The 144,179-nt window shown below is 34.8% G+C and overlaps 2 protein-coding genes across 3 annotated transcripts; one reads left to right on the top strand and one right to left on the bottom strand.

The window, feature by feature from the left end:
* The first annotated feature begins 25,723 nt into the window (after positions 1-25,723).
* LOC118263843 (paired box protein Pax-6) lies at positions 25,724-61,890 on the top strand. Of its 2 annotated transcripts, none has more exons than XM_035576036.2 (6): positions 25,724-26,178; positions 38,137-38,313; positions 46,598-46,738; positions 58,834-59,109; positions 60,139-60,323; positions 60,490-61,890. In XM_035576036.2, the coding sequence occupies exons 1-6, from the start codon at positions 26,049-26,051 to the stop codon at positions 61,045-61,047; spliced, it is 1,467 nt and encodes a 488-aa protein (XP_035431929.1). In that variant the 5' UTR covers positions 25,724-26,048; the 3' UTR covers positions 61,048-61,890. The 2 variants fall into 2 exon arrangements, with proteins under 2 accessions (XP_035431929.1, XP_035431928.1); XM_035576035.2 differs by having other exon boundaries at positions 25,727-26,178; positions 38,137-38,334.
* A 7,064-nt stretch (positions 61,891-68,954) lies between these two features.
* Positions 68,955-70,935, bottom strand: LOC118263870 (cilia- and flagella-associated protein 99-like). Its single transcript, XM_035576071.2, has one exon. The coding sequence runs from the start codon at positions 70,839-70,841 to the stop codon at positions 69,060-69,062; it is 1,782 nt and encodes a 593-aa protein (XP_035431964.1). The 5' UTR covers positions 70,842-70,935; the 3' UTR covers positions 68,955-69,059.
* Between the last annotated feature and the right edge of the window lie 73,244 nt (positions 70,936-144,179).

Below are 144,179 nucleotides of genomic sequence, written 5' to 3'. Positions count from 1 at the left end.
CCTTTCTTCCACATCAATATCAGCCTCCTCGTTCACTAATCTAACTAGTGATGTATGTATACGTACAACATACGTGTCGCATAGTGATGTGCCACGCGGCCTCGTCCCGTACAGCGGATGCAAACGTCGGAGCTGGGAGTCGCGCGCATAAATCCCGGGATCGCCGCCGGCGCGGGATTCGGGACCCATCAATCATGATGGAGGAGCAACGTCGCTGGGGGTTCGGTAGAGCGCTTTGTAAAACAGATCAACTGCGGTTAAACGTCTTGTTTAAATGACGCTTTGATACACGTTTTTTGTCGATAGACGTTTTGATCTTTTCAAATTTTTAGACTATGAATATGATTTAGTGGATTTATTATCAGTATTAATCGTTTCTGCTTTTAAAAAACAATGTAAACTTTTTTAATTATGTATTTGAAGGATTATTGTTTTTGGAGAAAATTTTCGGAACAATATGTAGATATTTAGGTAACTTTCGAATTGGGTAAATTTCGAATCTATGTATGGGGTTCACGATAAGAAATAAGATATTCCTATGTTATAGTGACGTCTCTGTGCATAAACTACTCTGTGAAAATCTTTAACGACTCTTTATTAAAAGGTAAGCGGTGGTTAAGGACGTCTTACAAAGTTTGATGCATGGTAACTAGAGGCGAAGTCACATTAAACCGCATTGCTCGCACTAACCGGCCAATTCAGTTTAATTTCACTTACTGGATTACTGGCGTAATACCGTCTTATTAGGGATTATAAACATCATTCAATTCTCATGGTTGTTGTGATTAATGGTCGATATGTAAATGAGAGGATAAGTAGCTGCTGTGCCGGTGTCGGATAAAACATCGGATGCTTTGAGCACAGTTTATCTGCGAGCGAGGGAAAGGAATTGTGTTTGGAGACTTGCTTATTTTTAGGTAATGTCTATGGTGTTTTAAAATAAATAAAGTAAATTACAATACATAACTGTAGTTTTTCTTAATAAAATATTAAAATAAAGGATAAACCGTTAAAAATCGTCTTAAACGATCCTTTACTGCTAAATAGAACTTTGATTTTAGAACCAACAACCTAGGGAAGGGTCTGATATGTTTCAATTTTATGTCAAAATATGATTTTCTTTAGTTAAATAGTAACTTTCGTTTTTTGAGGGGGAAAAGCATCCAATGTCTTCGCCCGCCTTGGGTGAGACTGAGGTCAGTCTTACTGACTCAAAACCCACTACGTTCCAACTTCTGTTCTTCATGACGGAGCCCCAGTAACCCGTGAGGTAGTCCTTAGCTCTGGGATCTTACGTTACCTTAAGTTCAGTCATTTGTTTTGCTTTTAGAATGAAGGGTTTATCAGTCATTTCTGAAGCACAACAGTCAGCGTCAAGGTGCAAGTCATTACGGTCAAACGAATTACCGTAAAGAGTGCGATTTGTAAGCTTGATTCCAACAAAGGAACATTTTGCGCGCGATTTTGATTGATCTCCGGATAATACTCACCCACAGGATACAAACTAGAACCTAACTACTGCAATCAAAATTGTCTCCTGTTTCAAGACGCTCAAAGTTGAATTTTGTGTGAAAGTTAACTCTGGAATTAATTACCATTGTTTGAAAGATTCTGTTCTTTATCCTTATGAGCATAAGGTTTTGTTTTAGATAATGGATTAGCGGGCGAAGCTGGATGGGTGCGAAATCATCGCCCGAATGAAATGCTAGCCGCGAGCTGCCGATTAGGGTTTTGTGATTTCTTGTATAGACTTAGAAATCTGTGTACAGCTACAGAGGAAATACCCCATTGGCATTCGAAACTGAGGACATAACCACTGTTTATAACAATTATTCCGCGTCACTAACGAAAGGACGATTTAAAAATGAAATCTTAAAGAAGTTTTTAGCAACCTTTCATTAATTTTTGGCATACTATGGATGAATGGATGAATCTGAACCATTATGAATGAAATGAATTTGCTCGTCGATTGTATGTGTACTTAACTTAGTCTGTCACATGTCATGTGTCTCTATTATAAAGTCCTTCCTTCTACACATAAAATTTTCAACATATTGACAAAATATTTGACAAGACCATTCTATAAATTGTTAAGTCCACTTCGCTATAAGGTTTGCTGTAAAGAAGTCCACCTTATGTTGTCTAATGTGTTTGTTATTTTGTCCTACAGGCACTTATTAGAGGCTCTTTGTCGGCGACTTTAGCACCCGAGGCAATCTTAATGTGCTCTCATTGTGGTTTATTACCCTCTAAGCATTTAGAATGTAATAATAACGATTAGCAAGGTGCCTTTTGCTGATTATTGTGCTTTATGTATATAATGTGTAACTTGTTATTTGAATAGTTAAATTTATAGTTTTAAGATCGGACTTACTTTATTCAACATAGAATTCGCTATTCTTGGTAAAGATTTACTGTTTACGTTCTTTGACCCTTGGTCAATTTTAACTTTGGTTTTTGAGCATAGACGTGTACACTACGTTTAATTCAGAATTTCAATTGTAAGGTGATGTAGCTTCAGTACTAAATAGTGCCGAATTAAACCTGATAAGACCTGATAAGTTTACTTTAACCGGTAATTAATTAAATCATCAATCAAACAAGAATTTTATATTAAATAGAGGTACGTTTACACCTACTAGACTACACCGTTGAATACACAAAACAAATTCACATCCATACATCACTTTAACGATGCATCGACAACGAACTATCAGGCCAGGCCAGGCCTTTTATAAAATATCTCAATGTCCAGTCTCCAATATTTAACCCAGATAAGTTCAAGGAGTGTTTGACTAGACTACATCTAAACTAGTTGTATTATCTGGCTGGAAATTGTAGCAATGGTTGGGTAACCCCAGCATTATGGCGGGCGCGGTAACAGATTGCAGTTTGGCTTTTGAACTCGATGAGTGAGCCTTCAACACAGTCTTTAGGGTTGGGTCTTGTCGACAAATTGTTTACTCATGTACTAACAAGTTTCTTGGAAACTATTCTATTGCTGTTGTTTCATTTCTATGACTATTACTTTTGGCTGTCGTTAAAGTAAGTAATTATTTGGTAAATTCGGAATTTTAGGCTCTACTATGTATCGGTATGATATTGCTTTCCTTAATCTTCTTTTAACAATCTACGTGGATCTCCATGATTTCGTTAAAACTTGTGTCGATTAAGTTAAAACTTGTCGATATTACAGTTCAACAACAACACTTGAAACCGATAGGTAATCGATATGATTAATAAAGTTGTGAAGCAGTCGGCGCTAGATGGCGGTGGAGGGGCCAGTCGCGATCACCTCTATTATCCTGTCGATACAGCAACTCGTGCGCACGAACATCGCTGAATTACACCTCTATTTACTGTCAAACTTAATTCCTCGTTCGTGTCGTTGGCTTTCATTGCCGCTTTTGATATTTTTCCTTGTTATTATCATGTTCTAAGGTAATAGCTCAATGTTTTCTAGTGTGATCAAGTGAGAAAACAGCATATTGAGATATTAGATGCTCATTCTTACAAAAGAACTGCAAAGTGCTACATCTTATGGGGTTCCAATGCCGCACAATAAAACAATTCTATGTGTGATCCACGAATTGTTACTTTTGATCTAACTGAGACTCAAATCAGGGATAGACTTTACACTCGTCACAATATAGGAATAGCAAAAAAGAAAATTAATTATATCAACTAAATTTTTATTAGGAGAATATAATTATCTATATCTTGTTAATTTATTTACTTACTTAAAGTATGAAGCAAATCAAAAGAAGACCTTTTAAAATAAATAAACATAACCACTACAAAGTAAAACGAATAGTAAAGTAATAGATCTTGTTACCTCGCAGATAAAGTGGGTTATAGTAAAGTGCGAGTGATTAGTTGGCTGTTATAATTTAGGATTAGTGTCAGTAAGACGTTTTGTATCGACTGCTTGTTAGCTTCACTTGTTATTGCGCGCGCGCTCATCTACGGACGCATTATGATGGGAATAGTATGGATGGAGATACTTTTACTATGTTTGCTGTAACAAAGTTATTAACCATTGCAATATACATCTTAAAAGTACTTACTGAAAAATATTTAGTTTAGAAATATGTAGGTTTTATCCTGTAAACTGACTGGATCTTTATAGTGTTTTTGGATAAACAGCCTCATCAAGATAGCCTTCAATAATTTGTAAAAGTAAATTTTGTTTCATTTGAATCGCGATCGCGAGTTAGATTTTTTACTTGCAGTTATTAAAACCGTTAAATATACTACTAAAAGTCCGTCGAGTATCTTAATAACACTTACACATTATACACATTATTGACCAGCGAAAAAAGAACCGTCCATTATAAAAGAGATTCAAGAGCCCACTCCACATTAACCCACTCCGGCGCAGACACTAACATATCGATGACCATTTATTTACATTAGAACCATTTCTTTATCAGTTTATCACTGATTGTCTTGAGGTCCCTATTGAAGTGCAGCATAACTTGTGTTGATTAATAGCCAATGACTAAATGTAAATATGATTGAGCTTTTGTTACACCTCTCCACAAGCGTCTGCGCATGATTTTGTTTGGCCACGAGAGCCAATTGCACGAACCTATTTAGCGGCGAGATGTTTTGACAGGACAAAAAACTTTATTGATGATCACAGATCTTGTGGAGCAATGAAAACATCATTTGTTGATGATAATGAATGGCTAAGCGTATATTTCTTTTGAAATGAATCACTGACATATAGAAGAGGCTCGTGTAGACGTGCTTAAACTTAATGAAGCATTTAGACAGTGATTCAATTTGAAGTACATATCATTTTATACACGATTTTTTTTTAATGTACTTCATCATAGCATCGTCGTAATATTCAACGGTGACATGATCACGAAAACCTAAGAAAAGAATTTGAATAGAGCGAACCCTTTGGGCGCGGACACACCGTATAAATATGAATTAGTAGTCCGACTTCATTCAAAGCTTGTGCCACCGCTGTGCTATTGTGTAGGGTCCCTATCAACTGCTTCAGAAGTTCATAGTATTTTTTATCCCGACTCACCGGTGACATCTATTGTTAGTTTGACTTATAAGTGGGTCTCTTTGACTTATTATGAACACTTCGTCCTGAGGCGTTGATCGTATTATAGTGGTGTATTTTGACACATTGCCTTACATTGTTTATCGTTTTTTAAAGTCGTAAATTATTTTTTTCGGGTCTCGTAGTGATTTTTGACGAGGATTCAATGGTGTGATTTGGGATTAACTCGAGTTTATGATTTATGTGATACATTTATTGTGGCGAAGCTTTGTGCGTTTGCTTGTTAAGCAGTTTTCTGGGGTGGCTATTAAATCATTTTCAATGAATATTGTCTAAAAAAGTTAAATTATTCAATGTGATTATTTAATTGACTTCTTAATTCTATACTAGCATTTGGTACTAGTTTTTACGTACTAACAAGATTGGAACTTAAACTATAACTAAAGTTTAAACTATGTAATCGTAGCTTGAATAATTAGACCGTCTTAAAACTTGACTCCAACAACTTCACCTGTAATTCGAACATCTCAAAACATTGCGTCAAACAGATGACAGACACCTACCTATAGGTAACCCTCTACGTAATTTTAATTAAATGAAAGTAGCTGCGTTGTCAACTGGATGGCTACAAAAACTGCACCTTAACTTGGCCGGTGTATAAGTTAGAGAGGTGACAATGACGCGGCGTTGCTTTGATGGTGTCTCGCGTAACAAGTGTGGTAAGTGGTAACCAATTGAGGAGGTGGGGGACAATAGAGGCGCACAGTAGCGGGCTTCCGTGTGTCCGCCGCGCCAGTGCTTAGAACACACACAGAATACAACTGGTGGAGGAATATTATATGTAGATGGATTTTTTGGATAAATTACCTAATGAAATTAATTATATAACTGGATTGGTATTGCTTCATAATATTGTCAAGTCACCAGATAGGCAATACCTAATCGAAGTCTGGAAACCTTTTGATTTAGGAAGGGTTTTCAATTTGTACTTTAATTAGATAAAACTTTAAAAAGGCACCGACTTTTGGTAAAAATAATGGACAACTATAACCATTGTAGTAGCCATTATCAGTACTTTATCGTATAAGGAGCCACCAGGTTCTCATAATTTAAATAGTCCATGATCAGCCACTAAATGAATCAAAATGATCAAAATTATTTCATCATAATTTGCTTCATCAAATTGAATACACTTTTGTTACAGAGCCTTAATATATTAGTCTTATATTAAATATGTATGAATACTTTTCCTTTTACTATATTACTTAATAAATTTTTAGCTCATTTTAAAAGACTTCTGTTAGTCTGAAATCCAGTAGTCTGATGACGAAAAACGACAAAACTACAACTAATATTAGTCAGAACTATATTTTTTTAAATAGTAGAGTCTGTGGGCAGCGTTTGTTATTGCAACATAATAGACTGTGTCGAGGCGCTCATAGGCCACGGTAAACAATTAGCATAATTTTAAACACTTTGTCTTTGAATGTCGCCGCTTGCCGCCCGGTTTTACAACTTGTTAACGTGATCTTGTTACGATTATTTATTAAGGCAAGCTTATTATTTTGTTTTTGTTTATTTATTTTGTATTTTATTTACATTGATACAATGGTGGACTTAATGCCAATTTTCCATTCTCTAACAGTCAACCTTAGGGTCTTTAGGGTGATGCAAAAAGACAACAGTAGGTGTAAAAGTTTGAGCTTTTGTTGAAATATTGTAACATAAATTAATTTATAATTATACCCTAACTTAACACAAAATAAATAGTTTTTGTAGTGTTGTCTCTATTGTTAGAGTGTTGTTGGGTACAAGTCATAGTTTGAGCATTGTAATATCCTAATTTCGGGGCAGAGAGCCGCCTAAAGCTAGTTTTACAAGGACTTACTGATGCAAAAAGTCATTAGAAGCGTATTAAAATTATTCGTCTATTTATAGTCACTGAACACTGTTCTTTGATGCTATGAAGACTTTAAGAGAAGTGCTAGAAACAATTATTACACAACCTCAATGCAATAACCTTCGAACTCAAAGACAACAATACAGACCCAACTACGTGAACATACAATAACAATTATATACAGCACATTAATGTTTACAAGACTATATACAAGCTTATATACTCGACCCTAATGCTCAGTCATTGGTGAGCTTCACCGAGCATTTCCCCTTCGAGGCAATTAGCAGTGTGTATCAGCCCCCATTGGTCGCTTGCCAAGCTTAACGCCATGTGTTTAGATAACAATGTAAGTAATGACTTTTGTATGTAGGTACACAGTAAGTATATAGGAATGTAAGACTTAATTTGTTAGTGCTAGAGTTCATGTTTGTGCGAAAATGTTGATTTTAAATTCTGTATGGTTTTTTTTAGGTGTATATTCAATGCTTGATTTGAGTTACCAATGTTGTCTAGAAGTTCATCAAATTGAGAGATGTTTTTAAAAATGTAAGTTTGTACTTTGTAATGGTGTATCTCTGAAGCTCAAGTTGATTTGACCTACTACTTGTGTCCAATATCACTTAAATTTTCTGTAGTCATTATGAAGTGAACATGTTTTATACGTAAAAAATGAAGTTCAAGTAACAAGTAGTAGCAACACATGTTGTGAAATTGAAATCAAAAACTTCAAGGTTGTTCAACACATTTGGCCATAATTTACCTTGCATATCAAACATTTACGTAATTGGGAATTTTATAAAAACCCAGTGCTTTGTATACATACATGGCATATCTGTACACACCTTTGTCAACATACAATACACAATGTACAGATATTAATGTAACATCTTGACAGAATGTTACTTTAATTTAGAAGAAAACAATAGCGGACTTGTTAACAATATTGGTTCACATAATTATCAAGAACTTTAAGAAATCTTTCTTACTACAAAACAAAAGCTAGTTTAAACAATAAAAACTGTAGAGCAGCTATCAAGACAATACACTAAACTAATTAAATTCTAATTACACAAACCGTCCATATTTAATATCTCCAACGGAATGAAACATATTTTCACATGTTAAAACAATGGCTACCGACAGTTGCCCCGTATTTGCTTATCTGGTACATCAATAAATGCCTTTCTTTGAGTCGTTTAAGAATTTTATATACAATTTTAATTTTTATATCCGCCCAGTTAAAGAAGACCCTTCATTTAAATATTTTAGGGAGTAATGCAGATCTTTGTATGTTGGTTATTGTTTCTAAAATAATGTATGAGGAATGTAAGTGTGTTTGGTATTAGATATGGGTGGTGATGGTCACGGGGGTGATCACCATGGGTTTCCGTTGATGGTGTTTTAATTGCTGCGGAGCAAACACTCCGCCCTTGCGCACACTCCGTGGCAATTTGTACCTTTTCTTTATGATATTTTGTCTTAATGTATACCAAATTTGTAAATAATTTGTAATTAATACAATAACTAAATGTTTTTTCTTAACAGGACGGTTATGATAGTGAATTAGCAGTCTTACCTAATTTGTCAAGTATTGACTAACAGTACAACATTGGGTGTTGGTAATAAGAATACCAACATAAAACTAATTAGGTTTTACTAATAGAAGGTATCCGATCAGGCTTAAAATATTACTTAACTAATCTTTTTAATGTATCACTTACAGGACTAATATTTGCAACAACAATTTTATTTCATCGCTATCCATTTGTTGATACTACCTGCTCTGTAGTAAGTAGTATTTGCTTGCGTGAGGTTGTGTTCATAGTAGGGATCCAGGTTCCAGATCAGGTAGGTACAGGTAGGTATTTCAAATCCACGCGATTTCTTCAGATTCTCTTCTTCTTTTTCCAAAACTAAAGCAAACATCCAAGATTCCCTAAAACACACAATTATTGACAAAAATAAACGATGCATCACTCAAGTATACGTTAACCCTTCAACTGCTACACCTGTCTATGCATATTGTTTTGGTCAGATTCTTTTTAGTCCAGGACCCCTCGAATTATGTGCCTTGGGTCTTAATGCTTTAAATTTCTAACAGACTGCGATCAGAAGGACCGCAAGGTGCATGATTCAATATGATTAGCAGCTTGTCAAAAGTGAGTTAAGGGTATAATGTATTCAAATATAGTCAGTGAAGGGTTGAACTTATAAATTTTTAATAATTAATGATGTTAGAATCGGTTTTTAATAATTTGGTATTAATTAGATGGTATAACGTTGCTTTTATTAGGGCAAGAGTTTGTTTATTTCAATTAGGTTAGTGTTTATGGTCGTGTAATTATTTGTTTTACTGTTAATATTTTAGAATTGAGTGAATGACTACAATTATATTTTGGGGACAAGCATGCGGCAGTTTCCTTCTACTAAAAGCCATGAATGCCAAGATCTGCCGTAATAAGCAGCAAAACATAAATGGTGAAGTTAGAGTCGTTCCAAAGTTAAGAACTGGACAACCGTCAATAATAAGTACGTGTAAAACTAAGTGTGGGAGAGCCACGCCTCGGCACAAGAGTGGGCCGGCTCGACCGGTGTGATAACACGGCCGCACAGAAAACAGACGTGAAACAACGCTTGCGTTGTATTTCGTTGTATGAGTGAGGTTTCCGGAGGCCCGATTACCCATTCCCAATCCCCGGTTCCCCAACAATCCTTAAATTCCTAACCCCAATCTCTTAAATAACTGGCAACGCACTTGTAACGCCTCTGGTGTTTCGGGTGTCCATGGGCAGCGGCGATTGCTCGTTTACCGGCTTATACCATAAAAAAAAATCGCAACGGAGTCATGTTAGGCATTGAACAACAATCCTTTCAACGTTTTTGTAGCAAAACTTCAGGATAATATTACTTAATCACTATACAGTATTGCAAAACATCGCTTTATCACATCTCATAACAAATTACACTGACTTTTAATTGTATGTAAAAACAATCGCTTATAATAAAATATGCAGTACTTTAAGTCGAAACTAATTGTATTAATGATAACAAACGCAAATAACTTACAATATCTATTAGCATATAGGTAGGTACTTAAGGTTTGTATCGATGAAAAGAATGAGTGGCGATACGTGATAGAGATTGTGATAACGTGATAAGCCACCCTCCGTCTCTGTCTGGTCAGTAGGGGTGCTAAATCGTCCAACAACTAATTAACATATCAGTGGGACATTGTTTTACATAATTACTTGTCTTGTCCTAAACGAATGCTTGTTTAATGGCCGCTGTATAACGTTTAATGGTGATGATCATTTTCACGGGTGATACTTGGTGTTCGGTTTTGGGTCTCTTATGTATGCCAGTAGACCTATTTGTACTAATATAATATAGGTGGTGAGTTGGTTAGGTCATCGAAAATTATGAGGTTGCTGCTATACACTTGGCTGCAGTTTCAGGACATGTGGATAAAAAATAATATAATAACTAGCGTGAGACATACTGAGCTAACTATAAATTAAGGTTTAATCACGTACAATAATGGAGAAAATCTCTACTAAGTAGTAGTCGGCAGTAAGTTGCGCGACGTTACCGCGTCTGTGCACGCTGTTCCGAATAGAATTGCTAAGGACTAGGTTAAGTAACCATTAAATGACTCTTAGTACGACGATTAGTCAATGCTTACGACGCACGTTTTAAGAATCAGTTGTGAAAGGTGTATGATTTAATATACATAATATTTGCTTAACAAGCCTAGCTTACATAATAGTGTTTCAATATGACCATAATATGTATCACATTACTAAAGCTTTCAATATTTCAATAGCATTACACACTAGCTACTATTGAATAGTCTCGTATTGTCGCTTGACAATCAATACAATGTAAACATGGGCGAGTTTTGTGTGAAATGTTCGTGTTTCCTCATCAAGATAGGGAGTGCAGTCAATTGTTGGAAGTGCACTTCGTTGTTGCCTCGGTAAACATACACTCTGAACAGTAATTTTCCTATGACGCGCGTGTTTTACGACGCGATCTGTTTTGTTCAACACGCGAACAGATACCGACTATTAAGTAATGTCGTACTAACACTCTTTATCTGAACATGCCCAATTAACCGTTTGATGTGTAGACTTCATTACTTTTGAATGACAATGACCTTCTCTCTACAAATGAGTTTGATGGCCACTCTTTTCACCAACATATTTTTTGCATCACTTTTGTAATGCCAAGAACTGACAGCAGATAATTTTGTTGTCGATACAATGATAAAGTCTTTTATACTAAAATCCAAAATGTACAGCTACATGAATAATATCGATAAAATCGTCATTAATGTCGTTTTGAGTACACGTCGTCACAACACATCGAAGATAAGCCTCTATAAAAATGAAAAGAGTCGCATGCATGCTCGGGACATTTATCAAGCAAACCATACGAAGTGTCTTACCCTTCCCCTCAAGTATTGAAAAGACAGTAAATTAATAGCTATAAAGCTCCGTCATATGCAAATAGTGGCATCCCCTCGGCTTAGCGTATCTAGCACATCACGGATCCCATCGTATGTCTTGTTTAAAATTCGTTCCACCGCGACTCTGATATGCAAATGGCAAGCGACATTCGAATACAAAAAGCTCGAGCGCGGTGGCAGCGAGTAAATCAATCGATCAACGCCGGATATACTCGTAGGAATACGTCTTCATTGTGTTCATTAGCGTCGTCGAGGAGCCGCTAGCCGGGGAGCCGGCGGCCGCACCTGCCTCCACACTGTCCCGCATTCCGCAAAAAGCCCACGAAATTAAACACCCCTGCCGTTTAGTAAAATGATCTTGTTCTTATAAAATAATGTTTTAACTGCTCCGTTTGATCGACTGATGTATGATCACATGTTTTCTCTTCAAACTTATAGAGTGTTGACATTGACACTTCACAAATTGCTTACTCATGTCGGCAATAAATTGAAATTGAAAATAATTTGTATGAGAATTGCAAAATTCGCACATGCATTATTCATGTCGCGTAAGTATATTAAACATGAACAAGACATATTACCACAAATATTAGAAGTTGAGTATTAATGCAATCAATCGAAAGTCTAAAATGAATTAGCCACTCCCTAGCATCTGATTTGACCAAAGCGAAAGAAGGTAGTATGAAAATACTGTTAGTTCGGTAACAAGCTAATGTTGTATCATTAGATAATTATCAGGAAAGGACACGTATTCAACGGAGTTTTTTCCACGCTTTCAATAACAAGTTGGAGGTGCTTTGAGACCGTATAAAAAACACAATGCTATTCGATTGAGAGCCGTTACTGGCTATTATGCTATTAAACACCCTAATTACAGATCAAACGCTGTAACCACAAAGGCTTCATCTCGCATCGCATTTTCTACTTTTGTGTCGTAAAATTCACGGTGGAAGAGTGTCAGCAGTTAAGCGGCTTTTGAAATGACTTATTGGTTCCGTTTTCCTTGTGTAATATCGATTTATAGAGTCAGGGTTGTAACCATATTGTCAATAAGAATGTTTATTTAGTACCTAAATATTTAACTTTGTAGTATGATTGATGCTAATAGGTAACTAATCAGTATTTAGGGTTTACTATACAGCATATCATGTTGATGGATGTTATTGAGATCTGCTAGCTCAGTCAGTTCCATCATCGAAGGAAAATAAATATATTTTTTTCGACGACGAAAAGAAAGACTGTCATTTAAAGATTTATTTAGAAGGTTTTTTTTTCTTCTTTTATTGAATAAGCTGTTCAATACACACATTAGAAATAAGAGTAGATCTGCATTTAAGTCAAGAATCTCTTCTTTCTAGTAAAACAAGAAAAGCTCGCTTACCGAATCTAACCACACAAAATTAGAACAACGCGATCACAATATCCACAAAAAAGACAACCGAAGAAACAGCACAGATGTTATCCAATTAAACGAATGAGTCGAACAATAGTGGATAAACTGTCCTGGAAAGTAGTGGCAGACCGTACATTAAATCTTGCATGTACATATAACTATTGTGTTAAAACGTTTCGGTATTAACGGAACAAAGAATATATTCTTTGCATTATCCATTGTAATGTGTTCATTTCACATTATTAACCCGTTTTATATCATAAACCACAAACCGCAAATACTTTTGAATATTTTTGTTGTGATTTTTCCATATTATGGCGTAGATTGTGTCGGCTCCCTGTTCCCACGTAGCTGGCAAGCTGTTCTGAAACCTTGGGTTTTGAGCTTTGTTCTGCCTAATTAGCCAACGTCAATAGTCGGTTAATTTATACTTTTTATGTAATTTTTACGTTTCCCTGTTCCTTTGATTTTGTTGTTGGTTTGATTGGTTGTGATATTTTTGTAATTAGCGTGTTTTTTGTAAAAAGCTTTTCTAGATTTTTTTAGCATTTAGGAATTCGCTACTGTGTACAGAAATAATTAAAACTAACATACATTAAAAAAGTAAAAATATAAAAAAACAACAATTCTTCCTGGGTTAGTATTACCATTTGCATTTCATCTAGAACTTTAACAATCGACGAACAATTTAGTTTCGGTTTTCTTACAAACGTGTCCAAAACGGTTAGGCTCGTAAAATCCGAGCAAACGACACCAAACTGTGGTTGTTTAGAAAATAAACCTTATTAAGGCGCGTTATCGCACCATAGCTACGTGTAGCGTATTTACGACCATATATAAGCCTTAAATCGGAGCACAAGCGGGTAAGCCATAAACGTAGTCAACCGTCCATTTTCCCGCTATCGCGACTACAGGCGGCCAACACGCAGACCTCACCAACAAAGCCAGAACTAACAGTCATAAACACCATGGTGACCCAAACAACAATCAGACCTAACCACCTTCTAATAGAGTATGTTTTCTATTGAATAGTGTACTGGTTTGTATGAATGTCTGTCTGCTAGATGGTCTATTAGCATAACGACCCGCGCGCCCCTTAACGCCGCATGCTTGGTCACGCTGCCCCCTGACGTTGGTCGCAATTTCCACAGCGGGACTTTTCGTGAAAAGTGGCGCGACTCTACCTACGTTTTATTTTAATGAACATTATAAAATAATGGCATAGAAATGGGAAATTACACGACTAGGTACACTGTGTGGAGAGAACTAAGTACTCGTATGTGGAAGACTTTTCTTTACTTTTCTTATTTTATAATTCTTTTTGATACACCATTAGCTCAATTTAAGCATTTATTTTTAAACATTTTCGGCTTGTTATTATTATTAAAGAATATATATTCTTATCTTACTGAATAGATACGAGCCCCTGATTTATCCACAAAGTATTCGACTAGAAATTATCATGGCTTTGAACTATTTTTATTCCAAGAATAACTCCGTATTTCTTTATCTAGAAAGAAAATATCGACATCAACTTAAGTGAGATATCATCAAAATATTACTTATACATTCATTCGTGGCATATCACCCCAAAAATACATACATCAAGTCGTGTCGCGGGTAAAACTTGCATTTCACGTAAATCCAATTTGTGCGGCTCGTCCGAAAGGGCGACTCGTGGCTGGCTGTAATTATTCACGTGTTATGACATCTCATTTGCATATAATCGGTTAGCCAGTCCCCGATGCGTGAGGCAACAGAGGCAGCGGAGGCAGCCGCGGCAACCGTAGGCCATTCACACGAACGCGAACCCCTATCTTGATCGACGCCGGCCTATGAAAAAGCGGCCACTAATTAAAAAATAAACTGTAGCTAAGATCGTTCGTAAATACACGGAAGCCGCCGGAAGAGATTTGCTTTCACATATGTACCTACCTACTTCTATTAGTTACGAAACTCAAATGAATGTTGGTAATTATACAGAAAACTTATGGAACATGTAGCGTAGGTGGGTACGGTCGATATGCATCAAAGTGCTTCGTCTAATTCCTCAGCAATTACTTTTATTTTGGGGATATTTAATTTTAATGATTGCTTAATTGTTTTTGTATGACCCTGCAGTGCGAGTATATTTATTGATGTCTTTGTAACGGTGTAATTGAATTCTATTCTATAACTTTAATTTGTTAGTTATCAGTAGCTCGTACGTCATTAAAATTCAGACAATTCATTATACAAAAGTACTTAGGTTCATTATTATCTACGCCCTGCACTTTACTGTTCGCAGCCTATGTCTGGAGCAACAAATCATTTTTATCAGCAGACTTTTTGCTAGAGCTTTGTGCACGCACTTAAAGTACCGTGATAGGTACAAATTAATAATGCCTAGGGATACATACGCAAATTACAAAGTTACCGTGGTGAAGTGATGCAAGAAATTTAAAATTTTATACTCAGTTCGTGAATAAATGAACGAATAAAAAAGGACAAAGTATATAGAAAAGCAAATTAAGAGGAAACATTCAAAAGCAAAAAGACTAACGCCTTAAAAAAGATCTTTCACAAAATCGCGGAGTAAGTAGTCAACTCGGACCATATGCCTACGGCCCATTTGGGACGAGTTGGGGAAAATAAAATAAAATAATATTTTTAGTGGTCAACTCGTCCCACGTCAACCACAATGAGATAAGGTACAGTGTAGAAAAGGGTTACTGTGGATAATAAAGTTCTATTACTTTGTTGAATACAAAAGATTTTCTAGGAACTTCATTCTATCTGTGTTATCATTTACTTCATAAGTGGCCATAGTTTAAACCACACATGTTTACTATTCTGAGTAATTTTGGTTAACACATGAATTTGTGCGATTGCTAAAAAAATTAGGTAATAAATTATTTAACCGACACTAAAAAAGAGGTTCTTACTTCGTCAGGATTTTTTAATATGAAATAATCTATGAGCAAAACGAAAGTAAAGAAAAAAACTATAATAACATATTTTTAATCTGGTGTTGCTAACTGTACCAAACAATAAAGTTTAAAAATCCATACAAAAAAAATAGTGGGACGAGTTGACCACTAAAAACTTAATTTATTTTTAATTTCCCCAACTCGTCCCAAATGGGCCGTAGGCTTGGTCCGAGTTGACTACTTACTCAATCGCGTCACCACACCGAATCCGAATCGCATCGAGAACACTAACAAAAACTGGGCTCTCAGCTTATCAGCAAATCTGATCTAAAATCGAACAGACGGACTGCGCTAACAGTTCACAATGTAAATGATGAGACGAGAGGCAATTTCCCGAGGCAGTACAATGGCCGGCAATTGGAAAGCGTGGTGTGATGTGTGTGTGAGCGGAGTAGCTGCGTATTTGCATGACCTGCATCGTTTAGCAGTATCTATGCATATCGCCAGGCCATTGTGCCCGCCCGGACCGCGAAGCGAGCAAAATCGCCTCCTTTATTTCCCAAATGGCGTACACTTGTACAGACACACACAATGTTCTTGTTGCAGTTTAAGTGGATCTGGGTTGGGTTTGGCCGGACCTGCGACACCTGACCAGTGCATTGCTCAAATTCCTGAATGTGTTATGCTAAATTGGTGTAATTTGTCATCGGAGTTTTGTTTAAGTAAAATTGGTGTGCCTAGTTACATTTATGGTAGTTTGCTAATGTGTATGTATTGTTTTAGGTTTTAATTATTTTTATAATTGTAAGGTTAGTGAGAAAGGTACGATTGTGTGTTACGCTTGTTCAGGGTATTTAATACTGATGAATTACGATAACGGATTGAGATGAAGTCAGATCTGGATTTTTGTTATTTTGTGTGTTCCTTGAAGTTGGATACTTCTCAGTAACCGTTTCTCCACTTTACTTGCGAACCTATTCTCAAACAATTTAATTCCAGTTGTATATTTTTCCATGGAAAAGAAGATAACAGAACATTTAAATGCAAAAATTGTTCAACAAAATAAATTCAAGCAATATTCTGCACAACTGTACCAGTCCGGTGCAGTAACAAAAAACATGTAGGTGTGCAAAAACTGCAGTTTCTTCGTAACTGTACTGCACTCTGAACATTAGGTAGTCTAGTACCTAACTATAGTACTGTTTCAGTCTAGACCAGAGCGTCTCATGTCAGTGGAGAGCGTATGTGAAATGACGATTAACAACAGTTGTAGTAGCTTTTGTTTGATCGAGGTGCAGATAAACCGCCGCCATTGTGGGCAACAGTGCCTCTATTCAAATGGTACCTACGACTGAATCTAATTACTTAGGTTTGATCTATTTATTACTTCGGCAAGTATTCGAGAGGGCTAAAACATTATTTTCCATTTTTTGGAGTCTTTAACACTTCGAGACATTTCTTTTGATAGTTTATGGCATAAACTCCAGTTAATCCGTGATCATGGCGCTTGCTAACAAGTTGTGTTTTTATTGCATTAATAGATGTTGCTCTAACTTATTTTGCAGAGAGGCATAATATTTTTAAGTCAATAATCGAGTATGAAATCTGCTCCGCTATAGTTGCACAAAACTTACGAGTACGTAGAGTACGAGCCTTCACAGAAAACAATATCAAGACAGTTTAAAACAAGATAAGCGTGTAAATAAAAAAAGGATTGCAAACATATATTTGCATATTTGTAAGCATATGAACAAGTAAACTGTGCACATTCTTACTCACACAGAACAATGAGTTTCTCCCCAGCAATCGACCGGGGATTTCACAAAATGTTCGAAGCTACCTCTATTATAAATTTTGGAACCCAATTTTAACTTGCTACTTGCTACTAAGTATCTATTGTCAGTTTTCGGTTCTCACCATCATTTAATTACCTAACGTTTCGTAATTAGCGGCTCATAATTGAATTGAAAGGATAATAAGCGACTATCCAACGTCTTCTCTCAATAATAGATAATATCCGATAAAGTAACGTTTAAACTATTTACAATTGATATTTCGACAATGTAGGACGGTCGTTACGTTTTAGTATTTCATTGGAACATTCCCATGGACAGCGAACAACCTGTAATTAGACGGAGGCATACGGCAATTGATTTCCGTTATTAAAATTGGTAATTTGTATATCGGTTTGGTCGGCGCGGTTCTCGACATAATGGGTTTAGTACATAGGTTTATTATTTACATAGCAGGCTGGGCGTCAGTTGTGGACGTTTTTTTGATAATGTATGTAAATGGGAAGCAATTAGGCGAGTTAATACACGGGGTAGGCAGTCTAGGCAAGTGCGCCTCGCGCCCCTTCCGACAGCCGCCATATGTTAGGGGCGGGCGGCAACTATATAGCGTGTTGCTAAACTTTCCTTCACGTTTCACATACAATAAAATGTTTTAATTGCGTTCTTTACATTTCTTTAAAAGACCTTCTTGAAGGTCTTTGCGAAGTATTTTTTTCTAATAAATGATTGGCTACCGACCTAGTACCTACTGCATTGTGTAAGTGTTTTACCAAACATTTAGCAAAGTAAGGCTTGATACTAATTCATTATTTCTATTACATAAAAATTCCACTGGTTATTCTTGCTGAAATAAGTTATTGAGACAAATTAGTTTGTAGGTATTTTAATTTCGTTGAGAACATAATTTAGGACTATTTCAACTTCGGCCACCAGAGTTCAGATATCAGAAGATATTTCTGGGCTTGTTGCTATAAGATAGACGCTTGCCGTAACAGTTTTTCAGTAACATTTAATTTTTCTGTGAGCTCTGTATCAAACCGCGTTTCTTCAATCGTTTAGTTCTCACTCGTTTTTACTCATATACATCGAGGCGATTTTTCTTTGTAACTTGTAGTGTACCTAAACAAAGAATAAACATATAGCGTGAAATTACCAATGTTTACACAGGATCCACAAAAATACAGCAAAAAAGGCTAAGTGCAGTATGAGTTTAGAGACATTGAAAAGCTGGCTACCACTTGTATTTTATAGAACACAATTACAAATTAGGAATAATTTATTGGTCTATAAGTGTTTTGATGAAAAAGGATCTTTAGACTGAGTACCTAAGGTACCTACTTAAATTGATACTAGACTATAGAATACTGCACGCTCAGCAGGCGCGAGGCGGGTTGGATGATGGATCTCAGTTTAAAAGGTTTAGGTTTATTTACGAAAACAATAGAAAACTCATTGTGTCTCGTGTAGATCTGCGCTACCGGCATACCAAGAGTTAATCCCTTCGGTCTCTGCCAAATATCGCTTAGATCCTTTACCTCTTATGAGATCCGTGGAAAGAGTTGGAGGGCTTATAGGGGGTGTTGACAAACGATCTTTGCTCAAAGAAACCTGTAGTGACACGGCTCTTTTGGACTTGATGTCCTATCACGTCCTATGTTCCCGAGTTGGGGCACGGCTGCATGCAAAGGCCTTTTAATCAGCCTGTATATGAACTTCCCTCTCCCCCTAAATTAAGCTCATACAACAAATATTGAACTTTTTCGTTTCAGTTCCATTTGGGACACAATTGTTATTACACTCTACAATGCTCTACATTATTCAGCTACGACGATTTTTTCTTTTATATTTTCAGTGGCAGTCGTTTAACATAAAAAGAAGAGATTGAAGCAAATGCATTTTGATAAATGTTATAGTAAAGTAGGTTGCAAATTAAGTTACTACCTAAGTAATAGGATCTATTTTATTTTTTGACACTATACTTAGTAGGAAATTTTCTTGGAATACAATGGAAATGAAGGTTAATAAAACTACTTATGTATATTAGCGTAGTTTTATTACCTATAAGTGTAGCTACATCTAAACCTAGCTCACAAAAGCCTAGCTGGATATTTTTATTATAATTAACATTTTGGTGGAGAGAAGCGCCACATTTCATTTTGAAAATAGAATTAAATTGAGATATTTTTTTATTATTTTGTAAATCAAATATTATACGGACGAAAAAAGTTTCGAAGTATAAACATATTTTTAATCTATAGTTATACGAAATAATACCTTGAAAAATACCTCAACTTCAAACACAAGACCTACGTAAACAGTAGGTAAAGTTTTTGTTTTCATTAGCAGCTTTTGTTTTAGCAATGAATAGTGTATTGTTGAGTTGGCGAGTGGGGTGGGGCTTGGCGCTCCGCCCCGCGTGCAAGCGCGCCCATTGGGCCGGGCGACGCCACGTTACGGCATCGGCGACGCTACGACAAGCATCAATGACAGCGAAAACGAACTCAAGAATTATTTGCACAGATTAATAATAATTAATTTTTTTTTGTTTAATTTGTAAATTATGATGCTCTATTTTGCGCATGTGGTTTATGCATTCTTATTTTGAAACTTATTTTTTTATTTATTTTGGAATAAAGATTTTATATTTTTTTTATAAGTTCAATTTTTTTTTCTGTAGAGGCTGTTTGTTCTAGATAATTATTGAGGAATTTACTTTGATTGTATGAGTATATGTATTATCTTTCTAAATTCCTGATAAATTAGAAGGTGTTTAACTCATAGGGCTAATTGCTTTAGTTCTTTTTTAAAACAGGTCCTAAAATTATCAAGATTTTTATTTTAAGAGTAACTGATACTTTACTACGAAAACGTTTAATATAGGTAGTTAAACGTGTTCAATTATCTGAATTTTAGTTATCGAATTAACAAAAGTTTGTAAGTATTTTAAACTGTACTGTAACGGCATTTTAGAGAAAATCAAAAAGACAACTCCACCACAACAAAAATGTTGACGAATCAAAGTAATCGAGCAGAAAAAGCGAAATGGAGATCCATTGTTCTATCAGGTACCGCCCTACCTTACCTTACTACTCTTAAGACACAAGCAGATCATGTGTCACCCACCTGGGTGGTCCAAAATAGATAGCACAAATATTTTGAACACATTATAATGTTAATACGTCTGCTTGTAATACGCCGCGGCTTTGTCATCGCAAACCACGACGAATGACAAGCCCTGTTAAGTAACCCAACCATTTTACATAGACCTCCAAAGGGTTATAGATTTCAGTAGCTTTTTAAGAGATGAGTGATGCAGGTAAGTGTCAGTTTATGTTGGTCGTAAGCTGCGCACGCGATGTGTAGAATCCTGATTCTGTATGTGCTATGGGTGATGATTCGTTAGTCCATTGTGGACTGTCCTATTGTAAGGACGGGTGCTAATGCGAATGCGTAAAGAAAGGGAGGATGAATCAGGGAGGGTTTTGTTAAGAGTTTTTTACATGTAGGAAGGCATGGCTGGAGCTGTAGATACCTATGTTACATAGAATGACGTTGACACCTCTTTGTAATACTTATTGGACTTATGTTTGTTGGGTTTCATTATTTTAACTGGACTCTTCAGACTTAGAAAGCAGCTAACTAAAGATTAACTTGCTATGAACATACTAAAATTGCTCTATTTGAACACATAAAATATAATCTACCTAAATTACTTAGAATTCTTTGCCGGAGACCGTTTTTATTCCTGATGTCTTCAAGACCCGATAAATATGTTGCTTATGGGCAGACGTGCTCCATCGAAGGCCACATTATTGCTTACCACCAGGCGTGTTAGTGGCCAAACGTCTGCTGAGCCATCAACCGAGTAGCTACCTATAGTAAAATCACGTCAAAAAAAGCTAGGTATCAAACCCTGAAGACAGAGTTCCTCGACTAATTGTTGATAACGTGTGTTATCTACGTACTTACACCTAAAAAAATAAAAAGTAAAGTTCAGCTCCATCTAATTACTTACTCGAAACCTTCACATAATTATACACGTTCCAACCGAAGTGTCTACACAGTTACGCCGATAAAAAATCACCGAACAACACGTTACTGTCCACGTATTTTGATTACACTCATATTTATTGGTGCTAGTCCAATTAGGAAATAATCACACAACGAAAACTTATAGGATAAAAAGTGTAAGAGAGCTATGCTTCAGCATGGATGGGCTGGCTCCATCAGAGTGATATCATGGCCTCACAAACTACCGGCGTGAAACAACGCTTACGTTGTGTGACAGTGAGGTTACCGGACGCCCAATTTCCCTTCTATCCCCAATCTCCAAATCCCTTACCCCGAAAAGGTTAGGCATTCATAACTTCGCTGGTAATGCGAATGTCCATGGGCGGCGCCGATTGCTTCCCATCAAGCGATCCGTCTCATTTACCGCCCTATAAAAAAAGAACAGCTTAAGTAACTGGGTAATCGTAACTGGCGTGTAACAACAGTTCGATATTCACCTTCGGCCAGATAAAAGTGGCCGGGTCCACATAAATAAATTTATTCATTAGGTGACACCCACACCATATCGACACACTAAATCCTCCTTGTCGGCCCCTGTCTGCCTGTACGCAAGGTAAAAAGAAAAATTTGTCATCATTATACTTACACTTACATTTTATAGGTGTGTTTTAAGCGTGCTCCGATATACGAGAATTGATTTTGTATGGGTCATTATAGGTACTGCGAATGAGGTTGAGCATTAGTAACGTTAAAGATAATACCTAGTTATCTGTTTATTTTATTTAAAAAAATATTATTTAAGTGCAATTGAGTTATCTTTTTCAGTTTATTGAATTCCAAGAAATATGTTTTTACTTCGGTCTCTATAATAATATAGTTAAATCAATCAAATCCTACTTTTTACCGACTTCACAAAAAGGAGGAGGTACTATGTTCGGCTGTTTGTATGTTTTTTTTTTTTTTTTTTTTTGTATGTTTGTTCATCGAATACTCCGTCAATTGTCGACGGATTTTTAAAATTCTTTTTTTGTTCGAAAGTAGATAGTTCTGAGGTGGTCCCATTGTCACCAAGTTAGGATCTGATGATGGGATCTTAGAGAAATCGAGGGAACTCCTCAAATATTATAGGGAACTATATAGTGATTTTGGTATATTCATCTAGAATGGAAGCATTTATAGTCAAAAAGTAACCTTTGAAGAGGTGGAACTGATGAAGAAGACCAGAAATGGCCAATGGAACTTCATACTCTTCATCATAATAAAGTTAATTAAGTGACTGTGACAATATAAATAAATAAAGTAGTTATTGAGATAGAGAATTTTAACCGACTTTTAGTATCGCAACTAAAAAGTGTGAAATAAAATACTTTTTACAAAAAAATAAACCGACTTCACTAAAAAAGTTAAAAATAACTTTAATTTCGGAAGTCGGTGTAACAAACAAATAATACCGAGAAACACCGACTTCCGAAATTAAAGTTATTTTTAACTTTTTTAGTGAAGTCGGTTTATTTTTTTAGTGGTCATGATTGTGAGCAATGATAAAATAAAATAAACCAAGAAGGATTGATTGTATTGATGCACGTATTAATATTTTTTTGTAACTGGCCACTAACATTTTTAAATGAAATAGGAATTTATTTTTAAATTTGGAATGATGTCATAAAGCGGCGCGCTTTTTTGCATCACGTAATCTAAATTATTACGCTTCGAAATGTTTTTAATAGTGTGCCAATAATTTAAATGATAATGCCATGTCAAACAAACTCGATAAATTAAGAACTTCTTTTGCTACATAAGGTACCTAAGAAAGAAACTTTCTTTGTAGCATCATATTGGATCGTTATTATTGTTGGTAAGTGACAACTTATACTTATTAATAATGTAATTTACCAAAGGTACAAGATTCCGTTGTAATAGGTTAGATGACTAATTTTTATTTCAATATCCGTCTTGTAGATTATTTTAAAACGTTAGACACCTACCTATATTTTATTTTCTTACGGAAAAATAAACTTTCGCAGATACATCGATTTGAAATATCGCTTGACATCACTTCTAGGTATATTTTATAATTATATAGATATGACGTTTTTGGTCCCACTCTAAACTTTGATTCGTTTTATTCAAGTATTGTGTATCCATCTTATATGATGGATTGAATAGAATTATAATTTTTATACCCCGTCATCATCCCTTTTATATTGTTATGTTTAAGTTTAGATTTCAAACAATTGTTGTACCTAACTGACAACGTTAAATATCGCGCGATCGAGTCCTGCGTGCGTCACTTGTTTATTAGAAACTTATCAAGGATATAAAGTAAACAAACATGTAAAAATTCACAATTTAAAAGTTACTATGTAACAAGAACATTTATTACTACTTACCGGCGACCGGCGCTGGCGTAGCTCGTAGGCACTGTAATATGCGCCGACGCAGCGCGTAGCAGTGCTCTGTAACCAATTTATCGATTTACATTTCTTTATTGAAAATAAATTAGATAGATATACCGGTTCGATATATTTTTTGTTTGTAACAATATTTTAATTTATTTTTAAAAATCGTTATTTCTTTGAAATTTATATTAGGTTATATTTGAATTACTTAGTAATATTTATTTCAGTTATTTAAAAATAAGTCAGCAAACACACTTCATAATCATGTGTTTACATTGACATAAAATCATTGGTCCTTACGTTATAGAACGAATTTCTTGCTCACTACGTTCTGGTATGAACACGTTTTGTTATGTTTACTTTTTAGAAATTGAGGTAATATAAATGATACAAAGTACCGATCCAACTATGCATAATTTTAATATTAATACATCAGCCTATTTAGTCAATTACATTATGTCTAGTAAATTGTAGTAGGGAGTCTTTTATGTACAATAGGTAAAAATAATATCGACTACATTTGATCATTTTTTGAATTTTCTAATACGGACCAAAGTTATAACGACCAAAGTTATAAACCCAAATAATTTCACATGGATGTCTTTAAGATGAAGGAAATTTTGTTGTGTTTAGTCGAAAAAAATACCTTACTTTTATGTTTTCCTATTGCTTGTGTTGGTCATTTCTGTTAATATTTTTATAGATTAAAATTCTGCTATAAACTGCTTTCTTTCCTTTAATATTCCACTAAGAGTGGATAAATAATACGTAACCCAACGCAGTAATTAAAAAAAATAGAAAACTAATAATTATAAGCAGTGCAACATGTTTATTTCAACGAAACGTTCAATAAAGGATCCTTTCGAAATCTCGATACAAAACGTATTTATCAGTGTACAGGAAACCACAACTTTGGACGAGATTGATACAAGTTATTGAGTAAAGAAAACTTTCAATTAAATTGTAAAGAACGGATACGCCGCGCGCCGTAGCAGGGCAGCGTCAGTTGCTTTGCGGCCCATACAACCATACACTTTTCCCTGTAATTATAGAAGAAAAAATACACCAGAAATAGGTTCGAAATTGTTTTACTGCCATTCAAATCGCCTTCTGCCAACTATAATTAAATATGTATATTTATAATAGACATTGAAAACAGATTGTAGCACACATGTTCCTTTATTTACCTACGTCAGAAGGTAACAACATTCCATATTAAATGTTTACTATAACATAATTTCACCATTGGCATGCTCCCACATTATTCATAAATAAATAATCTTTAAACACAAAGTTCCTCAGAACAACAAAGTTTGGAATATTCGACTACTCTTTAACTTAATTAGAATGGAACTCACTCGATACACTCAACTATTAAAACGGATGCTAAGCATACTCAACTAGAACCAAGTTTAATTAAGAAGCTAATCGAAACCAGACTGTTGTCTCACCCAGCACACAATAAAATATATAGGCTAGAGCGAGAACGATATACATTAACACCTTCTATATGAAGAAATGGTAAAAGATCACCTGTGCTCACTACCGTAATTCTACCGAGCGGTAGAGCACCTGTCCCTTTCATACGGTTCATGCTTAAGCTGAACCGAACGAGTGCGAGTAGGAGTAGTTTCGTTTGTGGCGCGGGCGAAAACGTCGTATGAATACCATTGGTGAAGAATTAATGTAGCCATTATGACAATACAGTTAAGGGGCATATTGTTTTAGTATTATTTTGTTTAAATTTTAAAATCTAAGAACGGGACGGAAGGTTGCGTTGCAATCGAGCTGTTGTAATTTTGACGCGTTCGGAAATCGAATTAAGAGCGTTAGAGTGAGAGGTGCGCGGAGGTTTGCTCGGTGGAGGTAGTTTTTTATTATTGTTTGGCGGCGGAGATTTTTTCTGAGGCGTGCAAATGGGAGTAGGCGCGCGAGTGGGCGCGCCGGCACGACAAGCGCGCTCTTCAGTGTTCTGGCTGAGCTTCAAGCGAGCGCGTGCGAGCCGGGCCGCGTCCTATAGGTGCTCATACCTTATCACTGAGTTCATAGAGCCTATCGAACTGTTGACTACCGTGGACTATTGGAAGTGAAGTATTTGTTGGTGCCGCATGCTAGCGTTGCAGGAAGCTCGTGACCTGAAGGTGGCTCGACCATGTTGATATCGGCGGGCAGTGGCCCCACGCCCGAGTTCTCCCCTATCTCGTGCTGCGCCCCCTGGAAGATGGAGCCAGCACCCCCAGCCCCTGCTGCCATCACACAGTCACTCAACATATCACCCAACGGTAAGCTTACATTATTACATTTTATTTTATTGTGCCTCCAATAAGAAACGTCAGGCTTATCAGATGTTTTGAATGAGATTTGGCAGGTGTTATTAATAAAAAAAAATAGAGAAAATAAATTGTTGTTGTTGTTATTGTTTAAAATATTTTGTTGAAAATGTGTCAAACGCAAATTTTATCAAAAAAGATATATTAGGGATATAAAGATATATTAAGATACAATAAAAACCTTTTTCTTACTTAAAATGTTTGTTATTTATGTACTTAGGTTTAGAAAATGTCCCATCTCATAATTAATATTTACAAAAAAACCATCAGTGAAGAACGTACTTCTTTTTCTGGAGTAACTGCCCAAATTAATAGCGCTATAAGCTTAAGTATAAGACAAATATATTTATTGTGAACCAGTGGTTACAGTGATCTTTCTAGTTTGTGGGGATGTTTCTGGTTTAAGGTACCTATTTTTCCATAATATTAGATAATAATATAATATGTTATGCACCTAGGTCATTTTTAAATAAAGCCAATTACCCAAATCATGAAGGTAACTATTTAATTACCCGTAAAAAAGAATAAAATTCTAGTGTAAAATAAAAAACCAAGGCAAGCTAATTGAAAACCTTCTTGTCAAAATGATGTTTTTTAAATACAGACAGGTAGGAGTGTGAAAACAAAATATTGCTATAGTAAAAAAATGTATTGTAAAGTATGCACTAATTAGTTATTGTCAAGAATTCAAAGAATATTTAACGCATCATAATATTGTTTAGCCTGAATGTTCATCAATATCATCTTCATCATAAAACAAGTAAATATTTCAAAATCAATCATATTTTTAAAAGATTATACTACTACTACTATAATTTCAAATGTTGTTGAACATAGAAACGCATCAGCCGGCTGATTTGTAACACCAAATTAATACAGACGCGACAAATTGGTGAAATCACATAAATTAACCAATTTATTTGATTATTTCTTTTAGTATAAAATTTTTTTCGTATAAAAATAAATATAGCAAGGCTTGGTTTTTATTAAAAAGTATAGTTTTGAATAAAGTCAACCGGCCGCCGGCGACGGTATCGGGTTTGCAAACTCAATACCTTTGCGGATTTCATATTCTTTTATTTAGCTTGCTACAAGTAAGGCGGAAAAGGAATATTCATTGCTTTTGCTTTTTCTTAGTTTTAAATTGCAGATAAAGTATTATTTTTAAATAGGCAACTAGTATTAGTACCTAGTATTACATTAACGTAACGTTACAGTAACGTTTGTAGGTACGTGCCCAGTGTTTTAATTAGTTAAACTCTTCGGTGAAAACCCTTCGCGTTCAAATCATGAAAATATTTGTAAAACTTTAAAGAATCCAACTCAGAAGATCAACTGTGAACGATACAACACTAAAAAGTGACAACTAAAAATCGTTGTATCGACATCAATATAAAGTGTGACAGTCCATTATTCGACTATGGGCACATTTAACCTTCACGATTGATAGGCAGGTTGAAAAGTGCAGTTTCAAAGATTCAGGCTTATCACAAAGCACTGCTAACCGGTCTCTATCAAATGCTTAGCTATTTTGATAGTTTTAGTTCTTTTATTTGGCTCTTACTACACCCGCTACGCCGCTACGGCTACTTTAAACGATTTGCTACGAAAAATTTAGTGTACTTTTAGAATCTTCTCCTTATAACATTGTTATTGAATTCGCCTTAAATAAAATACTTGTATATGCCTATTATATTATTTATATTTATTTTTCTAAACGATTAAGCCATGCTTTATAAAAAAATGAATTAATAGAGATACCTAGTAGTACTATTTTAACCTACCATCTACTTTTAATGAACTCTCTCTCTCATTAAGTATTACAAAACACCATTTTTCTCAAATAACTGTTTTCAAAAAGCTTCTAAAATTGGCTCATCCATTACTTAATTATAACGTAGGTCTGAAAACTGGGTGTGACCTCTAAAACATCTACTTATTTCTGTCTATGTTTATACACATATCTTTGACTATTTTTTCGCTAAATAAAGCCGTAATGCCTTATCATTATTATTAGTACACACATTAAAAATCCGTGATGGTAAACTGCTGGACTATTAGCCTCCTCAATATACCCGCAGCATGGTGACAAATATAATAAGTATCGACTCAAGATATTATAACAGTTCAGTAAAAAAAAATACGTTGTCTCTTAAAAGTGTTCAATCGACTTACAGTTAATACAACGCCTTGCATAACAGTTATAGATATGATAAGATGCCCCTGTAAATTAGTATTTTAATTGCTTTTATCTGATCTGGCCAACTCTTTGGAGTAGCGCATTTATCTAATGGGCGCAAACAATCTACGTTTTAATGAGGTGAAGAAAAGGAGTGCCGTTAATGGTAATGAAAATATTTTGTTAGGTCCTAATACACTAATATTCCTTGATATGTTGTTAGGCCCATAGGCCAAGGTATTTAGGAGTACTGACAAAAGTACAGAGTTACATCTACTACTACCTTTCTTTACCTATTTCATATTTTGTTTTCTTCATTTGCAAAAATCTATTCAACACGTATAAGTTACGTCTAAGAGAATATACGATAATTTTACACCTGCTACACGTTAGTAATGAAAATCAGTAGCGCTAAGCAATTTATAATTATTGTTTCCTACAAACGGGAGTGTAGGAAACGTTTGATTTTATTTTATTTATTTAAACTTTATATTAAACGGAAATCTTAGATTGCTTTAGTTGACCATTATCTACAGCTTAAACAGTGATTATACTGTATTATCTACAGACGATACATCATTGTGTAATCTTAAGTTAGTTTTCAATAAAATCGAATGGTACATCGTACCTAGTTGCAGGTTTTTTTCAACGCATATATATTTACTTGGGTAAACCATGAAAAAATAAGGATGTATACTTATGTGAAATTTGGTTTTGTCTTTGTGAGCTAGAAAGCAATGGCTTTTGTTTGTTTATTTCTATTGATTTCTATTTCTTTCTTTATTTTTACTACCATTAGATGTCGTTTAATACGTAGAATTCTTTAATTATTAAATGTATTCTTGTCTAACATTTGCAATTTATTCATTTCCATGAATCAAAGAACGTATTATTAAAAGCGTTGCATAGTCGAGCACGATAACTTGATATTTATCTGTCAGAGAGCAATTTGAAAAATAAGCAGATAATAAACACATCACGAAGCTGATCATTCATACATAATTATGTAATTAAGATACTTGAGTGGTATATATGCGGTGTTTGTCACGTCACCGGCCTCGTGTACCAGTGTGTATTTCTAGCCACGTTTGTCCGTCTGTCATTTGTCATCGTTGAAACCAGCTGCCGCGATGAGTGAGCGAAAAGTGCCGACCATCGCACAACATAGTCCGCATTGTATTGCCGATCGAACTAATTAATCGATAGATCGGCCGCTAGATTGCCCAGTAGCGTTTCCGGTGAAGGTTGCTCAATATTCACCCGCCGATTTGTATGCGATACCTAGCTATAGCATTCGAAACGTTTTGATTAACGACAGCAAATAATTGGACAAACAGAATCGGCTTTTACACATCTGAAAGTACATAATTAGAAAAATAAATGACGAAACAAAAGGGTAATTTAGGAAGATACGGTGATTACTCTATATGGTGCCTTTCTATATGGTATAGGTGCCTTTCAAGTGTGCATCAATCATTGGTAATTTATTTGATTCGTCCTAATTGCGTACTTCACCTTTACTAATGTTGACAAAATGTAAATGCCTAACTGAAATATATTGAATGCTGTACATTTCAATTGGCAACATGATAATGTATGTTTTAATTGAAAATATAAAGTATTTTCATGTCAATTACTTGACTCATAAATGTCGTATAAATTTTCATCGAATACAATATATTCGAGGGAATGTTTTTTTCACGTCATCATTTATACTGAGACGCGTTTGATCAGGTGCTTTAATAAATCTAATTAACATTTAAATGGTGATCACGCATAATAAACAGGTGGCTTTATAAACTGAGACGATGCTCCTTAATTACTAGACAATAGCAACAATGTGTTAATAAGTCATTAAGTCGGTCAAAGCATTCAATATATGGGCTGATGAATAAACTGTAAACCACTTGTTCACACTGAGCGGGTGACGCAAGCGACGGCTCTGCATGCAGTACTGTTGAGCCCCTTTAGTGCCGCGCCTGTGCCGCGCTTGTGCTATGCCGACATGCATCGGGCGACCAATGTGATGGTGACACAATGCCACAACTGTGTACACCCCACACTGTCTGCTGTAGAAATACACAAATAATTTTCAAACTGAAGATGACGGCGGCGTTTTCTAATGTTAGTTGAATCGAATTACCTGAATCAACTTGCCGAATTTATCAAAAACTCAAAGAAATTGTATTAAAATCGTTTTAAACACAGTAAGAAAACTATCCAAATTGGCAATAAAGAGTAGGCATTTCCCACGATTTTCCACTAAGTATTAAAACTTATAAATACCATTACAGCCGATATTGAAAACAGATCACAATTCAATAAAACTGAGCAAATTAATTTGATGTTTTATGGTTCTTTCATCGGTTCACAGAAATCATTTGAAATCTAATCAATTTTCTACCACTAAAATAATACTGGATCGAATTTTCTGTTAAAAATACGGTTTGAACACTTAAATAAAATCAATGTTCGGTAGGTACACACACACCAATGTAAATTGTAGAACAATGCTAAGAACATTAGTTTAATCATTTACTCGTGTAAACTGAACTCAAGAGTCCGACACTGAATTTCGATAAAACGATTCTTGTAAAATGTTGAACCCATACAGTACATTGACTTTTCTATTCACTCAATTTGATCAGAGTGTTTATACCATTGGTAATAAGATGAACATAAGAAAAAAGGGGAACCTTGTATTTTACAGTTAGTAAGTTAATTTCATGTGATTTGATATAGTTAGACAAACGGTCAGGCACGTAGCATCCTAACTCAGAACTTTTCTTTGGTGCACAAAAAATCTAATTCGTAGGTGCCTATCTAGATACAAAAGGAAGTGTTAGAAGAATAAAAAGGCCAAATAAATAAGAACAAAACTGTTATAATGAACAGAACAATAGGAATTATTTAGAGACTTTTTGTTAATTTATCCGTAACAAATGATACAAAAAATGAGATGGGTTCAACATTTTTTTTCGAAGAATTATTAGATTACAATTAAAACTTTGTTATTGTCATTTGTTAGTGAAACAATTAATTTTTAAAACTTTTGAGACAAAACATCTCACTTATATTTATTGTGTGAATGTTTGTTTGTTTAGATGTTTGTCCGTCAATCATGCTGAAATTACTGAACGGATTTTGATAAAATTTGGTATGCCAGAGTATGGACTGATTTGAGTGATAGTTTGATAGATTACTTTTTATCGAGAATAATAATTTTTAGTTAGTTAGTAAGTAAGTTTTCATTAATTTTCCAAGAAAATGCATGCTTACGTTCACTTAGTTCAAAGTAGTGTAAGTAGTACACTTCAGTTCTTACTTTGCTTAAAAAATAACCATTTAACTTGAATAAGAAACAAGTTGGAAAACAAACAGAAAAACATGTACAAAAAGTACATAAGTATAAAAGCGTTCATTTATTTTCTATATTAAAGCTTACTTCCGTTGCGGATGCCGTCTGAACCGACTATTAAATCTTCGCGAATCGAGCACATTGAATATGCAACGAACTCGAAACACAGGATAGGCACGTTACGTTTGTCAAGCAAAGCATACCATCCAATGTTATTTATTATTAACAACAAAAAACTACTGGTTCGTTTTGTAGAAATTCAACTTTTTTGAGTAATTCATCTTTTGAATAGCAGTTTATACAATATCGATATTAGAAATTTTGGCCGTTACCTTTCGGCGTGCTGGCATTTTTTGACAAAAAATTAAACTGTCAAGATGGTATTCGCATCTAATGATGAGATAACATAACTACTTATAAGAATGTAACCTAAAATATTTTATACAAATTGATCCTGAAGTTATTTATTAAGTTTAAAAAATATTTGTCTAGTCAATAGAAATATTTGTATTGTGAAAAACAAGCTACTCATCAACCTTGTTGCCAATATTCATTGGTCATCACCGCGTGTAATCGTTTCTGCACAGATTCGTAGACTCAAACCAACGTGACTGTCCCCGTATTTAACGGCTTTAAATGATAATGGAATCACCATTATCCCATAAGTATTTCTAGAAGATACATCACCACAGATGAACCTATAATTGGCCATAAACATATGAAGTTGGTAATTATACTCGGCCATTAGTCTGTGTCCATCTACAGATCGATTTATGAGAAGGAATGTTGGATACCCTTAAATATATTTATCCCCCTATAAAGGGAACACGTTTTCTTCTTGTTTATGACATAATTTTCACTTTTATCCCGTTTATTTACTGAATAGTTCAAGTTGACTTTAATTAAGCTATTACGAAGGTATAGTTTTGACATTTCCATGTTAAAAGTGTGAATAAAATTGTCATTAAAATTTATAATTTATAGGATATATCTCTTTAAGTAGCCAGTTTAATACTTATATTGAACTGCGCCACTGGTGTTATTACCTATTTAACCTTTCTAGGTTCTAAATAAACAAGTAACTTGAATCTAAATAATCGTCAATATCTACTCAGTTTATGGCAATAAGCTTTCCCCTTATTGCGAAAGATTTAAATACATACATGTATGTACAGAATACATACTTATCATAAAATATGAAGTTAGAACAATAAAGGAACTTAATCGAGACTTGGTTACCACTGAAATCACTGTTATTTTATTGGAAAACTCATTGATGTGAAAAAAATGTGTCTTTATTGGTTTTAAATAGATCTAAGACGCCTGATTCTTAAGTAAAACAAAAAGAACTCCAAAAAGATCATTGTATCTATAAAATAGTGAATAAGATTACCTAATATTTTAGTAAATGTGTATTTTGTAAAATATGTTTAGGGTACGATGGGTCTGGCATGATCTTTGTGTGACCAAAAGACCCTAATTTAATAAAGATAACAAAAAAATAGGATCATTGGTTTGTGAGACCACAAACACACAGGTTTCAATAATTTATAGCGCCCAACTTTATGATTCCATGACATTGATCCAACGACCTCTCAAGCTTGTATGGAGCTTTAATTAAGTGCTTGAAATAATTAACATTGGTTATTTGGGTAACCTAAGCCATAATAAGTCCATAAAAATAGGTTATCTATCAGTTTCACCTAATTAATAGTTTAGACATTATTATTACACATTGTGAAATATCGAATGGTTTTGTTTTCAATAAGATTTCGATAGTGCGTGTATTTTTTTAGTCACATGTAGAGTCGTCAAGACGAGCAACTTAAATAATCTTGCATTTTTAATCCATACAGGTAATCAGTTTAAATCTATATAATGATCCATTTTAATTAATATAATATTCACAATGCATGTTTTATTCGAGAAACACGAAACAGCATCTGTCTAGTGCTGAAAATCAACGTTGTGGCTCGAGCCATCGTGCTTGGGACACGGATTTTTAACGGAGCACTGGCCTTTTTGCGTCTTTTTGACGATTATTTTTTCTGTTTCATCTATAATTTTTTTGTAACAATCCAAATAAACTGTTTTTCTTTCTTTATTATTTCTTCAAACACATTAGAGGCCACGTAAGTCACCTGAGAATGTGTTAGCGGAGGATTTGCTTTTAACAATTTTCTGTGAGTAAAAAGGAACGAACTAAATAAACCTAACATTTATAAAATGCCAAATATTCATTATAAAAGAAAATCTCATTAAATTCAGCCTAGCAAGTTGGAGGAACTGAAAGGCACTGTGTATCGTACTGCAGGTACACACGGTTGTCTTACTTAAATGACACGATTCTTACAATACTGTCATTGGTCCCCTTGTATCTGCAAGTTTTACGTATTTTGTATTAAAATTGTTATTTTTATTGTACGTCCTGCAGTGTAGTAACCTTTAACAAACCTTCATTTAAACATACATTGGTTTTACATACATTTTATAGCGCTCGATTATTACTGTCTAGTGTTTCAGTACACATAGTACCTTTAATTAGACTATTTTCCTATCACGAAAATTACCGAAGGGTGCTTTTAAGATGCACCGAGTCTAAATAATTTACGATAAGGGACTGACAGTCAAAAGTAAAAAAATAGATTTAATCAAAGAAAGTAAAAACGCGGTCTTGATCCGAAATCTGTCACTTGTGCAGATATTTATTAATCGAATTAATTACATAAAGGTCTTTTAATTTTAATAAGAGAAATTATCTTTACTATTATTTGTGAAGAAAATATTAATTTTACAGCAGCTTTAAACGTACGATCTCTAGATGTCTCACTCATTAGTTACCTGTTCAACTTAATATATGTAAAGCTTGAACGTAAATACGTCGCAATAAGGTTTAATAGAAACGCCAGCTAGATTACGATGAGGTTGACTGTCCACAAACACGATTGTCGATTGATATACTCTCCGCGCCCACTGTGCAATAATTTAATATCAATTGATGCTTCATAAACTTAAAAGGTTTTGACAAAAACCAAAACTCGTTTCTGAACTATGAGAACTGATTCAGTATTTCGATTCACACTTAACTTAAATAAGTAGGTAATTGTTTATTTCTTTTCCAATAAGCAGTACGGGTTTATCGATTCGGTACAGCCAAATGAAAAAAAAAACAGTCATGCATTTATTTTGATCGCTTTCAATCCGACTGCAATTATTATTAATGACTCACTTCATATCCGTGATATTTACCGTATTTTGTTCTTTTGAGATCATTTCACAGACAATTTAACTCAAATCACTGAAATCGCCATTTTAATACAGACGCGAGTAACAACGGTCTTTAACCCAACTCATATCCATAATTCATGCGTATCTTTAAACAATTCCAAAAGAATTGTTGTTGCATGTAATGCCTTGCAATCATAAAGGGGCAATATCGAGTGCACTTTCGATCTCGCATTGAAATTTACACGAAAGGTGGTAATTTTCCGCCGTATGATGACATTAATAGTGGCAAGACTCGCGGGTAGAACAATTTTTTTGCATAAATGAGTTTTACATTCGGCGAAGTCGACGCTCGTAGCGCGCTCCCCCTCGCACCACTTTACATGTTTATACGACGCCTGCGCAGGTGTATCGACCAAATTTGCTTGTTTGTTTACACAATTAAACTACTAACCACAGAAAATATTGTCTACACGTATGTATGTAAATTGTATTTCATACTATGTTGTTAAAATTAACTTATAGCTATAGCGCTAATTAACCATGCGTTTTATGATTGTTATCTAATTCTGTTTCAAGTGCGTTTACCCAAGCATGCGGAATAGCAAGTTGTTTTATTTAGTATTCTTTACGAATGACCTGAACATCTCATTTCCATTAGTAATTGAAAACTAAGTTTAACCACGCACATCTACTTAATAAGATAAGCAAATCACAATTTGCATTAGTGGTGGAGCTAATTAAATAAACAAACTGTCTAGTTTGAGTCGTTAAACATTAACAAATAAATAAAATGGGACCGTAAAAGCCTAAAAAACTGATGGTCAATAAATAATAGCGGCGACCATGCGCCGGAGTCAACGCCAGTCAATACATTCTAATCAGTGATTTATTGCCACTAATCCTCAGCTCAGCACAAATAAGCTATCTTGTCGATTTAATGTTGTATCAGCTCAGGCGTGAAACTCCCGCGCACCACTAAGTGGTCCTTCCAGTTTCCACTCGAAATATTTTAATAAGGCCTCACTGCTCACGCACCCTAATAAAAACACACACACGCACTCACCAACACGATCTCCTTTAAAACCTCTACTCGTTTGAGTCCAATTTATTTATAATAGTAGCGACACTAAGAATCTACATTTTTGCTCTAAACGGTGTTAATTTATTGACCGTGGGCAGATAATATCACTTTTTTTCTCCCATTATTAAAGCGATTACACGAGAAATTATACGTCGTAGCCGAGTTCCGAGCGTTTCATCGACATAGAGCCTGCTATCTAAAATGCTCCTTACTTATTTCCTACAAGTATCAATTTCCTTTGAATGCTTCACGAAAGCTTGATAATACTTTCGTTGACGAAATCGCCTTATTGACTCGCTAATAAAAAGTGTTAAGTTATGGACAAGTTATGCCACTTGCATTAATTTCGATGCTTAACCTGATAAACAAATTATGGTATATTAAGTTAATAGCTTAATTTATAATTGAATGTGTTACGATGTGTTCATAAGAAAGCATTGTTACGATCAGCCTTTAGCATATCTGGTTGTTAACGACAAATTGCGTGGATAAAAATATATGTACGGATATGTGTTGAGAGATCGAAACTTTAAGGCTTGAGAAACATTTTAATTTTGTATTTATGCCATCGATGGATCCAGTTTGTCTGCCTATAAAATTTTATTTTTACACCATTCTGTCTGATTTTAAAAATTATATTTCTTAATCTTATTAAAATGTTATTTATTTTATTGCTAGATTTACACCATTTTATATGAAATGTGAGGAAGGGTTTATAGACGGAGGCCTGTTATCATAGTGAGTTGATTACGCGTACTGAAGTTGTCTACAACGATTCACACAGGCTGTATGGTTAGCGTGTGGTGGCTAGTAATAAAAGTGGTTGCTGAGCCTTTGACACGGTATTGTAATGACAAAGGGACGGCACATAATGAGCGCACACGGAATCACCGCTTACGTGGAATCAGGGCCGAGTGTTTCGCCAGAGGCACTCCCATCACGGTCACATATAAAAACGAACGCTCTACCAACGAGGGACATAAAGTCCGCCAAATTACTGTTGTTATTTGTTTTGATGACTTAATTTTGTTACTTTTCCCGACGGATTTTATAGAAATCGTAAAAGCAGCTAATGATTTTAATTGATACGTCTCTTGATTTGCATTTTTTATTCATTCGAAAACCGATATCGTGCTGATAAAAATGCGGTTTATAGGAATATGAATAAATTAATTCAAGGAATATTTTAGTAATTTCACACTTTGCTGGTGAAGCTTATCATCCCGTGCGAGTCGTAAAAGAAGATTGCGAGAAGGTGTCGATACGATTGTAGGTCCTACTGATAAACCGGTGAAGGTCTGCAGGCTGCGTCGTCATCCCCGTACGTTGCAATTCAACAAGTTTTTATTCATTTATTTCAAAGAATCTTACTTGGATAGTATCGGTAATATTGAGAATTTTTCGGCCTGACGAATGATTATAAATATTTATTACCTATATTAGATTCTTAATAACCTAGATACAACATGCATGTGTATCAATGCTCAATTCTGTTTAAAATACTTACATTGTAATCTTAATTTATCTGAAAACCTAAAAATACAGACACTTGAGTACTTACTTTGGCACGAAATAATAAAATTAATTCTTTATAGGATTATTGGCATTGACATTTAATTCTCATAGTGCATTGCAACCGTTCCGTTTGTGTAAGCTTCGATATCGTAATGTTGAAGAATAAAGGTGCAGTTACATAGGTCGTTCTCTGACAATGTATTCATGCAACGTTTTGTAAATATGTTCACTACTTTATTACCTTAGCCGCCGGTGTTATGGTAGTTAACAGAGATAATCTTGTAGGCGATGCATATGGTTGTGTTTAGTGGCTTTTAAAGAGTGTCAATGGAGATACATGGCTTTAGCTGATGGGGTAACGGTTCAATAGGTAATCCAATATTTTATAGTATGAATTCTATTCCGCAGTTTCCGTAACAAACGTTAAAAAATGTGATCTTATACTAATGGATATAAAATAGCTTAAAAATTGTAATGTAAAAAGTTTTGTCCAGTAGCTTGTAGTAGTCGACTTGTCCTTAATTCACAGTATTTTTATTTTACTTCCAGTACCTGTATCTCCATCATCGTCTGGCGGCGGAGCTGGCGGTGGGTCTGGCACACCTCTGTACCCTGGCGCGGCCTCCCATCCTCTCTCCTCCCTGCTGTCACAACAGAGGCTACTGGAGCTCTCCCGCTTCGGGCTCCGGCACTACGACATCGCGCACCATGTGCTGTCACAGCAAGGTGCTGTAACCAAGTTGCTTGGTAAGCAATTAAGGTTTACTTTTAAGTTCATCATCGCCAGCCAGAGGACGTCTGAACATTTTCTCAACAAATGAGACTCAGCTTTAACAATTCGTCATTACCTCTTTGACGGAGATGAATGAGACAACGCTACATTTTCTGGATCGTAGTCAACATTGTTTATAAGTTTTACTACGCTTTAATTTGTAAATTTTAATTTTAAGTTCAACATACTAGTGCCTAGTGCTTTTGGTTAGTTGTCAAAACTACGTTAACTAAGAAAGTATTAACAGTAGATTGCTTATATCCTGCAGCCCACAGAACTCGCTTACAAATTAAATTTAATAAAATCAGAATAAGAAATTTAATAAGAATCTTTTCTATAAGCGCATTCTCAGATGGACGCAATAAGTAAAATCTAAGAGAACCTTGTTAAAAAATAACCAGCATCTCCAAGTCTTTCTCCGATTTCCAATCAATTTTATTTAAGTCAATCCAATCGTGGTAAATATAGAAGATCCCTAACATCTCGTTTTACAGGAACGATGCAGTTTATTAGATAAACATCAGCGTCTCCTGTCTATCTTTCTACATAGAATTAATCACTTAATCAACTTGATTAGTGTATTTAATTAGCAAAAACACCATTAGGTGCTAATTAAGTAAAGTTAAAATGCACCTGTGACTATTGATGTACATTCAAGTACATTATTTTTAAACTTCTTATGAATTAATCTCCTTTAAGTGTTATGTAGTTGATGTAAATGTGGAATTTAATAGGCAAACAGTATTGGATGGGCATTTTTATCTAAATAAAAAAACAGTTAGACAGATACAATGTTAATAAGAAGTGTTTTTGTTTATATTCACAATGACTTTAGATCTTTTTCATTCCAATGAATAGTCTGAACCATACAGGTAAACTGTTGAGTAGGTATTGTGGTTTATAAAACCCATTATTACTTTTTACGTGTCCCGAAAATGTACATTATACCAACAACGTTTTAATAACCATGAAACGTCATCAAAAAGTGGGTGGCTACCTCTGCCTACCTCTTCAGGGAAAAACGACCGCGATATTATGTTGTTGGTAAAAACGTCAGCACCAAACCAGAACAGTGAATATTGATTTTTGTTAGCAATACTTGTATAGTTGGCTTTTATGTCCTTTTGATGACTTTGCAAACCATTTAAGTTATATTTGGCACATTTTATAGCTTAAAAATATCTTCATTATATATTTATTTGTGTTTTAGTCCTAATAATAATTCCGTCATTTTACTACATTTTGTTTTAAGGTTATTTTATCGTATGGGTTTTAGCAATAAACCTGTATCTGGTAGTTCTTTGAAATCACTTTCAATACTAAAAGAAAGGCCATAATTACGGTACCTATACACTTAGTCGGAATATACAGCAATCCATATCAAAGTGAACAGCGACATTACCTTTCTCAATAGCTCTTTTATCACGACAGGTGTAATATGAATATTTGATGGCTGCAGTGTGCGATACCTCCATATGTTGTCCTACAAACGACCAATCAATGGGTGTTATGAGAAATAAAAAAACTGAATTACATAAAACTGTTTGTATGTGTCCAGCCTTATAATCGAATGGGTGTCGCAAAATTGCCGGGTCATTTGAACGTTGTTTAATTAAAAAGAAAAACTCTTTGTTTACGTTGTTTTTCTTTGTTCGGTAAATTAAAGGGAAACCTGCTTATTATCGAGCTGCATTGGTGGAAAAATGTTGAGGGTTGTCACTTACGTGAATATAAAATTATAGGAATCGTTTTATTTACATAAATAAGTTGTGATTTCTTTGGATTTGTTGTAGGGTTTTACTTAATAAATTAACCATCGGCTCATCTCTTTCTTCTTCTTAATTAATTGCAATGCATTAATTAGGAACATCATAATTTTTAAGAGAACTTTAAAATTAAATCAATTGATGCCTTTTCATGTTACCTAGGCATTTAGGCACATAAGACACTAACCAAAATTATCCAAATTACGTTACGAAGACAGCCATGGGTAGAGCTTTATTACTCTAATAACTTTTACAAATTGTCACAAACTATTAGTTTTTCCTCAATTCCAAAGTTCAATTATACATTTACATCGATTTTACTTGACCGACCCACCTGAACACTCCTGGCATACAGTTAGAGGGCACACTTAACTTATTATACTTTACAAAAGTGAACCTTATCATGTTGTGATACGGCACGTGGTATTAAAGGATTTTTGTTAGAAAATTTCAATATGCTGGAGGGTAGATAATTGATAAAGCGAACTTATGCCTATTGGGTATCTGTTCTCTGTAATTAGTGTGCGTTTGTATTATTTATTGTATGTCGTAGTGGTGAGTCTTCAGCATATTGATTTATAGGTACGTACATCGTACGCTCTTTACAGAAAAGCCTGAGGCGTTATAGCCAACAACTAAGTTATTCGCCATAATTACTTCACTGGCCAGCATAGAATGTTCAATAATATTGTCAGCTGGTCACTCTATAGGTGTCCTGAAGTAGTAAACGTTAGGTCTTTCGTTTCTCCTTTTAACAGCATAAGTAAGGATAATAATCGTATATATGTTCGTATTTAGGTTAAAATACGGTTATTTCATTTCAAATATTTTTAAAATACAACTGCTTATTAACACTATAAATGATATCGGATCATCCAATGACAAGTTAGCAATTATCGAAAGCGACGCAGGCGCAATCCGAGTTTAACTCGTGTCTAATAACACGGTTAGGGCAAAAATCTCAATCGCTATTAATCACCGATAAGGATAAGGCATCGACAGAGTCTGCCGCGACGAAAGCTGCTATTGACGAAAGCTTAGATCCTAATCGATTCATAAAACTTGCAGCGTGTTAATTATAAGCCACCGGGGTGCGGATGAATGCGCCCGCGCTGCCGACGCGCCGCCTCGCCGCGAGCATGCGCTCCCGAGATCTCGATTGTCGATGTGAGAACTATCGTATCATCGACGATTTTTCATATCGACAACCCTTTATTTGACTGTTTCCTTTACAATTATCACAGCTGCCTTTCAATACAATCTCCATCTTTAACTGCTCCAACGAATCCGCGAAACTTTACACGCGCTACAATCATCTTCAATAATTCTGTTAACATAAAGAAGCAACAGGAAACCAGGAATTAATGTCCGGGACTTTGTCAACTGCTCATAGCAATTACTGCATTCGTTGATTAAAGTAAACAATGTAGATAGAGCTAATTGTTGAGCTATAATAGCAAGGTGAGTTCCAACCGAAGCGTGAGTTGACTATGACATTGCAGACACTTGGCCGTACTCAGTTAATTTTTTGAATTAGTTCTGTGAGCGGTGTGTAATTAGGACACGTGAGACACTTTGTGTTTGCTCAGGACTCGTGAACGGGCGATTTCAAAACCACTCGACCATTTACAGCAACGCGCACTATATTATTTTACGCCGTTTGAACATTCATATTTCTTACCAAATGTGCAGGGTTTTGTATTTAATTTAATTTTTATTTTCCTTTCAACGTTTTTATGCCAGGTCGGATTAGTGTTATTACTCTTTTTTTTTCTATTAAACCACCGGTTACATTTTATTCTACATAGATATTGTCGCATTCTGAGAATCAATTATATCCATTACAAATAACGTATTTACACGAGAAGGCTGAGTAGTTACGTTATAATTTTCCTATAGAAACAAGAGAGATGACGTGCGTCAAGGCATGGGTACAAACGGGTCGTTAAAACGATATTACACAAGATAGTGATATGTGCAAGAATACCATAAACGTAGAAACGGTATTGAGGCGAGCGCATATTATTATGAGAACAGAGGAGCGTAGTGTCAATCAATTTTCGCCGCTGGTGATTTCATAACGTCACGTGTCGGGTTCCCACGGAAGCCCGACTACAACCCGCCCAGGGCCGTCATGTCCAACCACTTAAGTATTTAACATAGGTACATAGCCTTAGCTTAAAAGTTATTATCTAGCCTAAACAATTTCTAAGCTGACGGCATGGAAATGGGCACGCATAAATAACGTTTCATGGCCGAGTTTGAGTATTAAATTGTTGGTTGCGATGCGAGCGGAGTGACGAATAAATTGCCCATACACTGTCTAGTTTGCCTCTTACAGATTAACTAAAGCACATGGGTTTATGCACTGCCACAAGCTGCGTGCATGAGTTATGTGCGAATCTCCTAATCGTCCATAAACTATGGCACGCCGAGCAGTTAGTAGCTTAGTTCGAGTTTCTAATTTTAAAGTGAAGCAATTTAACCACGGATGTTTGTTATAAATAATTTGGGAAGTCAAAAGCCACAAAAATCATAGACTGAGTAATTTGATATTAAACCGGTCATTTTATTTCGTCGTACGTAAATTAGTTGGTAGCTAATGATACCTACTCAAGATGATTGTCCGCGGATCGCCGCGGCCCGTAATGAAGCCGTATTTAGGCTTTGGTCCTATAATCAAAATTGAATTATCCCACTTGACATTCTTGCTTCAGAAATCATGCTTTTTCTTTTTCCGCTCCAATTCTCTAGGACAATTTGAATTTTTAATGGTCTTTGTTGTCAATAGGATGTTGTACCTAGTGAGTTGCTATGGATCTATGATTTACCCTCGGGTAATCACGTACGTACATGGGGGGATAATTTTTAACATATTATAAGTTTTCTTATTAGCTATAACTTCAATGTAATAAACATAGAGCAAAACTTGCAGAAGTGTTGATTTATAATCGGATTCAAATAGCACCTTAGTTTTTAAATTTATATTCAATAGAAAACCTACTGTAAGTAATATTGTTACAGCTAAATTATACGTCGTTTGGAACCATCTTCGGCTAAGTGAAATAATATCTACTGATGAGACATACCTATTGTTTAATGTCATAGACCTTACCTGATCCACTTCAGTAAGTTCGGTTCATAATATCTAATTGCTTCCGAGGGAGCAAGCGCAAACTGATTCAAGTTTCATACAAAAAAGTCGATCAATCACCGAATCAAGGCATCGTTAACACGCGTTGCATTATGTTCAATAAATCAGGCCATCCAGGCCCACTTCACCGCTAAAGATTTTGATCTATTAACTGGATGACAGCGCACTATTGGGCCGCGGTTAACTTTAGCGCCAGCCAATATAAAGACCCACTTCTGAATACTTTTAATACAAATTTAATTAACTGGATTCAGACCTTTTCTATGTCGTTTAAAAAGATCTTTGTGGGGGCACCGTGTAATGACTTAAAGCGTCCATAAACGACTCCTGTGTGGAAATTTATTAACACTCGTTTTGAGTGTGCATTGTCCCTTTGTGGCTCTCACTTCCTTAAGCGTACCGCTGATGATTAATTGCTCATCTTTGTTTTGCAATATAAGTCCCCGTTTAAAAGGAAAACAACAAAAACTTGAAGGGATTATTCGACACCTTGTTCGTGCATTGTGAATGTGTTTATGTAGTTTCTCTCGCGTTTATGGTGTAGTGTTAAACTTTCAATTGATTCGTGCCGATCATAGTTATGACGCTTATTATCATAACGAACACGACGTTCAGTATTTATGAAGCAGTTGAAAGATGGTCAGGTTAATTTATTGTTTTATTTTATTTATAACAACAACTACACGCAATATTAAAGAGCACTTCTGCGCGTTAAGCGCTGTCCAGCTGACGTGATAATTAGATAAATACAAGTACTTAAATAAATGTTTATATTCATTACATATGCAGCAGTTCGTATTATTACTCTATATGTGGTATAATTTCCTTAATTTTTATGTTTTTTCCTATTTTGTAATATATTACCCAAAGGTCTTAGCCATAAAATACATTAGTTCAAGTTTTAATATTTGAAATGTATGTAGCAACGGTATAGTAATTTTATCTACGTGCAAGAAATAAAATTTTCCAATTTGATGAGTATAAATAATTGAGGTGGAACAAGCTTAGTTTCCTTAGATCGTGCGTACGCGCCGGGAGCGCGCTTGTGTTTCACACAAATAATACACATTTAGCAAGAGTTTCAGTGGCTCACACGATCCGCCTCTGCCTAGGCAACGGCGAGTAATTGGCTCCGGTCATGCGATTACGTTTCTAGTCGATTTAATTATCGCAAAATGATCAGTGTGCCGGCCTCCTGCAATTTAGCTATCAATCAAGAGGAGAACGGTTATTGGCGTTCTGCGGCGGCCGAGTGGCAATATGGGTTTTCAATAGTTACAGTAAGACTGCAGTGAAAGGCGCTGCGATATTTCATGCACGTACTACGTAATGTTTGATGTTCCGCTGTCGCGTCACCCGCGCCGATCAATGCATCCGCTGCTCAAGCAATTATTTGTCCAATAGTTAAACGGTTACAATTTGTGTCGTGATTTAAAATTTTTTTCGTCGCGGTTCTTTTTGTTGTGTAAAAGAAGTATAATTTATTTGTATTATAAATAACTATATCCACTTATTAACATACAATTCACTTAAAGTTTTATGCATAAAAAATATAACGTAGATATTAAAGCCGCGACTATACTGAATTGGATGAAATTGACGCTGACTCAACAAAGGCCAGAAAAATCATTTATGAAATCAAACCAGACGAATGTATGTGTGACAGGAATAAATATTTTGACATTATAAATCAAGGCAAGTTTTTCTTACTTGCTGGAGTTCATCATAACTATGGCACCTTTTAAGGTTAATTAATAGAGAAAGAGGACAGTGAGCACCTAGATCATGTATACCTAGGTATTTTATAAGAATGTTTTTCTTTGTATAGGTATTTACGTATGGCGTTTAATTAACTATTTTAATAAACTTATGAATATTATCGCCACGTACTAAATCTATGTTGAAATAATTACATAAAATGTAGCGTTCGCTTTTTACAGTTTTGTATCACGCTACACTGCTTAATTACCCATACTTACCAACTTTCTATGGCCAATACCTACTACATATGAAAACACACAATTTTCTACATAAATTCATATCGTGGTCGTAATATTAAAATGGGTTTCACCTATTAAGGCGATGTGTCGCGGACCTCATGTTAACTCGAAATTGTGTTTTTGTTGGAGCAGTCCATTTTGGTCGGTAAGCTTTAGTCTTATCAAGACATAAAGAGACTTATGAATTCATCTTGAATGGCGTTGACAAAAATGTGAATATAAATAATGTGTTGAATAATTCAGCGTGTTATCGGTATGGAAGAGCGGTGTGCGCGTAAAAAGCGAGCGGTCCGCGCGCTGCCCGCCGGAATGCCGCAGCGCTGTTTTTACGTAATTGTCCTGATGCACGCACTCATCCATTATCTAACTGACTTAGGCACCCGAGAATATGTTGGTTTTTACTAGTCGCCCTAATCATAAGCCACTCCATAAGTCTACGGTTACAAGAATTTTCCGGCTTCGTAAACAATTATTTGCTTCAAGTTTCAGGAATCCACTTTCAATTGTTATGGATACAAAGTTTGCATGTTTTAGATGGATTGCTCAATACTTTGATTGAAATAGATGTATCAACACTTCCATACGTAGATCCAGAACGTCATTAATAGTATCCCACGTGTTTAAGCCCAATAAAAACAAATCCAGAGATAAACAATAATTAAAAATTCACGTCTCGTCACATGCAGGCTTCATTTAGCCGATGTCAATGATTCTGTAATTATTAATACTAATTTAAAGCTTTCATTGTTATTCTTGCCGCCGTGCTCGATTATCAATTTTTTGTGGGGACGCACGTCCACTGTCCTTTTAAATGTTAAATACAAATATTGATGTGCTGTTTTTAGATGTATTTTGAAGTTTATTACCATTCGAATAAGGGCTATGATGTAAAACTAAGTTTAGTGTTGCAAGTATTGTTTCGCGACAAGTAACTTGCGTTTACTCACGTTTAGCACTCAATGAAATTGCATCAATCGGTATCGTGTCGCTATTACTGGTATTTTTATTTGAACCTCTAATTTGATTTTGATTTTTCTTTTATTTCCTTCACCGATCAGCAGGTGACAGTTTGTTCAATATGTTTTTATCTACAACCGTGTCGCCAGTCAGAATCGTGATTGAAATCGTAAATCAAATCGGTTATGGTTGAAAATACTACCAAATATCAATTACCAACGACCTACTCTTCTATTCTATAGAAATGTGTTCATGTTCTATATTATTTTATGTACTTAGCATTTTTCTTAAAAATATTAATATTTAGTTTAGTCCAATACATCCTTTCAGTGTTATTAATGGTATATTTTTCTTGTTCCAGGCACTCTACGGCCACCTGGGCTTATCGGAGGCAGTAAGCCAAAAGTAGCGACTCCTGCCGTGGTCTCCAAGATAGAACAGTACAAAAGAGAGAACCCCACCATTTTTGCCTGGGAAATCCGGGAAAGACTTATTTCCGAAGGTAAATATACTAGCTAGCTACTTATTATTTTGTTTATGTACCTATGTCAGATTACTGCTTACTTAGCGCCCTTCAGAGAAAATAATATAACAGAAATCAGTTACATAAAAACTATTATAAATTAAAACACATTTACTTGATTCCCACGTACAATATAAATTACTTTCACACTATAAAAGTGAGGTAAAATATCGATATGTTCTCGATAAATATGTACTTAGATCGTACGCTAAAGCTTCTTAGTTACAACTCTAAAATCATTAACATTCTACGTTTATAAATACTCCAATTATCCACGGGAAATGGCGATACTATTGCTTATGTTCCTACCACGGACCGGTAAAATGTCTCAACTAGTTGGAACATTCTTTTAATTCTTTAATCTATTCGTATTAGAGCCTATAATCATTAAAGTTGTACATACTAATCCAATAATAAGACATAATTATAAACAGCAATTTATAAATTCAAATATAATATCCTTACGTTACAATTTATTTCTTTAATTACACAAATTCAGTTCAATAAACACGGTATTGGTTGTCTGTCTTCTGTGTTGAACACAAATTTATTCTGTTGTGGTTTTTGATGAGCCAACATGTATTTTTCTTTATTAATGAACAGAATAATAAGGTAGGTGTCGGTAATTAAAGTTATAACACATGCTCAAAAACATACCAACTGCGCATAGTTTAGTGTAAAGTCACTTTGAGTTGAAGAAATCATGAAACGCACTATTTAGTTTGACTAAGAATATATCTTAAGCCTAAATAAAGCAAATTCACGGTGTCATTTCTACATCACGTTGCATTAACAAGCTTTTCTAACTGCAACTTTTGGGCTACATTAAACAAAAATATTTAACAAAATGCAACGTAAATCGTCTTTTATCCCCGAAAGGGTAGGCGTATATTTCACAAAAAGCATCTTTCTAATTTCTCTACCCAAGTTCTGATCATGGAAACAAACAAACAATTATGGCTATGAACCACGAGGCTGTAGTCGCATAGCCGTTTCCTATACGTGTACCGTGCATGCTGTGGGCTATCACGAGCTAGGCCCAAGCAACTGTGCTCATTCAACGTGCACCCGCTAACGTGACGCAGTTTGCGGGACCGTTTTCTAAGACCATTAAAGTCCTACGTTTTATGTCGAGTATTGTACCGGAAAATATAATGTAGACTTTTGTAGCGTAGGAATAATTTCCCGGTTACTATTTCCTCTTTGAAATTGGTCCTAAGTTAAACTTCGTTCGGTTAATAAAATTCTTCTTGATGAAGCTGTTATTTTTCTGTCTCAATATCAGTAAAACCAGAAATATACTTCTTTAAAACAATATAAAATTATGAAAGAAGCCGATATCTCAAGTAAGACTGTTGCACAAGACTGAAGAAACAGTCTCTAAAACAAAATAAAAGATTCTACACACAAAAAAACTAAAACACATGTTAGATTGAAACAAAAGACAAACCAAAAGCTGTCAATCTAAATTGAAGTGCGTTCGGATGTCGAAGGATCTCTAGTTATAATAATATAATAAAGCGAACGTCGCGTAATACCGGTGAGCGACTCAAGTTACAGGCGTTGCGTGCGCGCACACACGATATGGAACCGTCTGATCATCGAATTATTACCGAGTTACCTTATTAAAATAATTTATGGCAATTTACAGATTGTTATTAACTCAATGAGTGGAGTTCTTTAGACGTTTTCATATATCATTGCGGTATGGATGACGTGCGAATTGTGTAGCTCGTGTAATTGAGACTGATCTGTCTAAGAACTGGTTTAAATGAACCAGGAAATGATTAGAAGTTGGTTTAAGTCAGGGTTAAGCTTATTATCTTACCTAGTAAATGAGTGGGTTGTATCTTCATCTATTATGTTTAATTGTGGATATAATGCAAGTTATTAAGAAATAGATATTTTCAATAAGTAAGTTTAAAGTCCTAGTTTCAATCTTTAGTACCTAACATTTAACCAGATAAATGAAAGCTTTTAAGCTATACATAAATTACCTACCATTTTAAATATTTTATTTATTCAAATAGTGATGACGATGTACTTCCTTAAGTGCAAAATTTTCCTAGCAACAAAACTACCACCACCGAAAAACAAGGTCACCTCACCCACAAGCTGCGAACCGCTCAGTGTAGCCAGAAACCAAACACTTATCTAATTATAGGATTAAAGTATTTGAGTAATGAACTTTAGATGAGTGTCAAACAGTTTCGGCAGGGCAATAGGCAAAGCCATTCAAGTGCAAGCCCGAATATGGTCTGTTAGTTTTGTAAATGGCCGCGGTAGCTGACGGCGGATATAATGTAATCCGAGAACATCTATTGGATTTTGTGTCTATGTGCGAGCAACACAATGCTTTAGGTATCATTATATGTATTATGTAAGCGAGCCTATGTGTAAAGGTCACACACTCAAATTTATTCGGGCATGTTCTTATGTGCACGCATAGTAAAGGTGAAATACTATACATAGGTTACGGCACAGTGCGCAAATTAAAATTAGAGAAACATATTCATTACTTTTTAGTTATTGCAGAATCTCTTTCACTATTAAATAGTAGTTAATTTTAAGACTATGTTAACGACTTATTTCCTTTTTTCACAACGCCTATTTTGACCAGTATTTGAACATAATGTGAAAAAACCAATTCTTTTCAAGCATGACACTCTTTAAAGGGATATTTCGGTATATACCTATTACATAATTCAGTTACTGTAAAAGCCGTTTAAATGAAGCCCAACTTCGTCTAATCCTGATGTTCAGTTTACGTTGACCACAGTTTAATAAATTGTGTAGAAAATTATGTCAATCTGTTTTCTTTTGATCTCGAGATCAAATGAAACAATTTTGACAAAATTTCTACGCAATAAAGAGCAATAAATAAGAATGTCGCGTAGTGCCGCGGGACTCAAGCCAACTGCACAATAAATGTGTCACTAAATCGGAGGGCTTTGAGTATAAAGATGTCGTTGTTACACATAATATGCAAGTATATTTTTATATAATGTCATTATATTCGAACCAAATACCCCAATTTCCTGCTGCAAAACGTATATTTTTCACAATTTGAATATATAATTCGGTTTCCACTCATTATTTTTTATATCTGCGCAGTAAAATTCAGATTACTTTCATAAGATTTACCAGTCGAATGTTAAGTATCCTGCAACTAACCACAGCACAAATTCTAATATTGTTAGCCATAGTACAAACATAACGATTATTGTGGACATTTGTTGAAATGTCTTTTCCTATAACGTAACAACGACACACAAACATGCTCACACACATATCTTAGAGTACGATGGGCGTCTTTAGCTCAGAGGCCAACGAGCCAATTGCGATAATTGCACCAACGACACCTCTCGTGCCCATGCGTGACGTTAAACATCAACAACTGAAAGAAAATACGGCTTAAGCGCCCGTCAATTGTGCGATGTATTCACATTCAACCGTACAACAGAATAAAGTTCAAAATCGCAATCCTAATTAAAAGTCATTAATGCGTTCGTCGTCAAAGGACGTTCTTTGCCTTGATGTTTTCTCTAGTGCAGTGCAGTTCGGTAGGGTGCGTGCGATCGCATTGGAACTGGTTTTGCTTACAAGACCACTTCTGGTTTACGATATCAGTGGGGACCGGATTAGGAGACGATAACATTCTTGATGGGAAACACTGTGCTAAACTGAGTTGTTAAATTGGTTCGCAGCCATTAAATCCACAGGGGGCGCCGTAACTTCAGAGCACATGATTGGGTTAACGTCTATATAAAACACGTTTTATTTACACGACTTTATAATACTTGGAAAACATTTCTTATAGTTAAGTCAAATATTAACATACAGTAAAATCGAAGACAACAATAACCGTTTCCTGATGCCCACCATCCTTATAAAAATATCAATATCTGATTGGTGCAAACAGAATTCACGAAAATTCTTCAAATTTTTGAGCCTCAATTAGTAAGTATGAGTATCTACTCATATTGATACTGATACTTGAGGGAAGCAATTCTGATTATAAATAATATGTGAACCAGTTCTTTTGAAGGGTTCGAACAATTGCTCAGTGAGCGTTTTTATTTTTTTATGTTTTTTGTTCTTATCTCTGCGACCGGCTGACATTATCGTCATTTGTTGAAATGTGTTTAAAATAATTGCTTGAGCGCAGTGAGCGCTCATGCCTCCGTTGTATGCGAAAATTGCACGCGATCCCATGTCAGTCGGTTGTTTTGCGTAAATGCTCACATATTTGTCGTAAACGTTGCTGTATTTAAATAAATTCTGTAGCATTTTAAGTCGAAATATTCAAAAATTTACCGCTAGCTTTTGTGGTTACGATTTACACTTAAAATTGAATGGCTTTATTGCATCAGGAATGCTTTGTTCAATTTAGACGGTTTGGATTGTCCGGGGTTGTAGTTATGATTGATTCCATTAGATCTGTCGATGGTTTCGGTGTATCAAAGTATGTTGACCGGCGCGGACCACCTGCCGACTAGGGAGCCCCGAATAACTATTACTTTTACAGAAGTATTAATATACTACAACTGACATGACTTAATTTTTTTTTAGTTTTGAATCTATTTTCTTCTCACAAGTACTTGGTAACTGATTTTATTGAGCTTCAACTTAACGACTAAATTAAAGGCAAGATTTTATAATATTGGGTCTAGTACAAAATTATTTCGCTGAGTATTCATGACAGTTCTTTATGTTGTTGAGTCGTTTATGTGATTGAACTCCACTGAAGTTACTAGTGTGCAAGAATTGCAGTGAAAATGCATGTGTTGGCTTGCCCAAAACAAAATAGATCTAATCCTTTCTTGTGTACAAAACATATTAATAAGTAGGATGCTAATTTAGGTAAAATTTAAAAAATATTTAACTAAATGTTTGTAAGTCTGTGGTCAATCAAAAAATATGTGTAAGTAATAGAAATTTAATCAAATTATAACAAAATGACCACGCTCAACGGTCGAGCCTTTTGTCATTAGCGCGTGCCCGAGCAATGCGCATCTATTCCACTTGCCTAAATTGATTAAAGTTACATCTGCATTGTCGGCACGTATCTGCCTACACTCAATTTAATTTCTCCAACAATAATATTTAGTTCTCGCTACACAATAGTCGCCTGTTGATAACTATCCATCAAACTATTCCGCGTATTCAAGATATTTGAAGATGCTTGTAAAAAATCCAGCTTTCATATTATCTATATATTAATACGTGAAGCAAAAACTTTGTAAATGTTTTTACGAAAATTGCGCGGACGTAGGAGCATAAAATTTGGTACACTTATAGTTTATGTGTAGGAGAAGTGCATAGCGCTAATATTTTTCAAAAATAATGCTTATAAAGTACATTAAATCAATAAATAAAACATTACACACACATGCATAGTAACTGATCGTATTTGACAAAACGTCAAAATCGATAGACATTGCGATGATATTCTCACGTCTCATATGAAAAGAGTTTTATAAAAGAGTTTGAATTAAATAAAAATTATCCTTCAACGTACGTTAAGTGGTATTGTAAATTAAATCATATATGGTCGAATTTCGGCCACTAGGCGACCACTAGTATTTATAAAAATATGACTCGTCCCGAAAGGTCCAATTTATTTTAACTTAATATTTATACAAACGGTGACTACAAAAGGAATGTGTCAAAAACGCAACCACTCGAGAGCGGTGCACGTCTGTCGATCGTTTTCCGACGAGCAGTTATTAAAACAGAGCAGCTCATCGAAGCCAGCTAAATTTTAATAAGGTATCCACTACCGTCTTTGTTAGCGGTGACGAGGCAGTTTTGGACAATGGCTTGCGCAACTTATCGACTAAATCGATATCGGTTTACGAGGCGTTACGGGCGGCTCTAGCTACTGACCATATTTTGATTAATTGCATTCTTAGCCCACAAACTGTATGGGTTACGTTGAGGCCCAAATTATTGGCTGGCGCCGATTAATTAGCGAAACGGATGACGAGTAAGTTTACGGTTGGGGTGTTAAAATGTTTTGGTCGGCCATAAAAACACTTTTATAATTTATTGTTCCCTGTTAATGTTGTTTTTACAATCTGCGTTTAGTGATCATTTTTAAACTCACATTTCCGATCTACTTTAGTACCGTAATATTATGTCCAATTTCTTCGATATAAATATTAATGTTAGTACGATACGGTACTCAAAGATAGAATGAGCATTTTTTGTCTTTTGACATTTACTAACAAGGTCCCACCTCGTTCGCCGTTATTGTACGGTCGAAATAAATCAAATCGATCTCTACACAGCTTCCAATAAACCGATACATTTATTGATTTGTTACAGCATTAAATTGGTTCCCAGCAGTGCATCACATCAACAGTGTTGCCCGACGCTGGGAGGGTCACGGTCATGATTTCGGATTTAGGTTTTGGAGAACCTTTAATCGTTGCCTGAACATGGCACTATAAAAACACGTTTTGATCAGTTTTTGCTTAGCCATTGTCGTGTTATTGAATTACCTAATGGGCTTTGTAAGTTTTGAAAGCGATCAACGTTGCACAAGAATGGTATCTGTACATAAATAAATCGTTCCGATTATCGTTTATTGTAGTGCTATTTGTAGCGATCGAATTGTGGGTTGTCATTTTACATTTAATTGTTGCAGGACAGGTTGTTATTCAAATGATATGGGAGCTAGATATTGCGGGTCGATTATTCATCTCGGGTTGGCACATCTTTTGTGACTTTGGCCATTGAGAGCTAATTGAAACGAGTGGAGCGCGTGTGCGTAGGGTAGGCGTTTAGCGCAACGGTTGCGCGAGGCCCCCTGGAGGTACAGACACCTTTTTACTCAGTCGACGCGGCGGGTGCCGCTTGATTGCATCCGATCTCATCGTTTTATGTTCCCCATAAAGCCAACAATAATTCATTTAGACGACGTGACGCCACTCATTCGTTAACTGGTTCTAGACGTCCAATGAGGACGTGATTTTTATTTTGGAGCGACAGCACTGAAGGAAGCGTCTAATCGTCTTCAAATTAGAATTTGAGCTTTGATGGAAAACTGTTCTGTTGAGAAACGGTGAGTTCAAAAGAACTTATAATTAACTACTTAATAAACGACAAACTAGGCGCCTACAGGTCTGATTGTACTTACGACACGGTTATTAATTAAATAAAGCAGACTATTTTACAAGATTTATTATATCTAACCGAATTTAAACGAAAGGGGTTAAAACATCCAATATTATTTAATTGGTATAATTTACAGTAGGTAGTTTGTTTTCTGAACGGTATAAAGAGTTTTAAGGTGATTGATTCCTTTTCTTCAAATTTATCTTTTCTTTTGATAACATTTCAGGACCTTTTTGCTGGAATTTACAGTTCGTACCAAATAAATATCAATAATAGGTAAAGTCAATTAATTGATATCTAATATCTATTAGTATCACCTATTTACCTATGTGATATTTTAGTTGTCCGTTAATAATGAGGTTCTGCAGTGAATTAATCAGCCTGTAATTAAGGCTGCAATAAATGATAACAAAATTTGTATTGATTATAAAATTGATTACAGTTAATGTCTCACAGATTGAGATCAAACACCTAATCTATTGAATAAGTACAGCCTCAGTTTATCAAAGTCTATTTGGAATTTAATCATCATTCTCGAATAATGTTGCACCGAACAAAACCACTAAATAATATCGGAATTCGTGTTCAATTCTAGTTAGACAAACAATTTCGCCAAATAAGCGTCAAGCTAATTAATTGCCTTAGACATTTGAAATATTGTTTAAAGCTAATTAGCGTGGTTCGATAGAATCCGACATCCGTCGCGTTACCAGCCGAACGTATCGAAGAACCGGTATAAGTAAAACAAACAAACAAATTCATTCCAAACCATTAGGCACGAGATCCGACTGTTAATGTCTCAATTTAGAAACGAGCGTAAATCTTCAAAGGCGTGACAATTACTGTTACTTCCCGGCATTACAAACAAAAAGGTTTTCCGTCAATTATCGATAAATTAACCCGATTAAACAGTCTATAGCCAGACGGCGCCGGAGTGCCTTATCTTTGGACATGCCACGCTTTTAGGCAGGTACCAACTAACAACACTCGGACGCAGAAACATTAAGATTTTTAAAGCAATTTGCTTTTTATTAGGATGCCACGGGAATCTAAATCACTTGCTTCATGTTTAACGCTGCATATTTCAATTTATGCCTTCATTCAAGAGACACGCAGCAATTAAGAGCTTATATAAAATAATTGTTATGTATCAACACTCAACACCTATTATCTTGAGCAAATGTAATGCAATCGCTTTCGTAAAGCGCGCACGTATAAATGTTGTTAATTCGATAATTAATCGCTTTCCGCCGTATAATGATGGGATAAGAAAAAACTCTATCGCTTTTAATTGTGCCGTTACCGACAGCCCCTGCGTACTGATGTATAAGATGCTCTTTATGTTGTAGACATCTAACCTTTTAATAGAAGCGGACCCTATTGTGACTAATCATGATTAAACGACTTTAGACAAATTGCATGACCGTGACTAAGCATGTAGGATCCGGGCCCGATCCCAAATCATTAAAAGAACAATTATAGATATCGCATTCCCACCTGCAACCTGTTGATGGATAATGATCTGCCTCTAAACAAATACTACCACTAGGACCACTGATCGGTGCTCATTGTCTGTAAAGTTCGGTAAAATTATATGATACCACACAGTACACTCATTATAATGCAATCAGCTGCAGAAAAGTCAATCATTTCGCACAGTATACACTGATGAAATAACATGTTATCAGATCATTGACAGTAACGCGTATAATGGTGATTTTTTCATAATAAAATTATTATCGACTTATCCAAATTGAAAACACGCCCGTGTAGAACGTTGTCGATCGAAACTATCGATAGGCTACGTGCTTGTTACTAGACAAAAACCAATTTAACTGTTCAGTTAAAGATCATTGAAGTTTTTTGTTATTTAAAAGAATAGAAGACGAAGTAGATTAAGTAGCGGCGACGCGTCGCTGAGCTCCCACAAAACGTTAAGAGATTTTCAACGGGTTGTTTTATTTTTGAAAAACGGCTGCTCCCATTGTAATTAGAGATCTTGACTGGTAAGTGATGACTAGTCACCATTGTAGTATTCTCAGCTATCAAGCTTTTGACTTTTGACGTCCAGCGGCACAGAAGGCGGTTCTATCGAGCCTTCGTCTCAACGCACCGATTACGAGCCAAACAAATTGTGTAGAGGGCACCTTTTTATACATTTCGACGTGCTAACAATGAACGAAGCCGCGCAACTGATCATTACCATTATACTGTATAAGGCTTTGTGTTTTGAGTAAATTATAACAGGTACGTTTTGTGTTTTATTTGATACGTCAAGCGGTGGTTGCGCTGAAGCGCGCCGGCCCGCCTCACAATAGTGCTTCATTATCAACGGTGACCGCCTTTAAATCCATCTTCATGAATCGCAATAGTCTCAAGCGTTATTATAATAATTATTATACACGTCCGTGAGGTACATCAAATCGTTTCCTTATAACAAACAATTGACGGGGTGGCATATTTTTAAACGCGACTGCGTAATTTTCTATTGCGGTTCGTATATTATAGAAAATGTCTCTTTATCCGGTCACGTGCACAACAATCATTAAGCAATTAGGTTCAATTATTGTTCCTGGATATAATTGTCTTAAGTTACAACGTACTTGCTTAAATGACTGGCTTGCATTAAATGGATCTATTCTACGTAAATGCGGACAAATTGCCTTTGAACATTGGTACGTACGATAAAGTGCGAGTAATACATGCCGAGTCTGAACAAGCAGTTGTTGTAGTTATTAGTTATGAAAATTGTTTGGGATTACTGCCGTTATTAGTCCAAGTAAGTGGTTATGTCGATTGCAATATGCACCTAATGACAAAACAATAATTGTTTTAGCTTCCTTGTAGTGTTTACTTTGGGTGCAATTGTTCTGTTGAAGCTCTATTCCTCGATATTTTTGCCTTGTTCTGTTCACAAGCCACATTCAGCCTGTAATTAGCAGGTCTATGGGACGCTATCGTTTAGCTAATTAAAGGCACCAGCTAATAAATGGAGACATCTAGTAGTTATCGTAGCTTCAGTTATTACGACCAATTTGTGTGCTTTAGAAATTAGTGTTGATTTATAGCTACTGAACTATCAACTCTTTAACACTTTCAATTCAATTTCTAATGTTATTGTGATTTTTTTTTCATTCAGCTATGATGTTGTTATTGTCATTTAAAATATTCTATAGCACTTCATGATTTCGTAAATATTGCATTCTCTGGGTAGAAAATTCTTTCAGAACTAGGATTTGTTTCAGTTTTAAATTTACTGAACAAAAAGTTATCTTGAATTGATTGACCCATAAATCAATCGCTATCTATTAAAAGATTTTGAGAACCTTATATCTTTCCAAACAACGTAAAGTAATTCTAGAAAAGAAGTAAAAATATTTAATATTTCTGTATATTACTTTATACATTACATTCACACTCAGACACAAACCAGTATTCATGAATGAAGAATAAAAGAGCAATCAAAAGTGGAGTTATTTAAAACATAACAGTTGAGTGGCTTGCTCGGTAGCTCAACAACGAATCCTACGACAATTACACTCGGACAGGCTATGATTAAATTATGGCACTTACTTCGAGTGTTTCCTGAAAATTACATGGGATGGCTCTCCAAGGCTGCACCGGCACGCGATCGAGGCACGCAGTTAACTCGCGCGCACATTTAGTTTACGTTACAACACGTTCAGAGCTCGGGTTTGAGCCTTAAATTATGTCATGCAAATCAATCATTCAAAAATATGTTACATTTTCCTTAATTTCCTGATACACTTCAAAACTTTTGTGGAGGCCTGTGTTCAGAAGTGGATATCATGTAGCTGTTGATGATGATGATGACTCTTCAAAATTCCAATGATCATAATTATACTCTAAATATCAACAGACATCATTGTCATTGATATGTACCATGAATATCGATCACGTTGTGATTCTGACACTGATTCTTAAGAACGACGATCAGCTCGTACGTCAATCATTTGATGATTACCAACAATTCACCCAAGTTATGTAGTGTGTAGGTGATCATTATGGTGTTACTATCCAAGTATAAATTACTGAGTATTGATATAATGTTGTACACGTGCTTATTGATGATTAAATCATCCTATATAACAACAATTTTATATGGATTGTTTCCAATATGAGAAATTGATTACTTGAACACTAGTAAGTTTACGTAGGATTGATATTATGATGTGTAAGATGTAAATCAAAGAGTAAACAATTATTAATTATGTACATTTTCAGTTGATTACATAAACCAGTTCCAATAAGTGGTCATGTACACTTATAACCGTATTCATGCAGGTTAATTTTTCGTTAATAGATAAAGTTAATTGGTATTCGTACACCAGGATGCTTAGGAGGAACAAAACAAACTTAACAAAAAAAAGGAAACATGACAACCGCGTTTCTACAATTTTCCAAGTCACTTGTAGAATAATTACAATAATCATGGAGTAGCATAAGCTGATTGTGTTGCTTAATGCTATAAGTGCAGGCGATTTTAAAACGCGACCAATGACGCATCGGTTTTAACGCGCGACCATAATTTTATGCACATTTGTGTTGCGTTCTAAGAGACACCGTGTTTCAAAACTGCTCTACATAATTACTATATTCGTGCTTAAAGCGAAATGTTTCTAGCAAGGTGTGCATTAACACTAAGTACAGCTCACTGAGTATAACCATCGCGGTTACTTAACTTGAAAAACAACATTCACTGCTTATGTTGTTGTAATGACGATTTCTGTTCGCTATTCCTGATTTTGGTTATTTGTATATGAGCTTGTAAACTTATAAAAATTGCAAATTAATGGTTTTTTTTTCGATATTAACTGTGTACTCCAGAAAGTAAAGGTTAAAAGAGTTATTATCCTGTTTTCTTTGTATTGTACATAATAAACTTAATTACTTTTTCGGTATCTTAATGAAATATTTTTCTTTGTCCACAGGAGTCTGTACAAACGCTACTGCCCCCAGTGTATCGTCAATTAACAGGATACTAAGGAACAGGGCTGCAGAACGAGCTGCGGCTGAGTTTGCGAGGGCTGCAGGCTATGGGCTGTATGCCGCTCCTCCCCCTTATGGAGCATTCCCTTGGGGAGGCGGTGGAGGAGTGTGGCCTCCTGGCTCACTACCCTTACCTCCTGGAGTACCTGGCCCGCCGTCAGGAGTACCACACCCTGACGTTAACCAAGGATTCCTATCTTCTGGCCGGGGATTAATAGGTAAAAATATTTATACAAAATAGATATATCTATACATATAATAAAATCGTAGAAAAGTGTTGTCTGTACATTGAAAATAAAAATAAAAAAAATAGCAGGGGTTATTGTTATGTCGATGTCGAACCCAAAAATGTAATTAACTTTTTTTTTGTCTGTTTGTCTGTTTGTCTGTTTGTCTGTTTGTCTGTTCGTCTGTGCGCGCTAATCTCAGAAACGGCTGATCCGAGTTGGATGCGGTTTTCACGAATATATTGTGGGATGCTTAAATTTACATTTAGTGTTTGTTTCATGTCAATCGGTTCATAAATAAAAAAGTTATGTCAAATTAAATAATCACGTCGAACATTCTATGCTTATACCATTAATCTCCGCAACTATTTGACGGATTTGGTTGAAATTTGGTACAGATATAGTTTAGAACCTTAGAAAGGACATAGATATATTTTTATTTCAAAAATCAAAAAATAAAAATAAGTTTATTTGTTGGGTTTTCCTGGTTTTTTGGTTAAACTATTTAACGTAGGTTTAGTTTGATATCGATTATTAGTAGTTACTGTAGTTAGTTTTTTTAATAAAATTGTAAGTCTAATTTTTTTTTAATTAGATTAGATTTAAGTCGTTTCTTTTAAATTATTTAGTTTAAGCTTGGTTATTATAGCATAGAGGATAGGTTGTAATATAGTTTCTTTTTTAATTGTTATAAATTCGTAATTCGTAGCTTTCTTTAGTTTTAAGTTAGTTTAAGTCCGTTTTTAAACTATTTTTTCAATGCCCTAAGTGAGTATACATCTATTAAATTCAAACGCAGAGCTCATTATGTTGATTTTTGAAGAGTTCCCTGGAATATCTTCCACATCTCATTTTTGAAGAGATCCCGCGAGATCGGGAACTATGTGGTTAACACCAAAAATTTGCCGGAAGTCACTATTCCACGCGAACGAAGTCGCGGGCAAAAGCTAGTTTATATATAAATGTGTATAGGTTTAATATGTGCGTTTTATTAATGTTTGTCCTTTGTTAACGAAACAGATGTAGACGGTGATGACTCCGGTTCATTAGACGGAGAACAACCGAAGTTCAGAAGAAACCGCACTACCTTCAGCCAAGACCAGCTGGAAGAATTAGAGAAAGAATTTGAAAAATCTCATTATCCCTGCGTCTCCACACGAGAAAGACTAGCATCCAAAACATCATTATCAGAAGCACGAGTTCAGGTAAATAGCTCAAATGACTTGACCTTTTGCATAATTATACAGATCCATATCAAATAAAATCTACAAAGATGTCAATAAAAGACTCTACTTTTTCAATTTGCATTAATTTGAATTTGTTAACATTGATGACAGAATACTAATCATTTTTATTTACCGTTACTGACAGGTTTGGTTTTCCAACAGACGAGCCAAGTGGAGACGCCATCAGCGCATGAATCTCCTGAAGCGCGGTGGCGGCTCGCCCCCGCACCGCCTGCCCCACTCCCCCTCCCGCTCCCGCTCCCGCTCTCGCTCCCTCTCTCCCACGCGCGTCTCCTACCACACCCCGCAAATGGGCGGAGAAAATAGCGCATTCAAAGCTCTTTCGCACCAAGACACCAACGCCCTGAAGGCATTTGCGCATCAACAATTCGATGCGAACGCACTGAAAGCACTTTCACAGCAGACAGCGTTTGATGGAAGCGCTTTTAAACCGCACCCTGCATTACAGAATAGCGCGTTTAAATCACTAGTACCACATTCAGCGGCTGCAGCATTGTTGGCGGCGCAGTCGATCCAGTTGGCTCGAGGATACGAGTCGCATTCGGACTCGGACGAGGAGATCAACGTGCACGACGAGAGTGACAACGAGGAGCGGCCGCGGAGGTCGCGGTCGCCGAGCCCGCGCCGGCAGCGACCCACCTCCAGCGACCTGCCACTACAACTCACTAAACACGATCGTTGATACAGTCATTATAATTAATTTATTTACATTTTACCTACATAAAGTATTACAATTATCATTCCTATCGAATGTCCATGTTCCGAATAATTATGTAAATTAAGATTCTAGAGTGCTAATACTCCAGTTAGTTTGTAAATTAATGTAAATACCTATGTAGATATTGGAGTTGTTAATTAGTGTAAAGAAGACATGATTAATTATAGCGATGCACAAACTCCCTTTTAGTAGGTAAATAGGCGAGTAGTTGGTGATTTGTTGAACTGTAATGTTGTGGGGTACACAAGGCAAATAAATATGTTCGATTTCAATGGAGGCAGTTTCGGTAAAGGTGTATAGTTGTAAATAAAGTTAGACAGTCGCGACTGAAGTTGGTCAGTGGACCCTGGCGCAACACATATTTGTAATAGACAAGGACTCTAACTGGTTTGTACTTAGACAATGTGATACTTCGAGCGAGTATACCAAAGTATTATTAATCAATGGTAAAAAGTGGTTTCAGGAGAAAAAAAAGTTCCTAACGTGTTTCATATCTACAGAGTAATACAAAATTTAGACATATTTACACCGATTTTAGATGATTACAAACATTTGAAAAGTATTTGTTAGACACGGAATAAGGTCACTAAAGTTTATTATTTCGGCACTATTTATAGAATTCGTTAATTGGGCGCTCTGCATTTCGCCCCAAGTTGTACTTAAGTAGTTATTTTTGTAAATATTATTACAATGAGCGTTGTATACTATTTATTGCTTAGAAAATTAATAATTATTGTAAAATATAGGAGACAGTTTACATACGTACCTAAATATTACAAAAATATGAAAATAAATCATTAAATTATCTATTTTGTTTTACTTTTACTTAATAAGTACCTATAATAAAACAAGCTATTCCATACAGACGTTCCCTATTTAAATATTGTGATGAGTCCACATCCAAGTAACTCAAATGATTTTGTTATTTTGGCGTTCCTGATTTAAGTCTATAAGGCATATTGTTTAGTTTTTTACGTGTTTAGTCTCTGACTTCCATGTGTTAAATGTTATGCATACCTGTTATTTGCATGGTTACTGAAATGCCTTTATTTTGTTGGTTATTTTAATTGAATATGTGGGTGACTGTGTTGTTGGTGTGCTTATTGTTAAATAAATAAATAAATAAATAAATATTCACTTATATTCAGTAAAGCATTATGTGAAAAGATTTAACTTGATAAAGAAAAATTTTGTTTAGTGGACTTAATCTGGGGGTACGGCAGTGCCTCCGCCAAGTCGAGCATATGTAATTTACTAAGGCCAACATTACTGAAACTTTCTTAACCCATCCATGTATCATGTATCATCACCTGATGGTAAGCAATCGCGGCCGCCCAAAGACACCCGAACGCCAGTGTGCGTTGCCAGCCTTTTGGGCATTAGGAATTTAAGGATTGTAGAGGAATTGGAGATTGGAAAGGGGTACCCCCCTTGGGCCTCCGGTAACCTCAGTCACAAAACGAAACACAAAGCAAGCGTTGGGGCGTGGTATCACTCCGGTCGAGCCGGCCTATTCGTGCCGTGTCTACAATATAGCCTAAAAATTAAATGAACACTAGTAGATCAAAATTAGGGTGCATCCTAATAACCAAAAAAAGGTAGGCAGATTCAATTGCCTAGACTCCCAGACCAAAAAAGACAATAATCTGGGATTATTATGATACTCATGTAATTATGGATGAAAGTGGGACAAATAAAACGGTTATTTAATACATAATTATCATGATATCCTACAAAAGGTATGAGAAAAAGTTACATAATTTTAAGTGGAAAAAGTTTAAATCCGGCGATCGGTTATTAAGTCCACGAACGATAGAGTTGTAATTCTCCCTTTGTCAGTATTGCAACGACAATTATCCCCTTTTTTCCTCATTGTTATTAAACCGATTCACTTCTTCCCGGATATCGACAATCACGATGGTGAAAGCTGATCGGAGTTAACAGAAAAACCTGGCTTCAGTAACAATGGTTGTTGGACACTGGGTATCACATTCCTACCTACCTATACACACCAATTAATCTTATCCTGGATTAAAAACTTTCGATAAAGTTGATGTAATTGGTTTGGATTTTGTAACAAATTGATCTAGAACGGATTCGACCTTCAAACCTTCAAGAAAATAACGTATTCCTTTTTAAAAGGCCGGCAACGCACCTGTGACTCAAGACTCACTTGACTCAAGAGGTTGACTCCTCTTGTGTTGTCCATGGGCGGCACTGATCGCTTACCATCAGCTGTGATCTTCATGGTTGTTTGTCCCCTATTCCATAAAAATGGTAATTATTAGAAAGTGTATGTTTTGTAAACAATCTTATATTTTTTAAACAGGAGATAGGACTGTATGGCTACATATCGCTTCCAGATAACTGCCTGGAAGTGATTAGGGAAAGCCTACCTACAAAATGTAAAGTAGTTAACGTTATATTTGATGGTGAGGTATTAAATGGAGTATAAGGATAGGTACTTTCTATCGATATTCATACTTCCATTATACTTACTACTGAAAAATCTGTTAATCCTATAAAACTTAATTAATAAGTACCTATGCTGAATGGCTGCAGTTCAAAAACAGACGATGATTCAGAGAGGAATTAAAAAAAGCAAAATAAGACTGTGTGTAATATAAACGTAGGTGTAATTAGCGAGTAAGTAAATAGACAGATTTCATTGTAACATACGCTGAGAGGAGACATTATTGGGGCTTAAAATGTCCACTAGTCCTAATCATGAAGTGGACAGTAGACACAAATGTACAAATAATATCTTATATTTATATTGTATATGTAGTTTGCGAGTAAATGTGCATATTATGTAGATGTAGTATCATTAACAAATTGGCGATGGCGCAGAAACTTTATAGCGCAGCATGAGAGCGCGAGCGGTCCTATTCTGGTGGCTGAGCGAATTTGATTATTTTATATTGGACAGATAATGAGCTTTTGCTTTCGAACTGGTATCAACCGTATTATATTTCATAGAAATATTGGTATTAATGAGTAAAATGCTAATAAGAACTACATCATAATCGTTTTCCTAATTGAGTTCGCAAATAAATTTTAGGGATATAAGTTTAATTATATTGATTTAATAATCGTCACAATAATTTTATGACTCAACATTTAATATAAAATTAATATTTTTCCATAAATCACCATAAATGTTTATCATCAAAAATGAGTGAAACAAATTAAAATAATAAAATTTATGTGTGCTATAAAAATCAGTTGTACAAAGAATAAAGACGTTACGTTTATTCGGAATAGTGAGGTGCTTCGATAAAGTTGTAACGCGTGATAGGCGCGGAGTGAGGATGCATGTACGCGCCCGCACCAATAACAATAAATTTTGTCCGTCGTTTGAAGCGCCGAGCGCACAGCCCGCGTCACTACACACTATGCTCCACAAACTAGTATATTTTCTCAAGATTTATTTATTATTTTCTGATGATAAAAAATATTGCCTAAATGTCACAACACTAAAAATATGATTGATTGAAATTATTTGTTTGATGTTTTGACAAAATGGAAAAAAAAACTATTTTTAAAGATCGCAGCGTTTAAATCATAAGTCAGATTACGATACCATCAAAAGTAAAACAAACTAAATTTAATTCTAGTAGTATTTAATCATTAAACCGAGAAACGTATAAAATCTCTTGAAAACACAAAAATAATACCAATACAATCCCACACTGTTTCACCAGGCAGTGTGTGTGAATACGCGTCCCGTGTGCCGTGCTCCTGTCACATGGGGCACAGATTAAGAGCGCGGTGTGAACAGCACTATCTCCACAATACTTTAACACGTAAAAAGTGCTAATACAGAGGTATGAGCCGGGATTATAACATCATATATTTATTGTACTTTATGTCTATTTCATTATATTATCCGTGTTATTGTCATATTTTTATGCTGGGAGCTAAATAAATCGGATTTTGATTAGGGTTATTTTCTAGTCGGAAGTTAAGGAATAGTTTTGTTGTGAAAGTTACAAAGATTACTGAAGAACTTATGTTAAATAAGTCACTCCCAATTAATAGGTAAAGTATAATAAATTATGTATTTTTATTTAAATTCAATTGAAAACAAATTCGAAAAATTTACGAAGAAATAAAAAACAACTTTGAGTATTTCTACGAAACGTTGCGTTTTCAAAACCAAATCGGAGAAGGGTCTGAAAGTAATCATTTAATAAATAAACGCAACCAGATCTGATTTCTGTGTTTACAATAAAACTCATACAAAACTGTTTTGACAATTGCAAAAAAAAACAGCAAAGTTTAACAAGATAAATAATGACTAAATATTAAAATAAAGTGGCCTCAAGTACCTAATGCTGCGTCATAAATACATGTAGCTTTTTTATAGTCATAGATATATTTAGTCTATTTTATGACGTCACACGAAACTGGCTATGATTATATGTTAGTGCTAGACTAGCATAATGATCATTATCTCCCCATTAGACTTATAATACCCAATTAATTTGTAGTGATTTGTATGTATCTGCCTGTGAGTGATGGATTTGAATAAATTAGTAGCCAAGTTTTATTTTAATAATAAATCATCAAAATAATTTGATAGCTTTATACTAGTAATAGGTATTTAAGTATTTATTTTATAAGTAGATAATATGTATATCTTGTCGACTTATGTTAGCCGAGAGATAACTAAAAGAACTTTTTGTTTGGTTTAATACAAAAGTTGCTCATTAACGTCTTAATCATTATTTTTTATTCAATCCAATCAACACTTTCCAAAAAAATAAACTCATTCAATATATAATCGCGTTAACTTACAAAAACAACGTTTATGCATGTTAATTTTTTTCACACATTTCTTAACAAAACACCGGAGGATATGACATCATTCGCACATAAAATTCCCATATTATTTTTATGCAAATTGACTGAGCAATCATAACATAAATTCTTTAATATACCCACTCGGTGTTGAGCCACATCGGAGGCAGTTATGTCCCCCATAAGGAGCGTTGAGGATTTTGGGTTGACACGCAAAATTAGTTTGCACTCAACTGCAGAAGCGTATCGGTGCATCTCGCTTAATAAAATCTTATAAGGAATTTTATCGTTAAATCAGTACTGAATTGATATTGATTAGTGTGGGGTGAAATTAAACTAAGGCACCATCAGGTGAGCTGACCAAATTAAGATCGTTGATTGATAAAATTAATTATTATTATTTAAATATCCCAACTTAGCTTATCTACGTTACACCAATCTAAACCTCAAATAATAAAGCGTGTCCAAAGGCAACCATGTACCTCATTCGAAAGTTAAGTCATTAAAAATATACTCAAATTGAAACTTATGGAAATATTTAAATTAAATGCAAACAAACCGACGTGAACATAAAATGTAGGCAATTCAAATTAAAAGATTAAAGGGATATAGATATAAATAGTTGAGCGACAAACCACTCATTCCGAGCACAACATAAATTAATTTTAATTAGTCATACGAGACCTCGTTGATCGATACACTAAAATTATAATGATTATCGATTTGAAATGCGATTAGCATATAAACGAGTGATACTAACGATTATGTTTATCGATTCGCGTAGGACGATCGGTATGCACTATTTACTTGTTCACACGTATTATGACTAAAAACACGAAATAAAAAAACCGGCACCAAATGATTAGTTTCCAACACTATCGAATAAAAAAATATACGGTGTGATAGTTTCCCATAAAATCATGAGCAGATTCGAAATGTAAGCACATTAAGTTATCGGGCAAATTATCTCGTACCGTGCTACAATATTTATTTGTTTCTCACTAAGGACGGGCCCGGCTGCCCGGCTGCCAGGCTGTTCTCTCCCAATTAGGTGGTTATTGACGTTTTACTGTTATCTCGATAATCTTGAAATGAGAAGCCGTATTTATAGTCCTATTGACTTTTGTGCAAACGAAACACTTTCTTTCTGCTCTGTTTTATCTGATTTTATATCTCGAAAGTGTGAATTTCTAATCGGTTTTTATTTTATTTATATTTTTATTTAAATCATTTTAGTTATCAAAATTCATCAACAAGATATCAATTATAATTTACGTATATTGCTTGAATGATAAATGTTGGCTGTAGAGCTATGTGATTTAAATTGCATTCAGTCTAAAACGTAATTATTCAAATTTATTATTAATTACTCATGATTTAGTAGACATAATACGAGTCGAGCAATAAACTTGTTAGTTTAGAGCAGCACGGGGCATCCCACACTATAGATAAGACTGCGCTACGACACAACCTAAAGTCGACATTTATCCCAAAAAGGGAAGCTGTTAATAGAGTCATTCAACGTTACCGGCCGAATTATCTACAAAGAGAGAAGTGAGCCCGGTGCCGGTCGGAAATATAAATTTATTTGGTGGTTGTCGCCGCGACACGGGCGCCCGCACCTCTATCTCGCCGCGTAATCTTGAACATTGGCGTTAAAGAATTTAAATTATACGCTGATACAAATGAACGGGCGAACCCGCCTTATTTATTGCCTTAATCCAAATTATATTGACTAGGTTTCTTGGATTCGAATATGTCGTCACGTGATCCACGTTATGTAAAAAGCTTCGAGTTATTGGATTATTATAAGCTCGGATTATCACCTGTGTACGTTAGGAAATTTTACACCTATTAACATTAGTGTCAATATTACAAGTAGTATCATGTTTATAGAGTATTTTATATGAAGTGGGTCGGAGTCGTTGCTCTGTCGTTTATCAAGCGAGGCGTCAAATCTGCACTATAAATTCCAATTACTAATATTTCTGTTCGGCGCGGACTAATTAAGTGCAGCAACCAATTCACGCGTGCGCATCGAGCGGGCCCCGCCTGGAGACACCATTAGTCTTGCTACTATACTTCTTTGTGCTACAGACGTAAACATGTGTAAGACATGAATAATATTGCGAATGGAAGAAGTAATAGATTTTTATTTTATGAAATGTCGTAAATTGTGACATCATACTTTGTCTGAAAACATTACCCTTACCGATGGATATAACTCGAGAGGTTATTGTTACATAGGTAATTTCGACTTTGGCAATAAGGCGCGATTGAATTTTACTGATTTCAGTGTATCATCGAATGATCAGAACTAGTTTTACATACTTAGTCCTATTTAAAAGTGTTGCATGTAGTACGAAAGCTTGCACAAAATGTAAGAACACAATTCTAAATGTTTTTAGCTCTGTGAATCTGCGAATATTTATAACATGACAACTTCATCTCGAGCTTAAATGTTAATATGAACAGTGCGATCCACTAATTTAGCCTATACATCTTCATTCAGCTCTGCCTGTATGGAAACACTCGATTAAACCTTTTGTTGATTACCAAACCACCTCCACAGCTCAATATTATTGATAATCTTAAAAAAAATGTATATAGAAATGTATTTTAATGTCTCGTTGATAATTTTCTAGTTAATTGCTCCAGTCATCATCATCATTATCATCAGCCGAGACACGACCACTGCTGAACAAAGGCCTCCCCTTAGTCCTCCACGTAGAACGCCAGAATGCAGAGGTTTAATGCCTCCTTGAAACTTTATGTACCTATGAAGAATAGAAATAACCGTAAAAGACTTTTTCTTCTTCATAAAATTATATCAGTAACCGTGGCCGTGGCTTCAAAACACTGTCAAGGCACTCTGTGAATTAAAACGATTATCACAAATATCACATAAATTATCGGGAGACATACAAAATTAACTAAAAAAAATAACGATTTATTTACCTAAATATATTGACAAAAGCCTCTTGATCTTCAGCAGCGTGCAAAGACAATTGTTAAAGAGTTGTCGGCAAATTGTATTCACATAAACTGGTAGGCAATGAAACTGAAACTATGGGCAAGGGCTCTTTATTTTATAACAAACACACATAATAAGAATGAATAAAGATAAATAATCATTTATGTAACTATTACAATAATTAACATTACTGACGTAGTCAGATGGTCAATTTTATTCGCATTTTTCGTTTCTCCTCTAATAACTTCTTCAATTCGTTTATTTCCTTTGATGATGTACTACTAACTATTGTTAGGTTCGACTTTTTGTTATGTTTCCGTAACATTGCACGCTCGCTAATGTAATTCTTAACAGACTGCTTTGTCTCTTCAAGTTCTTGCTTAGCGGCTCTGTTTTCCTCTTTAATAAGCGATTTCTTCTTATCCAGTTCCTCTTTCAAAGACATTTTCATGGCATTTAGTCTTTCTTGCAGTTCAGCTATGGACATTTCACAAAGCAAACCCAGTCCAGATGTTTCAGTGAGATCAATTACTTTGGGTACTCTTGCTTGCTTAGCAATCGCTGCCAATATTTTTATTTCTTTTATCATGGTAATCCTGCGATCTAATTCTTCTTGTTTCTCTTTCATGGTCTGCGCTAGAATCATCTCAGATTCTTTTTTAATTCTCTCCGCCATTTCCTTTTTCTTCATAAGAACTTCACCTTTAGACTGAATTAAATTCAACTCACATAGTGAAAGCTTTTCAGCTTGTTTACGGTTTTTTTCCATTTCATGTTTTTTCCAACGTTCTATTTCTTCATTCCAAGTTTCCTTTTCTTTTAAGAACTCATCATGTTTCTTTTTATTTTCTTCCACCATTTTCTTTTTTGCCAGTACTGCTTCTTCATAGCTTATCTGACCCATCAAATGCTTTTTCTCTATATCTAATAATCTTTGTCTTTCTCTTTCTTGTCTGTCTTGTTCAGTCAATTCATCAATTTTGACAACATTTCTACAAGATTTCATAACGTTCTTCAACCACTGCACCTCTTCTTCTTCTGCCAGTTGTATTCGTTTATTCATTCTTCTCACAGTTGCAGCATTTTCTTTTACAGGCGGCGGATTTGCTGTTATCACAGACTTCTGTTTTTGCTTTGGTTTCGCAAATTCTGTTTCGATTTCGTCTCTGATACTAGAAATACGTTTATGGAATTTTTCAGATTTTTGTTGAGCATAATGAAAATCTTTATTTTTTATATCATTTAAAAGACGTGCAGCTCTTTGTTTATTTTTTTCATGACTTTGTTTCAATTTTTGATCAATCGCAGATTTCGTAAGCATCCTTTTGTTTCTATTGTGCATTGAGTTTGGAGGAGTAGCTGGCATGATTGCAGACTGGACAGCAGGCAGCGTATCTTTTGCTTTGCGATTTAAAACATTTGGTTGAACAGGTACAGTAGGAGGTTTTAATTTTCTGCTCTCTATCTTTTTTACATGTTCGGCGTACGTGTGTCCCATATCACTGATGTAAGGCTGCCACTCGAATAATGGTCCAATTATTTTTGCAGTTATAAATGTTGTATCATAATTAGTTTGCGCGACTTGCGAAATGAATGTGAGTACTTCATTGTTACTTAAAAATTTCGTGAATGTATCTAAAAGAGGCTTACTCAAGTTGAAGAGACACTTGTACAGGTAGTGCATATCTTTTGGTTTACATTGGAAAGTAACAGCATGAAAAACGATCATGAAGTAATCTTGGTCATCATCTGAGAGTTCTTCAGATAAATGTGATGCGATATCCGTCAGAAACTGCTTATGTCTAGTGAACCCCAGGAATGTTTCGGCTATCCATGATAGTTTAGTGTCATCAATGTCCTCTGGACATTTTTCTATGTATGCTTTCATATATTCATAAGGCGACACTTCACTGGTAGCTCCATAATCGAGGAGGATATTCCTCAGCATTTTAACGTTTCCAGATGTGTGGTAGTAAACCATTTTTAAAAGGTTCACTATTTAGGGTAATTTCAGAAACGAAATGAAAACATGACACAAACAAACACGACAAATAATTTTGTTGACAGATAATACGTAGCTATACAGACATTTTTAGGTCGCATTTACAGCCAGTTGTATATAATTTTTATGTATTTTATGTAAAACTTCTTTGTTTGTGAATCACAACTTGATATGATGAAGCAATAATAGGTTTTTATGGTACAAATAAGTTGATTTAAAAAAAAACATTTAAATTGTTATGTTATATTATTTTTGTATTTTTATTCGTTTTGTTTCGTTTAAAACACGTAAATATTTGCATGCAGGATGGCAGTAAAAATGGTTTTCTATGTCTGACTACACTTTTGGACTATGTCGTGAGTTTACGTAAGCATTTATGGATGTATATTTATTATTTGTTCGCTGTGACGAAGTACAAGAATTATGTGGTGACAAACACCAATATTAAATTCAACTAGATCCCACATTAAATAAAAATGAAGCAAGTAAATCAATCGTCAGTCAAACGTTGAGTCCATCATGGATTCCTGTCATTAATCGTTGCCGACGGGAGTATTTAATTAGGTAGCCGGTCTGTTTTCGCCGGGTGCTTCATTAATCAATCAGTTTGGACGCGAAGGTATTGTCCGACAGGTCGACACCTCGGCCCGCTTCGATGCCCGCGAACTGCAAGTCATACACTCCCTCTTAAAATATAATAATCGTGTTAAACACGACCATAAAAGCCATATTCGATTAGAAGTATTTTAAATAGGTTCCTGTCTTGTTATCTGAAGCTATTGTCGGTGTAACGACGTATCGGTTTTTGTTCGATCTCCTTATAATTACTATCGGTTCGACCAGAAGTTAGCATGTTAATAGAAGTTCGGGGTTCTTGTGTAAGTTCTGTTAAGTAGTTATTATAATAAATGCGTGTAAAATGCTTTTACGCGTAATTAATTGTGTAGGTATTGTTATTTCTTTGAATGTTTGAAGAGCTGTGATTGATGGATGCTAAAAAATGATTTGCAAATGTTTTTTAACTGAAACTGTTATTAGGCTACCTAAAAATTGCTTGTGTTGAAAGGCTAATCATAGGCTTTGATGTTAGGACTACAAACGGTTAAATTGATTGACTTTTAAATTACGCACGTGAATTTCACAATACTTAGTAGGTTTTGATTATCTAATCGTCTATCTAATCTAAATCTGCAAGTACATAAAATATTCTTAAAGATCCTTAGATGTGGTGATGTGCTATGAATGTAAAAAATATTGTTATCCTATCACGGCTCTTTACATCATATAGGTAACAATAACCATTAAATCTATCATAACATGACCAAATGAAGCTTCATAAGAATTGTACCAACTCTCTACCAAAGGTACATTACAAAATAAAAAGTCTCAGTAACTACCATAGTCACTTGAATCGTAAGAAAGCAGTGGCTTATTGACTCTGTCAAAATTAATTCAACTTTGAACACAAATCAATTTCAACATAATATTAGCTGTCAGTCCATGTCAAATTACTGCCTTTAATTAACGATACGGCTTGCCTTTCTCACATCTCGTCATATAAAACGTCTAATGATTCTCGATTGAACGTACTTGGCATTGTTATTTTTGAATCTTTGTGCTTTATTTCATTCTGAAGCACTTTTAGTTGGAGTGGTGAGCCGTCGAAGATTTTTTTCTAGTTGTTTAGTTGGTTAATTAATTGATGGGTTCTAAGACTGATTCTGATACGGAGTTTTTGTGAGATTTGTTTAAGTTTTAGAATTGGGTAGACGACGTTTCGATAATTTGCCATTAGTTTTATAGCTGGAAACGCTCACAATACGGAGACTATTTTGGTTTGTAGGAGATGGCGAAAAGGAATCAAGGCCACAGAAAGCTCTACAAAGAGATACCCATCTCTTTGTAGAGCTTTCTGTGGCCAATCAAGTGGAAGGAGGGTAGGGATGCCTTTGACCTGCAGTAAGATGATCATGGCTGAAAAAAAGGCATAAGCCAACAAGCACCTATCTCCAACTTCACACATTAGGTACATTTGGACGATTTGGAATAGGATAGGATAGGATAGGACATTTCTAAATCATGTTTAACCTTACTACATTCGTTCACCTAGTTCAAAGCTGGTAAAAAAATTAGTTAAAAATATATTGACTTTTTTATACCGATTTAAGATTATCAGTTCAAGATATGTACCTAAGTGAAACCTTCCTTTCACATTTTATGATTGGTAAAGGAAGTGCGTAATAGCCGATGTATTAAAAATCCATAACTGCTGAGCCGGTTGCAATGGGAGGAAACAATTAGCAAGGTGAGGTGCTATGTGTAATCGCCGGGATTTTTCTTTCTATACTGTGATGACACCTGCTTTTGGCAGTCTGTCGACATAAGTAGGTTTCCTTCTTATTTTCATGGTTGTGATTATCCAGCCAGTTATCCAGTTTTTTCTTCAGATGTCTGCACTTTGAAATGAGCAGCTACTCTGAATGTAGTTACCTATTTTTGACATTTAGGTACTGGTGCCTTTTTGGTCTCATCGGAATTGATTTTTCAGATGCCGGAGGTGTAAAATATTCTACGAGAATTTTTTCAAGTTTCCTCTTAGCTTAAATTGTTTATTCAACGGGTTCTACTGATATTGTTACGATTATATGTTATAAGAATTAGGGTTTTTTGTTTAAAAAAACTTAGTCACCTAAATATGAGGATTGAAATTATTCATCAAACAAAAAGTAGTAGGAAAAATATTGTTTAAATCAAAGGCAAGATAATGTTAAGTGGGTTGTGGGCAGGGCGCTCGGTCGTCCATCGTCACGAAAGGTCACGGATCAGTTCAGTTATTTATCGGCGCCCGCGTCACGACCCGTGAACACACTCCAAATTCAACCTATTATGTGTATTACGCCTTATAATAATCTTTAACTCGCTCTTTAACCGTGTGAAGTCTCCTATATAATTCCTTGTAACAATCCACCTATGTTTTCTTAAATATCCTCTTCCCTTTCTTCATAAAGTCATTCATATTAAAATTCGCCACTTGTCATGATTTCCATTGAAATTGGCTATAATTACTTAATCTAATTTCTTGCCCAAAGTACCCATATTTTTTTAATCGGCAACGTAGTTAGTGCCTGTAAAATAGAATCTCGCATTGCATTAATCTCGTTTAATCTCAGCACCAAATTAAAATCATTACCTAACACCTCAAAATACCAAGAAGACCTCGTCGATCAATAACAACACCACAGACATAATAGCCAATAATTGAAACGAACAGAAGTCATCGATTATTATATACGAGTCGAAACAAAATTATTGGAAGCTTATTATCGTCGGCCACCTAAGGAGAAGCTTCATCAATCTCCGTGGCCAGTTACAAAGGAACTTAACAAAGAATTATAGCTCTTTATGTATGGTCGCTACTAAGTAGGAGGATTATAACTTCAATTTAATGACCAGCCCATGATTAGACATCACGTATAGGAACCTACTCTCAGTTGCTTTATCACATAAATCTCGCTTCGAGTAATAAGGTGACTGTCTTAAAGTCTAACGTGGTAACGTTCATTAAAAGGGCTGTTAAAATGTAAACTAGCCATCGTCAGTGTTGCTGGCTTAATGTCTTAGCTGGAGTAATGAATTCACTCTCTGCTCATTAGATGTTACAGCGTTCAGGAAATTATTTCCTGGTCGTGCTTTAATCATCGATTTAATTTTGTTTATATTTCCATGTAAGGTTTTATTTCTATTGTATATTTGGATATCATAATTTTTGATGAATTTATCGTAGTGCATTATTTTATTATTATAATAAATATCTGCTGGGCACTACCATTCGCCTTTTCTATAGCCCATCATTCAGCTCAAATCATTCAACTGTAGTCTAAGACCTAAATTATCGAAACTCGAACCACAAGGACAGGTGAGGCGTATCTTTGTACTTTTAAATTAAGAGAGAAAAGTGTACAAGCTCATAAAAATATAATTTGGTAGACATTAATTAAACAATTAATCTACATTAAATATAAGTTTTCACCATTCCTGGTAATTAAAAGATTGGTATGTATTCGAAGTAACATAAATTCAACACACTCAGCAGAAACACGAAATAGGTACTCACAATACAAATTACGAACCTTAATTAGCTACACAGGATGTACCAAATAAAAAAACCAATAAAAAAGTAAATTCTAATTAAATAACAAACAGCTATCGAATAAGAAATTGTTATAACACAAACAATGTTAAAAATGTTGATGCAATCGCTGTCCGAGATAAACTTTGATGACCAACGATGTTATTTATTTGTTTAGTAATTTATATGAGGTTAGTTACTGTTTTATTGGGTGTATTAAATCAAGCCTCAATAAGGCAGCCATTCATGTTTATTTTTACCAAGTTTCTGCTTGGTATGCCCAATAAATTATTGGTCTGGTCACTTTTATCACGGGGCCATGGTAACGTTTATCGGACGTTAATAGTGTGTGGATAGACCCCAGCATTATACGGTTTCGATCGAATCGGAGAAGCAATATGGTAGGTGTAAATCTTTGTCGATTATGTCGCCTTAGTAGCTTTAGCATGCATGTATGTTTGTCAGATGGTTATTGAGTTATTTATTTTGAATGAAAGGTTAGTAAGGCGCGTTGCTGTTTAGCTACTGCTTCAACCTATTTGGTCTTTGAAATGTAAGTAGTCAATATCGAAATTAAATATTTTTTTAGAGAAGGAACAATTTTACATATCCTTACTTAAATTAAAACACAATCCAAAGTGTTGAGATTTTCAGATAGGTAGGTAGTTAATGTAAAAAGAGTACACGCTTATACACCTAATTCCAACTATTCTTATAGGTTTGTTGGTATACCTATATGATTTAGTATATATTTTATATCGATGTTTCGTAAATTAAAATATTAAAATCGGAAACCGGAATAACAGTATATACGCAATACCCATCTTTATCATTTTTGGTAAACACCAACATGAAAGTGAAGTATTGACAACGCTTGCATACAAGTGGATAATCCGAACAGTGTCGGATAATATCCACACTAATCTCACGGTGAGCGCAAAGTGGCTCAACTCGTTCGAGTTTATTGATTGACAAGCTCACAGTTGGATTAAATTCTCGCAACACTACACACACATTAGCTTTACACCGGCCCTCTAGATATATCTGCATGAAATTATTCTCCTCGCGATTACCAATCGGGACGCGCAAATAAATGCATCAATGTCATTAGGAAAATTGGCGTTAATGACTCGACTAGTCGTGTTGCATTAATGTCAGGCCAACATTTTGTACAACATACCTGATTGAACCTTGTATGTAGTCATGTAAAGGCGATCTTGTACATATGTAGTTATGTACCAACGAAACATGATGTGTAGGTACTTGATCCCTGTAATATGTTTTCCTCAAAGAAAGTCACCAACAAACAGGCTGCATTACAAACAATCACGTATTTCCATTCGAAAGTAATTTGTTCTAGTTTTTTTTTCATCCAAAAACATAATGAACAAGTGGCAGCACTAATAAGATGAATTTGAATGTGAACGCTCACTTCCTATTGGGGACATAAATCACACAGTGAATTTTTATTGGACCCAAAAATGTCTGATCATGACGAACCATTCATGTGTAATTGGGATCAGCGGCTACACATAAAATATGAGACGTTGGTTTCAGAGGGTTTTATTGACAACATAAACACTTTATTGTATTTTACCCAACGGCCAGACATACTCTGTTTCCCTCTTTGCTACTTACAACATTCGATTTTATGTTATTTGTTTATATTAAGTTAAAATACCTAATATCAGTAATGTGGACAAGAGATCTCGTCACATTTAAAATGATATTTACCAAGCGTGTTTATTTACTTACATGTACTAAATGTACATTTATTTTATTTTACAGCATCAATAGACACATAATAGAAGAAGCTACAAACGCACGCAGGAAGCCATTGCCATTGGAAAGGACACATATTTACATCATACAGTCTCATAAAATGCGCCGTTATATAAAAATATACCGAGGTGCCTTCAAGTTTACGGAAATTAAATATCATATGGGCGAAGTTGTAAGCGAACCGAAATGTCAGTCATTAAATAAATGTAGAGCAATTCATATTAACGCCATGTTCCTTTGATGTATATAGGTAATAATTTAAGTAAACGACATAGGTATGTCACGAAAATAAATAATAAAACAGTCTGAACACTAGACTAGAGAAAGAAAAATAGCTTTAGAAATAGTAGACGCCAGAAAATTTGCTACACGAAAATACATCGTTCCGGTTAGTCACGTCCACAATTAAGGAAAGAAAAATAAGCACGACAGTTATAAGAAATTTTGAAAGTTCAGGATTTGCAAGTTATTACAAAACAAAAAGTTAAAAGGCTATTCTCATTGAAATGAGCAGACGACACTGGAAAGTTGTCACGCTCCTGTTGTTATATAAAGCATAACTGCAATTCAAGTAGAAGACAAAGGTGTGTGACACAGAGGCACACCAAAATTGCCATTCAAAATTTTCCGAGCGAGTTCCACTTCAGGTGAAGTTCATTTAAGCATAAAATTACATTGTCTGCGAGACATTGTCTCGTGGCAATGAACTGCACTTTGACATAAAATCGTAGGCGAAGCTATAAATCCATTTCATTGCCTTAATAAAGGATGACTAAGGAATTCGATAGGAGCCATCAGTCTCGGGACGTCTTCCATAGGTCACAGTCATTAAGTGTCTTTTGTTTGTTTAAAGTAATTGCACTGGCTATTTACATTGATGACTGGGATTAAATGCGAAAATGTGAGATAGGTAATCAAAGTTCTTAAACTCTTTTACAGTCTATAGACGCCGAAAGGTTGAACAGTACCTTAGGCGCATTTGTTTGTGGGTTCGTTTGAAAGTGGCAACAATTCACTGCCATTTAAGTCACGTTTTAACACTTAAAAACTATAATATGGATTCATTTTGAAAGCTCAGAATCGCATCAGCGAGGTGAAAAAAACTAAAACTCGCGCATCAGTAGCAATTTTAGAAATTATGTTTTCACACAAATTGTGCGCGTTTCTTGATTGGAAATAAATTAGTTGTTAACAATTGTTAATAAGGTGAGAATGTTATATGGAACATGGACAAAAAATATTTTACATAATCCTTTATTATGTTCTGGCGTTGCTTGTCCATCGGGAGCGGTTAAATCCACATTTTGTGGTTGAAATAATAACCCTCGTTAGGTTCAGCGAAGAGTTGGGAGATATGTAAATTCGTGAAAGGTTTCGACCACAAAAAATCCTTGATCATGCGTGTAACAGGTGTGCTCCTGATTTCTAATAGCAGGATTCGTATAATTGTCGGATGAAATCTGGCTTTAAATGTCCTTTTTTACTGACTCTTACTATCGAGCGACCGCAAACTTTCGATTTTTTAAAGGACACTCCTCGATATGATTACATACATTACTAGTTTTTTTCTTTACAATATATTGTCGTGAGTATAACTCTCGGCAGATGTTTTCGTTTTACATTTTTTGTTTACGTTCGCCTCGGTGCTTTGTTTGCCTTTCAACTAACTATTATTTATATTGTTTTCTCATCACATTATGAATAATAATGTTTTGGTATTAAACAAAGCAACAATTGTTGTTATGATCAGTCTTTTATTATAATGTGAGCGGGTGACATTGTGAAGTCGTTCGTATTGGTCAAAGACTTGCAGTAAGTAGGTACAGGACCTACATAATGGAAACATCTACAGTTATTATTGTTCATGAATGTAACTGTTTAACTAGATTTTCTTTTCCAACGTATTCTAGCGCGTCGCTGTGTTTTTGTCTTTGGGTTAAACAATTTTGTTACGTGTGTATGTACAATCCTTATAGCCAAAACCATGTAAAGATTTTCACTGGCAATTAAGTTTCTTTTATAAAAAAAGAAATATAGTGATATATCTAGTCATACAACTAGATTTCCAACAGCAACGATGCCATAAGTACTTTCCACTAAGTTTAAACTTAATCAAAACAAACGTAGGTACACCAGCTACGTATCGCTTCAATAGAATATCGCATAAACTGGTTCCCATAGGAAATGGTTCATAATAAAGAAATGTACTATCAAATGTTTGACGGTAGCTTCTGAAATGCGCGCGAGTGGGTGCTATCTGCGCAGCGTGGATTTACGAGCCGTCCCTCCACTTTGCGCCTTGGTAAGGCAAAATAAATATCTTACCTTATATACTTTTATCGGTTATATTATTTCGAACAACTTTCTTCACTATGGACGTTCAGTTGTAAAAGTTTTGCAATGATTTTGCCAGTTTGAATTGAATAAAATATAAAGTTATTGAAGTGTATTTCAAGGATGTTGTTATAAAATCGTTATATTATCATTATATAAAAAAAATGTGTTTAAAACTTAATTTTTGTTTAATTTACTTTTTTAATTTGAAGAATGAACGTGTGTAATTTGTGTAAGTGTACGCTTGTCTGAGTTCAGATCACGAACTCCTGAAATTAGCTAATCGGTATTTTACTAAAACATGACAACCTATTACAGTGGATTTTTTGGCAAATGTAATTGTTATCGTGAACACACACATAATTAGCTAACTAACTAAATTCTACAAGCACCTACTGAACCTACTGTATGTAGGTACCTGGCTCCATACAATTAGAATAAGACTGTCTCCTACTGTACCCTATCAGAGATTACAGAGAAACTATAGCTTCGCTCTAATGGTGGGTGGAGATAATGGTCATTCATTAATGTTTATTGTAGTATTAGTAATAGCCGCCATATTGTTAGCCAACATGAGCCTAGGTTTAAGATAGGCACAGAATTATGATGTTCTGATACAAGTTGTTATTTTAAACTTGTTTGCTTGGTTCGTCATACGGAAAATGGAATAGACTCGGTTTGTAATCTTTCGGTGTACTTTAACTAGCGGATAATTGTGAATCATCTAGCGTTCTATTCTTTGTTAAGGATTCTTTGTTCTGTCATTGATAATGGAACGTGCTGATGAGGTTTCGTGTTCGAACTTCTTCATGTAGGTAATGAAGAAATAACGAAGAATTCCTCTATTCTTTAATCCTCTCCAAAAAGGTCTTTAATGAGGTATAACAACACTTTTTATGGAATCAGGGGCAACTGAGCAGACAGATCAACAATAATAACTGATAATACTTAGTTACTGCTGTAACTGCTCGAAGAAATACTTGGTAAGACCAACCATACGTATAGAAATGGCTATTATCTATCTATCTGTATTTAAAACTACAAAAGTTTTACATACATATGTACCATCTAGTAACTCAAGTTCAGGGCACTTTCTATCCCATCCACAAACAAATACAAAATGTACCCAGCGTGTAAGTTAAAATAAATCACAGATTGATTACAGGGCATTGTAGCGCGTGGACTGGTAGCGACTCGAGGTCTCCACGCAACGAACGGACACACAGACATGCAGACATGCCCGCCGATATTTTATATCTATCCGAGTGAAATGATTTATAGGAACCGGTGCAATTGCGATACTTGTGTATGAATTGTCGCCTCACTTCCTTTTGACTTGCCAACTTGTTATGATTTCAGTTCTTGGGAAAGAACTTTGTTGGATAAAGTTTTTGTAATGTTTTGTTATCATAATAATGAGGGCTTATGTATTTATAAAAGGTGAAACTCACTGCTCATTTTTAATCGCTGAAATTCTATGCGTGCATAAATCAGGATCAGGTGACAACTACCAAAAAGCGCACGACAAGAAATTACATTAATACATAGGTACATACCTTCCTGCTAATAGAAAATTACAAACTTGCGTTGACGTACAAAAATAAGTCGATCGAATTAATTTTTAGTTAATTCATGTAAAGTTAATTAATAGAGAAAAGCTCTACTAGTTTCGAGACAGAAGAATTCTTCATCATGAGCAGCGTCGGCAGACGCGGCGATGTTGCGCATCCTACTGCCGAAAACACCGTGATTTTTTAGTTAATTCCGTATATCTCACGATAGTTATTCTAATAATATTTAATTATTTTATTAGCAGTATAAGACTTTTTCATTGCATCTGTTGCATAGTCTCTTTGATCCTAGTCATTTCTGTTTTATACCAAGGAAACCATTTTCAATGCCCTTATATCTCTACAATCCAAAGAAAATGAACCAGATTCCCCGTACATATATCCAGATTACTTAAAACTGTAGTTACATTAAACCTGTGACCTCTTCAGTCCGTGCGGTGTGCGGTCGCCGGTGACGAGGCTCGATTGATCGATGATTATGTCTTCATCCCGGCTCCGAGTCCCAGATCTATGCCCTGAACTTAAGGAGCTTCATGTATTACTTGTGTGGAATGGTTTTGGTACTTGGTAGCAAAAGTAGCGATTTAATTTCTACTGGTTTGTATTGGTGAAATTTAACATATGTATGTAGATGTTCTTCTTAATACCGAATTTTAATAGGTGCGCTGGTAATAGATAATAATGATAAGTTAGAATACTATTTGTATTTACTTGCTAATGTATTTTATCCCAAAATGTATTTTTTGAAGTAATATAAAACATAAACTGGCAAAAATCACGATTTCGAAAAAAGTAGATAATTAGTTCGAAGCCCACCTACTGCTACCTACTACTACAGTACCTACTGCTACTGCCATATTACTGAAATAGTATGGCAGTAGCAGGTACCATAAATAAAATACAAGAAATAGTTTACTGTAGAGTAACAAGGATCAAAACCACGCGGTCATAGCGCTCCCCTGCTACCTGTGTCAGTCACCGTGTCGTTACAGGTTGCTCGGCATCACAAAAAAAATCCTCCTTTCAAATGTAAATCAGCACAAACCGACAAAGCAAATTGTCACAAATAAACACTGTTACGTTTAGTTTTTTGTGAAAGTTTATAAAAACTCGGTCTCATCGGTAAAGGGTCAGGCAGGGCCAATCAATCTAAGATAAAAGTTTCTTTTATTGATTTTTTGCTGCACCGTCTCTTTAGTAATTCTTTGTGATCCTGATTCGATTGTTATCCGTGCGACTTGATCAAATACAAATGTTCCACGTCAAATACACAGATGTCGTGAACTTATTTTAATTTGTTCGTTACATAGGAAATCTATGTTCCATTGTTGGATTGTTAATTAGTCTCCCGGAAAACCAATTAAAATCGATAGTACCGAGTTTCACAGCGTGGAACGATTTCTGCCAATCAAAAATGGTTGTATTGACAGTTGGTGTCATTTTAAATGTGTCAAAGTTAGGTAGGTCTTTGAAATGCTAATATAACGCTATTAATCTCAGAAGCTTTCAATTTTTAAGCTGATAGCGATACGATGATAAAACAATAAGGCTAATCTTATTTTCAGGAGTTTACACATAGTTCTTTTTAAACATAATAAAGGTCGTCAATTACAAAGCTCAAATATCAATATCAAAAATGATCGACTACTACCGATTCAACTTAATAGAATAGATTATAATATTATTAAAACAAAAAAGAACATTATCGACCCTGTGACATCACCTGACTTTGACACTGAATTCATTTTTTATCAAACACGTTCCCGGCTTCTAATACAATTCATAAGAAAAAGACAAAAGATTTGAATACGTTAGTCCAAATATTGATTTAACCCTATCGGCGACGGAAGCAGGTGCTAAGCGCACGCGCTGCCTCGGAATCAATAAGCGTTTCCCAACTATGAAATTAAATGATAATCACAACTTTTTTTCATATTTATATAAGCAGTTAATCAGTACATTTTCCCTTTGAAGACAGGGATCGTCAACATTTTGTTGCTTTGTTTACAAGATTGACTTTTTTGGTAATAGATTAGGTACATATCTTACTTATTTGTTGATATTTTAAGGAATTGTAACGTAGAGAAACGTAGTTCATTAAATTGATTAAAGAACCTTACGTTTGGCAGCTGCGCTTGCGTCCACTAGACAGACGAGCAGTTAAACCAGCATAAAACGTCAATAAAACAAAATGACAACATCATTCGCAATTTATAGAGAATTTTAATGGTAAAACATAATTTGCTTTTAACGCAATTTATTATAGTAATAAAATTTTAACGCTTATAAATAATAAAAGGGTAAGTTGTAAAGACAAACGAGGTTAAAATGCGTTAAGTCAAAGATAATGGCTTTATATTGATTGTAAATCTTTATTATTCACTCTCATCATTACGATGACCCGCGGTCTGAGTGGCTGATACATTACTTTATTGTAATTATTTTTAAAAGATACAAAATAATTATGTCATGTACTTTTAAAGAAGAAGGTTTTCAAGGTCTGCACGAGTGGGTACTTTGGCGTACTCAAGTCAGGAGTTGAGTAAGAAATAACTCAGCCAGAAGACTGACTTATTTAAATTGTCAGGAACCTTTCTGGCATTACTGATTTAACAGGACGTTTAACTCGAATAAGTGTGGGAGAGCCATACTTCGAATGGCCCGGCTCGATCGGAGGGATACCACAGCCTCACGGAAAACCGACGTGAAACAACGCTTGCGTTGTGTTTCGTTGTGTGATTGAGGTTACTGGAGATCCGTCTGCTCGTTTGCCGGCTTATTCTAAAAAAACTGACTGACTCTCACTATTATTTCCCATTATTTAGCGTATTGACTGTGTTACTGAATTATCTTGTTAAACATTCATATTATGAATATAATAAGCTTACCATCTACTAGGTTAAACATTTATATAAAGGTTGTCGACCCCCGATTCTTGGCCGCCATTGCTCATTTTAACGGTTGGTCCTACACCCCGGCCTCGAGAGGGTTGCCGTGACGCGTCATGCTCCGATGTTACGGCTTGATATGAAGCCTTTACAGGCAGATGCACACACCTTATAATTGGACCGTATCAAAACATTAGTGGACCATAGTTAGAACATCGTAGGGTCGATCTGACGAATGCCGGTAATTATAGCTTGATAGCTTCGGATTTTTTAGGCTAATTACTTTAGAAATGTGTTTGGAAGACAAATGTACTTTCTTTTGTTTATGCAGGTCGTATTTTCATTGTGTTATTTTAACACTTTTTTACATTATTAGTCTCACTATGGTACTTTCTTAATGGTATCGGAGTTTGGATTTAGCCGTAGGAGCAACTACATACTTTTTATATTTGTGAAATGCACAAATTTTTAGAAATCACCACTTTGACACACGCGAAAGTCAAAAACATAAAATTAAAAATATGAATACAAAAGCAAATCTTTGGAGTAATCATACATACTTACTTATCTTAAACAAAGTTATTTTAGGAGTGTTAGCTAAACTGTTCTGGTTTAGTTCATACATTTCAATTCAACTAGAACTAGCAAAAAGTAACCTGTAATTTGGGCTCAGGCTAAACTTGCGATCTCGATTCGTTTAAACTGCTTATCAGTGAAACTAGTTGGTAGGCTTAGTTTCGAATGATAGGTACCTAGATCACATAATACAATGTGATTCAGATTAAAGATCAGTTCATATCTGAGGTAAAATACGTCGAGCGTATCATCGGCCGTCCTGACGTATGAACGGTCAATTGTTTTTCTATACATTTGTGTGTGTTCTATACATTACGCGACCGATGATACTTGTTCCGCCAGATATGAAACCGATCCTTACGTTTATCACCTATCTGTGTTATTTTAAAATAAGTTTTTACACGAATATAAAACTAATGCGTGTCTTTACCTTCAAAAATACCCCGCAAAAATCCCTATCGTTCGCGTGTAATCTTAAGTAATGGACTCATTTGTCAGAGCGAGGAGTTTGCATATGAAATCGTGTAGGAGGGCAATTGATCACACATCGTGCTTTGTGATAGACACACGTTCATAAATAATCTGTGTGCCGAAATGTAGCACTGTGAGTGTGAAGGAGAGATCTTGTGACGTTGTGGCTTTAGCAAAAAGCGGATTTTTTATATATAAAAAAAACTAGCGACCCGCCCCAGCTTTACATGAGGGCAATGATGATATATTATGCATTTCTTTTACATATAAACCTTCCTCTTGAATCACTCTACCTATTAAAAAGAACCACATTAAAATCCATTGCGTAGTTTTAAAGTTTAAGCATACAAAGGGACACAGGGACAGAGAAAGTGACTTTGTTTTATACTATGTAATGATAAAAGGGTTTTCTTAAAAATCGAAGTGTTTATTGCGTTCGACTCCACTCCTGTAACAATGTATGATTTTTTTTTCAGCCATGGTCGTCTCACTGCAGGACAATGGCTTCCCTACCCTCCTTCCATCTGTCTCTTGGTAGATCTTTCTGTGGCCAATCCTTTTCATAGGGATCGAGTTCATAATGTCCAACTTAAATAAGGTTTTTGTAATCGACTCCTGTCTTTCACTCTTTCCACAATTATTTTTTGTAGTCAGCCTTGAACTGAATTTTATCCGAATTTGGCTTGATATCAGTACAATTTTTACATAGAACGACGATCTGTAAAATAAGCTTCTTAAGGAGACCCCGAAAGACATAGGTAAGTAATTTTAGTACAGTAATGTAGTACCTATGTAATGAGACACAATTACGTATTTGACGTATTTAGTTAGGTACCTATGAACATGTGACATTGTTTAATAATTATGAAAAATAAGAGTGTCGAACTACTTACGATGTTCCTGAAGATTACGGACACCTAATGTCAGTGTAAATTAGTGTTATTTCAGTTTATCTTGTGCTTGAATCTGACCTTTTATGATCTGTAGAAAATTAAGAACATCTACAATTAGACGTGCATCAGTTTAAATTGCATGTAATTACCTGATATTTATTGTAATTCTTACCTAATTATAATAACAACTTACGCATGAATAATATTTTTTAAATCACTTTTTTCAGAAAATTGTTAAAATGTTAGTATTTTCTTAATATCTTTAAAATAATTATATCTATCTTAATAATTTCATATTAATATTACATTTAAAATAACACCAAATTACACATGAAATTTAATAAAGGTCGAGTAACGCCATCTGTCTTGTAAGCTTGAAACTACAAAAAAAGTTGACTCAGCACAACGAGCTTACTTTACTACAGTGATCAATAGATGTCACTTTCTACGCTTTTTCATTACCGACATCTAGTGACATTATTTGGAACCTTGTACTTACGCCCCTTGCCACGGCACACTTTGTATCCCGGGTGGCATATTGTTAGTATTGTTACCTGTGACTTTGTTTCAACAAATTGACATAGATGGCAGTTAGCACTGGTTTTGCATTTTATATTTTTAAAATTAACATTTGAAATAATTTTTGTGGGATATGTAAACTAAAACTTTAGAGATTGTAATAGTTCTACGATAGGAGTCTATTGTAGAATTTCTAAAGTTTGACGACTAAGTAGTCGTAATAACTGCAGTAGAAGAGAATAAAATTATCGTGTTAAGTTTTTAGGTACATTCTTAGAATAGCTCAAGACTTTTTTCTATAGTTAAGATAGAAAACTATTCTATTTACAGTTTTATTAAAATATTAGGCATAGTATAATTACTGTAAGTATTAAGTTGTTGTAGCTGTAAGTTTATACTTTACGAAGGCTTTACGAAGAATTGGCCAGTAGGTAGGATCACAAAAGAGAAATTGTTGATTTTATTGTTAAAATCAACGTCAAATATTAAAATAAATTATAATTAGACTTCTATTTTTGTATCGTCGTTTACATGGAATGGAAGTTCATGGAATAATTACCTACCGACTTTGCAAAGAATTTTAAATTTTTAGTCACAAATCGTTTCCGTAGATATCGTTGTTTTATATTTAAATTTAAAACTGTCGCTGTATTTTTTCTCTTAATTGATTTATTTAGGGCTAATTTTATTATCATCACTTTATTTCCAAGCACTGGCCTTCCCGGTATGTGAATCGGCAATAGGCTGATAAATATATTTTAAGTGCGAAATAGGCTTCACTTCCAACCTGTTAGTTGTTTTAGGGGTTTCTAATTACCAATCAAAATTATTTTGTGGATCTCATAGGAACCTATATTGAGGCTTAATAACATATTTTTCATAAATTTTACAATGTGAAAATCTCTTTAAGATCTCCTCGGATCATTATCGTGACTACGCCTTAACAAAGCCCAGTTCAATACTATATGTAAATTCTGACATTCTTATATAAATACTTGATCTACAATCGCATCCCGGGGGATTACTTTCAATATCTGTAGAACGATTTTCGATGCGTTCAATTTCTCTTTAAAAGCCCGATCCGACTGTGACCGGTGCAGGTCGATTAGACGATGTCTTGAATACCTAATAGGAGCGGAGAGGCAGCTCTTTCTCGATTCACTCGCCGGCGCATAAATTAGCGGCGCGGCCACACAACCGCAGCAATTCCGCAAAAACTCCAATCGTAGGGGAAAGTTTGGCGATTAAGCCGTGAGGCGTGGCATGGCCAGGTCTGTTCGTGACAGTTAGTGCTGCCACTTGTTATAATCCGTTAAACTTTCGACCCTCGTCAAGGTACGCTGAGAATTAATGGAAATGCTTTCTTTCCCAGATTTATGATATTCTTTTTTGAATCCCCGATCCACCTGTGAGTGGGTCCCTCCCGCGATAAAAGTGATAAAAGCCTACGTCGCGCCGCCGTTATGTAATTACGTAGCGCATACAACGCTCATCTTAATAGAATTAATTTGCATCCTCTTTAATGCGAAACCCTCTTAACTAGTTTGCATAAAATCTCGTTTGTTTATGTAATTTTTAATCAGGTCAATTAACACTCTGCACTTAGTCAATTTCGCTGGCATTCGCGTTAGCACAGAGAGTTTCTGATTTAACCTATTTTGTAAAATGCAAACGTTGTAAACTGTGTTATTTTTTCATTTAGGCAACAAATTTAGATAATTCGTTCATATAAACATATATAACGTGATGAACAAGTGTTATTTATTTAGCTTTTCGTACCTGTACCTATATCTTTAAATGAGTTCAAAGGAAAAAAAAAACAAAAATACTTGATATTATAATTATGCTGTGTAGGTTAGGAAGTAACATTCATCACGGTTTCAATCCAACTAATGATAAAAAATCCGAATTCCAATCTCAAAATCCTCTGCCAATTAAATAAGGAGGAGAATGATAATAAAAACATTAACAGTAAATTACGTTTATAAGCCAACCCCCACATTGTCACCGACGAAAGCTTAACTCTATAATTTTCCTATCGATAGGCATCATAGGCACGACTCCGCATCTTCTAAGAAATTCCTGAAATTGTCACCGAAATACCTGAAATAAGTGCCTGTGTATTTGTGACGCTTGTCATTTACGGAATTCAGTTGACGAGGATCGAAATTGATACTTTCAAATAATGTTTGTTGTTCAACCTTCGCGTAGCTAGCTTTATTATCATTAAATATGATTTTTATTTTAGAGGAATTATGTTGGGGTCTTCGATAGAATTGTGTTTAATTTTTTGAATAATTTTTTGCTTAATGTTAAAAATATCTGAAAATTTTAAGAGTATTTTAAGACTTCTAAATAGAAAATTGTATTTAATTACACCATATCAAAAAAAAAAACTATTAAAATTTGGTGCACCATACACCTCAGGGACTTTACAAGGAATAACAGACTTTATCAAAAGCTAGACTAGTACTTACAATAAGTAGATTTAATTTCACCGTGCAGTTCCAATTCCTTATTCAGAATTACATATATGGTACTTGGTAGGAACACGCCAAGTCGTGGAGCTCCACAAACTCATCTGGCTAATTGGTCCGTGTTACCTCACAAAGTAGTAGCTAGTTGGTTATTCGGATTGCAACGTCCACCCAATTAAAATTGGTCAAATTCCTAGAAGCTCGACTCACAAAATTAGACCGAACTAGTCGCCAACACAAGCTGATTTAGTTACATCACTGGAATAAACATTTATAGTGAACCTGGTGTGAGGATACTAAAGTTTTTCCTTTAAGGAGTCAACGAAGATGTTCATCATCATGAACACAATTCAAATACTGCTAACCAAATCCAGATTTAGCTATAAATATTTCAAAATGGCATTTGGTGGTGTAGAGAGCAATGTCTTGTCCAGGTGCTAAACGTGGTGGTTACTATGTAGTAGTACTATGTAGTAGTACTAGGTAGTGGACTACTAGGTAGTAGTAAGACGCTCAGGCACTAGCGCAAAGAATCTACTAAAAAAGATAACACCACACCAGGGAAAACCTTTCAACGCTAGTAAACATAAAACCTTTGATTTACTAACAAAACCATTAACAGAAACAGAAAAATAAATAATCAATGTGTATTCAGAAAATCGAATTCGCAATATAGACATTATGATAATCACAGGTACGAAGGAAATCACAATAGGATCAGATATACGTATAGAAGGCAAGAGAATTCCCAAAGACGATAACATGGTTGGAAAAACGCTACAGTAAACCGTGCGCAATAAAGACTGGCAACAATTTATTTATATGACGCTTTGGGGAGAAGTTATTCGCGGATCCGGTAGGTAGGAACGAGGTGGAATCAAGTTGATGCGTGCCGAAACGCGAATGAGAAAATGGATTCTCCTGTTCGTATAGTAATCACAGCTAATCTTCTTACGCGGCCGATTGAGTTGCTAGCGATACAAACGTTGATTCTCCCTTGATTTGTCAAGTAAATATTGTAATCAATCAGTTTGGGTCTAGTTAGCCTTTCGCTTTCTTTGCTTGCAATACATATGACTTACTAATATGTATTCTATTTATCTATCTTACTATCACTAAACATTTGGTTATCAATCAAATCCTAAAGATCCCTTTTGAAATTTTTACCTTCCTTTTTATGATCAATATTATTTAAGTGAAGAAATTGATTGCTATTTTTATGATTTAATCAAGTTTTAACACTGAGCCCCGGCCTGCTACTGCAATTGTGTTAAAATGATCTTAGATATGAATTGTATTTTATACTTTCTAAGTTTCATGACGATAAAACGTTTAAAAGATAAAATCTAAGACGCATTAAAAGTTAAGTTTCAAAATATGTGAATTAAAGAGATGATACCTTTTAGCTATTAAGTAAAGATCGCTAAGATATAAGTACTATATAATTTCTTGGCGCTATTTAAGATAATATTAATAGGGCTAAGATAATTTTTCAAAGACAATAAGTAAAGTTGGAAGAATCTTAAGGATTTATTGATATAAGCCTGATTGAAGCATAAACTGTCTTTGACGAAGGCTCTCGAAACTTAATTTATTGTTTATCGTGATATTATTAACATAACTATGATCAAACTTCGATAATAAAGGAGATCAAATAGACATCTTGAACTATAAACTCTTCTACAAACTAAGAAGGCTCTATTAGATGCTCGTCAATGCTTTGAAATAAAATATTCTGCACACTCTTTTGTGCTTAACGCATTTTATTTATTTACAAACAGCTTAGCCATGTATTTGAAGAAGAGAAATAAAGTGAAGCACTAATAATCAATTAATTTTTTTTTTCTTCAGAAATTCTTCATCATCGGTTGAGTAGAGCTAGAAGTATCAATGAATTTCAATTTGTAGTCCAAACTTAGTTGGACTAAGTGTGTGATACGGCTCGTACCACCGTTCTCATTCTATGCATAACTATACCAATGTAGAACTTGAAAGTTTAAAAGACGAGTCATTATATTAAAACTATAACAGCAACAATAAAGCCGTTGCACATTGCACAAACACGCGATATGAACGGTCTAATAAAAGTCGCGTGCACACAAGCTGATGATGCGTGGAGCGGGCCGGATTAAACAGTCAAACTGGAAATACCACGGCTTTGCCTCCATGGCTAGACATCAACGTACTGTCAGCGTTAACATTCGGATTTGCGCGCATCGGGTATATTAAACAAGCCGGCCCGGTTCGTTCAATGCGCGTCAAATGCGGCACGAGTTGCGTGAACAGGCGTTTTGGGGCTTCACCAAAAGTAATATTCTGTATTAGTAGTTTGGGAGTACATTAATTAGGTATTTTTCTGTATTTTTAGCCTGGGTGGAGCTCTAGTATAATTACATCAAAGATTTCTTCACTACGTAGGTTTATCTCACATTACGTTGTCAATAAAGGTATGTGATTGAATAAAATGTATCAACGGTGTCAATGTGCCGTTCCGTGTGAAAGAAAATTTTTGAATAAATTATTATTAGTTCACGAAGATTTAATCTTTTGGACGCGAGTGGGAGTGTCAGACACTTACTGACTAAAAACCACCTCCTGCTTTTCAAGTAAAGTTCTCTATTAGAAAAAATCAATCAAACGTCGAGCTTAACATATTAAAAACAGATCTGAACAAAGGACACAACTCTTGAGAAAACAATTACTGTAAAACAAAACAACTACGACCTACAACCAACACTATACAAGGAGTGATAGTGAATAAACGGGCCATGAAATTAAAAATGTTCGATAGTTGGTTCTAACCGCATCCGATGCGACAGACAGCAGGCAAATAGGAACAATTTGTTCCGAAACGTATCAGGTAAGGCACACGCACGACCGCGAAATTCTCCTACCAACTCAGTGGAGTTGTGATATACATGGAAATCCAATTTTGTGTTTTAGACTCGTTGTAGTTAGGCCTAACCTCGTTTGTATTTCAGAGAACAGCTCCGATTAAGCTGCTTTGCTTACTTTATTTTGTTCGTTTTGTGATATCGGTTTTTGGCGCCCAACAGGGACAGCTTTGGGTGACTGATTGAATTTGTTCAAATTGATAAAAATATATTTTGATGGCATGTTGTAATTGGTTTCAATGAAAACAGTAAGAAGCAAATCTTATAATCCCGAATAAAGTAAGGGGTAAAAGGTATTTTTGCTAAGATCCGCTTGATGGAGCAATAAAAATACATTTCTTATTATAAGATTATTAAATGTAAGCAATAAGGAACCTCATTTCTTGGTTATGATTGTGTTTTCTCAGCGGGATTGTGAACCGATATTCTTTTCCCATTAACGCGGAAAACTCATTAGCTCATTGACTTGCTCCAGTCAATTCTGCTTACAATCTGGGAGCAAACAAGTGTTATAGCGAGAATATTACCCACTATTAATTACTTTTTTCCTTTAATATAATATTATATTAGGAAAACTGCCTATTGGGCATAGTAGTCGCAATCTATACCTTGACAGTCCTAATATAGTTATAATTTCGAAAAAATCTCAGTCTGTACTTACATAAGTATAGAAAAACAATGTACGGTCTATACCTTGTCCGTGGAAATAATAGTACACGTTATGAATACACAATAGAAAACCGACTCGCTTACCTCACTCACGTACAACAAAAACAGTAGAACGAAATCAAAAAGGAGGTTAAAAATTGTCCGACTCAATTGTATGTAGTAGGTGTCAGACCGGTGGCACGCGAGCGAGTCCGGAGTCCGGAGTCTCCACGGAGTTGCGAGCCCCGCGTCCCGGGTCCCGGATCCCGGGTCCCGCGGTCACGTATAAATTACTCTGAGGGGAATGGCTCCTCTTTGTTGTCCCGGCAAACTTACTTTCTTCTAAGGTTTAAATCCTGACTTGAATTACGGAGGTCGCAGTTTAAAGAACTCTTTAGTGCGCATCCGTTAACGCCATTAGGGTAAATCTGTGGAGAAAGTCAATAAAACTTTACGGAATTAACTTTAGTTTGCATAAGTTATATTGAGCGTTTATACCCATTGTTAGAGGTAAGGATCGTTATTTTTATCCCAAGGAAAAATGTATTATTCATTTGTAGTGGTGATTATTACCTAGATTTCTTGACAATCTCAATAAATTGTTATTCTTTGTATGTATTATTTAATTATAACGCAAATACTAGCACCTGAAAGAGCAGCTGAAATTATACGGTGCAATGTAAAGATATAATTTGTTTCCGTAAGCATTAGAATTTTGCCATATTTCTACTTCATTCTAAGTTATTGATAGCACTTAATTCCATGTTTTCAGAAGTCACAAAACAACAATTTCCATCCCGACTAAACACAATCAGGAGAGCACGAAAAAACATTAGCGATGTAATTTGACACTAATTAACCATGGACGTTATGAGAGCGATACATCAATACTGTTGCCTCACCGCGCCTACCCGCCTATTACCTACCACCGTAGCCTGACCCCTGACGTCCCTCCGACAATACTTAAATCAGTTATAATGAGGGTAAAGCGTAGGTCGGTCAGGGGTCTTGGTGAAGTGGTTGTTTGTCGCAGCGCATTCATCAGAGCAGTTAATTTGCGAGCAGATGAGTCACGACATCATCGCTCATCTTGTGTACCTATCATACACTCATACACGTCGGAAACATTTGGCGCGACCGAGACTTAGTGGCTGCTTCCACTGGTGCAAGTGCGGGGGGTTTGTATCTAAGGAGACTTGCATTGAATTGTTCAAGTTTTGTATTAGGAAGAATATCGGTAGACATTTTTGTAGGTATTTGTTAGTTTTTTTTGTTTATCACACTAGCATAATTTTTATTGTCGCGTACTTCAGATCGAGAAATTATTGGCGTGGCGCGTACGCATCACTGGGAAAAATCAGTGAAATATTAGAGTAGCACAACAACAATAAATAAGGTTGTATTATATACCACCTTCAAATACTGTTATCTAGAGAATCACAGCCAAAGTTAAATGATTAGTTTAAATGTATGTAATGGCTCTAATTTTCTGGTAAATTATTAGCTATTTAGTTAATTTTAAAGAAGTTTGACTATATTGCCAGTCGACTTGTAACTTATCTTGACTAGCGAAAAGCAATTGTGTCTACTGTCTACAAATTTGAAGTAATCTATTAACAAAATTGCTACTATGGTTGTCATATTAAAACTTTCATATTCAGTTTAGATAGCTACATATTGGTAGGTCTCTTTTAATAGGTGACTCCATGTTACTCACATGCTACATTAGTCTCAAAACGCAATAATGGCCACCAGTCGCAAAACTGTCGACTGAACTAGCATTGCCACAATAGAAATTATTAACAGACTAGTGATCGTGTACGTTGGCCAATTATGAGTCTAAATGAATCGTCCATGAGTTCAACTGTCAATAATGTTACAGCAACGCTTCTGTGCAGGTGTGCTATGATAGGTTAACCAATGGTATTGTGTAGCACATACTGTTTCTTAATCTATCTGCAATGAGTTTAGAAAATAAGACGGAGATGATTAAAGATCAAGTTATGAAGATAAAACAGGCTAGTTTTATGAAACGTAAAAATATATTTTTTATTAATTTTGTATGAATTAGAGCGTTATTACGTCATCAGATTTTTACGTCAACTAACAGATTTACTTGTAGAAAATTAATTAGAAGAAAACTCGAAAATTCAGTAAATCATCTAATCTATGAATAAAGTATGATTATTTTTGAATATTTTATTCTATTGAAAAGTCGAAATAATTTATTTTAGGTAGACTAAGGAAACAACGCAATTGCAAGTCCATCAGTAATAATATAGCTATTGTCTGATGGACAGAGCAGTGTATAAAAGAAATTATACCACTTTCCATTCACTGTCTTAAACATATGCACACCCACAATTACTGTACTCACTTTATGAAATATTTTCTAAGCACTTCCACAATATTAAGCCATTATTAAATCCCTCAACTCGTAACTTAGATTTCTTATCTAAGAAAGTTTCAACTAAAAAGAGTTGCGGTCGAGGGTCTAGCGAATTACATAACCTAATGTTATTTGCATTGTCCATATGAAAAATTCAAAAGAATTAAGCAGCTGCGTCGGCTAGCATCGTAAACATTTCATAGTGTTTTTACGACAGTACCCAGCGGGCCTCGGTCTTGTAACGGACATGCCTTTAGTTCGTGTACGAAACGTTTGTCTACATTTGTTGGTTTGTTTGCAACATGTATTTTTGTACGAAACAATAGTGTCGTGACAAGAATCGTGTAAGTTTTGTAATTTGTGGGGTAATAACAGCGATTAGGGTTCGGTCCCCTCGTTAGCGGGCAGTGTTAGGCCTAATGTTAGGTTTTGAAAGTATTTCGGTACTTATTTACTGACCTACTTGGTTTCTTAACCTTCACATGCACGAATTGAGATTACTTTCCACTATAATAGTTGCAAACAAAAATCATCAAGTTGAGAATTTTGACAGTTCCGGAGCTGCGAACTACATAGCAGGTGTACTGCGAAAATCAGGAATAACAACGCGCTGTTTTTTAGTCAGTAAGAGTTTGACAACCCCTCTTGCCTCGCACAAGGTGGGAGAAGTCATTAGATGATTATCCCCCCCTTTGTCACTAGATGACTTTACTCCCTTAAAAAAAGAATTCTGACAGTTCACTTAAATTTAGAACACGATTCACTTTTCTTAATATCCATGCCCATAGCTAACAAAATGGCGTCAGCATTAATTTCTAAACGGCCAGTATATCTAACAGAATGTCAATAACACAAATAAATAAAAAAAGAATACAAAATGCGCGTTGTACGTTTACAAATGAATGGATTTCGATACAATTCTTCTTCATAGATAACTCGAGTCTGTTTATAAAATATGAGGTATAAATTATTTTTCTGCAATGGGGATGAGATACAATGGGATTGAACAAAAAGACTCGCGTCCCGATTTGGTCCACGCGAGTGGAGGCGCAGACAAAACCTGGTAGCGGAATATAGTTGAAATGGCTCGGTATTGTTTTGTTTTTGTGCAAGTCTTTTTCAAATCTTTTGTTATTTGTTTAACTTTATTAATATTTTTGTAAGTATTTCAAGTGATTGAGGGAAATTAACAAACTCTTTGCGGAGCAGTGAATTGAATGAATTTCTGAAGTTGTTTTATCTATTGATTGACATTGTAAGGTGAAGAATTATATTTCATAAAATATTTCAAAACATTTCTATCGGCCTTTGATATTTATAATTATTCCAATCCAGAAAGGCCGTCACGCACTTGTAACGCTTCTGGTGTTTCGGGTGTCCATGGGCGGCGGCGATTGCCTACCATCATGTGATCAGTCTGCATGTTTACCGGCTTATACCATAAATAATAGATATTACGTCAGAATCTAGACATACCCTGAGCACTAGGTATCTATGTGTAATTTTTTTTTAATCAATAACCAAACATAACAACTAACTGACCTTAACCGTACCCAATGCAACTCAAAACCCTTGTTTATATCTATTAAAGTATTATCTTTTAATTTTGCTTGATATCACAAACGATAATTTCTGCAACGTTGACCTGAACGTAATGACAGGCCTAATTAACTTAATTGTACATAAACATTGATCGCTATGGTTAATGTACTGAATCGATAGGCAAAGTTAACAAATAGCGGTGCCTACAGTGTGTTTATTAAACGCAAACAGTGCGCTAGTTACTTGTAAACATAAGGAGGTTGCCCTTGCGGCGATGTGCAGTAAGGGTGCGACCTCAGTGGTTACCACGACGATTAATAGCGGTCACTTGACTAAACATTATCTTGGCTTTAGTAGGCAAGTTCTTTCTTATTGTAGGCCTCGTCTTGTAATGCTGATTGTAAGCAATTTCTTTTTAACACATTGAACGCCGTGGTGGTCACCGGTGACTGACGTTAGCGGAGGATTTGCCTTCAACAGTTTTCTATTGGCAGTCAAAGACTTAATAATAGGCAAGTTTTTAAAAGTCTTTCTTACTGTAGGTAACTTCTCCACCAGTTTACATACTTGGATAAATGATAGTCGACCTTAATCTGGGTTAGACACATTCTTAATTTTTTGGTATTACCTACCTCTACTCCTCGCTGACAATGCCACCAAGCGTGTTAATGGACCGTCTATAGCTTTTACTTGTACAAACTAACAATTATTAACTTTTACTCATTTCATGAAACCATTGTTTCTTCGTTGGTGTATTTATTGCTGATGAGACTTTTAAATAAGACATTATATAAAGAATAAAAGGCAAGTTGTTGAAATTAATTTATAAGAATAAAATTGTAACAGTTTGATTCCTTTACATCACTAACTTCTTCTAATACTTATTAAAAAGTAACTTTCTAAATTAACTTAAAATCACGGTTTACTCACGTAAATTAATGGAGAAAAGCTCTACTAGATTAGGCTGCGCGATGTCGCCGCGTCTGCGCACGCTGCTCATGATGAAGAGTCTCTCTGCGACTCGAAACTAATAGACATTTTCTCAATAAATTTTCGTGAATAATACGTGATTTTTAGTTATTTTAGTATGTCTTACGATACTTATTATGAAAAATTTGCTTTCTATTTACCCAGATTTTTTTACGCTTTTCATGTATCATAGTTCAAGTATCACAGCTTATGTTCCACAGACCATAATCAATGCATACAACCTTAGTTCAACCAGGCGACAACGTAACTAATGTATAATGCCAAGTTCCAGTTGAGCACAGTGTAACCTCGAACATTACGTCAAATGTTCACGTAACGTAAACGTAAACGTTTGATTGTTTTACTCAAGTTACGGTTTAAACACACTGTGGTTTTCAACGATATATTTTGCGTTTAATTTTAGTGAGCTATTTGCTGTATGTTAACATGATGTATAAGTTTTAAAGGTTACGAAACGTATATGTTTACAATGCGATTGTTAGAATTTTGACTATAATATGCTAATTTTGGTACCTAATGTGTGATTTGTCCATTATTGTAATGGTTTAAGAGCTTTAATTTACAGGAAATAACACGATTTTTTATATTTCTTGTGTTTTAAATAAAAAAAAAAATATATTTATAGTACCTACAGAATTTTGATTAATCTTACTTACTATTTGAGGAAGCTACAATATTAGAAATGACCCTAACTGCCACACTCAGAGTCATTTAATGCTTACTTAAACTATTCCTTAGTAACGATTTTGTATGGAAAACAATTGCTAAGGACTGGGTTAAGTAACCATTAAATGACTCTGAGTGCGCGAGTATGACATGTTTTCACCAATGCCAGTGACGAGCCATGTATAGTAAAAGAAAATCGATACTTTAATCCCACCAAAGCCAAATATCGCGGTCTATTTTTCACACTTAGTTTTAAGGCCGAGTATTGAACTTCGGTTGGAGTCCTCATTAATTTTCACTAGTTTGTCCCGCGGCACGGCCTTCGTGCGGCCCTAACATAAATTCCGAGATAACTTGAACAAACAAGTAGAAGTCCAAATAAGTAGAGCCCTTTACAATGCGCCCCAAGTGACGAACTCGTTTGTAAACTCGAATAAATAATTAAATTCTCTATTTCAGTTGTGGAAAAATTTCAGGGTTATGTGAAAATGTGAGAAGTTATGGCGAATGTACATTGGTCTTTGTTAACCTACTGTTATGGCACTCAGTGGTCTAATTAAAGCATATTATTTAATTTGAACTTAAGTCTGGATGTAATAATTAATGATGGGTGCAAATTTATTTATGGAGAATAGTTTTCTGTTGCATACATTTTTATGTATGTCAAAATCTACTGAGCGCTTTATTTTGTTAAAAAAAGTTAAAATTATTTTTCATTTCTGTCACAATAACACATGATACTTTTACCTATATATAAAATATGTAATTTGTTAAAATATTGTTTAATACAAGTTACAGCACAAACTGTTCAATAAAGCAAACATGAAGTTGCAATGCACAAAGTCAGTTTAGAAGCACAGCACAAGTGTTGAACCGAAACACTATTTACGTAAATAAACTCGTTCCGTTAAGGCGGTACGTAGTCGAGTTTCGTTTAAACTTTTAATCGCTTTCGAGCCGTGATAAACAAATTTTAATTAAGTTTTAATATCACCACGTAATTGCTGAGCGAACGGATATCACAATTATTTATGTTTATGAATATTTTACTCCGAGTTGTTATTCATGGTTTTAAAATTTTGAATAACAATTAGTTTATGTTTGTTGCTCTAGATCTCGGAGTAAATGATTTCTGTTATTATAGTACCGATAGTTGTTTGTGTCTGTTGTCTTTTGGGAGAAGATTGTGTACAATGAAGCTGGTAAATAAGGCGAAGGAGATGGGCAGAGTTGTGTCTATATTTGGAAAATTTTGGAAGAAACATTTCCATGTTCGAAAATCCATAACCATGTTTGGTGGATCATCTTTATTTGCAGTTATTCAATCAAGTAGTGTTATATTGCAGTAATTCATAGGTATATCATATTTTTCAACTTCTGAAGTTAGCGCAATAAAGGCCCGGTTGAATTAAATTGTGCAGTTTTCTTTCCATCTATTTATAGACAGAAGTAAGAAATTAAAGAAAAGTAAGTAGTTACAATAATGTCGTACAAACTCTGAGAAAATTGCCAGAGTAAGTGTTTGCAAGAATGTAGTAAAAAACAGGCGAGAAAGCCACAAAAATTACCAGTTTTTTTGTAATTTTTGTATTCGTTCCCCTCCATTTGTCCCTTGGCATATTTTTTATTTATCAACTTAGGTGCTTTCTTTGTTTTCGTCGAGCTTATTGTTAATTTCATTGTGTAACGGGCTCACTGAAGAAGTTTCCACGCTTAACATTGGCTTCCGTGCAAAATTGTTTATGGCTCGTAAAAATTGTGCTTTGTTATTTCATTTGCCTTGTTTCGGTGAACAAATTTATTTGATATCCTTTTTTTATTTTATAAATTCCGTATGAAATTGTTTGTAATCAAGTTTTACTTCGATTGTGTTAGGATTAATATTTGCTGTGACATTTTATTTCGTTTTTTTTATTGACGTAACATAATATCGTGGTTGCATTGTTGAAATTGGAATTATGTTACACAATTAGTATTATAATTTTTAGAAAGTATACGTTCGTGAGAAAAATTATACATATATTATCAAAAATCAAATCGAAGTAAATATAATTACAGTCACATCGGTAAACGTCTCACAAGACTAAAAAAGCACCAATAAAACCTTAATCTACTTTATTGTTCCAATAAATGTTCGTATAAAAACAAGATGCTTTAAGATGTCCGTATAAACTCAAAATATTGCCGAAGAGACGTTTCTTATGAATCTGACACGCTGAATTCTGAGATTAAATTCATACCCCGAGGTAGAATTCGTTCAGAATAACGTCGCATCGTCCACACTCCTACCAAGATGAAAAATGGTGGCATTATCTCGATTTCACTTGTCAAGTGAACAAAAAGAGGTTTTTCACTGTATTATGATACGGTACTTATTTAGTGCAGCTAGATAGAGATCTTTATGGTGGGTCAGGTTTCAAATTGGTCGATTGTACATTATGGTTAGTTACTTTAATAAACTTTTTTTAAAAGAAACTAAACTAAAACTTTTACTTAACTATTTTTTTAATAATTATTAAAGTATTTTTTCACTTCTCTACCTTCTCCTAAGTTTGAAAAATACTATGCGGACACCACATCAAAATCGATTCAGCTAAACGCGAGATAATAATACACACAAACGTACATACAGGTCAAACAGAGAAAATATTTGTTTTGAAGCCAATTAAAAATAGCTTGTAATAAATAATTAAGAGCGTATATTTTTGTGTAAACTCTTTGCCTGGCAGTTAATTTAAAAACATCAATATTATTTTTTAAACTAAAAAATACGATTAACTTGAAAATAATAACTACAATATTTCCATACAATACCTACTGTACTACTGAAAAACTATCCCATCCTAAACTCCCAAAGGACATCACTACAAAACAAAGTCAAGTAAATTCCATGTAAAAATAAGAAAAAATAGCGAGCGCAGCAAGATTGTGACGTAATAAATCATAAGTGCATTATAAGGCAACGTCTGGAGTGCTTCGTTAAGAAAAACAAACCTGCCTGGGCCGTGTAGCGCCCTGAATTAATTCTGTATCAACGTGTTAAACTTCAGTGTTTGCTTTCTATTATTGCCTTTAGATTTTTGAGTTTCTTTTTTATATCTTTGTTAAAGAATAAGGATTTGAGGCTTAGTTCAGATTTTATTAGTTAATTTGTACCTATGTGGAGAAAATATCCTATATTTTCTTTTTCAGACGTTTTTAGTGCTCCTTTGAATGTTTCAAGGAAGTTATATAATACTTACTGCGGTTTCAGACTAGAAGGTTAATGGTGATATTACTTACGTTAATATCAGTCTCTCAGAAGAAAAAAGAGACAGAAAGATTACCGAACTTGCAGAGATTATAAATTATAGATGTATAAAAGATTATATAGCAAAACAAATTTGAGACCAGTGGTTCAAATTACGGACCATTTGAAATTTCGAACATTCGGTAATTCGAAATATTTTAAGAGTTCCACCAGATTGGAATTAACTAGAGCTTTCTGTATATAATAATTCAATTAATGATTTCAGATGTGATGTGACAAACTCTCTAATTTAAATATCCACTTACAACGGCCTGTCATGACATCAAATCGGAAACTCTCAACAAACATAATTTACGGGGTGTTACAATTTCTCCCACAACCCCGGAACACTGGACGTATTGTGGACAGCCAGATTATAAGTTGCAGTTACACAGCTAATGAATGCGACCGGGATTACCCCGCGGCATACGACAATTATATAAAAGTTGTCTGACATTGGGAATCCTGCGTGATACATTATCCTTTTACAGACTAAAATGAACTGACTAAAAACTATCAAAAACAAAAGGTAAGGCTTACCTTTTGTTTTTGATATTTGATATTTTGATAGTTTTAAACATTTAGATATTTTTTGCTGATTAGTTAGTGCCCAAATACTATTAAATATACAAAACGAACTATGACTATGATATACCTTTAAATACTTACAACATAATTATAATTTTTAAACACTATTCTTATAACTATCAAATTTCAACCTTTAACAAACGACTTAAGATACACTTTCAATGCAACATGCCAGCTCCACTTTGCTCCATCACTATGATACTTCTGCGCAGTCCATTCCCTACAGATGCGTTGCTGTCGGGCCACTAAAAGCTTTTTCCGGCGACATGTTATACTGTACACACGGTACTGTTACTTATAAATCGTTGTACATTACGTAATAGAGGACTTAACACTGCTTCAAGATTTTTGTACGTGCAGCAATTGTCTCGTTGGTTTCGTGGCCTCGAAGTTTTAGTTTACACAGAACAATTGTGTTTCAATTTTAGAATTATTTGTCGTAGCGAGTTTTTTTTTTAATCTTTCTAATAACACCTTTTCTTATTTATTTCCTATTAAGATAGTAAATGACTGTTTTAATTTTCACTCAAACAGTTTTCAACTTTCCACAATTTTTTTGTGGGGAAAATCATCTTCTTCTTCATCCGTCTTGGCCGAAAATACTTCTCTCTATTTAATTTTGTTTCTTTTATAATGACATAAATTCCATATTTTTTCAGTATAATTTGTACTTAATAGCACAATAACGTTGAACTTTCCAAAAAATACAACTCTCAATTCCTAAATTATTTACTACAAACTTCCTACAAATTGCGATCACTTAAAATGATTTTACAGAAAGCAACCGTTTATGGCAGGATCAGATATAAAAACTGAAAGGTACTGTAGGATAACAACGAATAAAGAACTGCCTACGAACGAGAGAGCTATTAATAATCAGCCAAACTTGAATCAGATAATAATTTACCTCCTACAAAAATTATGTGTAAAATACGAGTAAGTAGGTATGTCTAAGATAAATTTTATTGTCAAGAAGAAAAAAAATTAAGACTAAAGAAATTTCAGGTTTAGATTAAATTTTAAGTTCAGCCTAGTAGAAAATGTGGTTCCCGTAATCCTAATTTTATTTCAACTTCTATTTAAAACTAGAAATAAATAAATGACATTATTAAACCTCTCCTCTCTTTATCCGAAGCCGCGGATTACCTAACGTGTTACCCAACGGCTCGAAAAGCAGGAATAGGGACGGGATGATTTTTAGTCAGTAAGAGTCTGACACTCCTCGCGCTTACACAAGGCGGGAGAAACCATTAGATGATTTACACCTCAAAAAAAGACAGTTAATTAGATGAATGAAAATCAAAACTAAAGTATTAATTTTAAGGGTAATCTATGTACCATGTGTGATATAACACAGCTGATGAAATCTAAATAACGCTTATTCGTACTACACAAAACAACAAACTCAAAACACACACACAACACACACATGCAAGAAAACAAAGAAAAGGCATTACCCCCGAATACAACAACAAGAATACATTTGTCCTCTAAATAAAACAGCAACAATTATTCTTATCTCAGTTAGTAGAAGTCCCTGTGCAGCCACATTTCACGGGATGCCAAGCTCTGACCACGCTTCACACACACCTGAGACAATGGACCATGCCATCTGTTCGTGACGTAATCCGAAGCTTCCTTGTGACGTCACAGCATTGCATTACCTGAGCTAGTTAGCCGTGGTACACAGCTTAATTAATTTCTTGTGAGTGATTATTTTAGGTGATATTTGTGTTGAGGATTTTGCGAATGGAATAATAAATTGTGTTAGAAAGAAGGATGAAGGATACAAAAATAAACCAATCGATTAAAATTTTTAGTAAATGCGGAGGCTAATTATCACACCTTTTAGTTTCATCGGTTTTGGAAAAATGATTCACGATTTTACAGGTATGATGCTTATTTTCCATTTTAATTCCTAAATTACTATCAAATTGTAAATGAATTGTTTCTCCACTCAATCATCTACTTTGAAGAAGTTTCAGTAGTGTTACATTATGCCTTTAAGATCCACTTGATCGATTCTGTGTAGACGTCTAATGAGTGCTAAGTTAAGTGTAATCACCACTTAATTACGTAGGACAACAAGATTAGTTCTAGTTCCAAGTGACCACTAAGTGAAGCCCTAAGTAGAGCGAACTGTATCCCTAAGTACTTATCATGCAGGTAATTATCTCTGGCCTGACCATCAATGGCTACCTATGTTTGTATGAAATTGATTGACACACTAGTCATTGGCATAGGTCATTACCCCCGGGACTTCGTTCCCGCATACGTAACAGTACACAAATATATCTACGTATAAATTAGGTGTATGGATAGTCTACGAAACAAGGAAAATAGATTTGAAAATGTAATGAAAAACCCGCGTGGGTGTACAAAAAGATGTAGGTAAATGAGAGATTTCTTACGTTAATAACGTAAATAAAATCACACAAAAAAATCTTAACCTTTAAACCCTTTGATATTATCTGTCTACTCAAGTTCAAAGAGAAACGATCAGAGACAAGTTAAAATTTAAAAGTACGGAGATCCCAATCCTAAGTTTCATATTATCTGCATGAAATCCCGTCTACGTGCCTTCGTATAATCATCCGGATAAAAGAGGCGTGCTCACCTTATTCAGACCAAGTTTATCTACTGGCATTTCATAACAGAATCATATTTATTCGTTTATATTCTCAAAACTATGTGAACAACAGCTGGTCCAGTGAAAAAAACGAGTCCAAAATGTCACCGGAACTGAAATAAGGTTGGAAGCACAATTTCGAATGATTTAATACTTTTTTTGGTGTGACGTATGTGCGGGCGAATTTATTTGTGCGTGTGTTACCTTCGTCAATAAAACACATGTGCAGTTCAATACCAAATGCTGTTATTCTATGTCGACTATGTACTGATAGGGGTGTGTCTATACTACCACGTTTTAGTTTGGAATGGTCACGGTATTAGTAGTAAATCCATATTGGTTGGCAATATTGGTATCATACTGTGCTGTGGTATTAGGCTGTCATGAGCACAGAGACTGGCTAGATCTCAATCGAATCTAATATAAAACTGAAGATCACATATAATACAACACAAATTACGTTTGATAAGTGCATTTCAACTGTTATCTGTAGTAAAGATAATGACGCTTATTAATTTGAAGTTTAAAGTAGCAATTTCCATGACAAAATATTTCACAGAAGGATAAAATGAAGTACTTATGGTGTAAATGTGATGAACTTACATCGTTCATTGGTTCGGCAAAAGCTATTTATGTTACTCAGATGGAAGCCATCCTGGTTGCTCGAGTGTTTGAAGTTTTGCCTATATTTACGTCATTGACGAAACCCTATATTGCGTTACTGTTGAATAAGTGTTTATATTTTCTAAAATAATTGGAATGTTTGTATTGTCTTGTATTCTGATCTGGTAGATTGTTTTTCATAGATTGTTTTTCTAAATGTGCATAGTCTGAAATATTAAAATATAGGCAGGCAATTGTATAAAGATAAGTTATAATTATTTACAAAACAAACCATTTTGATAAGAATACGTAAAGATTATTTTTACTGTCCCCAATTTCAATGAAGGAAATGTGTCATTGATCCAAAAAATTGTAAAAATCGGTTTTATATTTCCCTTAATTTCAGTATATCCGTGCTCAAACATTCAGCTTATAGCAGGTATTGGCAGGGATCTCCTCGTATGTTCCGTTCCGTATATGATCGGGTGATCGGAACGGATCAGTTACGGGTCGAGGGAAATTGCCGCGTTATGTCTCAATGGGGTCTCGCGACGTCAACTGTTGCGTTCCTCTATTTTTTACTACGTTCTTTTAATATTAAGTGTTCTTGGAATTTGAAAAAAATGTCGCTTCAGAGTTGGTATTTTTTTATGTTGTGTAGTTAATGACATCATGCTTTTTATTCTCCGCAGTGATGGATGTAACTGTGTAACTGTCCTCCCCACTCAAAAACATTTAATGATTTCTTAAACTATTCCTTAGTAACAATTTTATTCGGAAAACAATTGCTAAAAGACTTGGTTAAGTAAATATTAAATGACTCTGAGTACGGCAGTAAGTGCTCAAAAATAATATGAGGTCTAATTTTCACTAGTTTTACTATGACTTTACATGTTAAATATGCATTTAAAATCGTATGCATAGGTAGCTAATAATGTATGTACTACTACTACTATACTAACAATGTAATGTAATATGTTACAATTCAGTTTTACTCAACTGTTAGTTACCTATGTTACTTACACAAACAAAACCTAATACTCATTTCTCAGTATTGTAATGCGGCCACTCGACCAACGCAGAAGGTAAAAATAAATCACTAACAGTCCAAAATAGGTCAACAAGGCTAAAAATAGATAGAGATACTTATTTATTATATAGCATGTTTGTGTTGACATGTACTTAACACGTAAGCAGCTATCATTAAACAAATGCAAAATGATTAACATTTATTCTTAACCCTCCTAATGATTCTCCGCGGTTTGAGTTAGGGTTACCACCTATTGTATAGTAGGCATAATATTATTTTTATATAAAAAAAATTTATGACGTCATGCCTTTAATCTCCGAAGGGGTAGGTTCATTATGGCACATGATGCCAATGTACACCCACATTTTACAATTTATGTTGTAAGTCCCATGTAATAAGGTGGTGAGCCTGTTAACGTATACCGGGCACATTTCCAGACACCATGCTACTACTGAGATATTTTCGAAAATCCGAAAAAAGCCCAGTAATACTTCGCCCAACCCGGGAATCGAACCCGAGACCCCTTGCCCGGCAGTCGCTCTTGCAACCACTCGGCCAATGAGGCAGTAAAAAAATATGTCGAACCTAAATATAACCTTTTTTTAATTTAAATCCCATCGATAGTTACGAATAGTGAAGACACTTGAAGCATTTCGACGCTTCGCCAAAGATAGCAAAGTATTTCTCAGTATTATTACATTCATTGCTTTTTTTTCAAGATATTATATTATACCACAAAGTACAGGCCAAACTTTACCATCATTATGCTTAGAAATAATATTAACTTATATTGTAAGTAAAATCTAGAATCTGACCTTTTAAGTTCGGAAACAAAAATATTCTCTTAATGTAAAGAAAAAGAAAAGAGATGAGCCTACTTTCTAAGAATTACAATTTGCGAAGTTTATTCAATTTTAAAATGTCAATGGCATCCTTATTCTGGTGTTTATATTGTGTTATAGTGAGTATTAATTCATTAAATGTTAATGAGTTTGGGCGAGTGCCTACTCACCCTTGTCAAATTATCTCACAATGGATGAATACTCATAAAGACATTCCTCACTTTCGTTTGTTTTCCCATGTGTTAGTGATTTATTGTTTAGAGTCATCTTTGTATTCAAACATACATAAAATTTGGAAGGCCATCCACTAACACGTTGAATAAAAGTACTTCTTGATCCTTATTGAATACCTAATGAGTTTAATTGATGAGAATTAATAAACTTAATATCAAGTAGAGAGTCTCCATAGAAGTTCTTTTGAGGCTTCATTCTTAACTTTGCCTCAGATCCATTTAACACATACTTTTCCTAAGTAAGCTGGATACAAGACCATGCCAGTTCATATTAAGTGCAAACTAGGCGCATAATACATGTTTCAAATATTTAGTAGTACGTTTTACCATCAAAACCAATTTATCAGTGAACTCAAACCGTAGAAGATTATCTACCTCTACCTGACAAATAAAGTAGTAGACTCATACGCATTAGTCTTGAATGAACGCATTACATTTTCAAAAGATCGCTCGCCCTATTGTTAACCCCACAACCGATCATGCTCAAACCCTTTAGTATCGATTCTGATTCGCGAAGTAACCCTTCAATGAGTTACGCACTACGTAGGGGAGTCCGGGTATAAACGAGCGTGGCTATACTTACATATAGGTGGGGAAAGGTTCAATGCACATTTCTAATATCTTGTGAGAATGAAAGATACCAATGTTTTTTTCGAAAAATAATACTGTTTTGCATAATATGATGATGAGGATAGGGAGTATCTACTTCGAAATGTTACTCGGTTTTTAAACCACATACCTAAGTGTAGTTGGATATTAAACTTTATGAAATGCGATTTTAGAATATTTTTTCTTTAGGCTAGTAAGAAAACAATGTTGGAAACTTAAGAGATCTCTAAACAATTCAAATATACGCTTTAACTCCACACAGTAAATAACCAAAACACTGAAACTAGTACAAATACCACGTAATTATTTACAATTCAGCGTGAAACATAGGAGTGCTGTAAAGATACGTCTAACATTAACTATTGAAGGTGAAAACACACATTCTGGACTAATGCCCATTGTAAAGGCAACAAACTACCCCCAATCAAACTAACGCCCGACCGCAATTTGTTTGAAGGCGAGAAATATTGTGTTCCTTAGTGTTGCCCGACTTGTGTGGGTTACACGCTAATGTTGCCCACCTAAAGATTAAATGAGCTCTGTATTTGAACTGGCTGGATAGCATTATGAGCGAAGAGAAAAAATAATGGCACGTCCAAAAAGTATTGTTGGTCCATTCGTTTTTTAAAATGTTCTGAGAATTCAATGACAGTTATTTAATGATAATTTGTTTGTATAAAAAAAACTTTTTCTAGTCTCGTTTCTCCTAATAGAAAAACAACAGACCTATTATATGTATGATACAAAATTCAATACACACAACAATGAAGCAGTTAAACCGTTTACAGGTTCAGCTTGCCCTTAAACTTAAAACGAAATTATTAAATGAATAATAATCATAGTTTTGTTCTTGTGTAAAACTGATATTAAATGTATTTTTTATCTTTATTTAATAGTGGTATATCACCCCTAAATCTAATAGTTTAAATTGCATGAATAGGTCTATAAATAGACTTATCTAACCTTACCTTTAAAATTTAAATAAATTGTGCCAGTTCCATCGTATATTATTCTGCTTTCAATTTATTCAATTTCGGAGCCAAAAAGTTATTGTTGGTTTAGTAATTCATAGACATTTACGATCTTTTTATACAGACTTGTATTCGTTTAATTTATTCTTCTTTATTTTTTGTACACGATAATTTACCTATTTATACATATAAATTATTACGAAGTTTTAATTGACTCATTTTAGGAGTGGTGACCACAACTTGTATACAGCATGATTCATAAACTACTTATAACTAAACATTTTTATGTGACAAGACATTTAACACTATTCTGTATTTTCTACAAAAAAAAAAACTAATTTAAACTTAACTTAATTGAACTATAGCTACACAACAGATAATGAATAAACAGCAATCAAAATAATAATCTTTGACGCCGCGAAGTTCACAGGGTTGCCACTCTCGAGTCGGGGGAAGTTCAATCGTACTTTAAACGAGTTAATCCCCTTTTATTAAATGTTGATGCTTTGCGGCCAAGTCGTGATCCCGTTCCTTTGTAGCTAGTTAAAATTCGGCTTGGCGATGCTAGCTTTTCGGCAATTGTGGCCAATGAGATTAATTTTATTTTATGTAAGTGTTTGTGGGCTTTATGTATTTTTCGCGGTTATCTGATGATACAGATAATTTTGGTTTTGATGTGGGAGTGTTTTGGTTATAGTGTACTTTTTATTATTAAGATCTTAGCAATATTAATCAGTTACATATGTGTGTCAGTGAGTGATGCTGCAAAGACTTTTTATGGAACAAAAATAATCTTCTAGGCTCAATTTTAAGATCATTACATTTCTAAAAGTCTTGTTTATTAAAAACCCACTACCAGTTACAAATCGAAAGTCTTAGAAATAACCTATCATGAGGCCAGTTTTCTTCTATACATACATCATACTACAATCATACACACACACATAAATATACAGACACACACACATAAGTAAAACGCAATTCCGTCATGTTTCCTGTATAAAAACTCGACATGAATTTCCACGACGGGGACGCACCAAAGTATACATATTCTAGACCGGCTTGCATATACGTAAGCCTATAAAAGAAAATTTAATCTATCAGGTCCACGAGGCCCGTGTAAGCGTTTAGTAAAGCTGTCTATAACATAAGAGGAGCGTATTTTTTGCGAATGTGGCCGATCGGATTAATTTTCACGAAATCGTTTTACGGATTTCCCCACTTGCTGTTACTCTTTATTTTACCCCACGGTATCATCTCTAGGAAATTGTTTCCATGGATCCTTTTGGGCTTTGAGCAAACAAAAAGCTTGTTCGCCTCCATGTTTATAGTTATTTGGTTTAAGACCTGATGAAATTGTTTCAAATTGGATTAGCATACCTATGTGCGTTTTTATGAATGTCGTTCGTGTCGTGTTCTCTTTTATATTAAAGCAGATTTTGCATGTGTGTAGAAAATGTAGTAAAAGTTATTTTTTATATCTGCTGTTATATAGAAGAGTAAAAATATATTAGAGAATGTGTACAAGTAATTCAGTAAGTAAATAGGTTTCTGTAAAATTGTGTCATAAACCAACTTTGGTTTACATAATATCCATGTTTAAAACAAAATGTAAATAGACAACCGCGTTGTTTACGGTATCATGTTTAAATATCAAATATACTGAACAAATGAGAGGGATTACCTTTTGAGAGATAACACCGGCGCCGGCGGCGGGCGAAATCATTTCCGTTGCGTCAATCACACGTCCCTCCCGTCCTGTCCGTCTACATACGTCCACTAATGAGTTCGCGAGCCAGTTCAAATCGCATCTAGATTGAGAACTGCCCGCTTAATTATTTTTTTAGGTTAATACTCGAGAGTTTCGGAGGTTTAATATCGCGTTATTTAGGCACGTAAATCGTTAAATATTTAAGGGTTACATTCTTAAAATAGGTTCCCAAATAATGGGACGATAATAGTAACATCTTATGACTTTCGATTAGCTTTTATACATATTTTTAAACGCCATTTTAAGTTTACTTTCAAAAATAAAAATATGCACCAAGCTACCAAAACACACACAATAACCCTCCGAACACAAAGCCAGACAGCTGCAAGGCATTAAATAACATCTCTATCTTTATTGGGCAAAGTTTTATAGGCATCGAAGACTGTCGCTGACCGCAAGTAGCGGGGCCAAGTCGGAAACATTAAGGTTCCATCAGCGTCCATATTTTCCGGCGGGCGCTGAATTTTCACGGAGGCCGAAGCCGACCGACATCTCGACACGCCTTTGCACTCAGACACTGGCGTTGGATGAAGTGGAATTGTGTACCCTAGTGCCTCTCCACGCCAATATTTTTACACACTTTTACAATTTAAGATGTGGATTTTGTCCGGCACTTACTTTAAGTCTTGAATAGCCGTCTGATGTTTTCGTCTTGAAGAGTTTTAGCACCTACTGATACTTTACTTTGTGCACTCTTTACATTATGTCGCGTGTGTCGTAAGCTTTATGTAGGAAATACTTTAGTAAAATTGTATTTTGTACTGTGCTGGTTTATTGGACATTCATTGACTTAAATATTTTTTTAGAATACTATTCAAAATTCAGTAAATTGCACAAGATAAAGTCGACATGATCATAAACTGTGAAACAATCCTATCAACATCAACCCTATGTAATGTATACTCTATATTTCGTAGAAATAAATGTCCATAGAACAGCCATTCCAAAACTCCATCCCGTCTCCAATACATCGGACCGTACCATCAATCCAGTAGACCGCGTAATTTACTTACAACGTGGACACGAAAGGAAAACTTTGCTCACGCCCATAAAAAATAAACATCTTATCTCATAAGTTCGGGTAGCTCTCTGTGAAATGACACCTTTGGGTATCTTTGTCGCCCAACAAACGCCGCGTGAAATTGAAACAGTCCGGTCCATACTCCAGAAAATTTCACGACGTCAAATTCCTCCCCTCTTTGATTCTTTTTAATCCAGCTGGATAAATAACACTTTGTAGGCAAACTGCTTAATTTTGAAGTTTATTTTAATGTTTAGTTTAGTTAAGTGTCTATTCTTTAAAGTGTAATTTTGTTTAATGTGGAAATTTTAAATGGATTTATTTTGAACGTTTACTAATTCTGGAATTATTTATACGCAACTAGTAACTCAAACGTCTCTCAATACTTTATACCATATAAATATATAGACTCGAAACAAATATCTGCAAATCTTACAAATATTTATTCCGTTCCGGGATTGGATCGGTGCGGCAGCGGGACACGTCGCGTGTCACTCAATCACCTAGTCATTGCGCCAAAGTCGCCAAACGTGAAATCATAGACTAAACCAGACTTACAGGCATCTGATTACTTGTAACGATAGCAATAGAACTTGTTATTTCAATAGGAATAATTATGGCTTTTATAATCATACTGAACTTCAAACATTGAGATTTATTCCGCTTGCAAATTAATTTGCCTGACTGTATTAGGTCATTAGGTGTACGGTTTAGTTACGGAACGTAATGCCACTACACAATGTACACCCACTTTTCAATATTTATGTTATAAGTCCCATGTATTTGGGGGTGCAATTTCAGACTTCGTGCTACCACTGAGAAATTTTAGAAAACCCAAAAAAATGCCTAGCTATATTTTGCCAAACCCGAGATTCGAACTTGAAATCCCTTGTCTGGCAGTCGCACTTGCGATCTCTCGACCAACTAGGCAGTCAAACTCAGAATAACTATAAAAAAATAAACCACTTATTGCTCAACAACACACACTAACAAACTAAATGCACTGTAAAACCGTATTTAAAGTGCATAAAGGAGTTTCTCACATCACTAAACAAATTACGAGGTCGCATGTAATGAATATGTCTGCGATCTATCAGAATTAGAAGACCCTTTCCCTGTCACTCGTATGATAGATGGTCGGAAATGAACACGATCTTTTTCTAAGAGTGTGCGATATAGCGAATCGTACACACTTCATCACCACGAACAGACGTAAGTACTTACAAGTTTTATTATGTACTTTATCTGTTACGTTTTTGTCGAACAATTAGTTTTGTAACTTTTGTTTTTTTTTTGTAGCGTTTTTGTTTTAACAATGCGGTTAGTGACTTTTTTTTGGATAAGTAATTATGTTGTGTCGTCACACTTTTAGATATAAACACTTTTTAAGTCTTTTTATAAAGACAGTTAACTTATGATGATAATTTTGTTCTAAATAGTCAAAAAGAACAGTGGATTACCGGATCGTGTGCACTGTAGGTATAGAAAAATATTTACCCTCTATTTTGTTGTAACGGGATGTGAAAATAAGGCGAAAAGTAAACGTGTATAAGTAACGATATCGATAACTAATATAGAGTGTATAACGATATTAACATAATACATAATATACCATAATCCCAAATTGCATAGTGTAAATGCAGTGTACTTTACTACCGAAATGCGGTTGTATAAGACAGTAGTTAATGCCCACAAAGAACAAACTGTCCCACATGTGATAAGTGGTAAAAAAATCCTACAAATGCATCCGCCAGCGACGCTCAGAATAATTTATTACGGAAAGGATTTTAAAAACACACATCGCCCGAATCCTCGGATAAAGCTGTTTTAAGAATATGTGGGAATTCTTTCAGGTGATCTGGAGGAAAATATATATCATTTCTACAAGCTTAGAATAAGAATCCATTTAAATTTATTATAGCAATGCCAATGTGGTGAAAGTGAATTAAACTTTTCAGATATTAGATTATCGTTTTGTGTTATTAATAATTATCACTGACTGGCTGTAAACTTATCGCATGCATTTCAAAAGGTGAAAAAACACCTTTAAAGACACAACAATATTGTCACAAAGTATCCACCCATCGTAATATTAGCGATAACAAAGGACACGATATTGTCCTGATAAACATTTCAACGAAAGCAACAAAATATTGTTTACTCGGCTCTCATCTTTCCACCCACAGTACAATCGGTCCCATTCAAGTTCCATTGCAATAGCTATTGTATTTGCTGAAGGCTCTACTGCTCATGTCGATTGCCAATCGAACGGTTCGCGAACGCCATTTGCCAGGAATGAAAAGCTGCTTGATTATTTGCTAATCTTGCCTCGACTGTACCCTCGCAGCGCTCGACTATACTCGTCCACGAATGCTTCGCTAAACTCATGCAAAACCATTTTCATTTAGCTGCTAGTACTTATATATAATTTAAAAGTGCAGACGACGTCCTATGAGAATACACGGTGACTACTGCCAGAGTAATTGCCGTCCCGTCGTGTAGGATATCTACGTCGGATTAATTAGCTCGCTCGCAGCATGAAACTTTTAATCTTTATAATGTGCATACCTGTGTACGTTTGTATGCATATCGGAATATACAACGACATTTTTCAATCCACTATTCGAATGGAAAACCGAAACATATCGGATATTTGGTCATCGGACTGCCACCGCGAACGCCGCATGTAATCGAATACGCTATTGAAACGGTCTCTGTCTCTGTTTGTATAGAATAACTAAATTATTTGTATTGCTGCTCGGTTTGCTTTTATGTTGTGGAGTGTAGGAATGTCTAAATTTTAATATTGACTTTTTGTGATGTTTGGAAATATAATCTCTAACAAAAGTATCAAAACTAGCTACAAATTGTCTTGTCTATATTCAGTATCAATAACAATTTTGATTGTTAATGTTCATTTTGTCAAAATATTGATTTATAATTGAACTAAAAAGACATGTAATAAACTAGAAAGGTTTTAGAATCTACAAAACCGTTTAGAGAATAAATTCTCTAACATTTTTTATAGGACCCGTGAAGGTAATTATTTGATTGCGCGTTATTACATAAAACCGCACACATACCAATATAATATGCATTCAATGATATCGTTGATTTCCCGGCGAGGTTTATACGGAGTGCTTCTGCAATGAAGCTAATGATTTCCATACGGACAATGAGGAGGGGAGCATCATTGCCATGAGGGGTATTTGTGTTTGTAAACCTTTACCATATAGATATACAGGTAACTTATATCTAGTGGGGATTTTTCTACAAAAAGAAAAATGAAACTGGTCGTGTGGTCGCCATATTTCTAGGATTATTATTTTTTAATATCTTGGTAATGTGTCTGAAATCTTGGTTCTTGTTTTGACAGTAGGGTAACCACAGTTTTTGGGTTTTTTCGAGAAAAAATTGTTAACACTACACTACACCTCCGTTTGGACAAGTAGGGCAAACGAATGATGTAATTCCCTATAGTCCACGAATTAAATCCAATTAAATAACTCTCACAACAAATTGTAAAACTCCCGTAGAACAGTGTGAGTGGCCTATGAATACTAAAACACCAATAAAAGCCTCGAACGAATGAATATATTTATATTCAAAGCGTTAGAACTTCAAGTAGTGCTCACCTTTACGTAAACTTTCTATCTACTAGTATTTCTTTTCTCGCACTCGAGAGGGAGAGATAAAGTAAGTAATTTATACAAAGGAAGAACGCTAGTTTGGAAGACGCAACAACTAGCGCCCCCTACTTCTTGCCCCTGGAGGCTTCTCGCACATAAATCGCGGATACTGCCCTCTGCGGTGCTCGGCTAACTACCACCATTTATTTGCAGCACCTCTGATTACACACCTACATACGAAAAGTAAGCTTTACGTACTACGAAATGGTCAGGAATATATGTTACGTACGAGTTGTGAGCTGATCCGAATGACCAATGTGCTAAATCTAAGAATTAATTCTATATACTGGAAACTTAAATCCAGTTTCCCAAATTCTATAAAATGCTACACCAAACGTATACCTACATACAAGGTTTTAATTTTAAAAAGTTATATCAGTATACCTGCGGTATTGGTATTGAGATTGCAGTCGATCAATCATCGCAAACTATTTTTGATTAGTCGTGTCCTATTTCCAGTATTTTTGTTTGACAAAATAATATTTTGCGATATGTGAGAGCATTTGATTACGGCATGTGAAACCACTGGGCTTTACCACCGGATTATGATATTCGAATCGCTAACGATCTGCCGTACACCATAATAACCAGTACAAAAAATACTGTGAAGTATTTTAAAAAGTGTTTTTATATTAGGTATATCTAGAATTTTTCATTAACTATCTAACTTATATGAGGTACTGTTATGATTGTGAGTGATTTGTTCGACTTTCAGGAATTTATTTGTACTTTCGATTTCTTTCTTATTCCAAACCATGAATGTTGTATAACTTTGAGATTCTCAGCGTAGTAGAACCTTAATTATTTCTCATAAACATCATACTATACGAGTATCACACTAATATTATAAATATGAAAGTTTATTTGTTTGGATGTTTGTCCACCAACCACGCTGAAACCACTGAAGGAATTTTGATTCGGTACTATACAAACCAGGTATGAGCTGACTTGGGTGATAGGACATTTTTTATCCCACAAAAACGCGGGCAAAGCCGCTGACAGAAGCTAGTAGAAAATAATTATATTATTATTCAAAGAAAACACTTGTACTTAATTTTATCCATAACGTATCACACATATCTAGCTACCTATCATAAGAGATAAAAATCAGACAGGTAATGAAAATGCAACCTTATTAAAATCAAAACAATATCAAACAACAGTGAAGAAATACACACACACTACCAACATACTCATAATAACACAATAGTAATTAATTAAACAAAATGTGTCTTTGTTTGCTCTCCGAGTGAAGTTAACCTTTCAGAATGGAACGTTCAAATAGAGAGGCGGTTAGAGGTTGACTCTGCTCTTCATTGCCCGTGTTGCAAATGCAAGCCTCTCTCTCGACGTTTGTCCTCACTCCGTATGCACGGAAAAATTACACCCTCCATGATATTTACTAATGAAAGTGGGTAAAGGGTTGAAGGGTCAATAAAATGAAAGTGCTGTGTTTTTTTTTGTAGTAAAAAAATTGCTTGTGTTTGTTTTCTAATGATGTGATGAGATTTTTTTAATATATGATTGACTACTTTTTTACGGCGAACTAGATATATCAGCAGTTTTTAGCAGTTCTATCATCAATTGTCATAAACAGTAGATATTATTTATAGTAACTTTATTTTGATCGATAATGTTGTGGGGTCTTTCTTCCGATATCTGGAGATAAAGTTGAACCGTCGCATTCAGTCATGGGTACTTAACCCAGTCCTTAGCCTTTTTTTCAGAACAAAATCGTTGTTAAGTAATAGTTTAAATATTAAATATCTCTTAGTACGACAGTAAGTCAATAAATACCAAAAAGTTTTGGTTTATTTCCTATATTAAAAAATAATAGGGTGTTATAATTTCACCCAAACATTCGTTCCACTGTCACAGGAAACATGCGTATATTATCTAAAACATCCAAAACCTAATTCTTCCTTTTGTCCGAAAATATATTATTGTTACCCATTACCCCACTCATCCTTCAAGAACATCAACATTATCTTGAACTCTTCATGACACATTAATATTTATTTGGTGCTGAATTTATCGTTACAAAATTCAATTTAGTCGACGACAGTCGAACGCCCTTTATCTATGCACAGAAGGTCCTTTTATTTGATGGGCTCTCGGGGACAACCGTGTCCCTGTGAACTACGGAATTGTAAAAGTATGGACATCCTTTATAGTGAACAAATGTTTATTTTTTTACAATATCGAATGAAGATTATTCTGAAACTATGGTGCTAATGGAACATATTTTTTTTTACGTTTCACAGATATTAATGTAATGATAAATTATTCAGAAAATATTTATACTAATAGATAAAAACTATTAATATAATAAGTGCAGATATCACTGAATAGACTGCGCGACGTCGCCGCGTCTGCGCACGCTGCTCATGATAAAGAGTCCCTCTGTGACTCGAAACTAGTAGAGCTTTTCTCCATAAATTTACGTGAGTAAACTGTGATTTTTAGTTAATTTAGTATGCAGATATCACAACAATAATTTTAAAAGAATTTGATGCGGTAATAGCGCAATCTAGATACAAAAGCAAACAAAAAATATAGCCTTACTTCCATCTGATGGAGTGAAGATAAAAAAAAATATTTTCCTAGAACAATGTAACCTGATTTCCCGTAGGTGTAGCTCGGCTTGATTCAGTATTTATTTTTATTCGACTCCCACTGAAGAAGTTGATATCTCTCTAATAATTGGCATTTAGTAACTAGATCAAACAACGCAATTGGTAACTTACTAACTCATAACTAAGAAATGTTTTGAAATTTTCTCACCCACATACAGAAACAATGAAAAATATCATGCGCCTTTTCATTTTCTTGCAAAAAAAATATAGGCCAAATTATATCAACATGGGGTTCTGTTTGTTATATTGCAATGACGATGACGGTGTAAACATAACCTTAATGATAACTTAATATGGTCCAAAAAGCAATACCAGCTTTTCATTGCCAAGTGACCGATTGAAATTAAAGTGAATTATTTATTGCTTACAAACACATAAATTAAATTATTTAATGATCCATATTGTCTATAATAAATAAACTTCAGAAATTCTTTACGAGTTTTATTTTAGAATCTTGTACATTTAAATACGAATTTAAAATTAACAAATTAAATACACAATGTAAAGTAACTGTATCTAAGATCGTATCTCTCATAAACCAACGTTGAATATTCATCACATTTAGATAGCAGAGGCCGATAGACCCACATCAGAAAAACATCAAAAATGCATCAAGCGGAAATATCCGTCGACATTGTACGAACAATATTGCGTCTCACGCGCCGCGCTACGGTTTAGCCTGAGATCTAGCTCGCTCGAATTAAATTATCACAATATTTCACACGCCATAATGACAAAACTACGTTACTATGCAGGAATGATAGGCAGCTATATAATAATTATGCCATATACATTTATTTGTATTAATGCACCGGTAATTCATGTCAGCCGCGGCAATTAACTTTATTTTACACGGAATATTTTACAAACACGCCACAAACTGCATTCACATTCTCCATGTAGACATTCATGAAATTGCCCGCAATAAAATATCGCCCTAACTCTCAGCTCTCATTTACATGGTAACATTTATAACACAATGAGGGAAAATAAAATTAATTTTATGAAAAACATAACTTTGGCGAATTCGTTAAGGGCGAACAAATTGCCGGGCCTGGGCCGCGACGTGACAACGAGCGTTCAGTCACAGTTAATGAGAGGTCACCGCAGACGCGTCGCGGCGCCCCCGCGCCCTCCGCCTTGTTTGCTACCATATTGTTTGAAATGGCGACCCGTCTGCCCCTCTGAAATATTATCGGCACTTCGCCAACTTTTTAATTATGATCCCTAACACTAGGTGTGATTTTATCATTTTTATAACCATCCTTAGTGTTGCCTCTGAAAATATTGCCGACAGTATCACAATATTTATATTCGCGATTCAATTGAGATTGTTTACGATCTATTTCACAATGTAAAACATCAACAATATCATATAAAAACAAGCCCTATGTTTTTAATCATACACAATCTGTTTTATTTTCTCTTTTGAATATGTATTCATGTTTCTACTCTCAATATTGTTTTGCGGGGCAGCATACAATATCATCCACCCGACGGCGGTGTACTATTCGAAGCATTTTCTACGAAACACGTGTGCACGCCCCAATGATTATTACTTCTTATACAGATTCGTATAAGTTGGGTGTGCTGGCGGTCTGAACAAATCTCATGTTGTAAGTAAACGAACTTGTTCATACACCGTTGCAATTTTCCAATCTTATGAGAAAGCTCTCGTATTTTATGAGTTAGGATTATACAGAGAAGGGTTGAGTACCTATCAATAATATAGTACCTTGAATAATTATGGTAATGTTTATGTCACCTTGAAATGTGTGTACAGGTCATGTTAGTTACTCGTCAGGTCAGATAAGCAAAGCACTTGAGTAATAGTCTCAAGTAGGTAGGTATCTGTAAATCTTGTACACAATGTGGCGAGAGGGTTGATAAACTAATATTAACAAGCACGTATCACAAACCGCAAGATCATGAAAATTTAGCTCGATCCCTCTCGGCATGGCATGGATAACTTCCATGTTTGGCCTCCATACATTATTTATTACATTAGGTTATACCTTGTTTACATTGGTTGCCTTTTGGCAAACTACCCAACCTGCCGCAGCTAATACGGACAAATTAATTTCCATTCAGTGTTTACCTATTGATGTGCTTGTGTAATTTGTGTCAACGCTCCTTTGTGCATTTATAACGAATTGTATGCTTCAATGCTTATGTGTTATATGAATATTGACATCAAGTTTGCATATGGGACTAGTTCGTGGAGTTAATTTGAAGATACTTATTAGGTATGGTGTCGTATTTACGAATGACCTCAGTTTACTTATGTTACAACCATTTGTTATTAATGTCTCCTGCAACTGTCGAGAATAAGTTTAAGTCTTTGGCTAGACTTCTCGGTTAAGTAAAATATTATTAGAATATTTAGGATTTGAAACCTATCACTGTAATGATATAGTTAGGCTATAGTATTAATAATATGCTTTACCTTGTATGGCTCTACAACACAGAAGTACTACGTTTTTTGTGGAAATTCTAAGGAACTCTAAAAAGGATCCTGCTTCTAAAGCGAGCGTTTAATCTTTCACGCACTTGGGCATTTTAAGTAAAATGTAGATAAAAATGCAATTCTTGAGAGCTGTGAAAAAGTTTCCTTTCGACGCTTAACGGAAAAACGTGGACGCATTTAGCAAGGAACGCCCATTGCACTTTTATAGCTCTTTACACACGATTAAACGAACACACGTTTAAAGATAAAGTTCTTTGATTTTATACACATGCTTACACCAAAAATATGAGTCTATTATAATCAGAACTTAAGTGGGATGTTGACTATTCATTATGTATTTTTTTGTGATTATATTAATACATATATCGTGACGCTTTTTATCCCTGAAGGGGTACGCAGAGGTGCACATTACGGCATGTAATGACAGTGTACATCCACTTTTCCCCATTTGTGTTATAAGTCCCATGTAATAATAGGGGATGAGCCTATTGTCATTATTCATATAACGTATGATATTTCTCGGATGTGTTTAAGCTATAATATTTAACCCATTTGGCAAGCAATGTACATAAGACAAAATACAAAGATATAACGTAAAATATGAATGGCTTGTAAATCACAGCCGCCAGTACACGGCCAGTGGGTAACAGAGCAATACGTATAATTTACGGGGTCGTATGAAGTGATTAAAGTAACATTTCGAACTAGTTGCCACTGTTCCAGAGAATTATAATGTTGTTATCGGTCAAAACAGCGGACTTTGCAAATTACTAGTGAATTGGTGACACAAGTTTCTCCAACTAGTTCAAGTTCAAAAAGGCAATTATGTTCGCGTAAACTTTCATGATCATTAAGAGGTGAAATTGGGTTTTGAAGTTGTCGCACTTAATCTAACAAGTTGTTTATCTGTGAGTTATTATTGCTTCTGACGGTTCGGTTACACTGGTTCGTTTTGGAGTTATTTTTACAAAAGGAAGGAAATATCTGTTCTTGTAGTTTTGAGTAGTAAAGGGATAGTGTTGTATTAAATGTAAATGCGAATATCAATGCTTATATCGGAATGTAATAAAATTCAGGACTTTTGACAGCAAAATAATCAATCTGATTTACCTAATTCTATTGTCTTATGTAATAGAAAAATGGGAAACAGATTTATGTTTGAAATAAGAAACTAAGAAATATACATCAAAAAAAAACCGTAAAATAAGTTTAACAAAGGAGGATTAATGTAAGAGTTTTTATTTTAAAACAGAATTCAATGCCAATAGCTGAATACTAACAATAAAAGTAATAAACATAATTGTATGTAATGAAAACTTTGTCAACTATAAAAACCACCCAGGACACGTTTATTTTAATTTATAAGAGCGTTGCTTTCCATCGACACGCGGCCGCCATGTTCACAAAAACAAAAGGCGTTATCTATGGTATTTCTTCCTGAAAACCGCGGGAACTAGCGGAATGTTTCACTTGGTAAATATAATGTGTTTGCTATGTGCTCGATTTATATGGAGTACGTACATAACATGTGAAACAAACTAGAATCTTTGTTAGTTTAGTAGTTCATTAGACGATTCTTAAGTAAGAGTTTGCTAGCTTCAATTTGAATTTGGAAATAGGGATGATGACGGGATATGAAAAAAAAAACTATTTAGTCCATCAGTTAGGTAATGAAAATATATTAGACACGTGTTTTTATTTTATCATATAAGGTAACAATACTTAGATAAAACGAATCAAAGTACCTAGAAGTAACGTCACGCATTATTTCAAATTAATTGATTCGAATCGATATATCTTCAAAAGTATTTGTTTCCGTAAGAAAAAAATAAATATGTGTCTAATATTTTAAAACAAGACGGACATGTTTAATTTAAGTTTTGTAAAAGAATATTTGCACCATTATTAAGTACTGGTTAATGTAATTCTTACCATAATAATAATAACTTAAAAATACCAAAAAAAGGAATAAAAACTAACTTAAAACTAAAATAAAGACGGACATTACAATAAAAAATAATCATCTACCCCATTATCCGCAGGATATTAGGATCACAACGTATTATCTGTGTAGTTTCTGATAATATGACTTGTAACCTCCTTAATTAAAAAAACGGTATCAGATTTCCTTCGATAACGCATTGGAAGAAAGAAACGCAAGAAAAATCCGATAAATGCTATTTACAAAACAAAGCTAGAATGGAGGCAGGGAACAAGGTAGCATTAAATTTATGGTGGAGTGAGGAGGTAAAACTCGTAAAAGTGCCTCATATGTCAATACCTTTTGAAATACGGTAATGGAAATACGAAATAAAACAGAAAGCAAAGTATGATTAGTGACTGCCATATGTCCCATTGGCGCACTTTACGGCGCTCGCTCTTGCAATATCCATTTCAATACGAAATATATTTAAATTTCCAACTATATGGATATTTCGTGTAAAAGTTAGTTTTATGGGGTCGCTGGATAGCAGACATACAGTATTTGGACCATCACATGGACCACTATAGTTTATTGGTTGTTAGGACTAATGTTAATTCTTATATACTTTTATTCTTAGGATACTTTTCTATATGCTACGAAGATGTGATAGCTAAGCTCTTAAACTATGTGACCGTTTGCACTGATACTAAACTATGTAGATGTGCTATGAAGATGCGCCACTGCAATGTGTGCTGTGCGAGGAAGATACTCAGTTCGGGTATGCGATGTATCCATAGTAGGAAGCCATGAATAGCACCGCATCTTTCCGTATAAAAAAAAAAACTTAGCTCAGCCCATTTCTACCATTGATAAGCTATGTGTACCAATGATTACGATTGGTGAAAGCCAAACGCATCCAGAGCAACGTATCATAGCAGATCTCTGGTAGAAAAGCACTCTTAAACCCGGCGTAATCAAGGCTAGTCTTATCCATTCACAATACAAAGTAACCCAAAAATAGGCTCAACAATTAAAATATTTCACAAGAACTGACACAAATAGTTCAATAAGAAAGTAAAGTATACAATAAACTTTGGAATCTCACAAGAAGTTACGAACAAGTGTCTTCATAAATTGGTTTTGTACGAATGAATATGGATTAGTAGATTTTTCAGCGCTCTGTTAGGCAGTCTGTAGACGGTCAATTACTATATTGTGTTGTTATCTTTGCAATATTATTGACTATTTATTGTTTATATTGAAGATCACGTAATAATTGAACAAAAGCTTAAACAAGTATAAACACATTTTGTGTAATAATTATCGTGCGACATACTTACATACATACGTCTCAGGGTACGATACTTATAAATAAGATACCCGATGTGACTAGAAACTAGTAGAGCTTTTCTCGAATAATTTACATCAGTAAGCCGTATTTTTAATTAGGCTTAATTGCATAATTTTAGTAATAATTATCCACTTTGCGTTGTGTTGTTGCTTACATTAAAATATCGATCAGAAATTAAAGTGATGCATACTTTAATTTTGAATATTTAGAATCAAAGGTTAATAAAGTTTACAGGTCTGTAGAGCGCCTAACAAACGAGAGACCAAGTGCGGGCCGACCGCGAATGTAATCGAATGGGAAATAGGAAATGTCTAGTTACTGTTATCTGCTGTTTCCATCTCTTTGGTTGGTAAGGGATGAAGATATTCACTGTTTTGAGTTGTTTTGCTTAAACGAGTCTTTAGCTTTGTTTCTTTTTTGTACATTTTCGTTCTTGATATCGTGAAGAGGCTGCTGGTTAAGTTATCGTACGCAGAATGAAGGTCATTCTAAAGTCTAAAATTGTAGTCTAAAATTGTTCAAATAAATATTTTTATGGACTGAATTTCATTGTAGACAGACAATGATAATAATACGTATAATTCTCAAACGCCTAGCATCGACACTTTGGCCAGACAAGCTGGTATTAGAGCCCGCTGGACGGCCATAAAATTCAAAAGCCTTGCAGAAAACAGATAATCTGTCGACTAAGCTTTGCAAACAAGAAATATAGAATCATTTATTAAATTGCCCATTAACGGAAGATTTATACCATACCATTTAATAATTCATGTAAATGCATTTTGTAATTACATTATGCTTGCTTTTATTTTAGTTTTACAGGTTTATCTGAATTGGTTACGAGAATTACTAAAAAACTAGTTTCGAGTCACAGAAGGATTCACGCACGCTGTTCATGATGAAGAGTCCCTCTGTAACTCGAAACTAGTAGAGCTTTTCTACATTAATATATGTGATGAACTGATAATATGTCTCACTATAGTTACCTATTTAAAAAAAGAATTACACTCATTTTATTTAGCCTAGTCTTTGATTCGAATTAATAAAACGCTATAAATGGTTTGCAATCAACTGACGTTTTATAATAAACAATATACAAGGAGTTTACTTATCACATAAGGAGTTTAACAATTGATAGGTCTACATACATATATTATTTTGTTACATATATTTAACACCGTGACCTAACAAAATAATCTAAATTCTCTCTAAAACAATATTATAATCTGTTTTAAAAACATAATATTATTTAACAAAACTCTGAAAACGTAACAAACGTAAAACTGGTGAAAAAAAAAGTCTCATTAACTGGGTAAATCCCTTAGTCGCAAGCCCGACTCTATAATGTACTTCACCTTCACTGTTAACTTTATTTTTCTGCACTATTTAATATATCACTTTCAGCAATTGGTTCACCTGTCATTTCCGCACACATGTTCGCATAACCTTTGTAGTCTGTTTTGCATCTCACACGTTTTCTGGCGTAGATGAATTACGCTGCATGAAGACAAGATCTCCTCTGGTGATAAGGTATCTGAGTAGCTGGTATCAGTGTTGCTCGATGAATTCCCTGGTATAAAATTCTCATCCTTCTGGCTTACACTGGTATCTTGCTCTTCTCTCTTCTTCAGGTGGCCTATCTTCATTGTTGCTGAACTGTCATCTATGTTTTCCTTGACAACATACCTGGCTATAATGATATTTCGTGCTACTGGATCATACAAAAGATAGCCCTTGATATTTTCACAATATCCAACTAGGAATTTCTTCTTTGCTTTTTTATCCCATTTATTCATTTTTCTTTTTTACGTGGACCATAACTGGACTGCCAAATATTTGCAACTTTGGCTTTCTGCCCGTCCATAATTCATAAAGAGTTGTATTCTCTTTAATACCTGCTGTTGACTGTGTTTACAGGCTCTGCCCATAGACATTTCTCAAACTGAGCATCGAATAGGAAACAACGAGTTTTCTCAACTCAATCTGTTGTACCTTTCACTTACTCCATATTGCGCTGGTGTATAACTGTTTCTTTCTGATGAACCATACCACATTTCCTCAAATAATTTTCCATCTCAGAAAATAGGCTGTGTACATCCTGCTAAAGTCATCTATAAACAATAGGTAATATCTGGCTTTACCTAGTGACATATTCTCCATTGGTTCACATGACGATGTGAATCAGTTCTAGGACTTCATGACTTTTGCTAACACTTTAAGGAAATGGTAACCTAGTTTGTTTCCTTTCGTAACAAACTGTGCAACTGGCTTTGTTAGAGCCGCACGTCTCATCAAAACTTACACCGAAACGTCTATGCCAAGTATTATTCAATACTTTTACTGCAGCTGTCAACACTTGCTCACTCTTCACATAATCTTTAGCTCGCCAATACAATCATTCTGTGAGTTATAAATCAAATAACCATGTTGAATAAATTCATATTCTACTCACTGATAGTAAATTCCTGGCGAGGTTAGACACATGTTACAAAACATTGTTTAATCTGTAAGAATCTCCTGAGCATTCAACAATCTCCTTAATCTTGAGTTGATAACAAACATTCTGACAAAAAATTCTTGTTGGAAACCATATGAGTACTTGCGCCGGAATCCATGTGCCAGTCAGTTTGACGGAACTCACTTGAATTGTTTTTGTTGTTTTATCATTCAGCGATGAATGCACCTTCCGACTTAACTGCAACACTCATATCCAACACTTTTGTCTTTATAGCGTCCTGAACCACGGATGCCTCACAAACTTCTCCGGTAACTCGACTAACATGAGCGATCCCATCCATTGGTCGTTAATTTCAAAACCAGTTCCTTTCAGTTTCTGTGCCGTTTCAAATAGCTGGCTAACATAGCTGGTCAGTTTAAAATGTCGACTAATTACTTAGTAAACATACCGAAGTTAAAAGTTCGTGAAAATATAATTTTATTTCGTATCTGGGCCCATAACCTAATAAAACGCTATAAATGGTTTGCAATCAACTGACGTTTTATAATAAACAATATACAAGGAGTTTACTTATCACATAAGGAGTTTAACAATTGATAGGTCTACATACATATATTATTTTGTTACATATATTTAACACGAATTCCAAACTCTGTCCTGAGCTGCAATAACCATGACTTAAAAACAAGTTTACCCACATTACATTAATGTAGTTTGAACAAAATAAACAGTTATATAAGGAAGTCGAGGGAGCGTGTGATCACGGACATAACCGCAGTAGTAGCCGTTCGGTGCTCAGGTGAGATTAAAAGTCCGTTGCAGTTGTTTGCGGTAGCGTGGGGTCGGTTCTCAATGCACATGCACTCGCAACACTGACGCCAAGCCCTGGCTATGATTAATGTGCACCATTCACCTACAAATAAATGTAGCCCACACCAGGGATATATTGCACTGTAATTTTCAGGTTTCATTTTCATTTGTCCGTTTTGTGTGAGATCAAAGCGAGTAGATGCTTTGCGTTGAGCTTGGGATTGAAATATGATATCATACGAACCTTAGTGATTAGTTTGTATTAATTTATGTGTGGTACATCACGTAAATGAAGTTATTTAGGTGGAATTCGGTCGGTATTGTTGGTAATATTTGCTACTCATCTTGGCAATTCAATTTTGCAGTGAGTTTTCAATAGTTTCACTAAAATCCACACGAAAACATTGTTATATTTTAAGGTTATTCCAGAAATTTCTGGAATAGAATTGATGACTATTTTTTTGAATGTCTGTATTATAGATTATTTTAAAATATTAGACACTTATACTTTATCTTCTTACAGAAACATATACTTTCGAAGATTTATCGATTTGAAATTTCGCGTAACGTCACTTCTAGGTAATTTTATAGGTAGAAATGACGTATTTGTCTTAGAGTGGGAACAAAATTACGTCATTTCTACTACAACTTTGATTCGTTTTATTTGACAAAAAATACGTATAATTATATTATTTTCTTATTATGTAATTGACAGACTAAATAGATTTTTAATTATCAAACTCAAACTCAAATCATTTATTGCATTCATGTGCATACATAGATATTAATTACATTTGCACATTAGTTTCAACATGAAACCTGGTTAGGGTACGGCGACATACATAATGATACAATAAGCATCAGGTCATACACGTATGGTACGGATTCAGGAATTGTCCTTGGCTTATGCTAGTACACTTAATTACCTTGAATATAAGCAGAACATACAATATAATACTTGATATTGTTAAGGTACTTAAGTTTTAATTATTATGTTATCGGCTTACTCACGTAATGTTTTGACGAGGAACTCGACTAGTTTCAAGCCATGCAAGAGGCTCATATTCTAGGCATATACTCTAGTACAGTACAGTAGCAGCGTGACAATCGCCGCGTCGTGTGTCGCGAAATGCTGCTCATGAATATGAGCCTCTTGCATGACTTGAAACTAGTCGAGTTCCTCGTCAAAACATTACGTGAGTAAGCCGATAACATAATAATTAATTTAGTATATCTCACGAAAGTTACAATAAAATCATACTTAAGTTTTAATAAAGATACTTACAGTTTAATAAGTAATACTTACAGAACTGACGTTTGGCGAAGGTTCTCAAGGTGGCGCAGAGATTTATAGCAGTAGGCTCGACCACAAACGGCGCACGGCAGCCTGCGAACTGACTGATGCCTTACATTTGTTACAGCTGATTTACTTTACAGACATATTTGTACGACATTGAAAAGTTAAATTATTATTTTCAGTGAAATTTGCATTTTGGTAGATAATAATGTTCTTATTGCTTCGGTATTAGATACTAAAGTGCCTTAAATGAGTGTATATTTCGATCCACTCAAAAACTGTGGTCCACTCACTAGTGGACGATGCATTTGTTGAGGTAGTGTTACACATACATCATCTTAGGGGCTACAAGTAGAGATTTCGATACATATAATTTGTATAAACGTACACGTTTTTATCAAAACGAGTCTTTTCTTTAAAGTTCCAAATAACTGTGTTTAATGTGTAAAAACAAACAAACACGAGTAATAATGATGCGTGTTCACTAAAGGTTAACCCGTAGTAATTAAATATAACAATAATATCGGTATAAAATTCGGCAGTTCGCGTTCACCTCAGACAAAGTTTTCATTAGGAGCGGGCGTAAGTTTGCGGCGAGTGTGCGAGTGGGAACGTTTGGCACGACGCTGATAACACAACAAACAACTTGTTACAAACGTGTTTAGTTTTAGTTATTGCTTCGAGTTCGACGCTTTAACTCATTGCTCTAATAATGAAGAGGGTAGGCAGTAATTAAGCTCGGTTTTGTACGAACACTTTGACTTCAGTGATGATGTTGTTTGAGGTGTTTCAGGCGGAGGTATTTTGTAAACTATTGAGTAGATATATCGACTGGATAGTTATTGTTAGTCTGGATATTGTTACGCCACTGTTTACATTCGTTAGGTTTCCATTTTATTGATATGTTTTTTCTATAAAAAGTTTTACGAGTATAAATAACTATAAATAAAATTGGGTGAATTCGACAAATGTAGTACATACATAGGTACACAGAGGATTCGAGATAATTAAAACCAACAAAAATAAGACGTCGCGAAATGACTTTGGCTGGCATCGTAAAACTCGGACAGTAATGAATGACTAGTTCGATAAAAAATACCTGTGTACTATGAGACCCGTTTTTGTAGAGAAACCATCAACTTATACTGCGTGTGCAGGCTGTAAACAGATATGCAACGTAAAGGGGATCCTTTAGTAATGACTGGTGTTTACTTTTAATCCGTCACAGAGCTGGTGCAGTGATGAATTTTTACACAAGGCCTCGTCAAAGTGATACAAGATTAAATTACGTGCGGGCGCGTGGACTGGCATGCGGATTCAGGCCAGTCTAACAAAATTTTTGTTGTTTTTTATCCTCGTACATTCGTTTGCCGGATGTCAAACAGATCTGTAAACCGAAATCAAATTGGGAAATTTGTGTAGATTGGAATTTGTGTACGTCAGCTATATGTATTTGCCCGTTTTAGGTGTAGAATACATTTTTTATACCTGTCAGATTGGCGATTTAGGTGCTAAAATTTTTAATCTCGTTTATTTGAGCGAGGCTTTCAGTGGGCTGGTATTTCGAATACATAGTTATTTTAACTGGTTGACATAAAAAGTTAACTGCAATATAAACTCGCTCTCTAGAGTTTTTTTGCCTACGTAAAAAAAGTTTATGACTACCTCGATGCTGAAACAGAACCAAAGAATAAACTTTGATTCAACAAAAGTTATTTGGTTACAAAATTCTCAGAAAGAGTAAATTATTGAATGAGAAATGAGAATTTGAGACTTTTATAAGCGCACGTGTAACGTGACTCATCTTTTCATTGTGTCTAACATATTACACATTTTATATTATTATATTTATTAAGCACACAATAGTAAACAGAAAAAAGGAAACACTACAGAAAAAAAATAAAAGAAAGAACTCTGAAACTGCAACATTAAACAACAAACACATCATCCAAACGATAGTAAGGTGAAAACTGGCACATTAGACGTGTATTTTACTGGCTACGTCTTTTGTAGTGTGTCCGTTACACCATGTTAGGTAAAGGGGCAGGAAAGGGAAGCGGTTTATCTGTGCTCCGGAACTCAGGAAGACGAACGCGGCTCCGGGCTCCGTTGAATTCCTTTAGGCTTTACATTCGTACCAAATTGCGATTGTGTACGCGTATGCCGTGTAAAAGTGAGGATTTTGTCGTGACTTAGTTGTTTGTTATAAATGTTTGGCTGGAATACTATACAGCTGTAGCTTCTTAGATAGTTATGATTTATATGTAGTAGTAATGATAGTATGTAGTAGCATTAAATACACCGAGGGAAGTGGAAACTATCGTTTTCTTTTTCTTCTCCTTTAATAATACCTTCTGATTTATTTCGTTGCGGGATCCAAGACAGTCATTCATGTTCCGGTGTTTTCATGGTTGTATCTACTGTAGATCCTGGCTTACAGGAGTTGCAGCGGTAAGGGAGGATGTGGCGGGTTTGTCCCAAAAAAAGATAGTAATTATTTACTTGTACAGTCCTGTTGGAGTAGATCCTTTATACTCGAAGAAGTTATAAAAGAAAATTTAATCTAAAAAGGACAACTAACATTTTCTTTAGAGACTCACACACTACACAAAGGGCATGTAGCGTACCATTTTTGAATTCCCAGATTATTTCAATATCATTTTCTTTCACAACGTTTGCTAGTGCACCGTTTTATTTTCTTATCTCAAGGAAATGTTTCCTTGGCTTTGTCTCCTTTGCAACAAAGCGCGCGCATCAGCCGTTGGTCGACCTTCAGGGAGCGATTTTAAACGAAATACTAGATTCCACCCCTGTTTAACCACTTTTAAAGAATTCACCCTTACTAAGGGAGAATATATAGTTATTTCTCCACACTGTACGTGTATATTACCTTCAGCCTGTAACGTAAATTCTGGTAAAAAGTGTCACGACTTGTGAAAGTTAAGAAACTTGGGATACTTACTGCGGCTTTTCACTTTGTCGACAATAAACTCTTCGAAATTGAATAACATACATCAAGTGGAAATTGTAATTGAATTTTAGTTCGGGAAACTTCGCACTGCTTCGGATATAAATAAAAAACGCGCATGAAGTGCTGTGATGTAATGCTAAAAATATACAAGAATGTTTGCAATTACTTTTTTATCAACTTAGATTAAAAGTATTCCCTTTGACTATACCTTAATCTTACTTAGTATTTACCTCGTCACCGACTGATCGATAAAGATATTAATACCGAGCGTGGCAAATGACACAGAAACGTTAGTCCTTTCAATGCATTCTTAAGGTGTTTGGTATGGTGTTATTGGCTATAATGTTATTTTGAACTGTTGCTATTGGTAACTGAGTGCCGTATGTAAATATGTACGGTAATAGTTACGACTTTAACCACCACATGTTGTGTAAAGAGTACCAACTTATTATATTTTAATAAACGATGTCTTGTATTCATATTATACAATTGTTTGCACTATGAAAGAAAAAAGATATATAAAAAAGCACTTAACAAAGGCCCTGTTGTTTATCAACCGAACCCTGGAATAGTAAATTGGCGCAACTCTTACAAGGTACGTAAACGTCTGCCCGCAAGAAATACGAGAAAAACTAATGACGCTATTTCCTTTAACCTCTACCGCAGTGCAGCTACAATCCAAATATAATTTTCAAAGGTGTTCGCCGTCGATAGGTAACACATAAATTTAAACTGCGATAGTAATAGGCTAGTGTTGCTACTGCTTTGATTTAAGGCTGGAGCGAGCTGCAAATGCAGACGATATCCAATTTCGGATTTATGTTCCAACTATTTATTTTATGCAAAGGAAACGCTGTTTTACGTGAGATCGTGTTAATTGATTAAAGGGGGAACGAGGGTGCTAAAAGTTTAGTCGCCTTGATTGTAGGGGTGAGAATTTAAAGCTGTTCTTAAACGGAGTAAAGAGGTAAGAGAATTTCATCATTTTTGATAAATGGTTTTTTCGTTGGTTTTAACCAGTAGGCGGCATAAAATATTTACAACATCATTTTTCTATCTCACTTCCTTTTCCTTATTAACCGCTTGTAGTTAATTACAGCAAATATTTAAAAACCGTTGGTCCATTCTAGAACTCTCTCCTGTGTCGTGGAAGCTTGCACATGCCCCGAAACAACAATTTGTGGATGACACAAAGAGTTGTTCCGTGCGGAAATCGAACCCGCTACACGTTGCACGACAGCCAGTTGTCCAATATAATATCCAACCAAGTGCATCGGCTAATCTGTAGTCCCAGTAACTCTTATTAGAAGCGAGACAGCCGCAAAGCAAATGTCCGTAACCACAAATCACACATTATGCATACTTTCTCAAGCGAGGACTGACCCTGTAAGGTCACAACTAGCCACCATAGTTTAGTCTCTGACCTCAGTCCGCGTAACTTATAACTGAGCCACAAGCTCTCAACATAATTTATTCTCTAGAACTTTTACAACACATTTCCTATGAATGTACGGTTTACTTTTGTATCCTAGAGAAAGGTCTGGTCCCTGTAGCGTCTAGTTCCTAATACAGTGAGCTCTTGGATGGCCGTAAGTGGTGTTTTGCACAGCAAACAAATACTCCGTGAAATTAACTGCGCCCGCCGCGCCCCAAACGTTTCGGACGCCTCGATTTCGCTCTGCCAAGATTTAGAGTTGCTAGATGTGACGTGGAAACATTATTTTATTTTATTTGTTATTTGTAACTGGTATTAGATTAGTTTTAAAGATAAAGTATTATTATACATTCCAGATTTTTTTTACAATTTCATGTACCTTTTTGTCCTTCCTATGATAGTTTGTACCTACACAAGTGCTTCAATAGATAACCAATAGGTTAAAAAGCTTTGATAAATAAGCAATTTATATGCACCACAAATAAAACAAAGTAAAATATTACTATATTTTATAAAGACTTCACAAAACAAGGACACCATGAGATCACAAAAACTCAAAATTCCTTCACGTTGTTACTTCTAGTATAGCAGTATCCTTTGCGACGACGTCTACTTATCTTGCTACTGTCGGCCAACACTTTTCCAGAATCTCGACAAGTTTTATGTTGTTCCCTCTAGATTTTGTTCTTAAATATTTAGAAATACTAACGAACTTTCTAAATTAAATATCACCAACGACAAGTATGATGTACAACAATAGTGTCAACTTAAGCGTTCCCAATTTCAAAATTAAATAATAAGAAAAAAAAAGCAATCATGTCTGACTTCTAATAAAAAGACAAAAGAATAAATAATAAACAGAAGCAATAAAAAAGTTTCAATTTATCGACTAAACCGCAGACGAGTTTGATTGCATCGAATAAATCGAATAGCAAGATTTGATTTTCATAGCGAGTGGCAGATAAAGCATTTCGATAACTTTTTCTGCAAACGACGGTCGCGTGGCAAAGAATACGACCGATGCAATAAATTAAACCTCTCAGGGACTGACCCGCTACTGGTTTAATTAACTTTTCACCGGGCATTTATAATGAAAAAAAGTTGGAAGTAATACTACTGCATTTCGTGAAGAGTTCGCTATGTGTAAATCCGACATCTCAATTTAAAAAAAAGGCTTGAAAGTAGTTAAGGGTTACTACTAATACTTATAATGTAAATAATGCACTATAAAATAACAAACTTGATTGCTATAAAATGTGTTTAATAAGTTCACAATACGAGACAATGAGAACGTTTTCAAAATGAGCTGAAAAGACCAAGCGCCGCGCGCGCCGTCGTCGCGTCGTAACGTCAGCGCGCACGTCTGATTCCATAAATGAGGCCTCCTATTCCATCTTACAAAATTATTTATTGTTTTATTTGCCAAATTAAATGTTTAAGTTTAGAAAGAGCACACAATATGTTGCCGGCTTTGTCATTTCGGGTCTGACGTCATTGATATGTCATTTGTTTTATTTTTCTTTGCGATTATTGGTGAACAAAGTTTGAACTGGAAGTGAGTTTGAATTTAGAAAGAGTTAGAGAATATACACAATATGTTGCTGGCCTTGTCATTTCGGGTCTGACGTCATTGATATGTCAATTGTTTTTGTGAGGGCTGGCAACGTTGTAAAAGGAAAATTGTTGCATTTAAAAAGAGAATACCATAATGTTTAGTCATTTCGAGGATGATATCATTGACACCTCATTTGTTTTGAATCGGCAACGTGTGTCGCAGAAAATATACAGCTCATCACAAGTAGTCTACCTTATCTAATCGTGATTATAGCAACGACATGAGTGGATGATCACACTTTCCATTTGCACCAGTTATTTTTGCTTATAATAAACAACTTCATAGTCTCAGAAAATACTCTTAAAATAATATTAGTAGAATGAAGTATAATACGAATAATATAATTCAAAAGAATTTGTATGATCATTCAAGTAATATTACATCATAAGTGAGCATACCTCCAAATGAAAAATTTGCAAAAATATCACGAGATTTCAGACATATTATTATACGTCCAAAAAAAAATTGTGACATAAAAATAAAATACCTGTAATATTGCACCTGACTTCTAAATTTGACAAGGGTCGTCTTGTATGTATCACTTTGACGGCGCGAGTAAATATCTGTCGCATGCCTGAATAAATAATCACGTCGTTTATGTCACAAGAAACCATTGAACACACGGATAGGCTCATGAATATTCAAGTTATATTATCATCTTTAATATTATACGCTCATGTACGTCCTACATGTTTTCTTTATAATATTTTAGGTATATTGCACACCAGGTGAACAGCCTGCGACAGTCCATAACTGGACTATAGAGCCCGCTCAATAAACGTCCTGAAGCCTCACAGAAAACAGACGTGAAACAACGCTTGTGTTGTTTCGTTGCGTGTGTGAGGTTACCGGAGGCCCAATTCGCCCCTTTCCAATCTTCCAAATCGCCGATTCCCGAACAACTACCCTTAAATTCCTAACCCCCAAAAAGCCGGCAACGCATTTGTAACGCCTCTGGTGTTTCAAGTGTCCATGGGCGGCGGCGATTGCTTACCATCAGGTGATATCGTGTTTCTTAAGCTATGATATATCACAGTGATTTTTAACTTTTCATCCGTCATGACAGCATTATAATCTTAAATAATGTTCTGTAATTGTTCCTACCTCCTATTTGCTTTTCAACAACACAATAAATATTAGCATGTGACAAAGGTATGGCATCGCTCTGTAACGCATCAAGTTTTGATTAAAAAGGCATCTGTTAATCAACTTTAGCCATCCGTCCGCGCGTCAATGCGTTCAAATACGTGATACCACAGTTCGGCGCTATGCGTGCTCGAGGAAGGACGCGCGGGCAGTGACCGCTGAAAACTAAGGCAAAGATTAATCTTTATTTTAACGTTTATTTACGAGTATTCACACTGACAAACAGTAGACATCCGATGTCTAGTCGAGGCGATACAATTAATTACTTTTTTGCAATTCCAAGAACTTTCCGATTCCTAACATGAACATTCGACTAAGAAATTAAAAAGCTTTTATTTGTTAGTAAACAAAGCGGTATAGTGGCAAACAGAGACGTTTTGGCTAAGGCATTGTAATATATTAAGTGCTAGCACGCGAGCCCGCAATAAGTCTGCCTCGCCTACTTCGCTGCTAGATAACAATTATAAATCTTACTAATACTTCTCACTGTCCACACTATTCTATGGTAGTTTTGATTTTATAAAAATCTACTTTTATACTCAATGATAGGGAATATTATTCAATGCCCGTTACATGTAATAAAATTTTAGTGAATATGGGGTGATTTGTAATATTTGGCAGTTTGTAAATGTTATTTAATCTTCATTCTGATTTTGTATTATGACTTATATATGACTCACTGAATTTTATTATTCAGATTAAGTCTTCAATAAGTACAACATCGTGTTCATGCATCTAGCGGCTGAATCTCTGATCTCTACTAGACATTTCGTCCATCTTATAAGTGAACGTCCTGCGCTGCATTGAAATGAAACAAGCTATAAACCAATACCCTCAATATCAATATTCAACTCTAAAGAAAAAACACCATCAAACATACATCTAAAAAAAAACTTACGTCAATATCATTACACCCAAATAAAAAGAAAAGCCAATAATTTTCTTTATAGTTTACGTTTGTTTTATGTTCTTTGTCTAGTAAACCCCTTCAGTGTTGCGTGGTGGAGTAATAAAAAACTATGTTATGGTCCAAAATATTCGGATCCGTTGTGTAGGACAAGACATCATAAAGGCATCAAGAAGCCATCAGAGGTAGTAACAGGTTGTCCTCGCATACAACATTCTTTACATTTTTACCCATTTGTATAAGATAAATGACGTGTTTTGGGTATATTACATTAACGAATAATATAGTTTTTGCTTGACTAAATCTCACTCTTGTCACAAAAGAAAATAATTTTATTCTTACTATTTTACCTAAGCGCTAGAATCAAATGTTATTCAAATGGGATCATTACTCTAATATTTTTCTTAATTTAGTCTATCTGATGCCAAATAATATTCTGAGCTCTAATCCATAAAAATGCTATGTATACGTATACACGAATAGTTCGTCATAATCATTCACAACATAATAACCAATTATAAATATTGTCCTATACAATAATTACACAAAATAAAAAATATTACAAATTAAATGACTCTTAGAAATAAAAACAAAACTTATATAATAACAGACTTGCAAAACATTAATTTTATAGAGAAGTGCGAGTGTCGGTGCAACGGAAGTGTCGCGCGATGACTCGACAGGTCGACCGACACGAGCGGTGCGACTGCACGATGTCTATATCAGTTTAAAAGGCGACTACACCGATCGCAGCGTTTCCTTTCGCGACAGCATAAAAGAATTTCAAAGAAATAACGGCTGTATTTGAATAGCGGTATAACATATTCCCGAATGCCTTTCTCCGGTTTAAAACAGCAATAGAATTTGCTCTTTTGAATTTTCCGTGAGTTTTAAAGTTAAATATTCTTATTGTCGTCTGTTGCTTGTTGCTTGTTGAGTGGGCTTGTCGATAAAATATGTCATTTGTCTTGTTATTTCGTCCGTCATTTCTGTATTCTGTTCCTATTTGGCTTTTCAATCTTCGGTATACGAAATAAGTACGAATTTCAATCCCGGAACTTCAGTATAGGGTCTTTTCATTTCATTGCATTTTCCACCTGCCACGCAGCTATGCAGAGCAACTATTTCAATAAGCATGACGTATTTCTCATTAAACTTTTAATTAATTTAAATGTGATGTAATTAAAATTTATGTTCAAACAATGTTTCATCTGAATAATTATTATTTGTTTCACTGCAAATAATAGATACTACTATGTGTTTTAATATGAACTTTATAACATAACAATGACATAAATGTAATCAGATTTTTATGTGCAAAAGAATAAACGACGGACAGTATTCTCAATAAAATAGTTTTACATTGAATAAAGCGATTCGTATCGTAGTAAATCTTTTAAGAATTGCTGTTTTTGTTCTACGCTGTCTACGAGGATTATTGTACTTGCAATAAAATGTACACAAAGAGAAACTGAGCTACAATCTTTACAAGATTTGTTTAAGCTTTCTAACATGGTTTTATGTTATCTTTGATTTCTTTTAGATTAAACTAGCTAATGATTTGTAACTCAATTTTATTTAAATATTGGATTCATATATTTTTCTATTCAATTTTTGATCTAAAAATATATATGAAATTCTAAACAATCCGAGTGGCGTTATTCAAAACGTATTGCAGAAGAATATTTTCATTATTTAAATGGAAAGAGGACGCCATAGTAATGTGTTGCTGTTCTTGAAATTTTGAAGATGACGTCACGACGTCAATGATATGTCATTTGTTTTTTTATCCCTGTCTAATGTCCGTGTTAAAATTTGAGATTTAACTACAAGTAAAATGTAATTTCTCGCATTTTCAAATCGTTAGCAATCCAGTCTTTGTGAATTTTGAACTAAAAATCTGAAGTTTGAAATAAAGTTGGTTTTTGTTTATTACATTATCAACACAATACGTAATAATCGATCCTGAAACTTTATACTTAATAGTCACATTTGCAATCTCTTCACTAACAATACAGGTTTCTAAAAACAGTACCAACAACTCAAGTAACTTAAAAAATCAGCAAACTTTAAACAACCATGTTTATAAAAAAAAGTCCAGGTATACTTATTAATTTTAATGATATAACCAGAATTTTGCTGAGCATGCCACTTGCTTGGAGTGTGCTTCTCGTAAAGGTCGCAGGAGTGTAAGCATAAGGTTTACCTGTAGATAATCACTTGGGGAACCTCACTCGAAATGGCACGCAAGATAAACGAGGACACCCCCCTTTTTACACAAGTAGGTACGGTGGGAAACAACAGATACCTTTTGAGTTTATATTACCCAAATAGTCTATGGATGTAAATAATATTGAATTAGGTCTATTAGCTGAGTTGTCGTTTTTATAAGTTACGTTAAAGTCGTGTTTTTTATGATATCTTTATTTTTTAAGTTTTAATAATAACTTGAAAATCAAAGTTTGAATCGATGATATTTAATCGGCAGATGTGCAAATACAACACAAAACCTACATTTATAATGTAATGAGTTTGTGTTCAAATGGGAACGTGGTATATCATAAAATTCTACGTTTAAAAAAATACGAATTATTGGATAAATGTACACTACAAATACGAAAGAAAACCTAATTAATACACCATTCTACTCAGTAATTTTCATCTAAAACTCAGCTGGAATTAGAAATTAAATGTTTAGACGTAGCAGAGCCATATATCAGGAGGAAAATATAGATCCAGGTTATTCTCCAAGGATCCGTTTCGAAGTTGAGAGAAATACACCGTATACGTACCCTAGTACGTAGGTACCGTAAACCAGCTATAAATAAAGGTGCAAACATTGTAACGTGTACGGAATTTTTAAGTAATCTTCCCTGGTTTAGTTGTGAGAAGTTTTCTTATCCAATAATAATATTAAATGTTTTGTTAACGGGTTTATGTTTTTAAACTAGTTAGTTATTGAGATATTGTTATGATATTTTGAGTTATTTTACATTGTTGTTTGTATATCAAAATATAATTGATTTGCATTTTGTATATTTTCGGAAATTCAAGTCAAACCATTTACTTTAATTAATCCAAGAAGGCACTTTTGAAAATAAAAATAAATTAATTAAAAGTGCGATATAATTCGTAACTATTGTTTCGTATGCACTACATACTTTGAATATTGGTTGAAGTCAGCATAGCACGAATTAATCTCTTATTAAGTACCTTAAAAGTAAATTAAAATTCACCATGATCAGTTTTCAAACCAAAACCATCTTAACTTCAAGTACATATATATAAACAGATCATACACAAACATACACACACAGTAACACGATTAAAAACAACAAACTCCAACAGTATTCCGGATAGGAAGTAAAAACATCAGTCAAGCCAATATTGAATTATTTATAAACAGACAGTCTTCAATGGAGTTAAGGAGTTTTCTGACACCAGCTATTGACTGCATGCTTACGATGAGTTATGACTTCTGAATGATAGAACCTTTTGTATACATCGCCTTTGTTACTCTTTATAAATGATTCTTTACATTTCTCAAATGCCTTTCTTATTTAATATCTGTATTTTCGAGTAAAGGATATTAAATTGCTGTATTTTATTGTGACTTTTCGTATGGATTTCTGTCAGATTTTGGTGTGAAGTGTTTATTAAATATGTGATTGATCTGAGGGTTTGTAAGTAGTTGGGTGAATAACTAGTTTTAAAATTATAGTTCAGCAAGAAGAAATGAAAACGTAAGCAAAATATTTAAACTCATAGTGTCATTAAAGACTCGTCTACATACGCTACGCGTCTACGTTCGTAGCATTGGCGCTACGAATTTTCGTAGCACAAATAGCTAGTGGGCTAATTACTTTAAAATCATAATATTATAATTCAAAGTCACATTGAACAAGCAAGCTTCGACGGTTTATAATCTAACATATCTATTACAGTAACCTATGAATGCAAATACCGCCTGAAAAGATCCGTATTCAGTTGAAACAATTCATCTTTTAAGTGCAAAAAATCCGTTCCTTGTTCCAGTGCGAAAGCAATCTAGCAAAAGCGTGTGAATGGGACCAGGTGGTGATTCATACCTTTTTTCTTTCGGCCTTCAAGGTAGGTATTCAGACTCATTCATGTATAGGAAGCTTTCTTAAGTGCACAACTTTTTTGTGTTCAATTTTGCTGTTTTCATGCATGCTCGATTTAATGCTCATTGTGTGTTCGTGTACTTGCGATTTTGTGTTTTTATATTGTTTCATTAGATTTGTTATTGCTAGTAGGGGTAAATTGGGGTTTATTATTAAATGTACATATTATGATCCATATCCTAAATGGCATTTTATTTCTAAGTAAATAAAACTTTTTTGCAACTACATCCTCTAGACGAATCTAATTTAAAAGAAACGACTTAAATCTAATCTAATTAATTTATAAATTAGTGGTAAGTGCATCTTTTTATACTTTTACATAATTTATTTACATATATTTTACCATGTCTAAGTACTAGTCGCTTTTTGCGAACATGTGTAAAAGGGAATCAAAAAAGCATGAATAATAAAACAATACTAACACAAAGTATGTTAACATGTGTGAATATTTAACAACATGTTTAAAGTGGTGTTTGAAGAAACTCCTGGGGATTTAAAGTGCACTTTATTTGAGATATATTTGCATAACTCTTTCATAATATGTATAGATGTACCTACTCTGATCCATCTCCTAATTAGCATTTTTTTAATGTAATGCATCTAAGTGGTAAGTGCATCTTTTTATACTTTCACACATTTATTTATCTAAACATGTCTAAGTACTAGTCGCTTTTTGCGAACATGTGTAAAAGGGAATCAAAAAAGCATGAATAATAAAACAATACTAACACAAAGTATGTTAACATCTATACTAATATTATAAAGCTGAAGAGTTTGTTTGTTTGAACGCGTTAATCTCCAGAACTACTGGTCCGATTTGAATAATTCTTTTTGTGTTGAATAGTGCATTTATCGAGGAAGGCTATAGGCTATAAAACATCACGCTATGACCAATTGGAGCCAAGCAGAGCGGGTGAAACCGCGCGGAAGTAGCTAGTGTGTGAATATTTAACAACATGTTTAAAGTGGTGTTTGAAGAAACTCCTGGGGATTTAAAGTGCACTTTATTTGAGATATATTTGCATAACTCTTTCATAAGCTACTTACATTACATTTTATTTGTATCTCGGGATCTCTTATGCTTGTTTACTTACGTAATCTTCTATCATAGGTACCTGCCTACTTAACTACTTATAATATTGTACGGGTTATTTAAAACATGTTCCAAAAATACATATTTTGTAATAGTTATGTATGGTGCCCAATGTAAAAAAAAAACTCATAACTGTTTACTTAGTTGTCAACTTTACTTTTACGAATGAAACCGCCTAAAGCAGAAAGGATAATAGATGCAGTTTTGAGTCCAGGATATTTGCATAGCTACTTGTAAACAAATCTATCGCGAACCGACGCTCTATGATCGAACCGACCGCAAAATTCAATTACGTGGCAGACAAAATAAAAACCTCCGGCCGTAGCGTATCGTTGATTTGTTTTTTGTTTGTTACTTCTCTTTCTACCAACACACGACACATGGATTTGTCACCAACAGAACTAGACCTCCTCAGACTAAACAAAACACAGCTAAAAAGTGTAATGAATCAGACCAACATAACTGGTCATATGAAAAGCCGAAGCCCGACATGAGACATGACACTTTTGTCCAGATTCCATGAAGTTTAATTAAACGTCTCCCTCGAGATGGTACTTTACGATACGACTTGATTGGTAGTATTTGATTGACTATAGGAAATTACGTAAATAACTTATTAATGTTTATGTGGTTATGAATATTATGGGTTCTTGTAAAAGGCCGCTGAGACGTAACGTCCCTTTTGCAGACTATTGTATGCAAAAATTGTCCGTAAGTGCCTGATATAAAACGTGAAACATTTACGTAGGAAATTAAAACGAACTTTACCAAAACATGGAACTACAAAGAATGAAACAAAAAATAAAAAAATAAAACAGAAAACAGACCTATAACGCTGTATATGAAAACGCTTTCTCTTAAACGCATCGTGAATTTTGTAGCGGTACAGCTTTAGTACGGACATTCTGCTATTGTGAAATATGTCATGAAAATAATGGCGAGCAAGTTTAGAAGGAGATCGTGTTCCCTTCGCATAACGCTGGAGATCACCGTTGATATTGCTATCAAAACTGACAGAGATCTCTTCAGTCTTATGGGACGTTTTTATAGTCTTGCTTTGAGTGCTAAGAAATAATGGATATTCTCTTTTGAAATGTCGTGGAGGCCCGGAGGTTTGTGGGTGCGGGTTTGAAATCTACCAACGGCAAGTTCCAATGTGACGTTTTCCGAGTTATGATGGAATACGGGGCAAACGAGCAAACGGATCATCTGATGGTAAGCGATCAGTGCCGGCCATGGACACCCGCAACACCAGAGGAGTCACTGCGTTGTGACGTTTTCAGAGTATGCTCTTGTGTACTTTCTAAGATTATTTAGACAACATTGATTATATCATAAATGCATAAAATTCCGATAAAATAAGATGACAATGAACAGCTGACCACTACTGTTGCAGAATGCTTAAATTGCGTATGGCTGGGATAGCACAGCAAAGAACTAGTATTTCCAAAAATGTTTCTTTCCTCATTCTTGCAGAACACTAACACGTAAGATTAAAGACGAGACTTTTTGCAGTAACTAAACCGTAGTTAACAATTATTAAGAAATACTTATATCCAATTTAACTATGTAGTTGGCATTCATATTAACTTTGAAACATTTAATTTAGAACACTTTACATTTTCAATTCAAACATGTCTTCCGTTAACTACGTAAAGCTAAAAAGAAACTCATTTTCTTACACGATTTTATACACTCTAACCCAGTTTCTAGAAAATTCACCTTAATTTTTCGTCGCAAGGTATCCTAACTTAATCCCACCTACAGTGCTTGAAGAGGAAATGAATTAATTCTATTTTACACAAGAGTGCTTTAAAATAAGGAGCCGCTTTCTTGCAGTAGGAGAAATACCCCGTGAAATTAACTTCTGGTTTCAGTTCGCACTGGACACCTTGCAGGTACGGAAGACAAATGGTCGGAGGGGCCGCTGTACAGCCGTACTACTATCATGAATGGAATTTATAAATAAATACTTTATTGAGATTTTCGATGGAGCTTTTTTCTTAAGGAGAATAAATCGTATAACCTACTGCTGTGATTTGATGTTCGAATACCCAAATCTTAATAAATTATTCGTGAATCTTTGTATTGACATTATACAGTTTCATTCAGATATGCTATTTTTCTAGGATCCCTAAATCTCAATAATATTTTGTCGGTCTTGCAGATTTAATGTATTTAGTAGTTGCGTTCTAATGTAGATACTAAATAGACTTAATTAATCTTTAAGAAAAAATTTGGGTATTATGTTCAATACAAGCACATCTACAACAAACCCTATAAACAGCAACACATTTAATAAGACACAATTATCAGCCAAGATTTACGCCACAGTCTAGAAGCACATAATTTTATCCGGATAAAACCGGTGCTACATTAGCAAGATTGCGCTAGTAGTGACCGGCCACGTTATTAGTGTCCAAATCTTGTTTGGGCCTAAGTGACATCGCTCACGTGAATGCTTTACGTTGTCTTGGGACGTTCATAAAAAAGACAATTTCCCTTATTGCCGTAATCTGTAGCACATGTGCCGTACCGCGCACAGGGTTATGTCTGCACCCGCCCTCATAAACGACAAAGTAAACCATAATTTATAGCGCATATTTAGGGTCAAACACATGACTCATAAATTGCTCTAGTATATTATTTGCGATAACTAGCCAGTAACTAATGGTAGCATATTACCGTGTGGCCGTGGTTTCTGTGTTTTAAACCGTAAAATATGTTGTCATATAAATAACGATGCATTTACATAATTCCACGGTTATTAATTAACTATTATTCAAAGTGTAAATTAAACTTAATGAAGCTTCTATCAACAATATTGTTTTCAAGGTACTAAATGTTGACTTTCAGTAAATAGACGAGAAAATGCTCTGTTTATTTTCATTCATAAATTTCGTATCTCTGAAATGAAACTCGAAATGTTGAAATAACCTTCCACGTCACAGAATGAATAAGGCACTGAAACCAAGATACATGTTTATTGATTCAAGTTTGCACTAACGACCAAGTTAC

This window comes from Spodoptera frugiperda, chromosome 27, assembly GCF_023101765.2.
Source record: "Spodoptera frugiperda isolate SF20-4 chromosome 27, AGI-APGP_CSIRO_Sfru_2.0, whole genome shotgun sequence".
NCBI lineage: Eukaryota > Metazoa > Arthropoda > Insecta > Lepidoptera > Noctuidae > Spodoptera > Spodoptera frugiperda.
Note: the sequence above shows the minus strand (reverse complement) of the source record. Positions and strands in the feature narration are given on the sequence as shown.

Coding starts and splice junctions, on each gene's coding strand:
- LOC118263843 (XM_035576035.2), top strand. CDS start 26,049: ATGTTGATATCGGCGGGCAGTGGCCCCACGCCCGAGTTCTCCCCTATC. Junction 26,179..38,136: donor ACTCAACATATCACCCAACG/GTAAGCTTACAT, acceptor TTTTACTTCCAG/TACCTGTATCTCCATCATCG. Junction 46,739..58,833: donor GGAAAGACTTATTTCCGAAG/GTAAATATACTA, acceptor CTTTGTCCACAG/GAGTCTGTACAAACGCTACT.
- LOC118263870 (XM_035576071.2), bottom strand. CDS start 70,841: ATGGTTTACTACCACACATCTGGAAACGTTAAAATGCTGAGGAATATC.